We start from the raw sequence: 135,000 nt of genomic DNA, 5'->3' as shown, positions 1-135,000 counted from the left end.
AAAAACAAATGGATTTGTATGTAGCATTTATATATCTGGTGAAGGCATATGACAGAGTTGATAGAGATGCCCTGTGGAAGGTATTAAGAGTATATGGTGTGGGAGGCAAGTTGGTGGCAATAGTGAAAAGTTTTTATCGAGGATGTAAGGCATGTGTACGTGTAGGAAGAGAGGAAAGTTATTGGTTCTCAGTGAATGTTGGTTTGCGGCAGGGGTGTATGATGTCTCCATGGTTGTTTGATTTCTTTATGGATGGGGTTGTTAGGGAGGTGAATGCAAGAGTTTTGGAAAGAGGGGCAAGTATGCAGTCTGTTGTGGATGAGGGCGCTTGGGAAGTGAGTCAGTTGTTGTTCGCTGATGATACAGCGCTGGTGGCTGATTCATGTAAGAAACTGCAGAAGCTGGTGACTGAGTTTGGTAAAGTGTGTGAAAGAAGAAATCTGAGAGTAAATATGAATAAGAGCAAGGTAATTAGGTACAGTAGGGTTGATGATCAAGTCAAATGGTAAGTAAGTTTTTAATGGAGAAAAACTGGAGGAATGAAGTGTTTTAGATATCTGGGAGTGGATTTGGCAGCAGATGGAACCATGGAAGTGGAAGTGAATTATAGGGTGGGGGATGGGGCGAAAGTTCTGCGAGCGTTGAAGAATGTGTGGAAGTCAAAAACATTATCTCGGAAAGCAAAAATGGGTATATTTGAAGGAATAGTGGTTTGATCTATGTTATATGACTGCGAAGTGTGGGCTTTAGATAGAGTTGTGAAGGAGGGTGGATGTGTTGGAAATGAGATGTTTAAGGACAATATATGGTGTGAGATGGTTTAATCGAGTAAGTAATGTAAGGGTAAGAGAGATGTGTGGTAATAAAAAGAGTGTGGTTGAGAGAGCAGACGAGGGTGTTTTGAAATGGTTTGGTCACATGGAGAGAATGAGTGAGGAAAGATTGACCAAGAGGATATATGTGTCAGAGGTGGAGGGAATGAGGAGAAGTGGGAGACCAAATTGGAGGTGGAAAGATGGAGTGAAAAAGATTTTGAGTGATTGGGGCCTGAACATGCAGGAGGGTGAAAGGTGTGCAAGGAATAGAGTGAATTGGAATGATGTGGTATACCGGGATTGACGTGTTGTCAATGAATTGAACCAGGGCATGTGAAGCGTCTGGGGTGAACCATGGAAAGTTCTGTGGGGCCTGGATGTGGAAAGGGAGCTATGGTTTCGGTGCATTATACATGACAGCTAGAGACTAAGTATGAACGAATGTGGCCTTTGTTATCTTTTCCTAGTGCTACCTTGCGCACATGCGTGGGGAGGGGGTTGTTATTTCATTAGTGGCAGGGTGGCGTTGGGAATGAAGAAAGGCAGCAAGTATGAATTATGTACGTGTGTATGTATGTATATGTGTGTGTGTGTATATATATATATATGTGTGTACGTTGAGATGTATAGTTATGTATATTTGCGTGTGTGGACGTGTATGTATGTACATGTGTATGTGGGTGGGTTGGGCCTTTCTTTCGTCTGTTTCTTTACGCTACCTTGCTAATGCGGGAGACAGCGACAAAGTAAAGTAAAATAAATATATATTATATATTATACTTTTTTGGTGTCTAATGAATATATATTATATATTATACTTTGTCGGTGTCTCCCACATTAGCAAGGTAGTGCAAGGAAACAAAAGAAAGAATGGCCCAACCCACCCACATACACATGTATATACATACACATCCACAGATGCACATATACATACCTATACATCTAAATGTATACATATATATACACACACACAGACATATACATATATATACATGTACATAATTCATACCTTCTGCCTTTATTCATTCCCGTCGCCACCCCACCACACATGATATGACAAACCCCCTCCCCTATCCCCAGGGGATAGGGGAGAAAGAATACTTCCCACACATCCTGACGTGAGGTAGGTGACTAAAGGGTACAGGAGCGGGGGGCTAGAAACCTTCCCCTCCTTGTATTTTAACTTTCTAAAAGGGGAAACAGAAAAAAGAGTCTCGCAGGGATGCTCATCCTCCTCGAAGATTCAGATTGGGGTGTCTAAAGGTGTGTGGATGTAACCAAGATGAGAAAAAAGGAGAGATAGGTGGTATGTTTGAGGAAAGGAACCTGGATGTTTTAGCGAAACGAAGCTCAAGGGTAAAGGGGAAGAGTAGTTTGGGAATGTCTTGGGCATAAAGTCAGGGGTTAGTGAGAAGACGAGCAAGGGAAGGAGTAGCACTACTCCTGAAACAGGAGTGGTGGGAGTATGTGATGGAGTGTAAGAAAGTAAACTCTAGATTGATATGGGTAAAACTGAAAGTGGATGGAGAGAGATGGGTGATTATTGGTGCATATGCACCTGGGCATAAGAAGAAAGATCATGAGAGGCAAATGTTTTAAGAGCAGCTGAGTGAGTGTGTTAGTAGTTTTGATGCACAAGACCAGGTTATAGTGATAGGTGATTTGAATGCAAAGGTGAGTAAGGTGGCAGTTGAGGAAATATTGGTGTACATGGGATGTTCAGTGTTGTAAATGGAAATGGTGAAGAGATTGTAGATTTGTGCACTGAAAAAGCACTGATGATTGGGAATACCAAATTTGAAAAGAGGGATATACATAAGTATACATACGTAAGTAGAAGAGATGGCCAGAGAGTGTTATTGGATTACGTGTAATTGATAGGTGCGTGAAAGAAAGACTTTTGGATGTTAATGTGCTGAGAGGTGCAGCTGGAGGTATGTCAGATCATTATCTTGTGGAAATGAAGGTGATGATTTGCAGAGGTTTTCAGAAAAGAAGAGAGAATGTTGGGGTAAAGAGAGTGGTGAGAGTAAGTGAGCTTGGGAACAAAGGACTTAAGGGGAGTGGGGCTGGAATGGGATGTGTTTAGGGAAGTAGTGATGGCTTGCGCAAAAGAATGCTTGTGGCATGAGAAGCGTGGGAGATGGGCAGATGAGAAAGGGTAGCGAGTGGTGGGATGAAGAAGTAATATTATTAGTGAAAGATAAGAGAGAGGCATTTGGATGATTTTTGTAGGGAAATAATGCAAATGATTGGGAGATGTATAAAAGAAGAGGCAGGAGGTCAAGAGAAAGGTGCAAGAGGCGAAAAAGAGGGTAAATGAGAGTTGGGGTGAGAGAGTATCATTAAATTTTAGGGAGAATAAAAAGATGTTTTGGAAGGAGGTGAATAAAGTGCGTAAGACAAGGGAACAAATGGGAACGTCAGTGAAGGCGGATAATGGAGAAGTGATAACAAGTAGTGGTGATGTGAGGAGATGCAGTGAGCATTTTGAAGGTTTGTTGAATGTGTTTGATGATAGAGTGGCAAATATAGGGTGTTTTGGTCAAGGTGGTGTGGAAAGTGAGAGGGTTAGGGAGAATGATTTGGTAAACAGAGAAGAGGTAGTAAAAGCTTTGCGGAAGATGAAAGCTGGCAAGGCAGTGGGTTTGGATGGTATTGCAGTCGAATTTATCTAAAATGGGGGTGACTCTTGTTGACTGGTTGGTGAGGATGGATATTCAAAGTATGTATGGCTCAAGGTGAAGTGCCTGAGGATTGGCAGACTGCATGCATAGTGTGATTGTACAAAGGCAAAGGGGATAAAGGTGAGTGTTCATATTACAGAGGTATAAGTTTGTTGAGTATTCCTGGGAAATTATGTGGGAGGGTATTGATTGAGAGGGTGAAGGCATGTACATAGCATCAGACTAGGGAAGAGCAGTGTGGTAGAGGATATGAGGATCAGGTGTTTGCTTTGAAGAATGTATGAGAAATACTTAGAAAAACAAATGGATTTGTATGTAGCATTTATATATCTGGTGAAGGCATATGACAGAGTTGATAGAGATGCCCTGTGGAAGGTATTAAGAGTATATGGTGTGGGAGGCAAGTTGGTGGCAATAGTGAAAAGTTTTTATCGAGGATGTAAGGCATGTGTACGTGTAGGAAGAGAGGAAAGTTATTGGTTCTCAGTGAATGTTGGTTTGCGGCAGGGGTGTATGATGTCTCCATGGTTGTTTGATTTCTTTATGGATGGGGTTGTTAGGGAGGTGAATGCAAGAGTTTTGGAAAGAGGGGCAAGTATGCAGTCTGTTGTGGATGAGGGCGCTTGGGAAGTGAGTCAGTTGTTGTTCGCTGATGATACAGCGCTGGTGGCTGATTCATGTAAGAAACTGCAGAAGCTGGTGACTGAGTTTGGTAAAGTGTGTGAAAGAAGAAATCTGAGAGTAAATATGAATAAGAGCAAGGTAATTAGGTACAGTAGGGTTGATGATCAAGTCAAATGGTAAGTAAGTTTTTAATGGAGAAAAACTGGAGGAATGAAGTGTTTTAGATATCTGGGAGTGGATTTGGCAGCAGATGGAACCATGGAAGTGGAAGTGAATTATAGGGTGGGGGATGGGGCGAAAGTTCTGCGAGCGTTGAAGAATGTGTGGAAGTCAAAAACATTATCTCGGAAAGCAAAAATGGGTATATTTGAAGGAATAGTGGTCTGATCTATGTTATATGACTGCGAAGTGTGGGCTTTAGATAGAGTTGTGAAGGAGGGTGGATGTGTTGGAAATGAGATGTTTAAGGACAATATATGGTGTGAGATGGTTTAATCGAGTAAGTAATGTAAGGGTAAGAGAGATGTGTGGTAATAAAAAGAGTGTGGTTGAGAGAGCAGACGAGGGTGTTTTGAAATGGTTTGGTCACATGGAGAGAATGAGTGAGGAAAGATTGACCAAGAGGATATATGTGTCAGAGGTGGAGGGAATGAGGAGAAGTGGGAGACCAAATTGGAGGTGGAAAGATGGAGTGAAAAAGATTTTGAGTGATTGGGGCCTGAACATGCAGGAGGGTGAAAGGTGTGCAAGGAATAGAGTGAATTGGAATGATGTGGTATACCGGGATTGACGTGTTGTCAATGAATTGAACCAGGGCATGTGAAGCGTCTGGGGTGAACCATGGAAAGTTCTGTGGGGCCTGGATGTGGAAAGGGAGCTATGGTTTCGGTGCATTATACATGACAGCTAGAGACTAAGTATGAACGAATGTGGCCTTTGTTATCTTTTCCTAGTGCTACCTTGCGCACATGCGTGGGGAGGGGGTTGTTATTTCATTAGTGGCAGGGTGGCGTTGGGAATGAAGAAAGGCAGCAAGTATGAATTATGTACGTGTGTATGTATGTATATGTGTGTGTGTGTATATATATATATATGTGTGTACGTTGAGATGTATAGTTATGTATATTTGCGTGTGTGGACGTGTATGTATGTACATGTGTATGTGGGTGGGTTGGGCCTTTCTTTCGTCTGTTTCTTTACGCTACCTTGCTAATGCGGGAGACAGCGACAAAGTAAAGTAAAATAAATATATATTATATATTATACTTTTTTGGTGTCTAATGAATATATATTATATATTATACTTTGTCGGTGTCTCCCACATTAGCAAGGTAGTGCAAGGAAACAAAAGAAAGAATGGCCCAACCCACCCACATACACATGTATATACATACACATCCACAGATGCACATATACATACCTATACATCTAAATGTATACATATATATACACACACACAGACATATACATATATATACATGTACATAATTCATACCTTCTGCCTTTATTCATTCCCGTCGCCACCCCACCACACATGATATGACAAACCCCCTCCCCTATCCCCAGGGGATAGGGGAGAAAGAATACTTCCCACACATCCTGACGTGAGGTAGGTGACTAAAGGGTACAGGAGCGGGGGGCTAGAAACCTTCCCCTCCTTGTATTTTAACTTTCTAAAAGGGGGAAACAGAAAAAAGAGTCTCGCAGGGATGCTCATCCTCCTCGAAGATTCAGATTGGGGTGTCTAAAGGTGTGTGGATGTAACCAAGATGAGAAAAAAGGAGAGATAGGTGGTATGTTTGAGGAAAGGAACCTGGATGTTTTAGCGAAACGAAGCTCAAGGGTAAAGGGGAAGAGTAGTTTGGGAATGTCTTGGGCATAAAGTCAGGGGTTAGTGAGAAGACGAGCAAGGGAAGGAGTAGCACTACTCCTGAAACAGGAGTGGTGGGAGTATGTGATGGAGTGTAAGAAAGTAAACTCTAGATTGATATGGGTAAAACTGAAAGTGGATGGAGAGAGATGGGTGATTATTGGTGCATATGCACCTGGGCATAAGAAGAAAGATCATGAGAGGCAAATGTTTTAAGAGCAGCTGAGTGAGTGTGTTAGTAGTTTTGATGCACAAGACCAGGTTATAGTGATAGGTGATTTGAATGCAAAGGTGAGTAAGGTGGCAGTTGAGGGAATAATTGGTGTACATGGGGTGTTCAGTGTTGTAAATGGAAATGGTGAAGAGATTGTAGATTTGTGCACTGAAAAAGCACTGATGATTGGGAATACCAAATTTGAAAAGAGGGATATACATAAGTATACATACGTAAGTAGAAGAGATGGCCAGAGAGTGTTATTGGATTACGTGTAATTGATAGGTGCGTGAAAGAAAGACTTTTGGATGTTAATGTGCTGAGAGGTGCAGCTGGAGGTATGTCAGATCATTATCTTGTGGAAATGAAGGTGATGATTTGCAGAGGTTTTCAGAAAAGAAGAGAGAATGTTGGGGTAAAGAGAGTGGTGAGAGTAAGTGAGCTTGGGAACAAAGGACTTAAGGGGAGTGGGGCTGGAATGGGATGTGTTTAGGGAAGTAGTGATGGCTTGCGCAAAAGAATGCTTGTGGCATGAGAAGCGTGGGAGATGGGCAGATGAGAAAGGGTAGCGAGTGGTGGGATGAAGAAGTAATATTATTAGTGAAAGATAAGAGAGAGGCATTTGGATGATTTTTGTAGGGAAATAATGCAAATGATTGGGAGATGTATAAAAGAAGAGGCAGGAGGTCAAGAGAAAGGTGCAAGAGGCGAAAAAGAGGGTAAATGAGAGTTGGGGTGAGAGAGTATCATTAAATTTTAGGGAGAATAAAAAGATGTTTTGGAAGGAGGTGAATAAAGTGCGTAAGACAAGGGAACAAATGGGAACGTCAGTGAAGGCGGATAATGGAGAAGTGATAACAAGTAGTGGTGATGTGAGGAGATGCAGTGAGCATTTTGAAGGTTTGTTGAATGTGTTTGATGATAGAGTGGCAAATATAGGGTGTTTTGGTCAAGGTGGTGTGGAAAGTGAGAGGGTTAGGGAGAATGATTTGGTAAACAGAGAAGAGGTAGTAAAAGCTTTGCAGAAGATGAAAGCCAGCAAGGCAGTGGGTTTGGATGGTATTGCAGTGGAATTTATTAAAAAAGGGGGTGACTGTGTTATTGACTGGTTGGTAAGGTTATTTAATGTATGCATGACTCCTGGTGAGGTGCCTAAGGATTGGCGGAATGCTTGCATAGTGCCATTGTACAAAGGTAAAGGGGATAAAAGTGAGTGATCAAATTGCAGAGGTATAAGTTTGTTGAGTATTCCTGTGAAATTATATGGGAGGGTATTGATTGAGAGGGTGAAGGCATGTACAGAGCATCAGATTGGGGAAGAGCAGTGTGGTTTCTGATGAGGTAGAGGATATGTTGTTCAGGTGTTTGCTTTGAAGAATGTATGTGAGAAATACTTAGAGAAGCAAATGGATTTGTATGTAGCATTTATGGATCTGTAGAAGGTATATGATAGAGTTGAGAGAGATGCTCTATTGAAGGTATATAGAATATATGGTGTGGGAGGCAAGTTGTTAGAAGCAGTGAAAAGTTTTTATCGAGGATGTAAGGCATGTGTACGAGTAGGAAGAGAGGAAAGTGATTGGTTCTCAATGAATGTTGGTTTACTTCCGGGGTGCATGATGTCTTCATGGTTGTTTAATTTGTTTATGGATGGGGTTGTTAGGGAGGTGAATGCAAGAGTTTTGGAGAGAGGGGCAAGTATGCAGTCTGTTGTGGATGAGAGAGCTTAGGAAGTGGGTCAATTGTTGTTCGCTGATGATACAGCGCTGATGGCTGATTCATGTGAGAAACTGCAGAGGCTGGTGACTGAGTTTGGTAAAGTGTGTGAAAGAAGAAAGCTGAGAGTAAATGTGAATAAGAGCAAGGTTATTAGGTACAGTAGGGTTGAGGGACAAGTCATTTGGGAGGTAAGTTTGAATGGAGAAAAACTGGAGAAAGTGAAGTGCTTTAGATATCTGGGAGTGAATTTGGCATCGGATGGCACCATGGAAACGGAAGTGAATCATAGGGTGGGGGAGGGGGCGAAAGTTCTGGGAGCGTTGAAAAATGTGTGGAAGGCGAGAATGTCATCTTGGAAAGCAAAAATGGGTATGTTTGAAGGAATAGTGGTTCCGACAATGTTATATGGTTGCGAGGCGTGGGCTATAGAGTTGTGTGGAGGAGGGTGGATATGTTGGAAATGAGAGGTTTGAGGACAATATGTGATGTGAGGTGGTTTGATTGAGTAAGTAATGAAAGGGTAAGAGAGATGTTTGGTAATAAAAAGAGTGTCGTTGAGAGAGCAGAAGAGGGTGTTTTGAAATGGTTTGGTCACATGGAGAGAATGAGTGAGGAAAGATTGACTGACAAAGAGGATATATGTGTCAGAGGTGGAGGGAAGAAGTGGGAGACCAAATTGGAGGTGGAAAGAAGGAGTGAAAAACATTTTGAGTGATCGGGGCTTGAACATGGAGGAGGGTGAAAGGCTTGCAAGGAATAGAGTGAATTGGAACGATGTGGTATACCGGAGTCAACATGCTGTCAATGGATTGAACCAGGGCATGTGAAGCGTCTTTGGTAAACCATGGAAAGTTCTGTGGGCCTGAATGTGGAAAGGGAGCTGTTCCCTTGTCTTATGCACTTTATTTACCTCCTTCCAAAACATCTTTTTATTCTCCCCAAAATTTAATGATACTCTCTCACCCCAACTCTCATTTGCCCTCTTTTTCATATCTTGCATCTTCCTCTTGACCTCCTGCATCTTTCTTTTATACATCTTCTAGTCATTTACACTATTTCCCTGCAAAAATCGTCCAAATGCCTCTATCTTCTCTTTGACTAATAATCTTACTTCTTCATCCCACCACTCACTACCCTTTCTAATCTGCCCACCTCCCACGTTTCTCATGCCACAAGCATCTTTTGCACAAATCATCACTGCTTCCCTAAATATATCCTATTCCTCCCCCACTCCCTTTGTGTCCTTTGTTCTCACTTTTTTCCATTCTGTACTCAGTCTCTCCTGGTACTTCCTCACACAAGTCTCCTTCCCAAGCTCACTCACTCTCACCACTCTCTTCACCCCAACATTCTCTCTTCTTTTCTGAAAACCTCTACAAATCTTCACCTTCGCCTCCATAAGGTAATGATCAGACATACCACTAGTTGCACCTCTCGGCACATTAACATCCAAAAGTCTCTCTTTCATGCGCCTATCAGTTAACACGTAATCCAATAATGCTCTTTTGCCATCTCTCCGACTTATATACATATACTTATGTATATGTCTCTTTTTAAACCAGGTATTCCCAATCACCAGTCCTTTTTCAGCACATAATTTTAGAAGCTCTTCACCATTACCATTTTCAACACTGAACACCCCATGTACACCAATTATTCCCTCAACTGCCACATTACTCTCCTTTGCATTCAAATCACCCATCACTATAACCCGGTCATGTGCATCAAAACTACTAAAACGCTCACTTAGCTGCTCCCAAAACACTTGCTTCTCATGATCTTTCTTCTCATGCCTCGGTGCATATGCACCAATAATCACCCATCTCTCTCCATCCACTTTCAGTTATACTCATATCAATCTAGAGTTTACTTTCTTACACTCTATCACATACTCCCACCACTCTTTTTTCTGGAGTAGTGCTACACCTTCCCTTGCTCTTGTCCTCTCACTAACCCCTGACTTTACACACAAGACATTAAGGATGATATATAAAATATATATTTTTTCATTCATGTTCACCATTTCTCATGCTAGCAAGGTAGCTTTAAGAACAGGGGCCTGAGCCTAAGGGGGAATATCCTCACTTGGCCCCCTTCTCTGTTCCTTTTAGAAAAATTGAGATGGGAGGGGAGGATTTGTAGTTCCGTGTTCCCTCCCATTTTATTTGTCTTTCACGATATGCAAGGAATGCATATGAAAATTTTTTTCTTTGTTTCTAGTTTGTTGAAACAGGATATAGGATTCCATTGACAGCACGTCGACCCTGGTATACCACATTGTTCCAATACACTCTTTTCCTTATATGCTTCTCACCCTTCTGCATGTTCAGGCCCTGATCCTTCAAAATATTTTTAACTCCATCCTTCCACTTCCAGTTTAGTATCCTGCTTCTTCTTTTTCCCTCCACTTCATCCTTCCACTTCCAGTTTAGTATCCTGCTTCTTCTTTTTCCCCCACTTCTTTCCTCACTTATTCTCTCCATATTCAAACCATATCAACATATCCCTCTTCTCTCTTAACCACACTCATTTTATTACCACACATCTCTCTTACATTTCATAACTTACTGGATCAAACCACCTCACACCACATATTTTCCTCAAACATTTCATTTCCAGCACATCCACCATCCTCCATACAATATTATTGGAACTACTACTCCTTCAAACATACCCAATTTTTATCGAAGATATTGTTCTTTCCACATTTTCTTCATTGCTTCCAGAACTTTTACCCCCTCCCCCACCCCGAGACTCGCTTCCACTTCCATGGTTCCATTTGCTGCCAAGTCCATTCCCTGATATCTGAAACACTTTACTTCCTCCAATTTTCCCCCTTCAAACTTACATCCCAATTAACTTTTCGCTCAACCCTTCTGAACCTAATAACCTTGCTCTTATTCACATTTACTCTCAACTTTCTCCTTTCACACACTTTTCCAAACTTATTCACCAACTTTCTCACTCGAATCAGTCACCAGTGCTGTATCATCGGTGAATAGCATTTGACTCACTCCCGAGGCCCTGTCATCCCCAGTAGACTGCTCACTTGCCCCATTCTCCAAAACTCTTGCACTTACCTCCCTAACCATCCCATCCATAAACAAATTAAACAACCATGGGGACATAATGCACCCCTGCTGCAGACTGACCTTATTTGGGAACCAGTCATTCTCCTTACTTCCCACTTGTACACATGCCTTACACTCTTGATGGAAATTTCTTACTTCTTGCAGCTTACCCCCCACGCCATGTATTCTTCCACAAAGCATCTTTATCATCCCTATCTTATGCCTTCTCCAGATCCATAAATGCTACATACAAATCCATCTGTTTTTTTAAGTATTTCTCACATATATTCATAAAAGAAACACCTGATCCACACATCCTCTACCACTTTTAAAACCATACTGCATGTCCCCAATCTGTTGCTCTGTACATTCCTTCACCCTTTCAATTAGTACCCTCCCATACAGTCTTTCAGGAATACTCAACAAACTTATGCCTCTTAGTTTGATCACTCACCTTTATCCCCTTTGCCTTCATGCAGTGGCACTACACATGCATTCTGCCAATCCTCAGGCAGTTCACTATGATCCATACATACATTGAATATTCTTATCAACCAGTCAACAACACAGTCATCTCCTTTCTTGATAAATTCAACTGCTGTACCATCCAAGCCCACCACCTTGCCAGATTTCATATTCCAAAAAAGCTTTCCCTACCTCCTCTCTTCACCAAACTCCACTCCCAGACTCTCTCTTACTATGCATACCACCCTGACCAAAAGTGAAGTGTTTTAGATATCTGGGAGTGGACTTAGTAGCAAGTGGAACCATGGAAGGGGAAGTGCGTCCTGTCCATCGTTTCCCTTGGCTGCTTTACACCTGTTTCAGCCCATTAATAGCATGTCATCCCCCCTGCATACCACATGGTTCCATTTCATTGTGTCCTTTGGATGCCTTTCACCCTCATTCATGTTCAGGCCTTGATCACTCAAAATCTTTTTCACTCCATCCTTTTATCTCCAGTTTGGTCTTCCCCTTCATTATGTCACCCTCCACTTTTGTCAGTCTCTTCTCATTCATTTTATCCATATGTCCAGACCTTTTCAGCAAACCCTCTTCAGCTTTCTCAACCACACTTCTTTTATACCACATTGCCCTTTTACCCTTTTCGTACTTATTGGATGAAACCACCTCACACCATATATTGTCCCCAAAAATTTCATTTCCAAAACATCCATGCATCCATACAGCATTGTTGAGATCACTATATCTTTTAAACGTACTCATTTTCTCCCTCCCAGATTACAACCTCTCCCATTGCACATTCCTCATTGCTTTCAGAACCTTAGCCCCCTCCCCAACCCTCTGAATCATCCACTTCCATGGTTCCATCCCTTGCTTTGTCAACTCTCAGGTATCTAAAACACATCACCTTTTCTAATTTATGTTCATTCAAACTCATACTCATCCCTCTGCCTTACTAAACTCGATAAGCTTATTTTTATTCACATTTACTCTCAACTTCCTCCTTTCACACACTCATCCAAACTCAATCACCAACTTTTTTTTTATGTTGAAGGCTCCAGTAATGGACAAAAGTCCACATCAAGGCTGGATCTTAATTGAAATACAGAGAATTATGAATCGGAAACAGGAAAGACAGGGGAATCTAAATATGAATTTTGGAGGAAGTGAAAGCCCTGTCTTTTTAAAGGTGCCAGGTCAGGGTTATTGGGAAATTCATGTGTGGGTAGAGAGTTCCAAAGCATTGATGTGTATAGAAAGAAGCAAGTATCAAAATGGTCCACCCTTGAGTTGCTTATGGCCACAGAATAATCATGTGATGCAGCAGCTTCCTGAGTATTGCGTGGTATAGCTAGTGGTGGGAACACACAAGCAGCTAACTCTCAGGAGCAGAGACCAAAGTGATACCTATAAAAAAGGGAAAGTGAACCAACATCGTGGCGTAGGGCATAAGGGTCAAGTTTGGAACTTAGCGTGGGATAGTTCCCAAGTCGGGAATGCTTTCAACTGAATTCTGTCAAGTAAGCATACAGAGCTAGAATTACCCCAAATGTTCGAGCAGTACTCCATACAAGAATGAATGAATCCTTTGTATGAATGGAGCAACTTTTAAGAAGAGAAGTTTTGGCATCTAAAAAGGACACTCAGTTTCTTAGAGGCAGACTTAGATATTCCTGTAATGTGGGGTTTCCAAGAAAGAGTGGATGTTACAGTAATGCCTAGTATGTTCATTGAGTCAAGAGGTGGAATTACAGAGCTGTCAAGGGAGCGACAAGAGTTGTGGGGAGTTTTTGACAGAGAGATGGGTAGAAATTGGGTCTTGAAGGCATTAAGCTTAACAAGATTTTGTCTACCCCACCAAGATATCCTGTCAAAATTTGAGTTTATTAAGGAAGCTGTGTCAAGATGAGATGCAGATTGAGTGAAAGAAGAGGAAGCAGAATTGAAGAATGTGAATGAATGCATTGTTGAGTTGTCAGTGAGTGAATGCATTGGATTATTTGTGGAAGAGAGGAAATAATTGAAAAAAGAAGAAAATGTGTAGGGGACAGGACAGAATCTTGAGGGACACTGGTGTTGATGGAGAAAAAGGGTGAGGCTGATCCATCAACAACCACAGAGAAAGATTGGCTGGCAAGAAAGCTAGATATAAAGGAGCAAAGTGAGGAAGGAAACCAAAAGATGGGAGCTTAGAGATGAGACCTGGATGTCACATCCTGTCAAAAGCCTTAGGTATGTCAAGGGCAACTACACATGACTGCCCAAGAATATCACCAGTGGATCACGCCTAATGAAAGTCATACTGGTGATCAGAGAGGACAGTGATTTTCGAGGTATTTAAGGATATGGGAGTTGAGGATAGATTTAAAAACTGGAAATGGTAGATGTCAAGGCAATAGGACAATAGTTAGAGGCATCAAAATGGTCACCCTTCTTAGGGATGGAATGTATCAATGCTTGTTTCCAAGGAGAAGGAAAAGTTTTGGTTTTTAAAGAGAAATGGAACTGACAGGCAAGAACAGGTGCAAGTTCAGAGGCACGCTCTTTCATTACATGGGGATGGATGCCATCAGGACCATAAGCCTTGCTTGTATCTACAGAAAGAAGCACTTTTCAGATAGTCCAAAAAAAGATTACAGGAGGAGGTATAGGATTAGTAAGGGGAGCATCAGGGGGTGAAGGAATGTTAGAGTTTTCCATGATGGAGCTAGAAGAGAAATGGGAACCAAAGAGAATTGCTTTGTCTGTGGAAGAGACAGCTATAGTACCATCAGAATGGAAAAGTGAAGGATAGGTAGAGTGGTAGAAGTTGTTAGAGATGTCCCTAGCTAAGATCAGAAAGACCTATCATTGGATGATGAGGAGAGGTTATTGCACTTCCTTTGAGTAAAGGAGCACTTTGCCTCATGGATAATGTGCTTGTGGCTATTATGAGCAGTGATAAAAGCTGAATGGGATCCAGAGGAAGGAGAGTTTTCCAAGCCCGATATTCCTAATTCCTTGTCTGAATGGCCTTAGAACAGGAGAGTTGAATCATGGATTGGATGAAGAGGTTGTTGTGGAGGAATAGATACTTCCATTCCTGGAAAAACAACCTCTGCTATGCTTTTGGTGGAGACAGACATATCACATAAGAGACTAATTTACCCAAGGAAAGTCAGAAAAGAAGTTTTGAAAGTTTTTCAGTCTGCTTTGTTGAGGTGCCAGTATTTACACTTAGAAGGGGCTGCTCACTTAAATCTGCCATCAGTACTGTGTCATCAACAAACAACAACTGACTCACTTTCCATCCCCCCCACCCCACCCCACCCCCACCTCCTACAGATTGCAACCTTGCCCATTTCTCTATGGTCCTTACTTTTTGGTCCCTCACCACCCCATTCATAAACAAATTAAACAGCTATGGTGACATCATACACCTCTGCTGCAGAGCAGCCCTCACCTGGAACCACTCACTCTCCTGTCTTCATAATTGTACAAATTCCTTACACTTGTTAGAAACTTCTGTTTCTAAAAGCTTTCTCCCGCATCATAGATTCGTAAGACCCTCTACCCTGCTAAATCTAATAATCTCGTTTTCATTCACATTCATTCTCAACTTTCTCTTTTGACACACTCCCAAACTCAGTCACCAACTTCTACAGTTTTTCACTCTAATGTGCCACCAGTGCTGTCTCATCAGCAAACAACAGACTCACTTCCCAAACCCCCCTCAACCTGTACAGACTGCCTTCTTCCCCTTCCCTCCAAGATCCTTACATTTTCCTCCCTCACCAGCCCATTCATAAACAAATTAAACAGCCATGGTGACATCGCACAACCCTGCACCAGACTAACCTTCACCTAGAACCACACACTCTCCTCTCTTTCTGCTTGTGCACATGCCTTACACACAAGATAGAAACTTCCCACTGCTTCTAGTAGCTCAACCCCACACATCAAATAAGACTCTTTGCCTTGCTAAACTTAATAACCATGCCATTATTCACATTTACTTTCAACTTGCTCCTTTCACACACAGTCTCCAATTAATACAGTTTCTCACTGGAATCTGAAACAAGTGGTGTGTCATCATCAAAGAACAACTGGTATTTATCATTCCCCCTCACCCCTTACAGACTGCATACTCTCTCTCTTCTATTCAGGAGCCCATTCATTATTGTTCTTCACCACCCCATTCATAAACAAATTAAACAGCCATGGTGACTTCACACACCCCTGCAGCTAACCAACCTTCACCTGGAACTACTCACTCTCTTCTGTTTTTACTCTTACACATGCACTTTTGATAGAAACTTCTCACTGCTTCTGGTAGCTTTTCCCCTTCTCTCTCTACTCTTACACATGCCTCACTCTCTTGATAGAAACTTCTCACTTCTTTTAGTAGCTTTTCCCCCCACATCATATATTTGTGACTGTTTTTATTCATATTTACTTTCAACTTCCTCCTTTCACACATACACTCCAAAACTCAGTAACCAACTGAGTATGCAGTGTGTAGGGGGTGTGGGTGAATGAGAAGTGCCAGTTGTTTTTTTGCTGTTAACACAGCACTGGTTTCAGATTCAAGTGAGAAACTATGTTAGTTTTGAAAATACTGTCACCAGGACAAATGGAATAAAACTCAAAGCTAAGAGATGTAGTACGGACATGGGAAAAAGTTTCTATTCCTATAGGTGTGTTGAGCACTGGAATAAGCTACCATCAGATGTAGTGAATGCTAAGACTAGAAATACCTTCAAAAGTTGTTTAGACAAATATTTTATAAATTCAGATATACTCTGAGAAAAATGCCAGAAATGAATAGTAGAAGACTAATTTGCAGCAGCGTGGAGTTAGTGATTGCTTAAAAAAAACTGCTGAGTCCTCCTGTTGCCTGTCTTTCTTATGTGAACCTCTACAATTTCTTACTCAAATGTGCCACTGATGCTGTGTCATCAACAAACATCAACTGATTCACTTTCCAGGTCCCTCTCACCCCTGACTGACTTTGTAATCTCCCTTCTTTTCAAGATCCTTTTATTTTCTGTGCTCCCTGCCCTATTCATAAATATATTTAATGCCCTGGTGACACTGCACACCCCTGCAGCAGACCAAAATTCACCTGAAATGACTCATTCTCCTCTCTTTGTCTTATGCTCTTAACTGGAACTTTTCTTTGCTTGTAGGAGCTTTCCCCAACATCATATATTTGTAAGACTTTCCATAAAGCATCAATATTAACCAAGTCATATTATATCTCCACATACATAAATGCCATATTCGTAACCTGTTTTTCGAAGTATTTCTCACGAACATTCTTTAAAGCGCTCATAATCCACACATCCTCTACCAATCTTGACACTAGTCTCATGCTCTGTACATGCTTTTATATCCTTTATAAAGGGGCACCTTATATGTATTCTACCAGTCCTCAGGCACCTCATCATGATCCATACATATATTACTTCATTGGGTTGATGTCAGGTATTTGTGGTTGCCAGGGAAGTGATTGTTCTGAATGCTATTTGTGGTTTGCAGCTTTATTAAATTTGCTTTGATTAGGTTGAGACATTTTTATCATTGACAATAGAAGATATGAGTTTTCTTTGAAGGATAAATTGAAGGAATAGTTAATGCAAAGTTAAGAGTAAATGTGAATAAGAGCAAGGTTATTAGGTACAGTAGGGTTGAGGGTCAAGTCAGTTGGGAGGTGAGTTTGAATGGAGAAAAACTGGAGGAAGTGAAGTGTTTTAGATATCTGGGAGTGGGTCTGGCAGCGGATGGAACCATGGAAGCGGAAGTGGATCATAGGGTGGGGGAGGGGGCGAAAATTCTGGGAGCCCTGAAGAATGTGTGGAAGTCGAGAACATTATCTCGGAAAGCAAAAATGGGTATGTTTGAAGGAATAGTGGTTCCAACAATGTTGTATGGTTGCGAGGCGTGGGCTATGGATAGAGTTGTGCGCAGGAGGATGGATGTGCTGGAAATGAGATGTTTGAGGACAATGTGTGGTGTGAGGTGGTTTGATCGAGTAAGTAACGTAAGGGTAAGAGAGATGTGTGGAAATAAAAAGAGCGTGGTTGAGAGAGCAGAAGAGGGTGTTTTGAAATGGTTTGGGCACATGGAGAGAATGAGTGAGGAAAGATTGACCAAGAGGATATATGTGTCGGAGGTGGAGGGAACGAGGAGAAGAGGGAGACCAAATTGGAGGTGGAAAGATGGAGTGAAAAAGATTTTGTGTGATTGGGGCCTGAACATGCAGGAGGGTGAAAGGAGGGCAAGGAACAGAGTGAATTGGAGCGATGTGGTATACCGGGGTTGATGTGCTGTCAGTGGATTGAATCAGGGCATGTGAAGCGTCTGGGGTAAACCATGGAAAGCTGTGTAGGTATGTATATTTGCGTGTGTGGACGTATGTATATACATGTGTATGGGGGTGGGTTGGGCCATTTCTTTCGTCTGTTTCCTTGCGCTACCTCGCAAACGCGGGAGACAGCGACAAAGCAAAAAAAAAAAAAAAAAAAAAGTAATGCAAAGAACATTAAAAACTTAAAAAAAAATGTGTATTTATATTAAAGAAAGGTCAGGAGATGGGGACCTGCAAGTACAAACTCCCTCCATGTATGCACTAATGGATAATCATAAATTGATAATCTTACACATACATTATGTAGTACATCCATTTTGTATTATCATAAACTAACATTTCAGCTGCCTTGAATACATGCATACCTGTACACAGACTCGCACATATTTACCTTGTGCAGTACATGCATACTTTTTACACATTTAGTAGCAAATGCACATATACACATAAAATCAATCTTCTCACCAGATGATCAGCTCAACGCAGAAGGTGGTGGCAGCACTGGCACACATAAAAGTGGAACATAAAGAGGATTTGGTGGTTCCATTTGGGATCCCTTGACATTCTTCCCATCAGCCATCCTATGGGGATCATATGGTCTCTGCTGTCCATTTACTTCAAAGACTTTTCTACATGTTTATGCCGACCAGTCATGTGCCCACCCCATATGCTCCACTTGTGGCATGAACACATCCATATGTCTGTGTGTATGTATTTGGCTCTTTGGCCTTGAGATTCAAGAATGATTTTTTTTTTATTTATGATATATATTTTTACATGTTGAAGAGAATGGGAGCAATAGATTTACTCAATTAATTGAGCTCTTGAGGATGGTAAAGGACAGTACTATGACATTTGTGTTTGATGTAAAATCTTACTTATAGCCAACCTTGAACATATAAAACTTGTTACAGTATTTTCTTGTATCCATGATGTCTTTTAAACATGAGAACCTGTGTCTACAGTAAAATTTGAGTGTCAATCATTTTGCAAATAATGGATACTTCATGTACAGTATTTCTCTGGTTGTTTATGCACATGTAGCTTCTGGTACTTGAACTTCATAATTTCAATCTTATGTGATGGAACATAAAATCCAAACAATATTATATGCTTATGTTGTCCATGATAGCCAATGCACAGTTGATGCTTCAGTTAATCACAAGTTAATGGTCTGGGTGAGTGTGTGATGTTTGATCTGTTTGGATGAGAGGCATGTATTTGATCACATGTATAAACTTGCTTTCAGAGGAGTTAGTGCATTGTTTGAAAGGCATTCAGTTTGATCATTTGAGTTTGTGGTCTCAGTGTTATATATATGTTTGAGGCATTTAACTATTAAGATTTAATACGTGGTCTCAGAACTATTATGTAAGTTTAAGAGGCTCTTGCATATCAGCTCTAGGTGAACTCCTACCAAAGCTGATGCAGCTTTATAATGCCAGGAAAACTGAATTTAGCATTCCCTTTATTAGCTTCAGTAATTGATCAAGAACTGTTACTGTAATTGAGCAATGTGATATATGATCAGTAGATAATAGATACCATGGAAATCAAGGAAGCCATCAGTCATATATGACTGGAAAGCTGAGTAGTCAAAAGAAACAATGCAACCAGTCAGTAGAATATTGATATATGGTTTGTCGATCATAAATCATACTAAACCCTTGCCAGTCACAAGAAAGATGATGATATTTGATTAGCAAAATCAACTTTTCCAAAGAAGTATTCGTTAACAGTCACTTGAGAACTGATGTGTCATTGGTAGATCACAGATCCCAAGTAAAACTTGCAAGGCTAAAGCTTTAAGGTGACTATATATGATTGGTATATGTGACAGTATCTGCCATGAAATTTTTCCCCTCTATAGATCAGTGGTGTGTCATTGCTAGATCTAAGGTCGCAAAAGAGCTTTACAAAGTCTTGGAGTATTCAGCCTTATAAGTCTAGTACCCAAAGGAAAAACTAATACCAATCAGTAGAGTAGTGATGTGTGGTTGCAAGGTTAAGCACCACAAGGAAGTATTGTTAGCAATCATTAGAATGATAGTAAGATTAGGGTGTGTAATTGGTCTCAGTGCCTCTGTGGTCCTGAGAGTGGTATTGTGAATTGATGTACAGTTATTAGGTTTGAGTACCCTAAAGAGGTAATGCTAGTGGTCATCAGAGTGTTGTGTGGATGTTAGGTTTGAGTGCCCCAAGAAGTGTTGTTAGTTTTCAGTAAGACAGTGGTGTGTGTCTGTTAGGTCCAATTCCTCCCAGGAATAAGTATTCATGGCAGTGTACGTGGTAGTTAATGGCTGCCACGTCTGAGTGTTCCCAGGATATAGTGCCCGTAGTCATTAGTTATTAGGTGCAATTGTTATGTGTGATTGTTTCCAGGAATTATTATTGGTTGTCAAATGAGTGATGTTGGGTGGTATGAGTCCCTTGAGGTAGTAGTGCTAGTGGTCAGTAGAGTGATGGTGGGAGGGTTTTAAGTCTTATTGACCCCAGGAAGTATTGTTAGTGGGCATTGAGATTATAATGTTTGCTGACTAGGGCTGACTGCCCTCAAGAAGTGTTAATAGCAGTTAGTGTTGATCATTTGTGGATGTTAGGTGTGAGAGGTCTCCCAGGAAGTATTACTCGTGGTCATTTAAGTGTTGATGTTTAGTTATTTGACCCGAGTGCACCGCAAGAAGTATTGTTAGTGGTCAATAGTGATGTTTGGTTATTTGATTTGAGAGTGCACCACAGGAAGTAATGTGAATAGTCAGTAGAGTGATGACTTAATGTTGTTTGGATTTAGTGCCAGCAGGAAAAATTAGAAGTTATCAGTAGGGATAATGGTGTGTGATTGAATAGTTAGTATTGGTCATTTCATTGATATCATGTTGTCAGTTCCAGTTTGGTAAATGTGTTGTTAATAGGGCTGAAAACTCCTGACAAAGGTTTGAATACCTAACTAAGTTGAAAACTAAGACTGACCATATATCACATTTCACAGGATTAACCAGTCTTTTCATTAACATTTCAAGTGTACTCCTCTGCATTGTTTTAGAGAGCAAATCATTGCTTAAAACTTCAAGATGTTGTGTTTTTAAGATTCCTCATTTTAATGGAATAATTCAAAACTGCAAGCAGCAGCATTTGCAGGATTTTTTTTATTGTACATTCTAACAGTTGTGATGAATTTGAGAATAGCATTCGCTCTGCAGTTGCAATTCTCAAGAATTAGAAGTGTGTCTGGGAAGTATCTTCATTTGTGAGAGGACTTATTGATTGGCAGAGATGATCAGAAATGTGTTGAGCTGTTATTCAAATATGTATGTAGTAGGGAAAAAATTGATACAAAATGTTTTGGATGTTATTACTATTTTGTTGTAAGCTCTTTCAGATTATCACAATTTTTTTAGGCAGTTTGATTTTTTTTTCTATTTTAATTCCCAAGTACAGCATTCCTGCTTCTCAGACCTTTGGAATTATCTTTGTCAAGACAGTGTAGGGCATATTGCTAAATACTGGAAAATTGTTTGGAGCAGGTGATTTGAAAAATGGACATACATGATGTACAGCATTTCATCAGTACATTTTGGCCAATGGGGGGCTCTGATATGTTCACACTGTTATCCTAGGATTAAGTTTTAAGGTTATCAGAGGTTGTGATCATAACCGCTCCAGTTAAATGGAATATCTCATGTAAGACATGGAAGCTAATTTACAGGATAAAGGCATCCATCCTTTTGTGTGTCATTTGAGATAGTTAGGAATATATGCTTCGGGAATGGACCATATATGGTAACTGGTGATGGATATCGTTATTGAGCTAACTTATTAAATGGAATTTTTGTGTACTTAATGAAAGCCTTTACTTTATCATTTGAAGGTTGCGTACTTTTGAAGACTAGCATGAGAAATCTTACTCCATACAGCTATTATTCTCATTATTATCTATTACAAAAGTTGATTTAAGCTTTTCTATGTTTTGTATTGTAAAAACCAGTGAAGTTAGCATTTTAAGAGGATTGCTTTTGTTTTATTGTTTAGATATACTTTTTGCTCTCTTTAGGCTAAAGGTTTTCCAAATCATTCAGGAGAAATTTCTTTGGAGAATGACTTCTGGGCACAACTTGCTTTGTCATAAGATTATTGATGTAATCACCAGCCACCTGTGGTGGCAGTGTAATCATCATCTGCATATGTTGAGAGAGCAATCACAAGCCACCTATGGTGGCAGTGTAATCACCAGCCCATATGTTGGTGGAGAGATCATCTGCCATTTATAGTGGCAGTTTAATAATCAGCCATCTTTGGTGGCAGTGTAATCGAGTCAGTGAAGATGGTTTGTGATACTTATGTTTGGACTAATCACTAGCCACCTGTGGTGGCAGGGAGAGTGGTTTGTGATACACAGGATTAGACTGTAGTAATCTTAAGCATTGTATGATATTAATGTAAATTTATGCTTGTTCTATAATAATAGCTTGCTATGAAAGATTCCTTGTAATATTAAATAAAATTGATTTTTACATATCAGCCATTATTTCTTCTATTAGCTGTGATGGCATGGGCAATTGTATATTTCAGTTATAGTGAAACTGTATTATCGACTATGGACAAAGAGAGTACAGTATGATCTCGGATGAACTTACCACTCCAATAGTGCCACCTTGATGCTCCCACATCATTGAAAGGGTTTCCGAGTTTATATAATAGTGACTAATGATAATGATAATAATGGCCATCTCAAATGCACTGTGCATGGAATTTTGATTTTACAACCCCATATTATGGGACTCCTGCATCTTTGTTGCTCCACTTAAGGAGGAAAATGATGGACTTCTTTGGAGTGAGAAGGTTACAAGTGAGACTGTACTCCTCTTCATACACTGGCTGTGATACAGCAGCACCCAAAGGTGACTATCACTCTCATTGGAAACAGTAAGAGGATCCCCTTATATAGGCATATTGTGCTGGTTAGGGCCATAGGTCACAAAATGTGGTGACGTGAGAGTGTGTTTGCCGAGTGAGCAAAGATCAACTGAGAAATAAGTGTTTAATGTGGATGTAGGCATTTTGGTCGTGACACCCGTGTCCAAACCAGTTTTTCCACATTATGTTTCTCGAGTAAAAGTAAAGCTGAAAGTTACAATTATATATAGAATATATCCAACCTGAAGATAATATTAATTTAAATATATTAATATGTAAATGATAAGTCCATGAGGATACATTAAAAAAATAAAAGCTACAAAAACTATTTATTTGGTGGACATCACATATGGTTTCTCAAAAGCTGAGAGCAAGCATTCCATTTCGGGAGAGTGTATTAGCTGAACCTGAAAAGGACTTCTTTGACAACATTATTACATTATAAATACAAAGCGAAGAGATTACAAAACTAAACACAGAAATGCAAACAGCATCATATGACACAATAATATATTGCAATAACAAAGACTAGGAGTCACAACAAAATACAAAATTTCAATCACTTGAAAAAGAATTTCACTGTCCAGGGCAAAAGTAGCAATGTTACACTGAAAATCGTTGATAATCTTGATATAGATTTTCACCTAATCATTGAAGTTTTATGAGAACGATGACCATATGCTAGAAGCTGACCTCTCTAAACTTGACATAAAGGTCCTAACCTGTGACACTTTAATGTGTGGTGAGTAGAGAGACATCAGGTATTGGTCACTGCTAGTACAAAAGTTTTCATCTCTTCAACAGTTTGTGCCCAAAAAAACTCCTACTCTACAGACATTGCAATGTAAATTCAATACCTGGGAATCACAACCAAATGTATACACTTACATGACAAATTCTGCTTATTAAGGTTACAGAGAATAAGTATTTTCTGTTTCTGAGGTTGTGTAAGTCTCTCTTACAACTTGTCTAAGCCACATTTCTATCATAAAACTCAATTTCTTATGTCTCATCTCACACCTTGTCTCATAATATATTTGCATATTTACTTCCCTCAGTTTCTTACTTTATATGTTAACCATTTCAGTCCTAAGCTACCCCTAGTGAAATATTCAAATATGTATACCATATACCATATTTTATTTTATTTTGTTAGTAGCCCTTAGGTTTCCTTAACAGCTTGTTTTGTTTTCATCACTTACCTATTTACCTATCATATTGGGGCCCAATAAAATATAGCAGTCAACATGATACTGCTCTAAATATATATCTTGTGCATATATATGCAGGACTCTGGTGCGAAGTTTATGATGTATGTGTGTAGGACGGAAAAGGTTAATTGGCCCGTACCTAATTTCAAATCTCAACTTATGCCACATTACTGGTGTTATCAGACTCCACCATGGGTTTACACCAGTCACATTTGACAAGAATGTATCATAAATGGACTAAGAGGAGTAAAGTATCATCAGAGAAATTGTTACTCCAAAGGAGTCAGTCATTTATCTTCTATGACTGTAGCACAACCTTGAAGCAGCAGGAGTCCCTTAAGAGGGTCCTGTGAATGTATAATAATGATAACGTATAATTAAACTGGAATGTAGGTACAGGTACTAAGAATCAAAAGTAAAAAGAATCAGATGATAAACTTGGCACAAAGTATTTGGATAATATCACATTAAGTACTCATCATTATTAAAGGACAATTGCAAGAATTAAGCGATTTTAAGATATAAAACTGCAAAAACTGAATTTGAACATTCTAAAAAAAAGTAATTATTCTAGATTTAAAGTTATTGCATCAAAATGACAGAAAGCAAGAAAGAAAGGATGAAATACATATAAATATCTACTAAATGTGCTGAAAAAGGACTGTTGATTGGGAATACCTGGTTTAAAAAGAGAGATGTACATAAGTATACGTATGTAAGTAAGAGAGATGGCCAGAGAGCGTTATTGGATTACGTGTTAATTGAAAGGCGCGCAAAAGAGAGACTTTTGAATGTTAATGTGCTGAGAGGTGCAACTGGAGGGATGTCTGATCATTATCTTGTGGAGGTGAAGGTGAAGATTTGTAGAGGTTTTCAGAAAAGAAGAGAGAATGTTGGGGTGAAGAGAGTGGTGAGGGTAAGTGAGCTTGGGAAGGAGACTTGTGTGAGGAAGTACCAGGAGAGACTGAGCACAGAATGGAAAAAGGTGAGAACAAAGGAGGTAAGGGAAGTGGGGGAGGAATGGGATGTATTTAGGGAAACAGTGATGGCTTGCGCAAAAGATGCTTGTGGCATGAGAAGCGTGGGAGGTGGGCAGATTAGAAAGGGTAGTGAGTGGTGGGATGAAGAAGTAAGATTATTAGTGAAAGAGAAGAGAGAAGCATTTGGACGATTTTTGCTGGGAAATAATGCATATGAGTGGGAGATGTATAAAAGAAAGAGGCAGGAGGTCAAGAGAAAGGTGCAAGAGGTGAAAATGAGGGCAAATGAGAGTTGAGGTGAAAGAGTATCATTAAATTTTAGGGAGAATAAAAAGATGTTTTGGAAGGAGGTAAATAAAGTGCCTAAGACAATTGAACAAACGGGAACTTCAGTGAAGGGGGCTAATGAGGAGGTGATAACAAGTAGTGGTGATGTGAGAAGGAGATGGAGTGAGTATTTTGAAGGTGTGTTGAATGTGTTTGATGATAGAGTGGCAGATATAGGGTGTTTTGGTCGAGGTGGTGTGCAAAGTGAGAGGGTTAGGGAAAATGATTTGGTAAACAGAGAAGAGGTAGTAAAAGCTTTGCGGAAGATGAAAGCCGGCAAGGCAGCGGGTTTGGATGGCATTGCAGTGGAATTTATTAAAAAAGGGGTGACTAAGTTGTTGACTGGTTGGTAAGGTTATTTAATGTATGTATGATTCATGGTGAGGTTCCTGAGGATTGGCAGAATGCTTGCATAGTGCCATTGTACAAAGGCAAAGGGGACAAAGGTGAGTGCTCAAATTGAGTATTCCTGGGAAAGTATATGGGAGGGTATTGATTGAGAGGGTGAAGGCATGTACAGAGCATCAGACTGGGGAAGAGAAGCGTGGTTTCAGAAGTGGTAGAGGATGTGTGGATCAGATGTTTGCTTTGAAGAATGTATGTGAGAAATACTTAGAAAAGCAAATGGATTTGTATGTAGCATTTATGGATCTGCAGAAGGCATATGATAGAGTTGATAGAGATGCTCTGTGGAAGGTATTAAGAATATATGGTGTGGGAGGCAAGTTGTTAGAAGCAGTGAAAAGTTTTTATCGAGGATGTAAGACATGTGTACGTGTAGGAAGAGAGGAAAGTGATTGGTGCTCAGTGAATGTAGGTTTGCGGCAGGGGTGTGTGATGTATCCATGGTTGTTTAATTTGTTTATGGATGGGGTTGTTAGGGAGGTGAATGCAAGGGTTTTGGAGAGAGGGGCAAGTATGCAGTCTGTTGTGGATGAGAGAGCTTGGGAAGTGAGTCAGTTGTTGTTCGCTGATGATACAGCGCTGGTGGCTGATTCATGTGAGAAACTGCAGAAGCTGGTGACTGAGTTTGGTAAAGTGTGTGAAAGAAGAAAGTTTAGAGTAAATGTGAATAAGAGCAAGGTTATTAGGTACAGTAGGGTTGAGGGTCAAGTCAATTGGGAGGTAAGTTTGAATGGGGAAAAACTGGAGGAAGTGAAGTGTTTTAGATATCTGGGAGTGGATTTGGCAGCGGATGGAACCATGGAAGCGGAAGTAAATCATAGGGTGGGGGAGGGGGCAAAAATTCTGGGAGCCTTGAAGAATGTGTGGAAGTCGAGAACATTATCTTGGAAAGCAAAAATGGGTATGTTTGAAGGAATAGTGGTTCCAACAATGTTGTATGGTTGCGAGGCGTGGGCTATGGATAGAGTTGTGCGCAGGAGGGTGGATGTGCTGGAAATGAGATGTTTGAGGACAATATGTGGTGTGAGATGGTTTGATCGAGTAAGTAATAATAGGGTAAGAGAGATGTGTGGTAACAAAAAGATTGTGGTTGAGAGAGCAGAAGAGGGTGTTTTGAAATGGTTTGGGCACATGGAGAGAATGAGGGAGGAAAGATTGACCAAGAGGATATGTGTGTCTGAGGTGGAGGGAACAAGGAGAAGTGGGAGACCTAATTGGAGGTGGAAAGATGGAGTGAAAAAGATTTTGAGTGATCGGGGCCTGAACATGCAAGAGCGTGAAAGGCATGGAAGGAATAGAGTGAATGGGAACAATGTGGTATACCGGGTTCCATCCACTGCCAAGTCCACTCCCAGGTATCTAAAACATTTCACTTTTTCCGGTTTTTCTCCAATCAAACCTACCTCCCAGTTAACCTGTCCCTTAACCCTACTGAACCTAATAACCTTGCTCTTATTCACATTTACTTGTAGCTTTCTTCTTTCACACACTTTATCAAACTCAGTCGCCAACTTCTGCAGTTTCTCACCCGAATCAGCCACCAGTGCTCTATCATCAGCAAACAACAACTGAATTCCCAAGACCTCTCATCCAGAACAGACTGCATACTTGGCCCTCTTTCCAAAAGTCTTGCATTCACCTCCCAAACCACCCCATTTTTTTTTTTCTATCCTACTCAACTTCTATCACGTCTTGTTTTTTATTAACCAGTTATATTATATTGTTCTGTAGTTTCCTTTCACCCCTATCCGTGGGGATAGGGGTGAAAGAATACTTCCCATGCATTCCTCGCGTGTCGTAGAAGGCGACTAGAGGGGACGGGAGCGGGGGGCCAGAAATCCTCCCCTCCTTGTACTTTTTAATTTTCTAAAATGGGAAACAGAAGAAGGAGTCTGAGCCTTCTCCTCGAAGGCTCAGACTGGGGTGTCTAAATATGTGTGGATGTAACCAAGATGTGAAAAAAGGAGAGATAGGTAGTATGTTTGAGGAAAGGAACCTGGATGTTTTGGCTCTGAGTGAAACGGAAGCTCAAGGGTAAAGGGGAAGAGTGGTTTGGGAATGTCTTGGAGTAAAGTCAGGGGTTAGTGAGAGGACAAGAGCAAGGGAAGGAGTAGCAGTACTCCTGAAACAGGAGTTGTGGGAGTATGTGATAGAATGTAAGAAAGTAAATTCTCGATTAATATGGGTAAAACTGAAAGTTGATGGAGAGAGATGGGTGATTATTGGTGCATATGCACCTGGGCATGAGAAGAAAGATCATGAGAGGCAAGTGTTTTGGGAGCAGCTGAATGAGTGAGTTAGTGGTTTTGATGCACGAGACCGGGTTATAGTGATGGGTGATTTGAATGCAAAGGTGAGTAATGTGGCAGTTGAGGGAATAATTGGTATACATGGGGTGTTCAGTGTTGTAAATGGAAATGGTGAAGAGCTTGTAGATTTATGTGCTGAAAAAGGACTGGTGATTGGGAATACCTGGTTTAAAAAGCGAGATATACATAAGTATACGCATGTAAGTAGGAGAGATGGCCAGAGAGCGTCATTGGATTACGTGTTAATTGACAGGCGCACGAAAGAGAGACTTTTGGATGTTAATGTGCTGAGAGGTGCAACTGGAGGGATGTCTGATCATTATCTTGTGGAGGCTAAGGTGAAGATTTGTATGGGTTTTCAGAAAAGAAGAGTGAATGTTGGGGTGAAGAGGGTGGTGAGAGTAAGTGGGCTTGGGAAGGAGACTTGTGTGAGGAAGTACCAGGAGAGACTGAGTACAGAATGGAAAAAGGTGAGAACAATGGAAGTAAGGGGAGTGGGGGAGGAATGGGATTTATTTAGGGAATCAGTGATGGATTGTGCAAAAGATGCTTGTGGCATGAGAAGAGTGGGAGGTGGGTTGATTAGAAAGGGTAGTGAGGGGTGGGATGAAGAAGTAAGATTATTAGTGAAAGAGAAGAGAGAGGCATTTGGACGATGTTTGCAAGGAAAAAATGCAATTGAGTGGGAGATGTATAAAAGAAAGAGACAGGAGGTCAAGAGAAAGGTGCAGGAGGTGAAAAAGAGGGCAAATGAGAGTTGGGGTGAGAGAGTATCATTAAATTTTAGGGAGAATAAAAAGATATTCTGGAAGGAGGTAAATAAAGTGCGTGAGACAAGGGATCAAATGGGAACTTCAGTGAAGGGCGCAAATGGGGAGGTGATAACAAGTAGTAGTGATGTGAGAAGGAGATGGAGTGAGTATTTTGAAGGTTTGCTGAATGTGTTTGACGATAGAGTGGCAGATATAGGGTGTTTTGGTCTAGGTGATGTACAAAGTGAGAGGGTTAGGGAAAATGATTTGGTAAACAGAGAAGAGGTAGTAAAAGCTTTGCGGAAGATGAAAGCCGACAAGGCAGCAGGTTTGGATGGTATTGCAGTGGAATTTATTAAAAAAGGGAGTGACTGTATTGTTGACTGGTTGGTAAGGTTATTTAATGTATGTATGACTCATGGTGAGGTGCCTGAGGATTGGCGGAATGCGTGCATAGTGCCATTGTACAAAGGCAAAGGGGATAAGAGTGAGTGCTCAAATTACAGAAGTATAAGTTTGTTGAGTATTCCTGGTAAATTATATGGGAGGGTATTGATTGAGAGGGTGAAGGCATGTACAGAGCATCAGATTGGGGAAGAGCAGTGTGGTTTCAGAAGTGGTAGAGGATGTGTGGATCAGGTGTTTGCTTTGAAGAATGTATGTGAGAAATACTTAGAAAAGCAAATGGATTTGTATGTAGCATTTATGGATCTGGAGAAGGCATATGATAGAGTTGATAGAGATGCTCTGTGGAAGGTATTAAGAATATATGGTGTGGGAGGAAAGTTGTTAGAAGCAGTGAAAAGTTTTTATCGAGGATGTAAGGCATGTGTACGTGTAGGAAGAGAGGAAAGTGATTGGTTCTCAGTGAATGTAGGTTTGTGGCAAGGGTGTGTGATGTCTCCATGGTTGTTTAATTTGTTTATGGATGGGGTTGTTAGGGAGGTGAATGCAAGAGTTTTGGAAAGAGGGGCAAGTATGAAGTCTGTTGTGGATGAGAGAGCTTGGGAAGTGAGTCAGTTGTTGTTCGCTGATGATACAGCGCTGGTGGCTGATTCATGTGAGAAACTGCAGAAGCTGGTGAATGAGTTTGGTAAAGTGTGTGAAAGAAGAAAGTTAAGAGTAAATGTGAATAAGAGCAAGGTTATTAGGTACAGTAGTGTTGAGGGTCAAGTCAATTGGGAGGTTAGTTTGAATGGAGAAAAACTGGAGGAAGTAAAGTGTTTTAGATATCTCGGAGTGGATCTGGCAGCGGATGGAACCATGGAAGCGGAAGTGGTTCATAGGGTGGGGGAGGGGGCGAAAATCCTGGGAGCCTTGAAGAATGTGTGGAAGTCGAGAACATTATCTCGGAAAGCAAAAATGAGTATGTTTGAAGGAATAGTGGTTCCAACAATGTTGTATGGTTGCGAGGCGTGGGCTATGGATAGAGTTGTGCGCAGGAGGGTGGATGTGCTGGAAATGAGATGTTTGAGGACAATGTGTGGTGTGAGGTGGTTTGATCGAGTAAGTAACGTAAGGGTAAGAGAGATGTGTGGAAATAAAAAGAGCGTGGTTGAGAGAGCAGAAGAGGGTGTTTTCAAATGGTTTGGGCACATGGAGAGAATGAGTGAGGAAAGATTGACCAAGAGGATATATGTGTCGGAGGTGGTGGGAACGAGGAGAAGTGGGAGACCAAATTGGAGGTGGAAAGATGGAGTGAAAAAGATTTTGTGTGATCGGGGCCTGAACATGCAGGAGGGTGAAAGGAGGGCAAGGAATAGAGTGAATTGGATCGATGTGGTATACTGGGGTTGACATGCTGTCAATGGATTGAATCAGGGCATGTGAAGCGTCTGGGGTAAACCATGGAAAGCTGTGTAGGTATGTATATTTGCGTGTGTGGACGTGTATGTATATACATGTGTATGGGGGTGGGTTGGGTCATTTCTTTTGTCTGTTTCCTTGCGCTACCTCGCAAACGCGGGAGACAGCGACAAAGCAAAAAAAAAAAAAAAGTTTCCTTTTACCTTTTATCTACGATTCTTTAGTTCATATTTCATCACTTCTATTTTTTACATATGCAAGTTCTTATTTATTTATTTATTATACTTTGTCGCTGTCTCCCGCATTGGTGAGGTAGCACAAGGAAACAGACGAAAGAATGGCCTAATCCACCCACATACACATGCATATACATACACGACCACACACGCACATATACATACCTATACATTTCAACATATACATACATATACATACACAGACATATACATATATACACATGTATATATTCATACATCCTGCCTTCATCCATTCCCGTCGCCACCCCGCCACACATGAAATGGCACCCCCTCCCACCTCTCTGATTTTTGTTTAACCAGTTTTATGAATTGACATGTTTTAAAATCACTATGGTTTATGAAAAAAAAATAGTATATTTTCACCTTTTCGGCAGCTCCTTTGTCAGCATTTGCTGGTTCACTTGTAACTCGAATGATGTGTAAGCTATATCTTCTTTTAAATCTATTGAACCATTCTTGACTTGCTGTGAAACCTCGATGTAATCCTTGCCTGCTTGCTCCTTCTAAGTCTCAAAGAGACTTCTAGCCTTTGCCTGATTTGTTAGTAAGCTTAGTGGATGTTTTTGACTTTCATCTTCCATCCATAGCATCAACAACATTTCCATGTCGTGGATGGACCCTTGTCTTTGTGTTGCTGTTAATGTACACTTCATACTTGCTGAACCTTTCTCTTCACATATTTTTTCTTTGTCCTTTAAAATTGTGAAGACCATTGAATGGGACAACTGTAGATCAAGCACAATTGCATTAACTTTTTTCCTCCTTCACACTGGGTGATTACCTTCATTTTAGATTCCAAACTGAGTGTCTTCCTCCCAGATGTATTAATATGTGGTGGGGTTTTTCTCTTGCTTATCATCTTCTTTGGGTTTTAATACATAAATGGTTTAATCCAGCATGAAAATTCATTAGATTCATTTGAATAACGCGTGCTTACTAAATGGTAATTGAGAATAAGAACTGAGGGAGATGCTGTGATGAACACAATGCCAGGATATCGTCTGACAGTCACTTTCACATGCACTGAGCCATTAGCACTGGCAGACATATGATCAACCTTAATCTTTATGTTTATGCATATTTATTTTATATTTTTTTCACTTGTATGTATAGATGGTCATATATATTTATATATACATCCTCCCCTCCAGTTTTTACCTCACCAAAAGAAGGAAAAAAGAAAGGAGCCAAGTGAGGATATTCCTCTAGGGCTCAGTCCTCTGTTCTTGATGCTACCATTTCCTGTGTTAACAAGGTAACGCCAGGAAATAGACAAAGAAAGACCCATATATATATATATATATATATATATATATATATACATATATATATATATATATATATATATATATTTTTTTTTTTTTTTATACTTTGTCGCTGTCTCCCGCGTTTGCGAGGTAGCGCAAGGAAACAGACGAAAGAAATGGCCCAACCCCCCCCATACACATGTATATACATACGTCCACACACGCAAATATACATACCTACACAGCTTTCCATGGTTTTCCCCAAACGCTTCACATGCCTTGATTCAATCCACTGACAGCACGTCAACCCCGGTATACCACATCGCTCCAATTCACTCTATTCCTTGCCCTCCTTTCACCCTCCTGCATGTTCAGGCCCCGATCACACAAAATCTTTTTCACTCCATCTTTCCACCTCCAATTTGGTCTCCCTCTTCTCCTCGTTCCCTCCACCTCCGACACATATATCCTCTTGGTCAATCTTTCCTCACTCATTCTCTCCATGTGCCCAAACCACTTCAAAACACCCTCTTCTGCTCTCTCAACCACGCTCTTTTTATTTCCACACATCTCTCTTACCCTTACGTTACTCACTCGATCAAACCACCTCACACCACACATTGTCCTCAAACATCTCATTTCCAGCACATCCATCCTCCTGCGCACAACTCTATCCATAGCCCACGCCTCGCAACCATACAACATTGTTGGAACCACTATTCCTTCAAACATACCCATTTTTGCTTTCCGAGATAATGTTCTCGACTTCCACACATTCTTCAAGGCCCCCAGAATTTTCGCCCCCTCCCCCACCCTATGATCCACTTCCGCTTCCATGGTTCCATCCGCTGCCAGATCCACTCCCAGATATCTAAAACACTTCACTTCCTCCAGTTTTTCTCAATTCAAACTCACCTCCCAATTGACTTGACCCTCAACCCTACTGTACCTGATAACCTTGCTCTTATTCACATTTACTCTTAACTTTCTTCTTCCACACACTTTACCAAACTCAGTCACCAGCTTCTGCAGTTTCTCACATGAATCAGCCACCAGCGCTGTATCATCAGCGAACAATAACTGACTCACTTCCCAAGCTCTCTCATCCCCAACAGACTTCATACTTGCCCCTCTTTCCAAAACTCTTGCATTTACCTCCCTAACAACCCCATCCATAAACAAATTAAACAACCATGGAGACATCACACACCCCTGCCGCAAACCTACATTCACTGAGAACCAATCACTTTCCTCTCTTCCTACACGTACACATGCCTTACATCCTCGATAAAAACTTTTCACTGCTTCTAACAACTTTCCTCCCACACCATATATTCTTAATACCTTCCACAGAGCATCTCTATCAACTCTATCATATGCCTTCTCCAGATCCATAAATGCTACATACAAATCCATTTGCTTTTCTAAGTATTTCTCACATACATTCTTCAAAGCAAACACCTGATCCACACATCCTCTACCACTTCTGAAACCACACTGCTCTTCCCCAATCTGATGCTCTGTACATGCCTTCACCCTCTCAATCAATACCCTCCCATATAATTTACCAGGAATACTCAACAAACTTATACCTCTGTAATTTGAGCATTCACTCTTATCCCCTTTGCCTTTGTACAATGGCACTATGCACGCATTCCGCCAATCCTCAGGCACCTCACCATGAGTCATACATACATTAAATAACCTTACCAACCAGTCAACAATACAGTCACCCCCTTTTTTAATAAATTCCATATATATATATATATATATATCTCATTTCCAGCACATCCATCCTCCTGCGCACAACTCTATCCATAGCCCACGCCTCGCAACCATACAACATTGTTGGAACCACTATTCCTTCAAACATACCCATTTTTGCTTTCCGAGATAAATGTTCTCGACTTCCACACATTCTTCAAGGCCCCCAGAATTTTCGCCCCCTCCCCCACCCTATGATCCACTTCCGCTTCCATGGTTCCATCCGCTGCTAGATCCACTCCAAGATATCTAAAACACTTCACTTCCTCCAGTTTTTCTCCATTCAAACTCACCTCCCAATTGACTTGACCCTCAACCCTACTGTACCTAATAACCTTGCTCTTATTCACATTTACTCTTAACTTTCTTCTTCCACACACTTTACCAAACTCAGTCACCAGCTTCTGCAGTTTCTCACATGAATCAGCCACCAGTGCTGTATCATCAGCGAACAACAACTGACTCACTTCCCAAGCTCTCTCATCCCCAACAGACTTCATACTTGCCCCTCTTTCCAAAACTCTTGCATTTACCTCCCTAACAACCCCATCCATAAACAAATTAAACAACCATGGAGACATCACACACCCCTGCCGCAAACCTACATTCACTGAGAACCAATCACTTTCCTCTCTTCCTACACGTACACATGCCTTACATCCTCGATAAAAACTTTTCACTGCTTCTAACAACTTTCCTCCCACACCATATATTCTTAATACCTTCCACAGAGCATCTCTATCAACTCTATCATATATATATATATATGTATGTGTGGGAATGTGTAAATGTGAATAAGAGCAAGGTTATAAGGTACAGTAGGGTTGAGGGTCAAGTCAATTGGGAGGTAAGTTTGAATGGAGAAAAACTGGAGGAACTAAAGTGTTTTAGATATCTGGGAGTGGATCTGGCAGCGGATGGAACCATAGAAGCGGAAGTGAATCATAGGGTGGGGGAGGGGGCGAAAATCCTGGGAGCCTTGAAGAATGTGTGGAAGTCGAGAACATTATCTCGGAAAGCAAAAATGGCTATGTTTGAAGGAATAGTGGTTCCAACAATGTTGTATGGTTGCGAGGCGTGGGCTATGGATAGAGTTGTGCGCAGAAGGGTGGATGTGCTGGAAATGAGATGTTTGAGGACAATATGTGGTGTAAGGTGGTTTGATCGAGTAAGTAATGTAAGGGTAAGAGAGATGTGTGGAAATAAAAAGAGCGTGGTTGAGAGAGCTGAAGAGGGTGTTTTGAAATGGTTTGGGCACATGGAGAGAATGAGTGAGGAAAGATTGACCAAGAGGATATATGTGTCGGAGGTGGAGGGAACAAGGAGAAGTGGGAGACCAAATTGGAGGTGGAAAGATGGAGTGAAAAAGATTTTGAGTGATCGGGGCCTGAACATTCAGGAGGGTGAAAGGCGGGCAAGGAATAGAGTGAATTGGATCGATGTGGTATACCGGGGTCGACGTGTTGTCAATGGAGTGAATCAGGGCATGTGAAGCGTCTGGGGTAAACCTTGAAAAGTTGTGTGGGGCCTGGATGTCGAAAGGGAGCTGTGGTTTCGGGCATTATTGCATGACAGCTAGAGACTGAGTGTGAACGAATGGGGCTTTTGTTGTCTTTTCCCAGCGCTACCTTGCACACATGAGGGGGGAGGGGGATGTTATTCCATGTGTAGCGAGGTGGCGATGGGAATGAATAAAGGCAGACAGTGTGAATTGTGTGCATGTGTATATGTGTATATATGTATGTGTTTGTGTGTGTATATATATGGGTACATTGAGATGTATGGGTGTGTATATTTGCGTGTGTGGACATGTATGTATATACATGTGTATGGGGGTGGGTTGGGCCATTTCTTTCGTCTTTTTTTATTTTTTTTTTTTTTTCCAAGAGAAGGAACAGAGAAGGGGGCCAGGTGAGGGTATTCCCTCAAAGGCCCAGTCCTCTGTTCTTAACGCTACCTCGCTATCGCGGGAAATGGCGAATAGTATGAAAAAAAAAAAAAAAAATATATATATATATATTTTTTTTTTTTTGCTGCTGTCTCCCGCGTTTGCAAGGTAGCGCAAGGAAACAGACGAAAGAAATGGCCCAACCCACCCCCATACACATGTATATACATACGTCCACACACGCAAATATACATACCTACACAGCTTTCCATGGTTTACCCCAGTCGCTTCACATGCCTTGATTCAATCCACTGACAGCACGTCAACCCCGGTATACCACATCGCTCCAATTCACTCTATTCCTTGCCCTCCTTTCACCCTCCTGCATGTTCAGGCCCCGATCACACAAAATCTTTTTCACTCCATCTTTCCACCTCCAATTTGGTCTCCCTCTTCTCCTCGTTCCCTCCACCTCCGACACATATATTCTCTTGGTCAATCTTTCCTCACTCATTCTCTCCATGTGCCCGAACCATTTCAAAACACCCTCTTCTGCTCTCTCAACCACGCTCTTTTTATTTCCACACATCTCTCTTACCCTTACGTTACTTACTCGATCAAACCACCTCACACCACACATTGTCCTCAAACATCTCATTTCCAGCACATCCATCCTCCTGCGCACAACTCTATCCATAGCCCACGCCTCGCAACCATACAACATTGTTGGAACCACTATTCCTTCAAACATACCCATTTTTGCTTTTCGAGATAATGTTCTCGACTTCCGCACATTCCTCAAGGCTCCCAGAATTTTTGCCCCCTCCCCCACCCTATGATCCACTTCCGCTTCCATGGTTCCATCCGCTGACAGATCCACTCCCAGATATCTAAAACACTTCACTTCCTCCAGTTTTTCTCCATTCAAACTCACCTCCCAATTGACTTGACCCTCAACCCTACTGTACCTAATAACCTTGCTCTTATTCACATTTACTCTTAACTTTCTTCTTTCACACACTTTACCAAACTCAGTCACCAGCTTCTGCAGTTTCTCACATGAATCAGCCACCAGCGCTGTATCATCAGCGAACAACAACTGACTCACTTCCCAAGCTCTCTCATCCCCAACAGACTTCATACTTGCCCCTTTTTCCAAAACTCTTGCATTCACCTCCCTAACATCCCCATCCATAAACAAATTAAACAACAATGGAGACATCACACACCCCTGCCGCAAACCTACATTCACTGAGAACCAATCACTTTCCTCTCTTCCTACACGTACACATGCCTTACATCCTCGATAAAAACTTTTCACTGCTTCTAACAACTTGCCTCCCACACCATATATTCTTAATACCTTCCACAGAGCATCTCTATCAACTCTATCATATGCCTTCTCCAGATCCATAAATGCTACATACAAATCCATTTGCTTTTCTAAGTATTTCTCACATACATTCTTCAAAGCAAACACCTGATCCACACATCCTCTACCACTTCTGAAACCACACTGCTCTCCTTGTATTTTAACTTTCTAAAAGGGAAACAGAAGAAGGATTCACACGAGGAGTGCTCATCCTCCTCAAAGGCTCAGATTGGGGTGCCTAAATGTGTGTGGATGTAACCAAGATGAGAAAAAAGGAGAGATAGGTAGTATGTTTGACGAAAGGAACCTGGAAGCTCAAGGGTAAAGGGGAAGAGTGGTTTGGGAATGTCTTGGGAGTAAAGTCAGGGGTTAGTGAGAGGACAAGATAAAGGGAAGGAGTAGCACTACTCCTGAAACAGGAGTGGTGGGAGTATGTGATAGAGTGAGTGTAAGAAAGTCAAGTCCAGATTTATATGCGTAAAACTGAAAGTTGATGGAAAGAGATGGGTGATTATTGGTGCATATGCACCTGGGCATGAGAAGAAAGATCATGAGACGCAAGTGTTTTGGGAGCAGCTGAATGAGTGTGTTAGTAGTTTTGATACACGAGACCGGGTTATAGTGATGGGTGATTTGAATGCAAAGGTGAGGAATGTGGCAGTTGAGGGAATAATTGGTATACATGGGGTGTTCAATATTGTAAATGGAAATAGTGAAGAGCTTGTAGATTTATGTGCTGAAAAAGGAATAGTGATTGAGAATACCTGGTTTAAAAAGAGAGATATACATAAGTATACGTATGTAAGTAGGAGAGATGGCCAGAGAGCGTTATTGGATTGCGTGTTAATTAATAGGCGTGCGAAAGAGAGACTTTTGGATGTTAATGTGCTGAGAGGTGGAACTGGAGGAATGTCTGATCATTATCTTGTGGAGGCGAAGGTGAAGATTTGTAGAGGTTTTCAGAAAAGAAGAGAGAATGTTGGGGTGAAGAGAGTGGTGAGAGTAAGTGAGCTTGGGGAGGAGACTTGTGTGAGGAAGTACCAGGAGAGACTGAGTACAGATGGGAAGAAGGTGAGAACAAAGGAGGTAAGGGGAGTGGGGGAGGAATGGGATGTATTTAGGGAAGCAGTGATCGCTTGCGCAAAAGATGCTTGTGGCATGAGAAGCATGGGAGGTGGGCAGATTAGAAAGGGTAGGGAAATAATGCAAATGAGTGGGAGATGTATAAAAGAAAGAGGCAGAAGGTCAAGAGAAAGGTGCAAGAGGTGAAAAAAAGGGCAAATGAGAGTTGGGGTGAGAGAGTATCATTAAATTTTCGGGAGAAAAAAAAAGATGTTTTGGAAGGAGGTAAATAAAGTGCGTAAGACAAGGGAACAAATAGGAACTTCAGTGAAGGGGGCTAATGGGGAGGTGATAACAAGTAGTGGTGATGTGAGAAGGAGATGGAGTGAGTATTTTGAAGATTTGTTGATTGTGTTTGATGATTGAGTGGCAGATATAGGGTGTTTTGGTCGAGGTGGTGTGCAAAGTGAGAGGGTTAGGGAGAATGATTTGGTAAACAGAGAAGAGGTAGTAAAAGCTTTGCGGAAGATGAAAGCCGGCAAGGCAGTGGGTTTGGATGGTATTGCAGTGGAACTTATTAAAAAAGGGGGTGACTATATTGTTGACTGGTTGGTAAGGTTATTTAATGTATGTATATTTCATGGTGAGGTGCCTGAGGATTGGCAGAATGCTTCCATAGTGCCATTGTACAAAGGCAAATGGGACAAAGGTGAGTGCTCAAATTACAGAGGTATAAGTTTGTTGAGTATTCCTGGGCAATGATATGGGAGGGTATTGATCGAGAGGGTGAAGGCATGTACAGAGCATCAGATTGGGGAAGAGCAGTGTGGTTTCAGAAGTGGTAGAGGGTGTGTGGATCAGGTGTTTGCTTTGAAGAATGTATGTGAGAAATACTTAGAAAAGGAAATGGATTTGTATGTAGCATTTATGGATCTGGAGAAGGCATATGATAGAGTTGATAGAGATGCTCTGTGAAAGGTATTAAGAATATATGGTGTGGGAGGCAAGTTGTTAGAAGCAGTGAAAAGTTTTTATCGAGGATGTAAGGCATGTGTATGTTTAGGAAGAGAGGAAAGTGATTGGTTCTCAGTGAATGTAGGTTTGCGGCAGGGGTGTGTGATCTCTCCATGGTTGTATATTTTGTTTATGGATGGGGTTGTTAGGGAGGTGAATGCAAGATTTTTGGAGAGAGGGGCAAGTATGAAGTCTGTTGTGGATGAGAGAGTTTGGGAAGTGAGTCAGTTGATGTTCGCTGATGATACTGCGCTGGTGGCTGATTCATGTGAGAAACTGCAGAAGCTGGTGGCTGAGTTTGGTAAAGTGTGTGAAAGAAGAAAGTTGAGATTAAATGTGAATAAGAGCAAGGTTATTAGGTACAGTAGGGTTGAGGGTCAAGTCAATTGGGAGGTGAGTTTGAATGGAGAAAAACTGGAGGAAGTGAAGTGTTTTAGATATCTGGTAGTGTATTTGGCAGAGGATGGAACCATGGAAGCAGAAGTGAACCATAGGGTGGGGGAGGGGGCTAAAATTCTGGGAGCCTTACTCTCAGCTTTCTTCTTTCACACTCTTTACCAAACTCAGTCACCAGCTTCTGCAGTTTCTCACACGAATCAGCCACCAGCGCTGTATCATCAGCAAATAACAACTGACTCACTTCCCAAGCTCTCTCATCCACAACAGACTGCATACTTGCCCCTCTTTCCAAAACTCTTGCATTTACCTCCCTAACAACTCCATCCATAAACAATTTAAACAACCATGGAGACATCACACACCCCTGCCGCAAACCTACATTCACTGAGAACCAATCACTTTCCTCTCTTTGTACACGTACACATGCCTTACATCCTCGTTAAGAACTTTTTAGTGCTTCTAACAACTTGCCTCCCACACCATATATTCTTAATACCTTCCACAGAGCATCTCTATCAACTCTATCATATGCCTTCTCCAGATCCATAAATGCTACATACAAATCCATTTGCTTTTCTAAGTATTTCTCACATACATTCGTCAAAGTATATATATATATATATATATATATATATATATATATATATATATATATATATATATATATATATATAGGTGGGTTGATTAGAAAGGGTAGTGAGTGATGGGATGAAGAAGTAAGATTATTAGTGAAAGAGAAGAGAGAGGCATTTGGACAATTTTTGCAGGGAAAAAATGCAATTGAGTGGGAGATGTATAAAAGAAAGAGACAGGAGGTCAAGAGAAAGGTGCAAGAGGTGAAAAAGAGGGCAAATGAGAGTTGGGGTGAGAGAGTATCATTAAATTTTAGGGAGAATAAAAAGATGTTCTGGAAGGAGGTAAATAAAGTGCGTAAGACAAGGGAGCAAATGGGAACTTCAGTGAAGGGCGCAAATGGGGAGATAATAACAAGTAGTGGTGATGTGAGAAAGAGATGGAGTGAGTATTTTGGTCGAGGTGGTGTGCAAAGTGAGAGGGTTAGGGAAAATGATTTGGTAAACAGAGAAGAGGTAGTAAAAGCTTTGCGGAAGATGAAAGCCGGCAAGGCAGCAGGTTTGGATGGCATTGCAGTGGAATTTATTAAAAAAGGGGGTGACTGTATTATTGACTGGTTGGTAAGGTTATTTAATGTATGTATAACTCATAGTGAGGTGCCTGAGGATTGGCGGAATGCGTGCATAGTGCCATTGTACAAAGGCAAAGGGGATAAGAGTGAGTGCTCAAATTTCAGAGGTATAAGTTTGTGGAAATAGAAAGAGCGTGGTTGAGAGAGCAGAAGAGGGTGTTTTGAAGTGGTTTGGGCACATGGAGAGGATGAGTGAGGAAAGATTGACCAAGAGGATATATGTGTCGGAGGTGGAGGGAACAAGGAGAAGAGGGAGACCAAATTGGAGGTGGAAAGATGGAGTGAAAAAGATTTTGTGTGATCGGGGCCTGAACATGCAGGAGGGTGAAAGGAGGGCAAGGAATAGAGTGAATTGGAGCGATGTGGTATACCGGGGTTGACGTGCTGTCAGTGGATTGAAGCAGGGCATGTGAAGCGTCTGGGGTAAACCATGGAAAACTGTGTAGGTATGTATATTTGCGTGTGTGGACGTATGTATATACATGTGTATGGGGGGGGGGGGGGTTGGGCCATTTCTTTCGTCTGTTTCCTTGCGCTACCTCGCAAACGCGGGAGACAGCGACAAAGTATAATAAATAAATAATAAATATAAAGTTTGTTGAGTATTTCTGGTACATTATATGGGAGGGTATTGATTGTGAGGGTGAAGGCATGTACAGAGCATCAGATTGGGGAAGAGCAGTGTGGTTTCAGAAGTGGTAGAGGATGTGTGGATCAGGTGTTTGCTTTGAAGAATGTATGTGAGAAATACTTAGAAAAGGAAATGGATTTGTATGTAGCATTTATGGATCTGGAGAAGGCATATGATAGAGTTGATAGAGATGCTCTGTGGAAGGTATTAAGAATATATGGTGTGGGAGGCAAGTTGTTAGAAGCAGTGAAAAGTTTTTATCGAGGATGTAAGGCATGTGTACGTGTAGGAAGAGAGGAAAGTGATTGGTTCTCAGTGAATGTAGGTTTGCGGCAGGGGTGTGTGATGTCTCCATGGTTGTTTAATTTGTTTATGGATGGGGTTGTTAGGGAGGTGAATGCAAGAGTTTTGGAAAGAGGGGCAAGTATGAAGTCTGTTGTGGATGAGAGAGCTTGGGAAGTGAGTCAGTTGTTGTTTGCTGATGATACAGTGCTGGTGGCTGATTCATGTGAGAAACTGCAGAAGCTGGTGACTGAGTTTGGTAAAGTGTGTGAAAGAAGAAAGTTAAGAGTAAATGTGAATAAGAGCAAGGTTATTAGGTACAGTAGGGTTGAGGGTCAAGTCAATTGGAAGGTAAGTTTGAATGGAGAAAAACTGGAGGAAGTAAAGTGTTTTAGATATCTGGGAGTGGATCTGGCAGCGGATGGAACCATGGAAGCGGAAGTGGATCATAGGGTGGGGGAGGGGGTGAAAATCCTGGGAGACTTGAAGAATGTGTTGAAGTCGAGAACATTATCTCGGAAAGCAAAAATGGGTATGTTTGAAGGAATAGTGGTTCCAACAATGTTGTATGGTTGCGAGGCGTGGGCTATGGATAGAGTTGTGCGCAGGAGGGTGGATGTGCTGGAAATGAGATGTTTAAGGACAATGTGTGGTGTGAGGTGGTTTGATCGAGTAAGTAACGTAAGGGTAAGAGAGATGTGTGGAAATAAAAAGAGCGTGGTTGAGAGAGCAGAAGAGGGTGTTTTGAAATGGTTTGGGCACATGGAGAGAATGAGTGAGGAAAGATTGACCAAGAGGATATATGTGTCGGAGGTGGAGGGAACGAGGAGAAGTGGGAGACCAAACTGGAGGTGGAAAATGAAGTGAAAAAGATTTTGTGTGATCGGGGCCTGAACATGCAGGAGGGTGAAAGGAGGGCAAGGAATAGAGTGAATTGGATCGATGTGGTATACCGGGGTTGACGTGCTGTCAGTGGATTGAATCAGGGCATGTGAAGCGTCTGGGGTAAACCATGGAAAGCTGTGTAGGTATGTATATTTGCGTGTGTGGACGTATGTATGTACATGTGTATGGGGGTGGGTTGGGCCATTTCTTTCGTCTTTCCTTGCGCTACCTCCCAAACGCGGGATACAGCGACAAAGCAAAAAAAATATATATATATATATATATATATATATATATATATATATATATATATATATATATATATATATATTTTTTTTTTTTTTTTTTTTTTTTTGCTTTGTCGCCGTCTCCCGTGTTTGCGAGGTAGCGCAAGGAAACAGACGAAAGAAATGGCCCAACCCACCCCCATACACATGTATATACATACGTCCACACACGCAAATATACATACCTACACAGCTTTCCATGGTTTACCCCAGACGCTTCACATGCCCTGATTCAATCCACTGACAGCACGTCAACCCCGGTATACCACATCGATCCAATTCACTCTATTCCTTGCCCTCCTTTCACCCTCCTGCATGTTCAGGCCCCGATCACACAAAATCTTTTTCACTTCATTTTCCACCTCCAGTTTGGTCTCCCACTTCTCCTCGTTCCCTCCACCTCCGACACATATATCCTCTTGGTCAATCTTTCCTCACTCATTCTCTCCATGTGACCAAATCATTTCAATACACCCTCTTCTGCTCTCTCAACCACGCTCTTTTTATTTCCACACATCTCTCTTACCCTTACGTTACTTACTCGATCAAACCACCTCACACCACACATTGTCCTCAAACATCTCATTTCCAGCACATCCATCCTCCTGCGCACAACTCTATCCATAGTCCACGCCTCGCAAACATACAACATTGTTGGAACCACTATTCCTTCAAACATACCCATTTTTGCTTTCCGAGATAATGTTCTCGACTTCCATACATTCTTCAAGGCTCCCAGAATTTTCGCCCCCTCCCCCACCCTATGATCCACTTCCGCTTCCATGGTTCCATCCGCTGCCAGATCCACTTCCAGATATCTAAAACACTTCACTTCCTCCAGTTTTTCTCCATTCAAACTCACCTCCCAATTGACTTGACCCTCAACCCTACTGTACCTAATAACCTTGCTCTTATTCACATTTACTCTTAACTTTCTTCTTTCACACACTTTACCAAACTCAGTCACCAGTTTCTGCAGTTTCTCACATGAATCATCCACCAGCGCTGTATCATCAGCGAACAACAACTGACTCACTTCGAAAGCTCTCTCATCCCCAACAGACTTCATACTTGCCCCTCTTTCCAAAACTCTTGCATTCACCTCCCTAACAACCCCATCCATAAACAAATTAAACAACCATGTAAGAAATAATTTAGAAAACTGAAACTTCTAGCTTGAAATGCTATGAAAAATGAATGTCACATAATGATTCAGCCTCTAGCTATGGAAAAGGGAAATGTATAATTTATTCACACAAACGTCAATAGTAGTTTTCATCAATTTAACCACTGGATCATACTGCCTGGTCCACTTCTCTTATCATGAAACTGGAATATTGCCTTATGATGCTTCTCAATTGTCTGCATTACACAAAGTACAACCATATCTTGGATACATGAGGGTAGGTAGTTGGTCATCTGCCATAATAAAGCCTTGACAGACCAAAAGTTTATCTGGACCTCAACTTTTCCAGTACATTCATGAAATGCCTTTTTGCTTTCCATCTCTATCACTTTGAAAAATGCTCCCTTTGTTCACATTTCAATGAAAGAATAAGCTTCAATGTCTAAGCTACATTCTTTTCCAATTTCACTATTTTCTTGTCAGAGCACCATGTATGAAAACTATATATATATATATATATATATATATATATATATATTATTATTATATTATTATTATACTTTGTCGCTGTCTCCCGCGTTTGCGAGGCAGCGCAAGGAAACAGACGAAAGAAATGGCCCAACCCCCCCCATACACATGTATCTACATACGTCCACACACACAAATATACATACCTACACAGCTTTCCATGGTTTACCCCAGACGCTTCACATGCCCTGCTTCAATCCACTGACAGCACGTCAACCCCAGTATACCACATCGCTCCAATTCACTCTATTCTTTGCCCTCCTTTCACCCTCCTGCATGTTCAGGCCCCGAGCACACAAAATCTTTTTCACTCCATCTTTCCACCTCCAATTTGGTCTCCCTCTTCTCCTTGTTCCCTCCACCTCCGACACATATATCCTCTTGGTCAATCTTTCCTCACTCATCCTCTCCATGTGCCCAAACCACTTCAAAACACCCTCTTCTGCTCTCTCAACCACGCTCTTTTTATTTCCACACATCTCTCTTACCCTTACGTTACTCACTCGATCAAACCACCTCACACCACACATTGTCCTCAAACATCTCATTTCCAGCACATCCATCCTCCTGCGCACAACTCTATCCATAGCCCACGCCTCGCAACCATACAACATTGTTGGAACCACTATTCCTTCAAACATACCCATTTTTGCTTTCCGAGATAATGTTCTCGACTTCCACACATTCTTCAAGGCCCCCAGGATTTTCGCCCCCTCCCCCACCCTATGATCCACTTCCGCTTCCATGGTTCCATCCGCTGCCAGATCCACTCCCAGATATCTAAAACACTTCACTTCCTCCAGTTTTTCTCCATTCAAACTCACCTCCCAATTGACTTGACCCTCAACCCTACTGTACCTAATAACCTTGCTCTTATTCACATTTACTCTTAACTTTCTTCTTCCACACACTTTTCCAAACTCAGTCACCAGCTTCTGCAGTTTCTCACATGAATCAGCCACCAGCGCTGTATCATCAGCGAACAATATATATATATATATATATATATATATATTATTTTTTTTATTTTTATTATACTTTGTCGCTGTCTCCCGCGTTTGCGAGGTAGCGCAAGGAAACAGACGAAAGAAATGGCCCAACCCCCCCCCATACACATGTATATACATACGTCCACACACGCAAATATACATACCTACACAGCTTTCCATGGTTTACCCCAGACGCTTCACATGCCTTGCTTCAATCCACTGACAGCACGTCAACCCCGGTATACCACATCGCTCCAATTCACTCTATTCCTTGCACGACTTTCACCCTCCTGCATGTTCAGGCCCCGATCACACAAAATCTTTTTCACTCCATCTTTCCACCTCCAATTTGGTCTCCCTCTTCTCCTTGTTCCCTCCACCTCCGACACATATATCCTCTTGGTCAATCTTTCCTCACTCATCCTCTCCATGTGCCCAAACCACTTCAAAACACCCTCTTCTGCTCTCTCAACCACGCTCTTTTTATTTCCACACATCTCTCTTACCCTTACGTTACTTACTCGATCAAACCACCTCACACTACACATTGTCCTCAAACATCTCATTTCCAGCACATCCATCCTCCTGCGCACAACTCTATCCATAGCCCACGCCTCGCAACCATACAACATTGTTGGAACCACTATTCCTTCAAACATACCCATTTTTGCTTTCCGAGATAATGTTCTCGACTTCCACACATTCTTCAAGGCTCCCAGAATTTTCGCCCCCTCCCCCACCCTATGATCCACTTCCGCTTCCATGGTTCCATCCGCTGCCAGATCCACTCCCAGATATCTAAAACACTTCACTTCCTCCAGTTTTTCTCCATTCAAACTCACCTCCCAATTGACTTGACCCTCAACCCTACTGTACCTAATAACCTTGCTCTTATTCACATTTACTCTTAACTTTCTTCTTTCACACACTTTACCAAACTCAGTCACCAGCTTCTGCAGTTTCTCACATGAATCAGCCACCAGCGCTGTATCATCAGCGAACAACAACTGACTCACTTCCCAAGCTCTCTCATCCCCAACAGACTTCATACTTGCCCCTCTTTCCAGAACTCTTGCATTTCACCTCCCTAACAACCCCATCCATAAACAAATTAAACAACCATGGAGACATCACACACCCCTGCCGCAAACCTACATTCACTGAGAACCAATCACTTTCCTCTCTTCCTACACGTACACATGCCTTACATCCTCGATAAAAACTTTTCACTGCTTCTAACAACTTGCCTCCCACACCATATATTCTTAATACCTTCCACAGAGCATCTCTATCAACTCTATCATATGCCTTCTCCAGATCCATAAATGCTACATACAAATCCATTTGCTTTTCTAAGTATTTCTCACATACATTCTTCAAAGCAAACACCTGATCCACACATCCTCTACCACTTCTGAGACCACACTGCTCTTCCCCAATCTGATGCTCTGTACATGCCTTCACCCTCTCAATCAATACCCTCCCATATAATTTACCAGGAATACTCAACAAACTTATACCTCTGTAATTTGAGCACTCACTCTTATCCCCTTTGCCTTTGTACAATGGCACTATGCACGCATTCCGCCAATCCTCAGGCACCTCACCGTGAGTCATACATACATTAAATAACCTTACCAACCAGTCAATAATACAGTCATCCCCTTTTTTAATAAATTCCACTGCAATACCATCCAAACCTGCTGCCTTGCCGGCTTTCATCTTCCGCAAAGCTTTTACTACCTCTTCTCTGTTTACCAAATCATTTTCCCTAACCCTCTCACTTTGCACACCACCTCGACCAAAACACCCTATATCTGCCACTCTATCATCAAACACATTCAACAAACCTTCAAAATACTCACTCCATCTCCTTCTCACATCACCACTACTTGTTATCACCTCCCCATTTGCGCCCTTCACTGAAGTTCCCATTTGCTCCCTTGTCTTACGCACTTTATTTACCTCCTTCCAGAACATCTTTTTATTCTCCCTAAAATTTAATGATACTCTCTCACCCCAACTCTCATTTGCCCTTTTTTTCACCTCTTGCACCTTTCTCTTGACCTCCTGTCTCTTTCTTTTATACGTCTCCCACTCAACTGCATTTTTTCCCTGCAAAAATCGTCCAAATGCCTCTCTCTTCTCTTTCACTAATACTCTTACTTCTTCATCCCACCACTCACTACCCTTTCTAATCAACCCACCTCCCACTCTTCTCATGCCACAAGCATCTTTTGCGCAATCCATCACTGATTCCCTAAATACATCCCATTCCTCCCCCACTCCCCTTACTTCCATTGTTCTCACCTTTTTCCATTCTGTACTCAGTCTCTCCTGGTACTTCCTCACACAAGTCTCCTTCCCAAGCTCACTTACTCTCACCACCCTCTTCACCCAACATTCTCTCTTTTTTTCTGAATACCCATACAAATCTTCACCTTAGCCTCCACAAGATAATGATCAGACATCCCTCCAGTTGCACCTCTCAGCACATTAACATCCAAAAGTCTCTCTTTCGTGCGCCTGTCAATTAACACGTAATCCAATAACGCTCTCTGGCCATCTCTCCTACTTACATAAGTATACTTATGTATCTCTCGCTTTTTAAACCAGGTATTCCCAATCATCAGTCCTTTTTCAGCACATAAATCTACAAGCTCTTCACCATTTCCATTTACAACACTGAACACCCCATGTATACCAATTATTCCGTCAACTGCCACATTACTCACCTTTGCATTCAAATCACCCATCACTATAACCCGGTCTCATGCATCAAAACCACTAACACACTCATTCAGCTGCTCCCAAAACACTTGCCTCTCATGATCTTTCTTGTCATGCCCAGGTGCATATGCACCAATAATCACCCATCTCTCTCCATCAACTTTCAGTTTTACCCATATTATATATATATATATATATATATATATATATATATATATATATATATATATATATATATATATATATATACACACAGACTTATACATATATACACATGTACATAATTCATAGTCTGCCCTCATTTATTCCTGTCGCCACCCTGCCACACATGAAATAACAACCCCCTCCCCCCGCATGTGTGCAACGTAGCGCTAGGAAAAGACAACAAAGGCCACATTCGTTCACACTCAGTCTCTAGCTGTCATGTATAATGCACTGAAATTTAAAATATTATCATACAAGTTTTAAATTTCTAATGGTCTGCATTAATAATGTTGTCAGTCATTTTATCCCATTTAAGCACCACTCTTACTATAAAAGTGCTTCCTCGCATCTCTTAGTAAGTTTTTTGTTTAACTTTCTATTCCTCTGGTTGTTCTAATCATTCATCTCTACAAGAACTGTTCATTTTCTAAATCACTGATCTATTTTAAAAACTCAAAGCTTGAGATCAGGTGACCCCTGACTCCTCTTTTCCAAGGTATGCTGTCTAAATAGCATAGGAATATCATGGAGGGTAGCATGGGAGTCAGAAGGTACTTGATGCACAGTAGACTGCCACCTCATCAACAAGTCTTTGCCCTAAAAAGCCATGATCTTCATAAGATAATGGATTTTATTCTTACCATATCATTAGTGATACAATACTACTATTGGTACTTTCTCACCAAATTATCAATATTATCATAAATAGTGTTGCAGTACTGCAGTTATGTCAGAAGGTACTTGATACTGCACAAAAGATTGCCACTTCATCAACGTCACTGCCTAAACGTCATGACCCTCATGGAATATTGAATTTTATTCAAGTTTTTCACCATAGCAATATTATCATTTGAATTAGTAAAGTACTACTATCTGTACTCTCACCATTTTTAATATCATTAATATTGGTCCAGTATGGCAATTACATAAAAAAATTTCAACTGGAAATAGATTTAAAGATCTGCTGTAAACAGTGGAAGATTTTTAATCTTTGGATAGGTGGTAAATGGGGCTGAAGTATCCTCTTAAAACATTGTACAATCCAAAAATGGTCTAGAATGGTGTGCAAACTGTAGACATTTGCTTGTTGGATACAGGAAAGGAAAACAAACTAAACATGTATGAAGGCTTTACTATTCAACTGTGTCAATGTAACAGGAAGCAGTAGTTGACTAAGATAGAAAAATTAAGAGGTGTTATTAAAATACCTAAGAAATGGTGAGTGAAAAACCTTAAACAGTAGTAAAATAAGAGTCGTATGAATGTGAAGGTTAAGTGATAGAGAGTGGTAAGACAAATGCTATTCTAAGCAGAAGGTTAGAAAATTAATAGTTAACCCACTGTACAAAACAGACACTGGAAAGATACACAGTTGAAAGATAAGTTTTGTGTGAATGAGGCTCGAAAGTGGAAAGTGGTAAGAGCAGTGTTGTATGTTGTACCAAGGAATGAAAGCAAACAATAAGCATTGTGTTCTTCCAAGAGCACATGTAGCTGCTAGTAAGAGAAGTGAAGAAGAAATGAATGCTCTCTGGCAAGAGCTAAGCGAATCCTTTGACAGTTTTGATGCAAAAGACAGATTCTTGGTTTTTAAGGACCTGAATGCATGATGCATGAGTGACTTATGGGTATAATTGGAGGGTATGAAGTACCTAGTGAAAAATGAAAATGGGAAGGAGCTTAAAGAGTTGTGTGCTAAGAGAAGAATGGTGATAGGAAATACTTGGTATAAAGAAGATGCATAGGCGGGCTGGGATGAGGTCAACAACAATTATTAGATTACCACAGACCTCATGAAACAACAGTTTTGTTTCAAAAACTGTCATTATATGAATCATTACAAGGGAGTTTACAGTCCTAACCAAATATTTGCTCCTCATGAAAATCTTACTTAACTGATATTGGAGAGTGCTATGCTAATCTCAAAAATTTTGGGGTAGAGTAAAAGTAAGGGGAATACTTTTCAGATCAACAGAACCTATCAAATCCTTAATATAGCTAACTGATAATGGGTAAGGCTATGCTGTTCGGGAAACATGTGAGGTACCATAAAAGAGAAATAAACAATCAATGAAAACAATTAAAGTATGGAAAACACTATTAGAAACCAGCAAAACCTATGAAAATCTTGTCTAAACTGATAGTGGGGAGGGCTATGCTGAACTGGAAAGTAATGGGGTACTATAAAAGTATGAAATTCACTTAGAAATTACATGGATTATGAAAACCTTACTTACCTGATCGAGGGCAATGCTGATCTGGAACAAAGGGGTTTATCATAAAAGTAAGGGAAACATCTTTTGAAATCAAACAAAACCATAGAAACCACACCGAATTTTCCCTAAAAACCTATATTTACCAAATTCTAGATGTAATACAAGTAAAAGAATCTGTACCCCATTACCAATAGATATTTCTGTGATGCCTCCAAACTAGAACCTTACCAAACATTAAAGAGCTTTTAACTGATAATGCAAGCACTGGCAAAATTCTTTGGGGTCATATGACAGCTAATGATGGTTATCTTGCGAAAAATAAAAAGTTTTATACTTGTCATATGCTGTAAAGATGAGAATTACTGGACATGAAGATATCAAAATGGCAAAACACATCAGCAAGCATAAATATTATGGGAAGCTTATGCAATTCCATGTTTTTCCTCTATATATCTAAGCTATGGCAGAAAACGAGCAACAAAAGTGTATCTTGTCTTTAACCCTTAAAGTCTGTGAAATGAAAAAGCCACTCACCGGTGGACAAAAATATGTCTTCAATTTTCTGTTTTTCAGAAATATGTATAAATTAAAAGGATTTATGGAAATATGAACTACCATACCTCACATAGCCATCAAATGGTGCTGAAGTGAATGCAAAGGTTACCATGAGAAAGTAGTGGTGGGATGGTGGGTAAGGCAACTTCACATACTTCAGTATGTACTTACAATTCATTTTCAATACATGTTTGTCATTTTCTATGGTAGCAAGACAGCACCAGGAAAACACAAATAAATGGCATCATTTGCTAACATCCACTTTCTAGCTGTCACATGTAGTAAGCTAGAGCCACTAATCCACAAACAGGCCCATAACCCCTTTCCATGGTTTCCACAAACCACTTCCCACACCACAGTTCAGCCTATTGATCTATCCCTTGCAAGCCTTGCATCCTCCAGCATGTTCAGGCCCATAGCCTTCAAAGTATCTTTCATGCCATTCTTCCGCCTCCTCTTTGGTTTTCTACTTTTCCTTGTTCCTTCCACCTCTGGCATATTCACCTTCTTAGTCATCCTTTCCTTACTCATCCTCTCTGTGTCCAAAACATTTCAGCACACCCTCTTTAGCTCTCTCATACATACTCCTCTTACTAATACACTTGGTGTTCACCTGCTTAAGTAAGCTTCACTGTGCCTGAAAAGTCACCTATGGTAAGGCTGTATCACTGGGAATACAGTCTCCACAAAAAACTTCATAATTCTTTGCTACTGGCAGTAGCACAGCCTTAGGTTATAAAAGCATGGGGAAAGAGACCTTTGATGATGCCTTTTTCTTGGAAACTAGTCCTGGGGTAATTATAAATAAAAAAAAACTACCACGCTATTCCCTCACTTCATCGTTTCTTATTGAATCAATTTGCCTCACACCACATTCTGTCCTTAAACATTTCATTTCCAACATAAATCACCCAATCCTTTACACATAATTCTAAGATCCATGCCTCACACTGATACAGCACTGATGGGACTACTATATCATCAGACACACCAATCTTTCCCTTTCAGGAGAAAGACCTTTTTTCCCACAAATTCCTCAGTGTGCCCAAGACCTTTGCCCCCCCCCCCCCCCCCTATGGCTTAATTCAGCTCCTATGACTCCATATGCTGTCATATCCACTCCAAGGTATCTAAAACACCACACTTCCTCCAAGTCCTCTCCATTCAAATTCATTTCAAATAATCTGTCTTTTCAAAATTGAACCTAATAACCTTGCTTTTATCCACACTTTCAATGGTCTGCTTTCAAAGTCTCCTAAAACCAAACACCAGCTTCTGCAATTTCTCACTTGATTCTACCATCAGTGTCATAACAGCAACGAACAACATTCAACTCTCCTCCCTTGCCCATCTACCTTCATCAAACTGCATTCCTGCTCCGCTCTCTAGGACCTTATATTCACCTCCCTCAGCATACACAGATTACACAGCCACTGTGACATCACACATCCCTGTTGAAAACCTACCTTCACCTTGAACCTCTCCTTTCTACCTAACTGCACACATGCCTTATTGTCTTGCTTAAAACCTCACTGCTTGTAATAGCTTTTGTCCCACTCCATATACTTGTTGCACCATCCACAGAGCATCTCTACCAACCTTATAATACAAATCCTTTTTCTCATGTATTTCTCACACATTCTTCAAAGCAAACACCTGATACACACATCCTCTACCATTTCTGAAACCACATTGTGTTACATTTTTTTATTTTTTTTTTGTTTAAATATGGGGTAGTAAGGTTTGGGGGAAATGTTATGGGGATGCCTTGTAATGCAAATTAATGAAATGATATTTATTGCTGTTTATATATATCATTTACTAATACACTTAAGTATTCTGAATTGATTCCATAATGGTATATTCTGATCAAAACAACTAAAATGGTCAAGGAAACACTTACCAGCCATATAAATTTCAAAATAATGACTGGGGATTTAAACAAAGCCTATAAAAATTACTACTCATTTGAATTTCATCACTTCCTTCATAGGTCTTCACATGGGGACTCCCAAAACTTAATGTTTAATCTATTTTCTTGGGACTTCATATCACATGTACAGTAACACAAAATGAAAAAACTACAGTAGTATATAAAACAGAACTTCAGGAATTAAAATGTCATCAGATTTAATTGTCATCCCTGGGGATAGGGGAGAAAGAATACTTCCCACGTATTCCCTGCATGTCATAGAAGGCGACTACAAGGGAAGGGAGCGGGGGGCTGGAAATCCTCCCCTCTCATTTCTAATTTTCGAAAAGAAGGAACAGAGAAGGGGGCCAAGCAAGGATATTCCCTCAAAGGCTCAGTCCTCTGTTCTTACTAATGCGGCAAATGGTGAGTAGTATGAAAAAAAAAGGAAAATAATTGTGGTCCTAAAAAAAAAGAATAATGACTAACACAGCACAAGATGAAAGAGAATGTATGAGAGAGTGAAGTTCACGATCAATGGACATTATTGGATTATATACTCAATGATAGGCATGCAAAGTTGTTGGACATGAATGTACTGAGAAGGGCAGCAGGTGGGATGTTTGATCATTTCTTGGTGGTAATTAGTGTGAAAATTTGGAGATACTTTGGGAAAAGAATACATGACATGGCTGGGAAGGTAGTGAAAGATAGTGAGCTTCAAAAAGAGGTCTGAAGCAGAGATACCATGAGATGAGCTCCATGACATTTAGGAAGAGCAGATACATAGTGTTTGAGTTTCTTGTTGGCATGTTTATAACTTGTATCAGACTAAAGGTCTCACATCTTTTCAAAACTTCAATAACTTTTCCCTTTTGTGCACTTTATATTGTTTATATCCATAATCTACACCACTCCTCTCCCACTCTACAAAATTAAAGTCAACTGACCATACCACTGTTGGTTCAGGTTTGTCTGAATTTCCATCAACTCTTCTATTTTTGTTAAGACTTCATTAAATTATTCCATTATGCTTCTGGGAGGCCTGTATGTCATGATATTAATGGCATCTGATGCATGTATGCTACTGATTCACATTTTTTCATGACAATTTTAGTAGCTTCTTCCCTCAAGTATCAAGTATGCTGCTTAGATAAACTGCTTCACCACCCTGTTTAGGTGTCTCTCTTTCAGCCCAAAAGATCTCATACCTTTCGGTGCCTGAACATGCAGGGTGGGGTGAAAGGTGTGCATGGAATAGACTGAAATGGAATGATGTGTTATACTGGGGTCAATGTGCCATCAATGGATAGAAACAGGGCATGTGAAAAGTATGGAGTAGACCATGGAAAGCGAAAGAATGAAAGAGAGCGGATTTGGCCTTTCTTTTGTCTGTTGCCTGGTGCTACCCCGCTGATGTATGGAATGGTGATGCTGTTTCCTGTGGGGCAGAGTGGCACTGAAAATGGATGAAGGTGAGCAAGTATGAATATGTATATGTATGTATGTGTGCATATATATGTATATGTACATATGTGTTTGTTATACTTTTTTTTATCATACTTAATTGCCATCTCCTGCGTTTGTGAAGTAGCGCAAGGAAACAGACAAAAGAATGGCCCAACCCACCAACATACACATGTATATACATAAACGCCCATTCATGCACATATTAATACTTTTACATTTCAACGTATACATACATATACATACACAGACATATACATATATACACATGTACATATTCATACTTCTTGCCTTCATCCATTCCCGTTACCACCCCCCGTCACACATGAAATAGCACACACACACACACACACACACAAACACATACACACACCCACAAAGTAGTGCTAGGAAAAGACAAAAAAGGCCACATTAGTTCACTCTGTCTCTAGCTGTCATGTGAAATGTACCGAAACCACAGCTCCCTCTCCACATCCAGGCCCCACAAAATTTTCCATGCTTTACCCTAGGCACATGCCCTGGTACAATCCACTGATAGCACGTCGACCCCAGTATACCAGGTCATTCCAATTCACTCTATTCCTTGCACACCTGTATGTTCATGCCCTAATCGCTCAAAACCTTTACCACTTCATCCTTCCACCTCCAATTTGGTCTCCCACTTCTCCTCGTTCCCTCTACCTCTGACACATATATTTTCTATGTCAATCTTTCCTCACTCATTCTCTCCATGTGACCAAACCATTTCAATACATCTTCTGCTCTCTCAACCACACATCTCTCTTACCCTTTCATTACTTACTCGATCAAACCACTGCACACCACATATTGCCGTCAAACATCTCATTTCCAACACATCCACCCTCCTCCGCACAACCCTATCTACAGCCCATGCCTCGCAACCATATAACATTGTTGGAACCACTATTCCTTCAAACATACCCATTTTTGCTTTCCGAGATAACGTTCTTGCCTTCCACACATTCTTCAACGTTTCCAGAACCTTCGCCCCCTTCCCCACCCTGTTACTCACTTCCGCTTCCATGGTTCCATCCGCTGCTAAATCCACTCTCAGATATCTAAAACACTTTACTTCGTCCAGTTTTTCTCCATTCAAACTTACCTCCCAATTGACTTGTCCCTCCACCCTACTGAGCCTAATAACCTTTCTCGTATTCACATTTACTCTCAACTTTCTTCTTTCACACATATTAGCAAACTAAGTCATCAGCTTCTGCAGTTTCTCACCCGAATCAGCCACCAGCACTGTATCATCAGCAAACAACAACTGACTCACTTTCTAAGCCATCTCATCCACAAAAGACTGCATACTTGCCCCTCTCTCCAAACCTCTTGCATTCACCTCCCTAACAACCCCATCAATAAACAAATCAAACAACCATGGAGACATCATGCACTCCTGCTGCAAACCAACATTCACTGGGAAGCAATCACTTTCCTCTCTTCCTACTCATACACATGCCCTACATCCTCACTAAAAACTTTTCACTGCTTCTAGCAACTTACCTCCCACACCATATACTCTTAATACCTTCCACAGAGCATCTCTATCAACTCTATCATATACCTTCTCCAGATCCATAAATGCTACATACAAATCCATCTGTTTTTCTAAGTATTTTTCACATACATTCTTCAAAGCAAACACCTGATCCACACATCCTCTACCACTTCTGAAACCACACTGCTCTTCCCCAGTCTCATGCTCTGTATACGCCTTTACCCTCTCAATTAATACCGTCCCATATAATTTCCCAGGAATACTCAACAAACTTATACCTCTGTAATTTGAGCACTCACCTTTATTCCCTTTGCCTTTGTACAATGGCACTATGTATGCATTCTGCCAATCCTCAGGTACTTCACCATGAACCATACATACTCTGAATATCCTTACCAACTAGAGTCCCTTCTATCTTTAAAGATTTTTCTGCAGCACTCAGGGAGCCAGTCCCATCCACTAGTCAGGTTCAAATGTCATACAGGTTAGCGATGTTGTGTGTGCATCTATGTGGAGAGGGAGCAAGGCAACTGTGTAGTAAGTGTTCAGTGTCATTTGTAGTAGCTGCACTGTGAGCATGAATGGTCTTTCGATATGCTGACAAGGTATTTGTAACATTGTAAGGATGGATGATGTCTAGAGAATAGATGGGAGAGTGTGACGTGTTTGTCTAAGAAGTGTGTCTTCCAATGGGTATATGTCTGGCAGGTTAGAGTTTAAGTCTGAGATGGGAGATAGCTGTTGAAAGCATGTTGGGTTACTTCAATGTGTGCACATTTTGCTAACATAATATCTGTCGAAGGTATCTGTGAGTAGAGGCTGCTGAAGAGTGAGGCAAGGTTGAGCTTTTCATTTATACTTGGGGGATGGTGGTTTGCTATGGAATGGCTTGGGTGGAAGCATCCTGTGATGGGATTATACTGAGAGGATCTTTGTTTCATTGTGTACATGCTGAGTGTTTGACAGTGCCAGCCTGTGATTGTTCAAACTGCACTATTTTGTGTGGTTTCCATCTTTGCTATATTTGCATCAGTGAGGGTGGGAGACCAGGTAAGAGAGGCATCATTTTGATTGGAACACATGAATTCTTCATAAAAGATATCAATAAAATGTATATTGCTGATATTAACATGGAGAATCAAATACTGACTGTTGCATATATGCAATGAAAACAAAGGATGGCTTAAGTGTTGAGATATGCTCAGAAATCCCATGATCACGTATGCTAAAAGAAAAACTTTATTCCTTTTTCCTTTTCGAAATGATACAGTGGCAAGCAAAAACTAAAAGAAAATACACAAAACTAATTCAACTAACTCTGTATTGGCCTGGTGGACTACTAAACAGGCAGTAGAAGATGTGGCTGACATGTCTTGACAGAATGAGATAAGAGGAAGGACATGTAGGTTTCATTTCTTTTTTTTTTTTCTTGAACTTGGTAGTTACTGGACTCCATCTGTAAGTGGTTATAACATGAATGAAAAGTCACCTTCAGTTAAGCTCTATTATCGTTGCAGGCTGAAAAGAAACACAATCTCCCCGAGGAACTTTTCACTGAAAGGAGTCCCTCATATCACTATTCCAGCTGGGAATGCAACTTCAAAGCTACAGGAGCCCTATTAACCCCTTAACTCCTTACAAAAGTTTCCTTTCCAACCCTGTGAATCTCAGTTTTTCAAGTTTGAACATTTTTTACCTTAAAACTTCAAAGGTATACATATGACAATGAAGAAAAAATTCAGAAGTACATTTCGTCCACTACTTTCACTATAATAATATGTAAATTACATTTTGTCTGCTACTTTCACTATAATAACATGTAAATTGAAGATATTTCAGCACAGTACACTGTATGGAGCTGCCAAAGCACATGTTTTGTATTCTATTTATTAATCATTATTGAATTTTCATTTTCTATTTTTCTTGTTATAATCAATATGACATTGATAATCTATTTTTCTTGTTATAATCAATGTGAGTCATTGATAATCTCTGTAGCATCAAAATTATGATATCTTGTAAAATTACCAGCCACTTCATTCAGATGCAAATTTGTCAATATCAGGCAGGTGGTGCCAATACTAACTCCATTTCAGCTAGAAACACCTTCTCTTGCCTCATCTTGGTCAAGTTCTATACTGGAAGAGCCAATGTCCATAAAATCACTCTTCCAATGATCTGAAGACAGATCATAACTGCCTGATCCTCTGCTCTGACTAAAATCTACTCAATCTCCTTTCTAGAAAACTCATGAAAAGTGCTTTCAGCATGGCTGGAGATGAAAGACTGTGTGGAGAAACCATTGCCACACAGCCACCTCAGCAACCATCCATCCTTAGCAGGTGGCTTTGGAATAGAGGCAACAAATTCAATGCATGAATATCCATTTAGAAGAGTTGCCAGGCTCTCAGAAACATCTGTTTAGAGGAGTTGAGGGGTTAAAGGGGTCCCAGGGGTATGTAATGAATACTTAAATATTGAACCTGGCTTCACACTACTCTTATACAAGCACACTGATGGAGGCAAATAATAATATAAATAAAAAGAGAACAACACAGATGCTAAAAATGTATGGGAGGAGGGGGTACAGCTGGCACGCATGAAGCCCTCATTCCCCATCTCAAGACAAGATTCTAATTTTTTACACAAGCACAGCAATGCTGATGAATAAGAATAACAAGATATATGTAGAAATATCATACATCACACACAAAATTATACACTATGCACAACTTTATAAATGAAACTTTACAGTCAAAATACACTTGAAAATATTCTAGTTATTTACTATCACCTGATACCAATGTCCTCCATCACCTACTGGTGCACTTATTACAGAATCTCTTCCATGTGACTTGACAAAAGCTGACAATAAGGGTGGTGGGAATATAGGTGGATGGGTCCTGTGCTGGCCTCCCTCCTAATTACTCTCACATATTTCTTCAAATCTCGCTTGCTGTTCTTCACTTTTCTCAACAAATGGTACATATGATGGTAAATGTTTCTCTTCATCACATTTGTCATATTTTCCACAAGGTCACTGTATTCATGGCCTAAGAGGTTGAAGGATGTGCACCTACAACGGTTCCTGTACAGTAAACATCCATTCTAACGGACTTCAATGGATCAGAATTTGACTTTTTATGGACCTGTTGAACCCCAACAAACTAGTTTGGGATCTAATGGACATTTTCATAAAAGTCTGATACATCGCAAATTTCATCCGGTAAGCAAAGGATCTAGAAGACTCAGTCTAGGATGTAACAAATTTGTTAGTTCCCAACCTTGGCCTAGAGTACATAGGCATCATGACAATATGTGAGAGCTTGTTGTGCATCACCTAAGTGCATTTTTTTCTTTATCCTACTAACATACAAAGTTCTCTCTGCATACATACACAGAGTTTTACATTGAATTACAATACTGCATTGATGCAATACTATCTTTTCTGCCTTTACATTTACAAATATAATTTATGTAGAAATTTCAAGACAACTGCTTGGTCAAAACATGAACAAACTCAGTACCTGTGTTCTCATGCAACTACTATGTTTTTTTGTGGAACAAAGGCCTGTCTCTGTATGAAATCATGGAAGCTATTTTTGCCATCAATGTTGCATATGCTAAAAGATCACTGAAGAACCTCAGCATTGCAGAGAAGCTAATGGCTCAGCATCAGCATGAGGATAGTAGCTTGTTCCTCATTCAAGCCCCATATCTAACAGAGAGGTGATTCAGGGCTGTGATCCACTTGGTAATATTTCATTTATTAAACTGCCTTGCAAAAATTCTGGATGTAGTGATATTTTGCTTTGAAAAGACCACCCTTCCCCCAAATTAGTCCGTTAGAAAGTGGGTTTACTATTGACGGTACTGACAGCAGAATTTTTTTCTCTACCTGGCAATGGAAAAGACCTCTACAGTACATGGTAATAATGGTATATTAAGTCAACTGGATATTCAAATTGAGTCAAGAAAAGTTAAAACATCATACAATGATAGCTGACACTCCAAGAAAAAAATCATATAATGTTGGCTGCCATTAAAGAATTAAAACATAATGATTATAAAACAGATATACATCCCTTTAAATTGTAATACTTAGCACATAAGAGCTGAGATCAGATATATTGCTATCTCACCGAAATGCAAAACAAAAATTATTACAATTCAGAATCAAAACTATACTGAGATGCAAACAAATCTACATATTAACTAAATTTTAATAAATCACACTGACATAATGTGCTGTACAGTGATGAAGCTCATTTTAATGAAAGTAATATCAAGGCAAATGAGCAAATATGATCATTTTAATGAAGGTAATGTTAAGGCAAATGAGCAAATATGATGAAGTTGGTGGCATTAGTAAATTTGCATCGTGTTTAATGGATACTGTAAAAGTAAGAACGTTCATGAGCTTCAGAAAAAAGAGACAAATGAAAGAGGATGAAGTTTTGTTTCATTATGAGTAAGAATAATAAAATATGGGAGTGGTGCAAGATGTTACAGACAGGACAATGGTATGACATACACTGGAGAGAGACATCCTAATTGAGCTACAGAAACATCAAGAAAATTATAAATATTCAAAAATTCCATGTGAGATATCCAGTGCTGTGGGAAATGGCATAAAAGCTTTGCTTGTATGACTGGTAACTTACTAAACATATCTTACTTGAGATAATAATCTTGAGGGGAAAAAATACCAGAAACTTGTAAAGCCCATTAACTATTTTCTGTTTGCCCTGTCTGCATATCAAACTTTTCTTGGAAAGGAACAAATATTGGGTTTTTGGTATGTTTCCACATGTGGTAACTCCAAGCCATATTGTTTGCACAACCTTCACCACATATATTACACTTGAAGGGTTTTGGTTCTTCTGGAGCTTTGCATTTATGATTTTCAAGAAAATGTAGGGAAGAGTATTTCTTTTTACAAACACCACATTCATATTGCTTTGACTTGCCATGGGTTGTGTAGTGTCGCTGGAGGTCACATTTCTGGAAGAAGCTTCGATTGCAGATTTCGCATCTGTGAGGTTTGTATCCATTGTGTGCAAGTTTGTGTCGCCTTAGTGCACTGATGTGAGAAAGGCCAGCACCACATATATCACACTTGTAAGGTTTAGCTGCTTCATGACTTTCTGCATGTTCAAGAAGTTCCTCTTTAAAAGTAAACTCTCTGTCACACACTGCACATTTATAGTGTTTATCTGGCATGGTACATGACATGACATTTGGCACAGTATGTCCTGCATCTAACTGATCATTCATTATGTAAGCATTGTTGTCTTTGATATGGCTGTCCAGGTGCTCATCAAAAGAAGCTTTGGTAAAATATGTCCGTCCACACACATGGCATCTCATTTCTGCGCAGCGCTCAAGTCGTCTTTTTCGTTTCAGAACACCATTCTGTTCATCATGAGATTCAAGGTGAGCATCCATATCCAAATTCTGGGTGACATGAACTGGTGGGACCTGAAGAGTTCCTTGGGGAGTACCCAGCATTCCTATGGAAAATGAATGATGATGAGAGTGTGAAGGAGGGATACCTAATGGGCCTCCCATGGATGTCTGATGATTGGGAGGAGCAGGCGGAGGTGGAGGAGGAACAGGAGGTGGATGTGGTAAAGGTGAAGATAATGGAGATGATGATTTTGGACGCCCTGTTAAGTTCAAAGGAGAGCATCTTGCACCATTTACAGTCAAATTAGAAGGTTCTGTCTGAGGAGAGTACGAGTACTGAAAACCTTGTTCCATATGAGACGAGACTTCTAAATCTTCAGGGTTGAGAGGAGTGGTACCAACTCGAATATCCAATTGAGGCTCAAAAGCACACGGGCTCAGTGATAAGGATTCTAAGTTGAACTGCCTCCAGTGGGTATTGATGTGCGTCATGACGGTCACAGCATCAGGGGGGAGATCTAGGCCACAAAACCGACATCTCTCACCTACTGGCGCTCCATAGCCAGCCATCTTCACTTCCAACCTTGGAAAACAATACACAGTTATAAAGTACTTGAATAAATTCATGTGTTCAGTCTGTAAATGCTCTACTATCAACCATACAAGCTATATATCAAACTAAAGTATCTTTAGTAACAGAGTACAGTATTGGTACAATGGAATATGTGGGAAGCCCCTGTCTATAGTTAGGGAAATTCTCTTCTACTTTATAACATGTTTAAGTAATCTATATCATAATGTTAATGATTTTCTGTATGTTCTTTCTTTCAAACTATTCGTCATTTCCCGCATTAGCAAGGTAGCGTTAAGAACAGAGGACTGGGCCTCTGAGGGAATATCCTCACCTGGCCCCCTTCTCTGTTCCTTCTTTTGGAAAATTAGAAAAAAAACAAGAGGGGAGGATTTCCAGTGGTTTCCCACCATCACACTATCTCTCTATAGCTGTAGCTACCCCTTTAAGTGAGTTCCAGGATAGAAGAGGAGTCAGAAATAGAGGCAGATAGATAGATATCACACTATCTCACACTACATCAATATAATTTACCAATCCAGCAAAAAGGACATACAAAGAAATAGAAAGAAATAAAACCCAAACCTTCCAGATATTGCAGACCTCGTAAAACAAAACAAAAAAGCAGCTCAGACAAAATACTCAGCCATCAACAGATATCAGACAACGAATCCAAAGTCTAAACATCACCATCACCATGATATCAGACAATGAATCCAAAGTCTAAACATTACCATCACCAAGATATCAGACAACAAATCCAAAGTCTAAATATCACCATCACCAATCAGATCACTTAATGGAAAAAAAAGCAAAATGGCATTTCTTCCTCAACAGAATGAATTATAAAACCCACAGCAACTCTAGTGCATGTTAAGATCCACACCTCCCACATCAATGCAGTGCCCCCCAAAAATGAAGCACTTCTCACCCAATCCAACAACATCTCTTCTCCTAGAGAACACATAAACTTACTAATGAAAAACCACTAAAAATATCAGCCACACTCTTAAAGAGGAAAGTTGTGAAAAAGAAAATTCATCCAGAAACAATTGTTTACTTACCATTCACTCCCAATGATATATGTACAGCAAGAAAATCTTAAAAAAATATTCTGCAACAGGCCATAACACATAAACTTTCACATTTAATACTTTGGTCCAGTTGCATTCCAAGGACTTTAACCACTCCCAAGCACTATAACCATTCTTGGCTACACAAGCAAATCCCTGACATCTGGAAGCTTTCTAACAATAAGAATCCTAAAACCTTCCAAACCACCCAACTCCCCTTCCTTTTACCATCCTATATCATTCTGTTTTCAGTATCTCAACTCTTTCAAAAACCAACCCACAAAAGAATCAATCAAACCATCTCAAACTCACTTACACAACATGGCTTTAAACGTCACAACCAGGCCTCGCACAACATATCCCTAATGGCTTCAACCAATCATAACCCCCCTCTCAAAGAGTATTAAAGGCAACAGACATCAAAAAAGTATTTTTTACTGTTTCCTGACATATCCTCACATAAAGGAAGCTTGACACCACCTTCCAAAACAATGAGAAAAAGTGGTTAGTCAACTTCATAGCTAACTACAATGAAGTTCCCTTGCAGAAATTTGTTCTCCAACCCACTTCAGTCTTTTCCTACATGATCCTCACCATTACCCCTTGCAGACAACTGTGTGTGAAGGTCATCTCGCATGCAGATTACCTTACAATTGCATCAAAGCACTTCTACATCACACAGGCAACAACATATAACATCACATTACATAACTGGAACAATGGCTCACCGGGAATAGAATGTCGGCATCTCTAAAGAAGTCTTCAGTCACCTTCTTGACACTGGATAAACACAAATCCAACCTGCACCACCTGTCATCTCCTCCCACTTGACAAAATACCAACTATTCTGGGCATCACTTACGACAAATACTTAGCACTCACTCCTCACATTACAAACATCAACACAAAAGCAAAAAGTAAACCAAATGCCCTTAAAGAATGAACTGGTGCTGTGCCAGACTGGGTCAGGGAAAAAGAGTCCTATAGTATCCTATAGCCACCCTCCCACACATTTCATGTGTGACAGGGTGGCAGCAGGAATGGATAAAGGCAGCATGTATGAATATGTACGTGTGTATATATGAATATATCTGTGTATGTATATCTATGTATACGTTGAAATGTATAGGTATGTATATGTGTGTGTGTGGGTGTTACGTATATACATGTGTATTTGAGTGGGTTGAGCCATTCTTTCGTTTGTTTCCTTGCGCTACCTCATTAATGCGGGAGATAGCAACAAAGTATAATAAAAAAAATATATATGTATTTATCATTTATTCATTATACTTTGATGCTGTTTCTCATGTTAGCAAGGTAGCACAAGGAAACAGACGAAAGAATGGCCCAACCCACTCATATACACATGTATATACACAAATGCTCACACATGCACATATACATACCAATACGTTTCAACTTTTATTATACTCTGTCGCTGTCTCCCGCGTTTGCGAGGTAGCGCAAGGAAACAGACGAAAGAAATGGCGCAACCCCCCCCCCTACACATGTATATACATACGTCCACACACGCAAATATACATACCTACACAGCTTTCCATGGTTTACCCCAGACGCTTCACATGCCTTGATTCAATCCACTGACAGCACGTCAACCCCGGTATACCACATCGCTCCAATTCACTCTATTCCTTGCCCTCCTTTCACCCTCCTGCATGTTCAGGCCCCGATCACACAAAATCTTTTTCACTCCATCTTTCCACCTCCAATTTGGTCTCCCTCTTCTCCTCGTTCCCTCCACCTCCGACACATATATCCTCTTGGTCAATCTTTCCTCACTCATTCTCTCCATGTGCCCAAACCACTTCAAAACACCCTCTTCTGCTCTCTCAACCACGCTCTTTTTATTTCCACACATCTCTCTTACCCTTACGTTACTCACTCGATCAAACCACCTCACACCACACATTGTCCTCAAACATCTCATTTCCAGCACATCCATCCTCCTGCGCACAACTCTATCCATAGCCCACGCCTCGCAACCATACAACATTGTTGGAACCACTATTCCTTCAAACATACCCATTTTTGCTTTCCGAGATAATGTTCTCGACTTCCACACATTCTTCAAGGCCCCCAGAATTTTCGCCCCCTCCCCCACTTATACATATATATACATACAAAGACATATATACAAATGTACATAGTCATACATGCAGCCTTCATCCATTCCTGCTGCCACCCCACCACACATGAAAAACAACACCCCCCTCTCCCACGTGCACGCGAAGCACTGCCAGGAAACGACAACCATGGCCACATTCGTTCACACTCAGTCTCTAACTGTCATGTGTAATGTACCGAAACCACAGCTCCCTTTCCACTTCCAGGCCCCACACAGCTTTCCATGGTTTATCCCAGATGCTTCACATGCCCTGGTTCATTCCATTGACAGCACGTTGACCCCGGTATACCACATTGTTCCAATTCACTCTATTTCTTGCATGCCTTTCACCCTCCTGTATGTTCAAGCCCTGATCGCTCAAGATCTTTTTCACTCCATCCTTCCACCTCCAATTTGGTCTCCCACTTCTTGTTCCCTTCACCTCTGGCACATATATCCTCTTTGTCAATCTTTCCTCACTCATCCTCTCCATGTGACCAAACCATTTCAATACACCCTCTTATGCTCTCTCAACCACACTCTTTTTATTACTACACATCTCTCTTACCCTTTCATTACTTACTCGATCAAACCACCTCACACCACATATTCTCCTTAAACATCTCATTTCCAACACATTCACTCTCCTCCGCACAACCCTATTTATCGACCATACCTCACAACCATATAACATTGTTGGAACTATTATTCCTTCAAACACCCATTTTTGCTCTCCGAGATAAAGTTCTCGCCTTCCACACATTCTTCAATGTTCCCAGAATTTTTACCCCCTCCCCCACCCTGTGACTCACTTCCGCTTCCATTATTCCATCTGCTGCTAAATCCACCCCCAGATATCTAAAACACTTCACTTCCTCCAGTTTTCCTCCATTCAAACTTACCTCTCAATTTACTTGTCCATCAACCCTACTGAGTCTAATAACCTTGCTCTTATTCACATTTACTCTCAGCTTTCTTCTTTTACACACTTTACCAAACTCAGTCACCAACTTCTGCAGTTTCTCACACGAATCAGCCACCAGCGCTGTATCATCAGCGAACAACAACTGACTCACTTCCCAAACCCTTTCATCCACAAAAGACTGCATACTTGCCCCTCTCTCCAAAACTCTTACACTCACCTCCCTAACAACCCCATCAATAAACAAATTAAACAACCATGGAGACATCACACACCCTTGCTGCAAACCGACATTCACTGGGAACCACTCACTTTCCTCTCTTCCTACTCGTACACATGCCTTACACCCTTGATAATAACTTTTCACTGCTTCACTGCTTATATATATATATATATATATATATATATATATATATATATATATATATATATATATATATATATATATATATATATTTTTTTTTTTGCTGTCTCCCGCGTTTGCGAGGTAGCGCAAGGAAACAGACGAAAGAAATGGCCCAACCCACCCCCATACACATGTATATACATACGTCCACACACGCAAATATACATACCTACACAGCTTTCCATGGTTTACCCCAGACGCTTCACATGCCCCGATTCAATCCACTGACAGCACGTCAACCCCGGTATACCACATCGCTCTAATTCACTCTATTCCTTGCCCTCCTTTCACCCTCCTGCATGTTCAGGCCCCGATCACACAAAATCTTTTTCACTCCATCTTTCCACCTCCAATTTGGTCTCCCTCTTCTCCTCGTTCCCTCCACCTCCGACACATATATCCTCTTGGTCAATCTTTCCTCACTCATTCTCTCCATGTGACCAAACCATTTCAAAACACCCTCTTCTGCTCTCTCAACCACGCTCTTTTTATTTCCACACATCTCTCTTACCCTTACGTTACTTACTCGATCAAACCACCTCACACCACACATTGTCCTTAAACATCTCATTTCCAGCACATCCATCCTCCTGCGCACAACTCTATCCATAGTCCACACCTCGCAACCATACAACATTGTTGGAACCACTTTTCCTTCAAACATACCCATTTTTGCTTTCCGAGATAATGTTCTCGACTTCCACACACTCTTCAAGGCTCCCAGAATTTTCGCCCCCTCCCCCACCCTATGATCCACTTCCGCTTCCATGGTTCCATCCGCTGCCAGATCCACTCCCAGATATCTAAAACACTTCACTTCCTCCAGTTTTTCTCCATTCAAACTCACCTCCCAATTGACTTGACCCTCAACCCTACTGTACCTAATAACCTTGCTCTTATTCACATTTACTCTTAACTTTCTTCTTTCACACACTTTACCAAACTCAGTCACCAGCTTCTGCAGTTTCTCACATGAATCAGCCACCAGCGCTGTATCATCAGCGAACAACAACTGACTCACTTCCCAAGCTCTCTCATCCCCAACAGACTTCATCCTTGCCCCTCTTTCCAAAACTCTTGCATTCACCTCCCTAACAACCCCATCCATAAACAAATTAAACAACCGTGGAGACATCACACACCCCTGCCGCAAACCTACATTCACTGAGAACCAATCACTTTCCTCTCTTCGTACACGTACACATGCCTTACATCCTCGATAAAAACTTTTCACTGCTTCTAACAACTTGCCTCCCACACCATATATTCTTAATACCTTCCACAGAGCATCTCTATCAACTCTATCATATGCCTTCTCCAGATCCATAAATGCTAAATACAAATCCATTTGCTTTTCTAAGTATTTCTCACATACATTCTTCAAAGCAAACACCTGATCCACACATCCTCTACCACTTCTGAAACCACACTGCTCTTCCCCAATATGATGCTCTGTACATGCCTTCACCCTCTCAGTCAATACCCTCCCATACAATTTGCCAGGAATACTCAACAAACTTATACCTCTGTAATTTGAGCACTCACTCTTATCCCCTTTGCCTTTGTACAATGGCACTATGCACGCATTCCGCCAATCCTCAGGCACCTCACCATGAGTCATACATACATTAAATAACCTTACCAACCAGTCAACAATACAGTCACCCCCTTTTTTAATAAATTCCACTGCAATACCATCCAAACCTGCTGCCTTGCCGGCTTTCATCTTCCGCAAAGCTTTTACTACCTCTTCTCTGTTTACCAAATCATTTTCCCTAACCCTCGCACTTTGCACACCACCTCAACCAAAACACCCTATATCTGCCACTCTATCATCAAACACATTCAACAAACCTTCAAAATACTCACTCCATCTCCTTCTCACATCACCACTACTTGTTATCACCTCCCCATATATATATATATATATATATATATATATATATATATATATATATATATATATATATATATTTTGTTTGTTCATACTATTCGCCATTTCCCACGATAGCGAGGTAGCGTTAAGAACAGAGGACTGGGCCTTTGAGGGAATATCCTCACCTGGCCCCCTTCTCTGTTCCTTCGTTTGGAAAAAAAAAAAAGAGAGAGGGGAGGATTTCCAGCCCCCCGCTCACTTCCCTTTTAGTCGCCTTCTACGACACGCAGGGAATACGTGGGAAGTATTCTTTCTCCCCTATCCCCAGGGATAAAATATATATATATATATATATATATATATATATATATATATATATATATATATATATATATATATATATATATATATACCACATCGTTCCAATTCACTCTATTCCTTGCATGCCTTTCACCCTCCTGTATGTTCAAGCCCCGATCGCTCAAGATCTTTTTCACTCCATCCTTCCACCTCCAATTTGGTCTCCCACTTCTTGTTCCCTCCACCTCTGACACATATATCTTCTTTGTCAATCTTCCCTCACTCATCCTCTCCAAGTGACCAAACCATTTCAATACACCCTTTTCTGCTCTCTCAACCACACTCTATTTATTACCACACATCTCTCTTACCCTTTCATAACTTACTTGATCAAACTACCTCACACCACATATTGTCCTTAAACATCTCATTTCCAACACATCCACCCTCCTCCGCACAACTTCATCTATCGACTATGCCTCACAACCATATAACATTGTTGGAACTACTATTCCTTCAAACACCCATTTTTGCTCTCCAAGATAACGTTCTCACTTTCCACACATTCTTCAATGCTCTCAGAACCTTTGCTCCCTCCCCCACCCTGTGACTCCCTTCCGCTTCCATGGTTCCATCCACTGCTAAATCCACTCCCAGATATCTAAAACACTTCACTTCCTCCAGTTTCCCTCCATTCAAACTTACCTCTCAATTTATGTCCCTCACCCCTACTGAGTCTAATAACCTTGCTCTTATTCACATTTACTCTCAGCTTTCTTCTTTCACACACTTTATCAAACTCAGTCACCAACTTCTGCAGTTTCTCACACGAATCAGCCACCAGCACTGTATCATCAGCGAACAACAACTGACTCACTTCCCAAACCCTCTCATCCACGAGAGACTGCATTCTTGCCCCTCTCTCCAAAACTCTTGCATTCACCTACCTAACAACCCCATCCATAAACAAAGTAAACAACCATGGAGACATCACACACCCCTGCTGCAAACCGACATTCACTGGGAACCACTCACTTTCCTCTCTTCCTACTCGTACACATGCCTTACATCCTCGATAAAAACTTTTCACTGCTTCTAACAACTTACCTCCCACACCATATATCTTAATATATATATATATATATATATATGATTTATTTACCTATTCATTTATTTTACTGTGTCGCTTTCTCCAGCGTTAGCAAGGTAGCACAAGGAAACAGATGAAAGAAAGGCGCAACTAACCCACATACACATGTATATACATACACGTCCACACACGCAAATATACATACCTATACATCTCAACTTATACATATATATACACACACAGACATATACATATATACACATGTACATAATTCATACTGTTTCCCTTTATTCATTCCCATTGCCACCCCGCCACACATGAAATAACAACCCCCTCCCCTGCATGTGCACGAGGTAGCGCTAGGAAAACACAACAAAGGCCACATTCGTTCACACTCAGTCACTAGCTGTCATGTATAATGCAATGAAACTACAGCGCCCTTTCCACATCCAGACCCCACAGGACTTTCCATGGTTTACCCCAGTCGCTTCACATGCCCTGGTTCAATCCACTGATAGCACGTCGACCCCGGTATACCACATCGTTCCAATTAACTCTATTCCTTGCATGCATTTCACCCTCCTGCATGTTCAGGCCCTGATCACTCAAAATCTTTTTCACTTCATCTTTCCACCTCCAATTTGGTCTCCTACTTCTACTCGTTCCCTCCACCTCTGACACATGTATCCTCTTGGTCAATCTTTCCTCACTCATTCTCTCCATGTGACCAAACCATTTCAAAACACCCTCTTCTACTCTCTCATCTCAACCACACTCTTTTTATTACGACACATCTCTCTTACTCTAATATCACTTACTCGATCAAACCACTTCACACCACATATTGTCCTCAAAGATCTCATTTCCATCATAATGACCCTCCTCCACACAACTCTATCTATAGACCATGCCTCACAACTATATAACATTGTTGGAAACACTATTACTTCAAACATTCCATTTTTGCTTTCCGGGACAATGTTCTCAACTTCCACACATCTTCAATGCTCCCAGAACTTTTGCCCCCTCCCCCACCCTATGATTCACTTCCGCTTCCATGGTTCCATCCGCTGCCAAATCCACACCCAGATATCTAAAACACCTCACTTCCTCCAGTTTTTCTCCATTCAAACTTACCTCTTAATTGACCTGTCCCTCAACCCTACTGTACCTAATAACCTTGCTTTTATTCACATATACTCTCAGCTTTCTTCTTTCACACACTTTACCAAACTCAGTCACCAGCTTCTGCAGTTTCTCACAAGAATCAGGCACCAGAGATGTATCATCAGCAAACAACAAGTGACTCACTTCCCAAGCTCTCTCATCCACAACAGACTACATACTTGCCCCTCTTTCCAAAACTCTTGCATTCACCTCCCTAACAACCCCATTCATAAACAAACCAAACAACCATGGAGACATCACACACCCCTGCCGCAAACCAACATTCACTGAGAAACAATCACTTTCCTCTCTTCCTACACATACACATGCCTTACATCCTCGATAAAAACATTTCACTGCTTCTAACAACTTGCCTCACACACACCATATATTCTTAATACCTTTCACAGAGCATCTCTATCAATTCTATCATATACCTTCTACAGATCCATAAATGCTACATACAAATCCATTTGCTTTTCTAAGTATTTCTCACATACATTCTTCAAAGCAAACACCCGATCCACACATCCTCTACCACTTCTGAAACCACACTGCTCTTCCACAGTCTGATGCTCTGTACATGCCTTCACCCTCTCAATCAATACCCTCCCATATAATTTCTAAGGAATACTCAACGACTTATACCTCTGTAATTTGAGCACTCACTTCTATCCCCTTTGCCTTCATACAATGGCACTATGGAAGCATTCTGCCAATCCTCAGGCACCTCACCATGAGTCACACATACATTAAATAACCTTACCAACCAGTCAACAATACACTCACCCCCTTTTTTAATAAATTCCACTGCAATACCATCCAAACCCGCTGCCTTGCCGGCTTTCATCTTCCACAAAGCATTTACTACCTCTTCTCTGTTTACCAAATCATTCTCCCTAACCCTCTCACTTTGCACACCACCTCAACCAAAACACCCTTTATCTGCCACTCTATCATCAAACACATTCAACAAACCTTCAAAATACTCACTCCATCCTCTCATATCACCACTACTTGTTATCATCTCACCAGTAGCTCCCTTCACTGATGTTCCCATTTGTTCCCTTGTCTTACACACTTTATTTACCTCTTTCCAAAACATCTTTTTATTCTCCCTAAAATCTCATGATGCTCTCTCACCCCAACTCTCATTTGCCCTCTTTTTCACCTCTTCCACCTTTCTCTTGACCTCCTGCCTCTTTCTTTTATACATCTCCCAGTCATTTGCATTATTTCCCTACAAAAATAGTCCAAATGCCTCTCTCTTCTCTTTCATTAATACTCTTACTTCTTCATCCCACCACTCACTACCCTTTCTAATCTGCCCACCTCCCACGCTTCTCATGCTACAAGCATCTTTTGCGCAAGCCATCATTGCTTCCCTAAATACACCCCATTCCTCCCCCACTCCCCGTACGTCTTTTGTTCCCACCTTTCTCCATTCTGTACTCAGTCTCTTATGGTACTTACTTCCTCACACAAGTCTCCTTCCCAAGCTCACTTACTCTCGCCACTCTCTTCATCCCAATATTCACCCTTCTTTTCTGAAAACCTCTACAAATCTTCACCTTTGCCTCCACAAGATAATGATCAGACATCCCTCCAGTTGCACCTCTCAGCACATTAACATCCAAAAGTCTCTCTTTCGCACGCCTATCAATTAACACATAATCCAATAACACTCTCTGGCCATCTCTCCTACTTACAAATGTATACTTATGTATATCTCTCTTTTTAAACCAGGTATTCCCAATCACCAGTCCTTTTTCAGCACATAAATCTACAAGCTCTTCACCATTTCCATTTACAACACTGAACACCCCATGTACACCAATTATTCCCTCAACTGCCACATGATTCATCTTTGCATTCAAATCACCCATCACTATAACCCGGTCTCATGCATCAAAACTACTAACGTACTCACTCAGCTGCTCCCAAAACACTTGCCTTTCATGATCTTTCTTATCATGCCCAGGTGCATATGCACCAATAATCACCCATCTCTTTCCATCCACTTTCAGTTTTACCCATGTCAATCTAGAGTTTACTTTCTTACACTCTATCACATACTCCCACCACTCCTGTTTCAGGAGTAGTGCTACTCCTTCCCTTGCTCTTGTCCTCTCACTAACCCCTGACTTTACTCTCCCAAGACATTCCCAAACCACACTTCCCCTTTACCCTTGAGCTTCGTTTCACTCAGAGCCAAAACATCTAGGTTCCTTTCCTCAAACATACTACCTATCTCTCCTTTTTTCTCATCTTGGTTACATCCACACACATTTAGACACCCCAATCTGAGCCTTCAAGGAGGATGAGCACTCCCTGCATGACTCTTTCTTCTGTTTCCCCTTTTAGAAAGTTAAAATACAAGGAGGGGAGGGTTTTTCAGCCCCCAGCTCCCATCCCCTTTACTCGCCTTCTACAACTCATGAGGAATGCGTAGAAAGTATTCTTTCTCCCCTATGTGTTTGATGACAGAGTGGCAGATATAGGGTGTTTTGGTCGAAGTGGTGTGCAAAGTGAGAGGGTTAGGGGAAATGATTTCGTAAACAAAGAAGAGGTAGTAAAAGATCTGCGGAAGATGAAATCCAGCAAGGCAGCAGGTTTGGATGGTACTGCAGTGGAATTTATTAAAAAAGTGTGTGACTGTATTGTTGACTGGTTGGTAAGGTTATTTAATATATGTATGACTCATGGTGAGGTGCCTGAGCATTGGTGGAATGCTTGCATAGTGCCATTGTACAAAGGGAAAGGGGATAAAGGTGAGTGCTCAAATTAAAGAGGTATAAGTTTGCTGAGCATTTCTGGGAAATCATATGGGAGGGTATTGAGAGGGTGAAGGCATGTACAGAGCATCAGATAGGGGAAGAGTAGTGTGGTTTCAGAAGTGATAGAGGATGTGTGGATCAGGTGTTTGCTTTGAAGAATGTATATGAGAAATACTTACTTAGAAAACGAAATGGATGTGTATGCAGCATTTATGAATCTGGAGAGGGCATATGATAGAGTTGATAGAGATGCTCTGTGGAAGGTATTAAGAATATATGGCATGGGAGGCAAGTTGTTAGAAGCAGTGAAAAGTTTTTATTGAAGATGTAAGGCATGTGTACGTGTAGGAAGAGAGGAAAGTGATTGGTTCTCAGTGAATGTAGGTTTGCGGCAGGGGTGTGTGATGTCTCCATGGTTGTTTAATTTCTTTATGGAAGGGGTTGTTAGGGAGATGAATGCAAGAGTTTTGGAAAGAGGGGCAAGTATGCAGTCTGTTGTGGATGAGAGAGCTTGGGAAGTGAGTCAGTTATTGTTCGCTGATGATAGAGTGCTAGTGGTTGATTCGTGTGAGAAACTGCAGAAGCTGGTGACTGAGTTTGGTAAAGTGTGAGAAAGAAGAAAGCTGAGAATAAATGTGAATATGAGCAAGGTTATTAGGTACAATAGGGTTGAGGGTCAAGTCAATTGGGAGGTAAGTTTGAATGGAGAAAAACTGGAAGTGAAGTGTTTTAGATATCTGGATTTGCCAGCGGATGGAACCAGGGAAGTGGAAGAGAATCATAGGGTGGAGGAGGGGGCAAAAGTTCTGAGAGCGTTGAAGAATGTGTGGAAGTCGAGAACATTATCTCGTAAAGCAAAAATCGGTATGTTTGAAGGAATAGTGGTTCTAACAATGTTACATGGTTGCGAAGCGTGGGCTATAGATAGAGTTGTGCGAAGGAGGATGGACGTTCTGGAAATGAGATGTTTGAGGACAATATGTGGTGTGAGGAGGTTTGATTAAGTAATGATAAGGTAAGAGAGAAGTGTGGTAATAAAAAGAGTGTGGTTGAGAGAGCAGAAGAGGGTATTTTCAAATGGTTTGGTCACATGGAGAGAATGAGTGAGGAAAGATTGACCAAGAGGATATATGTGTCAGAGGTGGAGGGAACGAGGAGAAGTGGGAGACCAAATTGGAGGTGGAAAGATGGAGTGAAAAAGATTTTGAGTGATCGGGGCCTGAACATGCAGGAGGGTGAAAGGCGTGCAAGGAATAGAGTGAATTGGAACGATGTGGTATACCGTGGTCGACGTGCTGTCAATGATTTGAACTAGGGCATGTGAAGCGTCTGGGGTAAACCATGGAAAGTTCTGTGGGGCCTGGATGTGGAAAGGGAGCTGTGGTTTTGGTGCATTATTACATGACAGCTAGAGACTGAGTGTGAACGAATGGGGCCTTTGGTGTCTTTTCCTAGCGCTACCTCGCACACATGAGGGGGGAGGGGGTTGTTATTCCATGTGTGGCGAGGTGGTGATGGGAACAAATAAAGGCAGACAGTATGAATTATGTACATGTGTATATAGGTGTATGTCTGTGTGTGTATATATATGTGTACATTGAGATGTATAGGTATGTATATTTGCGTGTGTGCACTTGTATGTATATACATGTGTATGTGGGCGGGTTGGGCCATTCTTTCGTCTGTTTCCAGCGACAAAGCAAAATTAAAATAAAAATAATATATATATATATATATATATATATATATATATATATATATATATATATATATATATATTTTCATTTCTATTTTCCTTTGTCGCAGTCTCCCGCGTTAGCGAGGTAGCGCAAGGAAACAGATGAAAGAATGGCCCAACCCACCCATTTACACATGTATATACATACACGTCCACACACGCAAATATACAGACCTATACATCTCAATGTACACATACATATACACACACAGGTATATACATATATACACATGTACATAATTCATAATTTATTCCCATTGCCACCCCACCACATATGGAATAACAACCCCCTCCCCCCTGATGTCCGCGAGGTAGTGCTAGGAAAAGACACCAAAGGCCCCATTCGTTCACACTCAGTCTCTTGCTGTCATGTAATAATGCATCGAAACCACAGCTCCCTTTCCACATCCAGGCCCCATAGAACTTTCCATGGTTTACCCCAGACACTTCATATGCCCTGGTTCAATCCATTGACAGCACATCGACTCCGGTATACCACATTGTTCCAATTCACTCTATTCCTTGCACGCATTTCACCCTCCTGCATGTTCAGGCCCTGATCACTCAAAATCTTTTTCACTCCATCTTTCCACCGCCAATTTGGTCACCCACTTCTCCTCATTCCCTCCACCTCTGACACATACATCCTCTTGGTCAATTTTTCCTCACTCATTCTCTCCATGTGACCAAACGATTTCAAAACACCCTCTTCTGCTCTCTCAACCACACTCTTTATATTTCCACACATCTCTCTTACCTTTGCATTACTTACTCGATCAAACTACCTCACACCACATATTGTCCTCAAACATCTCATTTCCAGCACATCCACCCTCCTCCGCACAACTCTATCCATAGCCCAAGCCTCGCAACCATACAACATTGTTGGAACCACTATTCCTTCAAACATACCCATTTTTGCTTTCCAAGATAATGTCTCGACTTCCAAACATTCTTCAAGGTTCCCAGAATTTTTGCCCCCTCCCCCACCCTATGATTCACTTCTACTTCCATGGCTCCATCCACTGCCAGATCCACTCCATGATATCTAAAACACTTTACATCCTCCAGTTTTTCTCCACTCAAACTTACCTCCCAATTGACTTGACCCTCAACCCTACTGTACCTAATAACCTTGCTCTTATTCACATTTACTCTTAACTTTCTTCTTTCACACACTTTACCAAACTCAGTCACCAGCTTCTGCAGTTTCTCATATGAATCAGCCATCAGCGCTGTATCATCAGCAAACAACAACTGACTCACTTCCCAAGCTCTCTCATCCACAACAGACTACATACTTGCTCCTCTTTCCAAAACTCTTGCATTCACCTCCCTAACAACCCCATCCATAAACAAATTAAACAACCATGGACACATCACACACCCCTGCCGCAAACCTACATTCACTGAGAACCAATCACTTTCCTCTCTCCCTACACGTACACAAGCCTTACATCCTCGATAAAAACTTTTCACTGCTTCTAACAACTTGCCTCCCACACCATATATTCTTAATACCTTCCATAGAGCATCTCTATCAACTCATCATATGCCTTCTCTAGATCCATAAATGCTACATACAAATCCATTTGCTTTTCTAAGTATTTCTCACATACATTCTTCAAAGCAAACACCTGATCCACACATCCTCTACCACTTCTGAAACCACACTGCTCTTCCTCAGTCTGATGCTCTGTACATGCCTTCACCCTCACAATCAATACCCTCCCATATAATTTACCGGGAATACTCAACAAACTTATACCTCTGTAATTTGAGCACTCACTCTTATCCCCTTTGCCTTTGTACAATGGCACTATGCAAGCATTCCGCCAATCCTCAGGCACCTCACCATGAATCATACATACATTAAATAACCTTACCAACCAGTCAACAATACAATCACCCCCTTTTTTTAATAAATTCCACTGCAATACAATCCAAACCTGCTGCCTTGCCGGCTTTCATCTTCCGTAAAGCTTTTACTACCTCTTACTCTGTTTACCAAATCATTTTCCCTAACCCTCTCACTTTGCACACCACCTCGACCAAAACACCCTGTATCTGCCACTCTTTCATGAAACACATTCAACAAACCTTCAAAATACTCACTCCATCTCCATCTCAAATCACCACTACTTGTTATCACCTCCCCATTAGCCCCCTTCACTGAAGTTCCCATTTGCTCCCTTGTCTTACGCACTTTATTTACCTCCTTCCAAAACATCTTTTTATTCTCCCTAAAATCTAATGATACTCTCTCACCCCAACTCTCATTTGCCCTCTTTTTCACCTCTTGCACCTTTCTCTTGACCTCCTGCCTCTTTCTTTTACACATCTCCCCCTCATTTGCATTTTTTCCCTGCAAAAATTGTCCAAATGCCTCTCTCTTCTCTTTCACTAATAATCTTACTTCTTCATCCCACCACTCACTACCCTTTCTAATCTGCCCACCTCCCACATTTCTCATGCCACAAGCATCTTCTGCGTAAGCCATCACTGCTTCCCTCAATACATCCCATTCCTCTCCCACTCCCCTTACCTCTTTTGTTCTCACCTTTTTCCATTCTGTACTCAGTCTCTCCTGGTACTTCCTTACACAAGTCTCCTTCCCAAGCTCACTTACTCTCACCACTCTCTTCACCCCAACATTCTCTCTTTTTTTCTGAAAACCCCTACAAATCTTCACCTTCGCCTCCACAAGATAATGATCAGACATCCCTCCAGTTGCACCTCTCAGCACATTAACATCCAAAAGTCTCTCTTGCACACCTATCAATTAACACGTAATCCAATAACACTCTCTGGCTATCTCTCCTACTTACATACGTATACTTATATATATCTCGCTTTTTAAACCAGGTATTCCCAATCACCAGTCCTTTTTCAGCACATAAATCTACAAGCTCTTCACCACTTCCATTTACAACACTGAACACCCAATGTATACCAATTATTCCCTCAACTGCCACATCACTCACCTTTGCATTCAAATCACCCATCACTATAACCCGGTCTTGTGCATCAAAGCCACTAACACACTCATTCAGCTGCTCCTAAAATACTTGCCTCTCATGATCTTTCTTATGCCCAAGTGCATATGCACCAATAATCACCCATCTCTCTCCATCAACTTTCAGGTTTTACCCATATCAATCTAGATTTGAGAAGTGAGAGGACAAGAGGAAAGGAGGGAGTAGCACTAATCCTGAAACAGGGGTTGTGGGAGTATGTGATAGAATGTAAAAACGTAAACTTTATATTGATATGGGTGAACCTGAAAGTGGATGGAGAGAGATGGGTGATTATTGGGGCATATGCACCTGAGCATGAGAAGAAAGATCATGAGAGGCAAGTGTTTTGGGATCAGCTGAGTGAATTTGTTAGCAGATTTGATGCACGAGACCGGGTTATAGTGATGGGAGATTTGAATGCAAAGGATAGTAATGTGGCAGTTAAGGGAATAATTGGTGTACATGGGGTGTTCAGTGTTGTAAATGGAAATGGTGAAGAGCTTGTAGATTTGTGTGCTGAAAAAGGACTGGTGATTGGGAATACCTGGTTTAAAAAGAGAGATATACATAAGTATACGTATGTAAGTAGGAGAGATGGCCAGAAAGCGTTATTGCATCACATGTTAACTGACAGGCGTGTGAAAGAGAGACTTTTAGATGCTAATGTGCTGAGAGGTATAACTGGAGTGATGTTAGAGCATTTTCTTGTGGAGGCAAAGGTGAAGATTTGTAGAGGTTTTCAGAAAAGAAGAGAGAATGTTGGGGTGAAGAGTGTGGTGAGAGTAAGTGAGCTTGGGAAGGAGACTTGTGTGAGGAAGTACCAGAAGAGATTGAGTGCAGAATGGAAAAAGGTGAGAGCAAAGGACGTAAGGGGAGTGGGAAGGAATGGGATGTATTTAGGGAAGCAGTGATGGTTTGCACAAAAGATGCTTGTGGCATGAGAAGCATGGGAGGTGAGCAGATTAGAAAGGGTAGTCAGTGGTGGGATGAAGAAGTGAAAGAGAAGAGAGAGGCATTTGGACGATTTTTGCAGGGAAATAGCACAACTGACTGGTAGATGTATAAAAGACAGAGGCAGGAGGTCAAGAGAAAGGTGGAAGAGGTGAAAAAGAGGGCAAATAAGAATTGGGGTGAGAGTATCATTATATTTCAGGTAGCAAGTATGAATTATGTATATAATTACATTATTATACTTTGTCGCTGTCTCCCGCATTAGCGAGGTAGCGCAACAAAACAGACGAAAGAACGGCCCAACCCACTTACATACACATGTATATAAATACATATCCACAGATGCACATATACATACCTTAATGTATGTATGACTCATGGTGAGGTGCCTGAGGATTGGCGGAATGCGTGCATAGTGCCATTGTACAAAGGCAAAGGGGATAAGAGTGAGTGCTCAAATTACAGAGGTATAAGTTTGTTGAGTATTCCTGGTAAACTATATGGGAGGGTATTGATTGAGAGGGTGAAGGCATGTACAGAGCATCAGATTGGGGAAGAGCAGTGCGGTTTCAGAAGTGGTAGAGGATGTGTGGATCAGGTGTTTGCTTTGAAGAATGTATGTGAGAAATACTTAGAAAAGCAAATGGATTTGTATGTAGCATTTATGGATCTGGAGAAGGCATATGATAGAGTTGATAGAGATGCTCTGTGGAAGGTATTAAGAATATATGGTGTGGGAGGCAAGTTGTTAGAAGCAGTGAAAAGTTTTTATCGAGGATGTAAGGCATGTGTACGTGTAGGAAGAGAGGAAAGTGATTGGTTCTCAGTGAATGTAGGTTTGCGGCAGGGGTGTGTGATGTCTCCATGGTTGTTTAATTTGTTTATGGATGGGGTTGTTAGGGAGGTAAATGCAAGAGTCCTGGAAAGAGGGGCAAGTATGAAGTCTGTTGGGGATGAGAGAGCTTGGGAAGTGAGTCAGTTGTTGTTCGCTGATGATACAGCGCTGGTGGCTGATTCATGTGAGAAACTGCAGAAGCTGGTGACTGAGTTTGGTAGAGTGTGTGGAAGAAGAAAGTTAAGAGTAAATGTGAATAAGAGCAAGGTTATTAGGTACAGTAGGGTTGAGGGTCAAGTCAATTGGGAGGTGAGTTTGAATGGAGAAAAACTGGAGGAAGTGAAGTGTTTTAGATATCTGGGAGTGGATCTGTCAGCGGATGGAACCATGGAAGCGGAAGTGGATCATAGGGTGGGGGAGGGGGCGAAAATTTTGGGAGCCTTGAAAAATGTGTGGAAGTCGAGAACATTATCTCGGAAAGCAAAAATGGGTATGTTTGAAGGAATAGTGGTTCCAACAATGTTGTATGGTTGCGAGGCGTGGGCTATGGATAGAGTTGTGCGCAGGAGGATGGATGTGCTGGAAATGAGATGTTTGAGGACAATGTGTGGTGTGAGGTGGTTTGATCGAGTAAGTAACGTAAGGGTAAGAGAGATGTGTGGAAATAAAAAGAGCGTGGTTGAGAGAGCAGAAGAGGGTGTTTTGAAATGGTTTGGGCACATGGAGAGAATGAGTGAGGAAAGATTGACCAAGAGGATATATGTGTCGGAGGTGGGGGGAACGAGGAGAAGAGGGAGACCAAATTGGAGGTGGAGGGATGGAGTGAAAGGGATTTTGTGTGATCGGGGCCTGAACATGCAGGAGGGTGAAAGGAGGGCAAGGAATAGAGTGAATTGGAGCGATGTGGTATACAGGGGTTGACGTGCTGTCAGTGGATTGAATCAAGGCATGTGAAGCGTCTGGGGTAAACCATGGAAAGCTGTGTAGGTATGTATATTTGCGTGTGTGGACGTGTGTATGTACGTGTGTATGGGGGTTGGGCCATTTCTTTCGTCTGTTTCCTCGCGCTACCTCGCAAACGCGGGAGACAGCGACAAAGTATAAAAAAAAAAAAAAAAAAAAAAAAAAAAATACATATATATATATGCACACACAGACATATACATATATACAAATGTACATAATTCATACTGTCTGCCCTTATTCATTCTTGTTGCCACCCCCCCAAACATGAAATGACAACCCCCTCCCCCCGCACGAATGAAAGATAGCGCTAGGAAAAGACAACAAAGGCCACATTCGTTCACACTCGGTCTCTACCTGTCATGTATAATGCACCGAAACCTCAGCTCCCTTTCCACATCCAGGCCCCACAATGCTTTCCATGGTTTACCCCAGATGCTTCACATGCCTTGGTTCAATTCACTGACAGCACGTCGACCCCTGGTATACCACATCGTTCCAATTCACTCTATTCCTTGCAGCCTTTCACCCTCCTGCATGTTCAGGACCCAATCACTCAAAATCTTTTTCACTCCATCTTTCCACCTCCAATTTGGTCTCCCACTTCTCCTCGTTCCCTCCACCTCTGACACATATATCCTCTTTGTCAATCTTTCCTCACTCATTCTCTCCATGTGATGAAACCATTTCAAAACACCCTCTTCCACACTCTCAACCACTCTCTTACCCTCTTACCCTTTCATTACTTACTCAATCAAACCACCTCACACCACATACTGTCCTCAAACATCTCATTTCCAGCACATCCACCCTCCTCTGCACAACTCTATCTATAGAGCACATCTCACAACCATATAACTGTATTGGAACCACTATTCCTTCAAACATACCCATTTTTACTTTCCAAGATAACGTTCTCGACTTCCACACATTTTTCAACACTCCCAGAACTTTCGCCCCCTTCCCCATCCCATGATTCACTTCCACTTCCATGGTCATATCCGATGCCAAATCCACTCCCAGATATCTAAAATACTTCACTTCCTCCAGTTTTTCTCCATTCAAACTTACCTCCCAATTGATTGTCCCTCAACACTACTGTACCTAATAACCCTGCTCTTATTCACACTTACTCTCAGCTTTCTTCTTTCACACACTTTACCAAACTCAGTCACCAGCTTCTGCAGTTTCTTACCCGAATCAGCCACCAGCGCTGTATCATCAGCTAACAACAACTTACTCACTTCCCAAGCTTTCTCATCCACAACAGATTGTATACTTGCCCCTTTCCAAAACTCTTGCATTCATCTCCCTAACAACCCCATCCATAAACAAATCAAACAACCATGGAGACATCACGCACCCCTGCCGCAAACCAACATTCACTCAGAACCAATCACTTTCCTCTCTGCCTACACATACACATGCCTTACATCCTTGATAAAAACGTTTCACTGCTTCTAACAACTTACCTCATACCATATATTCTTACCCACACCATATATTCTTAATACCCTCCACAGAGCATCTCTATCAACTCTATCATATGCCTTCTCCACATCCATAAATGCTACATACAAATCCATTTGCTTTTCTTAGTATTTCTCACATACATTCTTCAAAGCAAACACCTGATCCACACATCCTCTACCACTTATGAAACCACACTGCTCTTCCCCAATCTGATGCTCTGTACATGCCTTCACCCTCTCAATCAATACCCTCCCATATAATTTCCCAGGAATACTCAAAAACTTATATCTCTGTAATTTGAGCACTCACTCTTATCCCCTTTGCCTTTGTACAATGGCACTATGCAAGCATTCTGCCAGTCCTCAGGCACCTCACCATGAGTCATTATATTTTTTTTTTTTTATTATACTTTGTCGCTGTCTCCCGCGTTTGCGAGGTAGCGCAAGGAAACAGACGAAAGAAATGGCCCAACCCCCCCCATACACATGTATATACATACGTCCACACACGCAAATATACATACCTACACAGCTTTCCATGGTTTACCCCAGACGCTTCACATGCCTTGATTCAATCCACTGACAGCACGTCAACCCCGGTATACCACATCGCTCCAATTCACTCTATTTCTTGCCCTCCTTTCACCCTCCTGCATGTTCAGGCCCCGATCACACAAAATCTTTTTCACTCCATCTTTCCACCTCCAATTTGGTCTCCCTCTTCTCCTCGTTCCCTCCACCTCCGACACATATATCCTCTTGGTCAATCTTTCCTCACTCATTCTCTCCATGTGCCCAAACCACTTCAAAACACCCTCTTCTGCTCTCTCAACCACGCTCTTTTTATTTCCACACATCTCTCTTACCCTTACGTTACTCACTCGATCAAACCACTTCACACCACACATTGTCCTCAAACAACTCATTTCCAGCACATCCATCCTCCTGTGCACAACTCTATCCATAGCCCACGCCTCGCAACCATACAACATTGTTGGAACCACTATTCCTTCAAACATACCCATGAGTCATATATACATTAAATATCCTTACCAACCAGTCAAAAATACAGTCACTCCCCTTTTTAATAAATTCCACTGCAATACCATCCAAACCCGCTGCCTTGCCGGCTTTCATCTTCCACAAAGCTTTTACTACCTCTTCTCTCTTTACCAAATCATTCTCCCTAACCCTCTCACTTTGTACACCACCTCAACCAAAACACCCTATATCTGCCACTCTATCATCAAACACATTCAACAAATCTTTAAAATACTCACTCCATCTCCTTTTCACATCTCCACTACTTGTTATCACCTCCCCATTAGCCCCATTCACTAATGTTCCCATTTGTTCCCTTGTCTTACGCACTTTATTTACCTCATTCCAAAACATCTTTTTATTCTCCCTAGAATATAATGATACTCTCTCACTCCAACTCTCATTTGCCCTCTTTTTCGCCTTTTGCACCTTTCTCTTGACCTCCTGCCTCTTTCTTTTATAAATCTTCCTTCCAGTCATTTGCATTATTTCCCTGCAAAAATCATCCAAATGCCTCTCTCTTCTCTTTCACTAATAATCTTACTTCTTCATCCTACCACTCACTATATATGTATATGTTTGTGTATGTATATGTACGTATATGTTGAAATGTATAGGTATGTATATGTGCGTGTGTGGACGTGTATGTATATACATGTGTATGTCGGTGGGTTGGGCCATTTTTTTGTCTGTTTCATTGCGCTACCTCACTAATGCGAGAGACAGCAACAAAGTATAATAAATAAATAAATATAAAAGATGTTTTGGATGGACATAAATAAAGTGCGTAAGACAAGAGAACAAACGGGAACATTGGTGAAGGGGGCTAATGGGGAGGTAATAACAAGTGGTGAAGTGAGATGGAGTGAGTATTCTGAAAGTTTGTTGAATGTGTTTGATGATAGAGTGGCAGATATAGGGTGTTTTGGTCAAGGTGGTGTGCGAAGCGGGAGGGTCAGGGAGAATAGTTTGGTAAACAGAGAAGAGGTAGTGAAAGCTTTGCAGAAGATGAAAACTGGTACGGCGGCAGGTTTGGATGGTATTGCAGTGGAATCTATAAAAAAAAAAAAGGGGGTGACTGTGTTGTTGATTGGGAGGTAAGTTTGAATAGAGGAAGTGAAGTATTTTAGATATATGGGAGTGGATTTAGCAGCGGATGGAACCATGGAAGCGGAAGTGAGTCACAGGTGGGGGAAGGAGCGAAGGTTCTGGGAGCATTGAAGAATGTGTGGAAGGTGAGAGCATTATTTCGAATGGCAAAAATGGGTATGTTTGAAGGAATAGTAGTTCCAATAATGTTATGTGGTTGCGAGGCATGGTCTATAGATAGGGTTGTGCGGAGGAGGGTGGATGTGCTGGAAATGAGATGTTTGAGGACAATATGTGGTGTGAGATGGGTTGATCGAGTGAGTAATGAAAGGGTAAGAGGGATGTGTGGTAATAAAAAGAGTGTGCTTGAGAGAGCAGAAGAGGGTCTATTGGAATGATGTGGTCACATGGAGAGAATGAGTGAGAAAAGATTGACAAAGAGGATATATGTATCAGAGGTGGAGGGAATGAGGAGAGGTGGGAGACCAAATTGGAGGTGGAAGGATGGAGTGAAACATATTTGAGCGATCAGGGCCTGAACATACAGGATAGTGAAAGGCATGCAAGGAATGGAGTGAGTTGGGGTGGACGCGCTGTCAATGGATTGAACCAGGGCATGTGAAGAGTCTGGGGTAAACCATGGAAAGTTTTGTGGGGCCTGTATGTGGAAAGGAAGCTGTGGTTTCGGTGCATTACACATGACAGCTAGAAACTGAGTGTGAACTAATGTGGCCTTTATTGTCTTTTCCTAGCACTACCTTGCCATTTCATATGTGGCGGGGTGGCGATGGGAATGGATGAAGGCAGTAAGTATGAATATTTTTATGTGTATATATGTATATGTCTGTATATGTATGTATACAATGAAATGTGTAGGTATGCATATGTGTGTGTGTGGGCGTGTATGTACATACATGTGTATGTGGGTGGTTTGGGCCATTCTTTCTTCTGTCTTCTAGCGTTACCTCGCTAACGTGGGAGACAGCACAAATCATAATAAAAAAAAATATATATTTATAATCATTTATCTATTATTATACTTAACCAATGTTTCCCATGTCTGTGAGATAGCACAAGGAAACATGAAGAATGTCCCAACCATTCATATACACATATTTATCTATATGTACTATACTTAGTCACTGTCTCCTGCATTAGTGAGGTTGTGCAAGGATACGGAAAAAAGAATGGCCCAACCCACCCACAGACACATGTATATACATATGTCACTACCTCGCTAACGCGGGAAACAGCAACTAAGTATAATAAAAAAATAGAAAAAAAATATATACGTGGAGCCAGGTGCCCATCTTATCAACCAACCTCTTGAGGTGGATGAACCAACTGCTGTAACTAGGATGCCAACCTACATGTTTGACCTTGGGCGGACAGTGAATGCATCAGTCAATTTTACTAACCACTACACCACGGTAATTGTTTGATAGGGTAGATGAACAGGCTGGAGAGATATAATCTAAGGTAAAGCAGAAAAATTGCTTGAAGAAGATACTAAGAGATTCTTTTTCTTGCTCAGGTCAGTACTAGTGGCTTTTCCAAAACAGAATGTCTACATCTCAACAAAAGACTTCATTAATCCTCTTAACCCTGAAAGGGATCCAACCTGCAACCATCAGTTTCCTTGAGTGGCGAATCAATCCCATTCATAAAAACTCCAACCACTCTTGGTACAACATATGACAATACATATAAAATTTGCTCCTTATATCATAAAAGCAACAAACATAGTAAACACCCACAGAACATTTACTGGTGCCATGAGAGATATTCAAACAGAAATAACTGAGGGAATATCAAAGAATTACAGTACAGTATACAGTTACATGAGTCATCCCTATCATTGGAAAAACACATTCCAACAGAAATAACAGGACTCATATTCAACATCTGTACTCATGCCAAAATGAAGCACAAACATTAACCACCACTACTAGAAGAAGATTGACAACAGCAGAAATGAAGCCAATATGAATCATCCTCACCAAAACAAAGCCGGATAGAATACAAAGTGAAAAAAATTGAAAGAACCTGAATGTAACACCAATAATGACAAGAACTGAATGAGCAAAGTTGAGATTGTTGGGAAATTGGGAAAGAATAAGTGAAGAAAAAAATATATAAAAAAAATGGAAGACTAGCAGGCAGACTTAGAAAGATTTGGAGAGCTGACACTCAGGAAATCTTAAGAAAAAATAGAAACAGAGGATTGGAGAGACTGTGGGAGGATGAAGTTTTCCAAAATAGAGTGGAATGCTGGCAAAAATGCCTCTCACTAACATGCTAAAAGCATACTAGGGGACAGAAATGAAAGACTACAGTAATGGCTAATTTTCCTCATTTCATAGAAACACCTCTGGGTATCCAGTGGATGGTGTAGTGCATCATAATAAGGTATGAGAAGTAAATAAATGGAAAGATGACATATTCTGAGTTTCAACAAACATCAGAAGAGTTAACCTGTTTTATAGAGAATCTTACAGCTTTAGTTGTGGAAAGTTTGTTCTGTGAAATAGACTGCAAGCTGGAACATGATAGTATATATGGCAATCTGAGTTAGCCACTGGACACATGCCTTATAGCATCTTGAAAGTTATTTGCTCAGGTATTGTGCTTATGCACAATGACCTTCACAAATTACTATTTTCCAGAAAACATACATTCAATTGGCACTCTGTTCATTTTCAATGGAGCTATATTCAGTTTGCAATTCAGTCCCCTTATATCTCTGATGCCTGTTCCAATTGGAACTCTCTCAAAGGGGTGGCCATGGCAACAGAGTTTCCATAACTAAACAACTCCAGTGTGGCTTCTTAGCCCTTAGTGCCTCTCCCTTAACAGGCCACTAATGACTACTTCTATCTAATGCTCCTACCTACTATTTCTACCTAATGTTTGTACTTAATACACCAGCCTAAATGTACCTAACTACTACTTCTATCTACTCCTCCAATCATTTTGCCAAAAGGCAGGGGTAGTGCATAGTGCTCACCTCAGGAAAAACTAGTGACAAAAAATGAGCTGTGTGAGTTAAGTGTTGTCAAGTGTTACATATGACAAGGAGAGATTGTATGTTGTGAACAGAATGCCAATAGTTAACAAGTTAGTGAGGCAGAAAGAAAAGACAGCTACCTGGGTCAGAGGAGTGCAACTTGACAACCACTAAAGTGCTGGTTCACTAAGCAGATGTCACTAACACTCCAGACACCTAGGCGGATAGTACTAGTTGTCGGCTGCCTACCAACTACAGGTACACCACCGAATTTCCAGCAACTGATGGTTCGGTACCTCCTTTAGTCCAGACAAAATTATGTGAGGGAATTTGAAATTATCGTGGCCACCAGACTAGTTTACTGGGCGGCCACAGATGGCGTTGTGTGTAGGGTGTGCTTATTTACATTCTTTACACTGCACTTGTTGGTGGTGACACCGCAATTCTGTGAGATTCTAAGCTTATTTTGCTTAAATTTAACCCTAGCTAAGGCTTCTAAGACATATGAGAGTGTCAGTCGAGGCGTCAGATGTAAACATCAGTCCATATCAATCCAAGATAAAGTAGAACTGTTGAAAAAAATGGACCGTGTTGTTTTGGTGCATGAGCTGTGTGACATCTGCAGTACTGGTTCATCAACTGTTTATGATATAAAGAAGCAAAGGGAGAAAATATTGAAATTCTATGCAAACAGCGATTCCAAGAAGCATATGACGATTAGAAAAACTATGAAAGATCGCAAGAGCACTCACCATGATCGAGTGATGATGGAATGGTTTCAACAGCGTCGGAGTGGACTTGTCAGGTAACATGATAATGAACCAGGATAAATTGTTCAATGAAGAACTTAAATTACAACATGAGTATAACTATTGTGAAGGATAGCTTTAAAGATTCAAGAAGCGTCATGGAATTTCCATGAATAAAGTGTGCCGAGAAAAGCGGTCTGCAAACCATGAAGGAGCTACTAAGTATGTGGACGATCTTGCAAAACTTGTAGCTGACGAGCACCTCTGTCCTGAGCAGGTGTATAATATATTTCATTTACTTATCTAATTTACATTTATTATTTGTTTAATTTAAATTTCTAGCAGTCGATGGTATACTTTTGACACATGGGAGATGTATAATTAGTGGGTTTGAGGTATGTTGATGAATTATTATTACATGACCATGGTTGGTCCAGTAAAATGGTTAATCCGGCAAGGCTTTGGAGCCAAGAGTGCTGGAAAATCGGTGGTGTACCTTGTTTGAGGAAAGAAACCTGGATGGGTAAAGGAGACAAATGGTTCGGAAAGGTCTTAGGAGTAAAGTCAAGGGTTGGTGAGAGGACAAGAGCTAAGGAAGGAGTAGCAATACTCCTACAGCAGGAGTTGTAGGAGTGTGTGATAGACTGTAAGGAGGTAAATTCTTGACTGATGTGGGTAAAACTGAAAGTGGATGGATAAAGATGGACGATTATTGGTGCTTATGCACCTGGTCACAAGGAGAAAGATCTTGAGAGGCAAGTGTTTTGGGAGAAGATGAGTGAGTGTGTCAGCAGTTTCAGTGCATGAGACTAGGTATTAGTGATGGATGATTTAAATGCGAAGGTGAGTACTGTGGCAGTTGAGGGTATAATTGGCGTACATGGTGTATTTAATGTTGTGAATGGAAATGGTAAAGAGTTTGTGCATCTGTGTGCTGAAAAAAGACTGGTGATTGGGTATACCTGGTTTAAAAAGACATATATACACAAGTATATGTATGTGAGTAGGAGAGATAGTCAAAGAGCATCATTAGATTACGTGTTAATTGATAGGCATGTAAAAGGGAGACTTTTGGGTGTTAATGTGCTGAGAGGGGCAGCTGGTGGAATGTTTGATCACTATCTTGAGGAGGTGAAGGTGAGGCTTTGTAGAGGTTTTCAAAAATGAAGAGAAAATGTTGGAGAGAAGGGAGTGGTGAGAGTAAGTGAGCATGGAAATGAGATTTGTGTGAGGAAGTACCAGGAGAGGTTGAGTGTGTAGAATGGCAAAAGGTAAGAGCAAATGACATGAAGGAAGTGGGTGAGGAATGGGGTGCATTAAAGAAGCAGTAATACCATGTGCAAGAGGTGCATGTGGCATGAGAAAGGTGGGAGATGGCCAGATTAAAAAGGGTAGTGAGTGGTGGGATAAAGAAGTAAAGTCGTTAGTGAAAGAGAAAAGAGAGATGTTTGCATGATGCTTGCAAGGAAAAAGTGCAAATGACTGGAAAATGTATAAGAAAAAGCTGCAGGAGGTCAAAGAGGAAGGTGAAGGAGTTGAAAAAGAGGGCAAATGAGAGTTGGGGTGAGAATATCAGTAAACTTTAGGAGGAATAAAAAGATGTCTTGGAAGAGGCAAATAATGTGCAAAAGGCAAGAGAACAAATAGGAACATCCATGAAGGGGGCAAGGGGAAGTGATAACAAGTAGTGATGAAGTGAGGAGGAGATGGAGTCAGTATTTTGAAGGTTTGTTGAATGTGTTTGATGATGGATTGCCAGATGTAGGGTCTTTTGGTCAGGGTGGTGTCCGAAGTAAGAGAGTCAGGGAGAGTGGTTTGGTGAACAGAGAAAAGGAGTTGAAAGCCTTGCAGAAGATGAAATTCGACAAGGCGGCAGGGTTGGATGGTAATGCAGTTGATCTTATCAAGAAAGGGGGTGACCGTGTTGTTGATTGGTTCGTAAGGATATTCAGTGTATGTATGGATCATGGTGAGGTGCCTGAGGATTGGCAGAATGCATGCATAGTGCTGTTGTACAAAGGCAAAGTGGGTAAAGAAGAGTGTTCAAACTACAGAGGCATACGTTTGTTGAGTATTCCTGGAAAATTGTATGGAAGGGTATTGATTGAGAGAGTGAAGCTATGTATAGAGCATCAGATTAGGGAGGAGCAGTGTGATTTCAGAAGTGGTAGAGAATGTGTGGATCAGGTGTTTGCTTTGAAGAATGTGTGAGAAATACTTGGAGAAACAGATGGATTTGTAAGTGGCATTCATGGATCTAGAGAAGGCATATGACAGGGTGGATAGAGATGCTTTGTGGACGGTCTTAAGAGCATGTGGTGTGAAAGGTAAGCTGCTGGAAGGAGCCAGAAGTTTTTATCATGGGTGTAAGGCATATGTACGAGTAGGAAGAGAGGAGAGTGATTGGTTCCTGGTGAAGGTCAGTCTGTGGCAGGGGTGAGTTATGTCCCCATGGTTGTATAATTTGTTTATGGATGGGGTGGTAAGGGGGGTAAATGCAAGTTTTGGAGAGAGGGGCGAGTATGCATTCTGTTGGGGATGAGAGTGCCTGAGAAGTGAGTCAGTTGTTGTTCGCCACTGATACAGCTCTAGAGGCTGATTCGAGTGAGAATTGTAGAAGTTGTTGACTGAGTTTGGAAAAGTGTGTGAAAGGAGAAAGTTGAGAGTAAATGTCAATAAGAACAAGGTTATTAAGTTCAGTAGGGTTGATGGGCAAGTTAGTTGGGATGTGAGTTTGAATGAAGAAAAATTGGAGGAAGTGAAGTGTTTCAGTTATCTGGGAGTGGATGTAGCAGTGAATGAAACCATATAACTGGAAGTGAGTGATAGGGTGGGGGAGGGGGTGAAGGTTCTGGGAGTGATGAAGAATGTGTGGAAAGAAAGAACGTTATCTTGGAGAGCAGAAATGAGTATGTTTGAAAGAACAGTAGTTCCAACAATTCTAAATGGGTGCAAGGCATGGGCTATAGATAGGGTTGTATGGAGGAGAGGAGTGTTGGAAATGAAATGTTTGAGGACAATATGTGGCATGAGTTGATTCGATCGAGTAAGTAATGAAAGGGTAAGAGAGATGTGTGGTAATAAAAAGTGTGGTTGAGAGAGCAGAAGAGGGTGTGTTGAAATGGTTTGGACATATGGAGAAAGAGTGAGGAAAGGATGACAAAAAGGATATATTTGTCAGAGGTGGAGGGAATGAGGAGACGTGGGAGATCAAATTGGAGATGGAAGGATGGAGTGAAAAGATTTTGAGCAATCAGGGCCTGAACATACAGGAGGATGAAAGGCGTGCAAGGAATGGAGTGAAACAGAACGATGTGGTATACTGGGGTCGACGTGTTGTCAATGGATTGAACCAGGGCACGTGAAGCATCTGGGGTAAACCATGGAAAGTTTTGCAGGGCCTAGATGTGGAAAGGGAGCCGTGGTTTCGGTGCAATACACATGACAATTAGAGACTGAGCGTGAAAAAATGTGGCCTTTGTTGTCTTTTCCTAGCGCTACCTTGCACGCATGTGGAGGAGGGGGTGCCATTTCATGTGTGGCAGGGTGGCGATGGGAATGGATGAAGGCAGCAAGTATGAATATGTACATGTGTATATATGTATATATATGTATAAAAAAAATAATATATATATATATCATTAAATTATATATATCATTATACATCATATATCATATATCATTAAATTATATATATCATTAAATTTTAGGGAGAATAAAAAGATGTTCTGGAAGGAGGTAAATAAAGTGCGTAAGACAAGGGAGCAAATGGGAACTTCAGTGAAGGGGGCTAATGGGGAGGTGATAACAAGTAGTGGTGATGTGAGAAGGAGATGGAGTGAGTATTCTGAAGGTTTGTTGAATGTGTTTGATGATAAAGTGGCAGATATAGGGTGTTTTGGTCGAGGTGGTGTGCAAAGTGAGAGGGTTAGGGAAAATGATTTGGTAAACAGAGAAGAGGTAGTAAAAGCTTTGTGGAAGATGAAAGCTGGCAAGGTAGCAGGTTTGGATGGTATTGCAGTGGAATTTATTAAACAAAGGGGGTGACTGTATTGTTGACTGGTTGGTAAGGTTATCTAATGTATATATGACTCATGGTGAGGTGCCTGAGGATTGGCGGAATGTGTGCATAGTGCCACTGTATAAAGGCAAAGGGGATAAGAGTGAGTGCTCAAATTACAGAGGTATAAGTTTGTTGAGTATTCCTGGTAAATCATATGGGAGGGTATTGATTGAGAGGGCGAAGGCATGTACAGAGCATCAGATTGGGGAAGAGCAGTGTGGTTTCAGAAGTGGTAGAGGATGTGTGGATCAGGTGTTTGCTTTGAAGAATATATGTGAGAAATACTTGGAAAAGCAAATGGATCTGTATGTAGAATTTATGGATCTGGAGAAGGCATATGATAGAGTTGATAGAGATGCTCTGTGGAAGGTACTAAGAATATATGGTGTGGGAGGCAAGTTGTTAGAAGCAGTGGAAAGTTTTTATCGAGGATGTAAGGCATGTGCACATGCAGGAAGAGAGGAAAGTGATTGGTTCTCAGTGAATGTAGGTTTGCGGCAGGGGTGTGTGTTGTCTCCATGGTTGTTTAATTTGTTTTTAGATGGGGTTGTTAGGGAGGTGAATGCAAGAGTTTTGGAAAGAGGGGCAAGTATGAAGTCTGTTGGGGATGAGAGAGCTTGGGAAGTGAGTCAGTTGTTGTTCGCTGATGATACAGCGCTGGTGGCTGATTCATGTGAGAAACTGCAGAAGCTGGTGACTGAGTTTGGTAAAGTGTGTGAAAGAAGAAAGTTAAGAGTAAATGTGAATAAGAGCAAAGTTATTAGGTACAGTAGGGTTGAGGGTCAAGTCAATTGGGAGGTAAGTTTGAATGGAGAAAAACTGGAGGAAGTAAAGCGTTTTAGATATCTGGGGGTGGATCTGGCAGCGGATGGAACCATGGAAGCGGAAGTGAATCATACGGTGGGGGAGGGGGCGAAAATCCTGGGAGCCGTTGAAGAATGTGTGGAAGTCGAGAACATTATCTCGGAAAGCAAAATTGGGTATGTTTGAAGGAATAGTGGTTCCAACAATGTTGTATGGTTGTGAGGTGTGGGCTATGGATAGAGTTGTGCGCAGGAGGGTGGATGTGCTGGAAATGAGATGTTTGAGGACAATATGTGGTGTGAGGTGGTTTGACTGAGCAAGTCATGTAAGGGTAAGAGAGATGTGTGGAAATAAGAAGAGCGTGGTTGAGAGAGCAGAAGAGGGTGTTTTGAAATGGTTTGGGCACATGGAGAGAGTGAGTGAGGAAAGATTGACCAAGAGAATATATGTGTCGGAGGTGGAGGGAACGAGGAGAAGTGGGAGACCAAATTGGAGGTGGATAGATGGAGTGAAAAAGATTTTGAGTGATCAGGGCCTGAACATGCAGGAGGGTGAAAGGCAGGCAAGGAATAGAGTGAATTGGATCGATGTGGTATACCAGGGTCGACATGCTGTCAATGAATTGGATCAGGGCATGTGAAGCGTCTGGGGTAAACCATGGAAAGTTCTGTGGGGCCTGGATGTGGAAAGGGAGCTGTGGTTTCGGGCATTATTGCATGACAGCTAGAGACTGAGTGTAAACGAATGGGGCCTTTGTTGTCTTTTCCTAGCACTACCTCGCACAAATGAGGGGGGAGGGGGATGTTATTCCATGTGTAGCGAGGTGGCGATGGGAATGAATAAAGGCAGACAGTGTGAATTGTGTGCATGTGTATATATGTATATGTCTGTGTGTGTATATATATGTGTACATTGAGACGTATGGGTTTGTATATTTGTGTGTGGGGACGTGTATGTATATACATGTGTATGGGGGTGGGTTAGGCCATTTCTTTCGTCTGTTTCCTTGCGCTACCTCGCAAACGCGGGAGACAGCGACAAAGCAAAATGAATATAAATAAAATGAAATATGTATATATATATATGTATATATATATATATATATATATATATATATATATATATATATATATATATAGACAGCGACAAAGTATAAAAAAAAAAAAAAAAATAAATATTTTTATTTTTTTTGCTTTGTCGCTGTCTCCCGCATTTGCGAGGTAGCGCAAGGAAACAGACGAAAGAAATGGCCCAACCCACCCCCATACACATGTATATACATACATCCACACACGCAAATATACATACCTACACAGCTTTCAATGGTTTACCTCAGATGCTTCACATGCCCTGATTCAATACACTGACAGCACGTCAACCCCGGTATACCACATCGATCCAATTCACTCTATTCCTTGCCCTCCTTTCACCCTCCTGCATGTTCAGGCCCCGATCACACAAAATCTTTTTCACTCCATCTTTCCACCTCCAATTTGGTCTCCCACTTCTCGTTCCCTCCACCTCCGACACATATATCCTCTTGGTCAATCTTTCCTCACTCATTCTCTCCATGTGCCCAAACCATTTCAAAACACCCTCTTCTGCTCTCTCAACCATGCTCTTTTTATTTCCACACATCTCTCTTACCCTTACGTTACTTACTCGATCAAACCACCTCACACCACACATTGTCCTTAAACATCTCATTTCCAGCACATCCACCCTCCTGCTCACAACTCTATCCATAGCCCACGCCTCGCAACCATACAACATTGTTGGAACCACTATTCCTTCAAACATACCCATTTTTGCTTTCCGAGATAATGTTCTCGACTTCCACACATTCTTCAAGGCTCCCAGGATTTTCGCCCTCTCCCCCACCCTATGATCCACTTCCGCTTCCATGGTTCCATCTGCTGCCAGATCCACTCCCAGATATCTAAAACACTTTACTTCCTCCAGTTTTTCTCCATTCAAACTTACCTCCCAATTGACTTGACCCTCAACCCTACCGTACCTAATTACCTTGCTCTTATTCACATTTACTCTTAACTTTCTTCTTTCACACACTTTACCAAACTCAGTCACCAGCTTCTGCAGCTTCTCACATGAATCAGGCACCAGCGCTGCATCATCAGCAAACAACAACTGACTCACTTCCCAAGCTCTCTCATCCCCAACAGACTTCATACTTGCCCCTCTTTCCAAAACTCTTGCATTCACCTCCCTAACAACCCCATCCATAAACAAATTAAACAACCATGGAGACATCACACACCCCTGCCACAAACCTACATTCACTGAGAACCAATCACTTTCCTCTCTTCCTACACGTACACATGCCTTACATCCTCGATAAAAACTTTTCACTGCTTCTAACAACTTGCCTCCCACACCATATATTCTTCTTGATGATAGAGTGGTAGATATAGGGTGTTTTGGTCGAGGTGGTGTGCAAAGTGAAAGGGTTAGGGAAAATGATTTGGTAAACAGAGAAGAGGTAGTAAAAGCTTTGCGGAAGATGAAAGCCGGCAAGGCAGCAGGTTTGGATGGTATTGCAGTGGAATTTATTAAACAAAGGGGGTGACTGTATTATTGACTGGTTGGGAAAGTTATTTAATGTATGTATGACTCATGGTGATGTGCCTGAGGATTGGTGGAATGCTTGCATAGTGCCATTGTACAAAGGCAAAGGGGATAAGAGTGAGTGCTCAAATTACAGAGGTATAAGTTTGTTGAGTATTCCTGGTAAATTATATGGGAGGGTATTGATTGAGAGGGTGAAGGTATGTACAGAGCATCAGATTGGGGAAGAGCAGTGTGGTTTCAGAAGTGGTAGAGGATGTGTGGATCAGGTGTTTGCTTTGAAGAATGTATGTGAGAAATACTTAGAAAAGCAAATGGATTTGTATGTAGCATCTATGGATCTGGAGAAGGCATATGATAGAGTTGATAGAGATGCTCTGTGGAAGGTATTAAGAATATATGGTGGGGGAGGCAAGTTGTTAGAAGCAGTGAAAAGTTTTTATCGAGGATGTAAGGCATGTGTACGTGTAGGAAGAGAGGAAAGTGATTGGTTCTCAGTGAATGTAGGTTTGTGGCAGGGGTGTGTGATGTCTCCATGGTTGTTTAATTTGTTTATGGATGGGGTTGTTAGGGAGGTGAATGCAAGAGTTTTGGAAAGAGGGGCAAGTATGAAGTCTGTTGGGGATGAGAGAGCTTGGGAAGTGAGTCAGTTGTTGTTCGCTGATGATACAGCGCTGGTGGCTGATTCATGTGAGAAACTGCAGAAGCTGGTGACTGAGTTTGGTAAAGTGTGTGAAAGAAGAAAGTTAAGAGTAAATGTGAATAAGAGCAAGGTAATTAGGTACAGTAGGGTTGAGGGTCAAGTCAACTGGGAGGTAAGTTTGAATGGAGAAAAACTGGAGGAAGTAAAGTGTTTTAGATATCTGGGAGTGGATCTGGCAGCAGATGGAACCATGGAAGCGGAAGTGAATCATAGGGTGGGGGAGGGGGCGAAAATCCTGGGAGCCTTGAAGAATGTGTGGAAGTCGAGAACATTATCTCGGAAAGCAAAAATGGGTATGTTTGAAGGAATAGTGGTTCCAACAATGTTGTATGGTTGCGAGGCGTGGGCTATGGATACAGTTGTACGCAGGAGGATGGATGTGCTGGAAATGAGATGTTTGAGGACAATGTGTGGTGTGAGGTGGTTTGATCGAGTAAGTAACGTAACGGTAAGAGAGATGTGTGGAAATAAATAGAGCGTGGTTGAGAGAGCAGAAGAGGGTGTTTTGAAATGGTTTGGGCACATGGAGAGAATGAGTGAGGAAAGATTGACCAAGAGGATATATGTGTCGGAGGTGGAGGGAACGAGGAGAAGTGGGAGACCAAATTGGAGGTGGAAAGATGGAGTGAAAAAGATTTTGTGTGATCGGGGCCTGAACATGCAGGAGGGTGAAAGGAGGGCAAGGAATAGAGGGAATTGGATCGATGTGGTATACTGGGGTTGACGTACTGTCAGTGGATTGAATCAGGGCATGTGAAGCGTCTGGGGTAAACCATGGAAAGCTGTGTAGGTATGTATATTTGCGTGTGTGGACGCATGTATATACATGTGTATGGGGGGGGTTGGGCCATTTCTTTCGTCTGTTTCCTTGCGCTACCTCGCAAACGCGGGAGACAGCGACAAAGGATAATAAATAAATAAATAAATAAATATATATATATATATATATATATATATATATATATATATATATATATATATATATATATATATATATACATATATGCATATATATATATATATATATATATATATATATATATATATATATATATATATATATATATATATATATTTTTTTTTTTTTGCTTTGTCGCTGTTTCCCGTGTTTGCGAGGTAGCGCAAGGAAACAGACGAAAGAAATGGCCCAACCCACCCCCATACACATGCCTTGATTCAATCCACTGACAGCACGTCAACCCCAGTATACCACATCGCTCCAATTTACTCTATTCTTTGCCCTCCTTTCACCCTCTTGCATGTTCAGGCCCCGATCACACAAAATCTTTTTCACTCCATCTTTCCACCTCCAATTTGGTCTCCCTCTTCTCCTCGTTCCCTCCACCTCCGACACATATATCCTCTTGGTCAATCTTTCCTCACTCATTCTCTCCATGTGACCAAACCATTTCAAAACACCCTCTTCTGCTCTCTCAACCACGCTCTTTTTATTTCCACACATCTCTCTTACCCTTACGTTACTTACTCGATCAAACCACCTCACACCACACATTGTCCTCAAACATCTCATTTCCAGCACATACATCCTCCTGCGCACAACTCTATGAATAGTCCACGCCTCGCAACCATACAACATTGTTGGAACCACTATTCCTTCAAACATACCCATTTTTGCTTTCCGAGATAATGTTCTCGACTTCCACACATTCTTCAAGGCTCCCAGAATTTTCGCCCCCTCCCCCACCCTATGATCCACTTCCGCTTCCATGGTTCCATCCGCTGCCAGATCCACTCCCAGATATCTAAAACACTTCACTTCCTCCAGATTTTCTCCATTCAAACTCACCTCCCAATTGAATTGACCCTCAACCCTACTGTACCTAATAACCTTGCTCTTATTCACATTTACTCTTAACTTTCTTCTTTCACACACTTTACCAAACTCAGTCACCAGCTTCTGCAGTTTCTCACATGAATCAGCCACCAGCGCTGTATCATCAGCGAACAACAACTGACTCACTTCCCAAGCTCTCTCATCCCCAACAGACTTCATACTTGCCCCTCTTTCCAAAACTCTTGCATTCACCTCCCTAACAACCCCATCCATAAACAAATTAAACAACCATGGAGACATCACACACCCCTGCCGCAAACCTACATTCACTGAGAACCAATCACTTTCCTCTCTTCCTACACGTACACATGCCTTACATCCTCGATAAAAACTTTTCACTGCTTCTAACAACTTGCCTCCCACACCATATATTCTTAATACCTTCCACAGAGCATCTCTATCAACTCTATCATATGCCTTCTCCAGATCCATAAATGCTACATACAAATCCATTTGCTTTTCTAAGTATTTCTCACATACATTCTTCAAAGCAAACACCTGATCCACACATCCTCTACCACTTCTGAAACCACACTGCTCTTCCCCAATCTGATGCTCTGTACATGCCTTCACCCTCTCAATCAATACCCTCCCATATAATTTGCCAGGAATACTCAACAAACTTATACCTCTGTAATTTGAGCACTCACTCTTATCCCCTTTGCCTTTGTACAATGGCACTATGCACGCATTCCGCCAATCCTCAGGCACCTCACCATGAATCATATATACATTAGATAACCTTACCAACCAGTCAACAATACAGTCACCCTCTTTTTTAATAAATTCCACTGCAATACCATCCAAACCTGCTGCCTTGCCGGCTTTCATCTTCCGCAAAGCTTTTACTACCTCTTCTCTGTTTACCAACTCATTTTCCCTAACCCTCGCACTTTGCACACCACCTCGACCAAAACACTCTATATCTGCCACTCTATCATCAAACACATTCAACAAACCTTCAAAATACTCACTCCATCTCCTTCTCACATCACCACTACTTGTTATCACCTTCCCATTTGCGCCCTTCACTGAAGTTCCCATTTGCTCCCTTGTCTTACGCACTTTATTTACCTCCTTCCAGAACATCTTTTATTCTCCCTAAAATTTAATGATACTCTCTCACCCCAACTCTCATTTGCCCTTTTTTTCACTTTTTTTCACCTCTTGCACCTTTCTCTTGACCTCCTGTCTCTTTCTTTTATACGTCTCCCACTCAATTTCATTTTTTCCCTGCAAAAATCGTCCAAATGCCTCTCTCTTCTCTTTCACTAATACTCTTACTTCTTCATCCCACCACTCACTACCCTTTCTAATCAACCCATCTCCCATATATATATATATATATATATATATATATATATATATATATATATATATATACACAGACACATACATATATACACAAGTACACATTTATTCTTGCTACCTTTTTCATTCCTGTCACCACCCTGCCACACATGAAATAGCATCCCCCCCCTCCCCCTGCAAGGTAGCGCTAGGAAAAGACAAAAGGCCATATTCGTTCACACTCAGTCTCTAGCTGTCATGTACAATGCACCGAAACCACAGCTTCCTTTCCACATCCAGGCCCCACAAAACTTTCCATGGTTTATCCCAGATGCTTCACACGCCCGGGTTCAATCTACTAACAGCACGTCGACCCTGGTAACCACATCGTTCCAATTCACTATATTCCTTGCACGCCTTTCACCCTCCTGTATGCTCAGGCCCCGATCGCTCAAAATCTTTTTCACTCCATCCTTCCACCTCCAATTTGGTCTCCCACTTCTCCTCGTTCCCTCCACCCGACACATATATCCTCTGTCAATCTTTCCTCACTCATTCTCTCCATGTGACGAAAACATTTTAATACACCCTCTTCTGCTCTCTCAACCACACTCTTTTTATTACCATACATCTCTCTTACCCTTTCATTACTTACTCGATCAAACCAACTCACACCATGTATTGTCCTTAAACATCTCATCTCCAACACATGCACCCTTCTCCAAACAACCCTATCTATAGCCCATGCCTCACAACCATATAACATTGTTGGAGCCACTATTCCTTCAAACAAACCCATTTTTGCTCTCCGAGATAATGTTCTTGCCTTCTACACATTTATCAATTGTCCAAGAACCTTCACCCCCTCCCCCACCCTGTGACTCGCTTCCACTTCCATGATTCCATCTGCTGCCAAAACCACTCCCTGATATCTAAAACACTTCACTTCCTCCAGTTTTTCTACATTCAAACTCACCTCCCAATTTACTTTTCCCTCAACCCTACTTGACCTAATAACCTTGCTCTTATTCACATTTACTCTAAGTTTTCTTCTTTCACACACTTTACCAAACTCAGTCACCAACTTCTGCAATTTCTCACACGAACCAGCCACCAGCGCTGTATCCTCAGCGAACATCAACTGACTCACTTCCCAAGCCCTCTCATCCACAACAGACGGCATACTTGCTCCACTCTCCAAAACTCATGCATTCACCTCCCTAACAACCCCATTCATAACCAAATTAAACAACCATGGAGACATCACGATACCCTGCCGCAAACCGACATTCACTGGGTACCAATCACTTTTCACTCTTCCTACTCGAACACATGCCTTACATCCTCGATAAAAACTTCACTGCTTCTAACAACTTACCTCCCACACCAAATACTCTTAATACCTTCCACAGAGCATCTCTATCAACTCTATCATATGCCTTCTCCAGATCCATAAATGCTACATAGAAATCCATCTGTTTTTCTAAGTATTTCTCACATACATTTCTCAAAGCAAACACCTGATCCACACATTCTCTACCACTTCTGAAACCACACTGCTCTTCCCCAATCTGATGCTCTGTACATGCCTTTACCCTCTCAATCAATACCTTCCCATATAATTTCCCAGGAATCCTCAATAAACTCATACCTCTGTAATTTGAACACTCACTCTTATCCCCTTTGCCTTTGTACAATGGCACTATGCATGCATTCCGCCAATCCCGAGGCACTTCACCATGAGCCATACATACAGTGAATATCCTCACCAACAAGTCAGCAACACAGTCACCCTCTTTGTTAATAAATTCCAGAGCAATACCATCCAAGCCCACCGCCTTGCTGGCTTTCATCTTCCGCAAATCTTTCACTAATTCTTCTCTGTTTACCAAATCATTCTCTCTGACCCTCTCACTTCGCACACCACCTCGACCAAAACACCATATATCTGCCACTCTATCATCATAAACATTCAAAAAACCTTCAAAATACTCATTCCATCTCCCTCTCACTTCACTACTACTTGTTATTACCTCCACATTTTCCCCCTTCACCAATGTTCCCATTTGTTCTCTTGTCTTACGCACTTCATTTACCTCCTTCCAAAACATCCTTTTATTCTCCCTGAAATTTAATGATACTCTCTCACCCCAACTCTCATTTGCCCTCTTCATCACCTCTTGAACCTTTCTCTTGACCTCTTGCCTCATTCTTTTATACATCTCCCAGTCATTTTCACTATTTCCCTGCAAAAATCATCCAAATGCCTCCCTCTTCTCTTTCACTAACAATCATACTTCTTCATTCCACCACTCACTACACTTTTTCATCTGCCTACCTCCCACATTTTTCATGTCACAGGCATCCTTTGCACAAACCATCACTGCTTCCCTAAATACATCCCATTCCTCCCTATCTCCCTTTTCATCATTTGCTACCACCTTTTTCCATTTTGCTCTCAATCTCTCCTGGTACTTCCTCACACAAGTCCCCTTTCTAAGCTCACTTACTCTCACCACCCCAACATTCTCTCTTCTTTTCTGAAAACCTCTACATATCTCCACCTTCGCCTCCACAAGATAATGACCAGACATCCCTCTAGTTGCCCCTCTCAGCACACTATCATCCAAAACTCTCTCTTTCACACGCCTATCAATTGACACGTAATCCAATAATGCTCTCTGGCTATTTCTCCTACTTAAGTATACTTATGTAAATCTCTCTTTTTAAACCAGGTATTCCCAATCACCAGTCCTTTTTCAACACACAAATCTAGAAGCTCTTCACCATTTCCATTTACAACACTGAACACCCCATGTACACCAACTACTAACATTTACATTCAAATCATCCATCACTATAACCCGGTCTCGTGCATCAAAGCTGCTAACACACTCACTAGCTGCTCCCAAAACACTTGCCTCTCATGATCTTTCTTCTCATGACCAGGTGCAGAGGCACCAATAATCACCCATCTCTCTCCATCCATTTTCAGTTTTACCCATATCAATCTAGAGTATACTTTCTTACACTCTATCACATACTCCCACAACTCATGTTTCAGGAGTAGTGCTACTCCTTCCTTTGCTCTTGTCCTCTCACCAACCCCTGACTTTACTCCCAAGACATTCCCAAACCACTCTTCCCCTTCACCCTTGAGCTTCATTTCACTCAGAGCCAAAACATCTATGTTCCTTTCCTCAAACATACTATCTCTATCTCCTTTTTTTCTCATCTTGGTTACATCCACACACATTCAGACACCCCAATTTGAGCCTTCAAGGAGGATGAGCACTCCCTGCATGACTCCTTCTTCTGTTTCCCCTTCTAGAAAGTTAAAATACAAGGAGGGGAGGGTTTCTAGCCCCTCGCTCCCATTCCCTTTAGTCGCCTTCTACAACACGCGGGGAATGTGTGGGAAGTATTCTTTCTCCCCTATCCCCAGGGATAGGGGAAAATGTATGTATGTCTATATATGTATATGTATGTGTATGTGCGTATCATTTATCTATTTTATTTTTTTTATTATGCTTTGTCACTGTCTCCCGCGTTAGTGACGTAGTGCAAGGAAACAGATGAAAGAATGGCCCAACACACCCACATACACATGTATATACATACACGTCCACACGCACATATACATACCTGTACATCTCAACATATATATATATATATATATATATATATATATATATATATATATATATATATATATATATATATATTTTTTTTTCTTTTAAACTATTCGCCATTTCCCGCGTTAGCGAGGTAACGTGAAGAACAGAGGACTGGGCCTTTGTGGAATATCCTCACCTGGCCCCACTCTGTTCCTTCTTTTGGAAAATTAAAAAAAAAACGAGAGGGGAGGATTTCCAGCCCACCGCTCCCTCCCCTTTTAGTCGCCTTCTACAACACGCAGGGAATACGTGGTTAGTATTCTTAATCCCCTATCCCCAGGGATATATATATATATGTATATATATATATATATATATATATATATTTTTTTTTTGCTTTGTCGCTGTCTCCCGCGTTTGCGAGGTAGCGCAAGGAAACAGACGAAAGAAATGGCCCAACCCACCCAATACACAATGTACACACACACACGCAAATATACATACCTATACATCTCAATGTACACATATATATACACACACAGACACATACATATATACCCATGCACACAATTCACACTGTCTGCCCCTATTCATTCCCATCGCCACCTCGCCACACATGGAATACCATCCCCCTCTCCCCCTCCTGTGTGCGAGGTAGCTCTAGGAAAGGACAACAAAGGCCCCATTCGTTCACACTCAGTCTCCAGCTGTCACGCAATAATGCCCGAAACCACAGCTCCCTTTCCACATCCAGGCCCCACACAACTTTCCATGGTTTACCCCAGACGCTTCACATGCCCTGATTCAATCCACTGACAGCACGTCAACCCCGGTATACCACATCGATCCAATTCACTCTAGTCCTTGCCCGTCTTTCATCCTCCTGCATGTTCAGGCCCCGATCACACAAAATCTTTTTCACTCCATCTTTCCACCTCCAATTTGGTCTCCCACTTCTCCTCGTTCCCTCCACCTCTGACACATATATCCTCTTGGTCAATCTTTCCTCACTCATTCTCTCCATGTGCCCAAACCATTTCAAAACACCCTCTTCTGCTCTCTCAACCACGCTCTTTTTATTTCCACACATCTCTATTACCCTTACATTACTTACTCGATCAAACCACCTCACACCACACATTGTCCTCAAATATCTCATTTCCAGCACATCCACCCTCCTCCGCACAACTCTATCCATAGCCCATGCCTCGCAACCATATAACATTGTTAGAACCATTATTCCTTCAAACATACCCATTTTTGCTTTCCGAGATAGTGTTCTCGACTTCCACACATTCTTCAATGCTCCCAGAACTTTCGCCCCCTCCCCCACCCTATGATTCACTTCCGCTTCCATGGTTCCATTCGCTGCCAAATCCACTCCCAGATATCTAAAGCACTTCACTTCCTCCAGTTTTTCTCCATTCAAACTTACCTCCCAACTGACTTGTCCCTCAACCCTACTGTACCTAATAACCTTGCTCTTATTCACATTTACTCTCAGTTTCTTCTCTCACACACTTTACCAAACTCAGTCACAAGCCCCTGCAGTTTCTCACATGAATCCGCTATCAGCGCTGTATCATCAGCGAACAACAACTGACTCAATTCCCAAGCTCTCTCATCCACAACAGACTTCATACTTGCCCCTCTTTCCAAAACTCTTGCATTCACCTCCTTAAAAATCCCATCCATAAACAAATTAAACAACCATGGAGACATCACACACCCCTGCCGCAAACCTACATTCACTGAGAAACAATCACTTTCCTCTCTTCCTACACGTACACATGCCTTACATCCTCGATAAAAACTTTTCACTACTTCTAACAACTTGCCTCCCACACCATATATTCTTAATACCTTCCACAGAGCATCTCTATCAACTCCATCATATGCCTTCTCCAGATCCATAAATGCTACATACAAATCCATCTGCTTTTCTAAGTATTTCTCACATACATTCTTCAAAGCAAACACCTGATCCACACATCCTCTACCTCTTCTGAAACCACACTGCTCTTCCCCAATCTGATGCTCTGTACATGCCTTCACCCTCTCAATCAATACCCTCCTATATAATTTGCCAGGAATACTCAACAAACTTATACCTCTGTAATTTGAGCACTCACTTTTATCCCCTTTGCCTTCGTACAATGGCACTATGCAAGCATTCCGCCAATCCTCAGGCACCATGAATCATACATACATTAAATAACCTTACCAACCAGTCAACAATACAGTCACCCCCTTTTTTAATAAGTTCCACTGCAATACCATACAAACCCGCTGCCTTGCCGGCTTTCATCTTCCACAAAGTTTTACTACCTCTTCTCTGTTTACCAAATCATTTTCCCTAACCCTCTAACTTTGCACACCACCTTGACCAAAACACCCTATATCTGGCACTCCGTCATCAAACACATTCAAAAAAACCTTCAAAATACTCACTCCATCTTCTTCTCACATCACCACTACTTGTTATCACCTCCCCATTTACCCCCTTCACTGAAGTTCCCATTTGTTCCCTTGTCTTATGCACTTCATTTACCTCCTTCCAAAACATCTTTTTACTTTCCCTAAAATTTAATGATACTCTCTCACCCCAACTCTCATTTGCCCTCTTTTTCAACTCTTGCACCTTTCTCTTGACCTCCTTACTCTTTCTTTTATACATCTCCCACTCAATTGCATTATTTCCCTGCAAAAATCATCCAAATGCCTCTCTCTTCTCTTTCAATAATAATCTTACTTCTTCATCCCACCACTCACTACCCTTTCTAATCTGCCCACCTCCCACGCTTCTCATGCCACAAGCATCTTCTGTGCAAGCCATCACTGCTTCCCCAAATACATCCCATTCCTCCTCCACTCCCCTTACGTCCTTTGTTCTCACCTTTTTCCATTCTGTATTCAGTCTCTCCTGGTACTTCCTCACACAAGTTTCCTTCCCAAGCTCACTTACTCTCACCACTCTTTTCACCCCAACATTCTCTCTTCTTTTCTGAAAACCTCTACAAATCTTCACCTTCGCCTCCACAAGATAATGATCAGACATCCCTCAAGTTGCATCTCTCAGCACATTAACATCCAAAAGTCTCTCTTTTGCGCACCTATCAATTAACACGTAATCCAACAACACTGTCTGGCCATCTCTCCTATTTACATACGTATACCTATGTATATCTCTCTTTCTAAACCATGTATTCCCAATCACCAGTCCTTTTTCAGCACATAAATCTACAAGCTCTTCACCATCTCCATTTACAACACTGAACACCCCATGTACACCAATTATTCCCTCAACTGCCACATTACTCATCTTTGTATGTGCTTATATGTGTATATATATTTATCATACTTAATTGCTGCTTCCTACATCAGAGAGGTAGGGCCAGGAAACAGGTGAAGATAGGCCCATCCACTCATATACACATATATATACATAAATGCCCATACACGCATATATACTTTTTTTCTTTTTTTTTTCGCTGTCTCCCGCGTTTGCGAGGTAGCACAAGGAAACAGACGAAAGAAATGGCCCAACCCACCCCCATACACATGTATATACATACGTCCACACACGCAAATATACATACCTACACAGCTTTCCATGGTTTACCCCAGACGCTTCACATGCCTTGATTCAATCCACTGACAGCACGTCAACCCCGGTATACCACATCGCTCCAATTCACTCTATTCCTTGCCCTCCTTTCACCCTCCTGCATGTTCAGGCCCCGATCACACAAAATCTTTTTCACTCCATCTTTCCACCTCCAATTTGGTCTCCCTCTTCTCCTCGTTCCCTCCACCTCTGACACATATATCCTCTTGGTCAATCTTTCCTCACTCATTCTCTCTATGTGACCAAACCATTTCAAAACACCCTCTTCTGCTCTCTCAACCACGCTCTTTTTATTTCCACACATCTCTCTTACCCTTACGTTACTTACTCGATCAAACCACCTCACACCACACACTGTCCTCAAACATCTCATTTCCAGCACATCCATCCTCTATCCATAGTCCACGCCTCGCAACCATACAACATTGTTGGAACCACTATTCCTTCAAACATACCCATTTTTGCTTTCCGAGATAATGTTCTCGACTTCCACACATTCTTCAAGGCTCCCAGGATTTTCGCCCCCTCCCCCACCCAATGATCCACTTCCGCTTCCACGTTTCCATCCGCTGCCAGATCCACTCCCAGATATCTAAAACATTTCACTTCCTCCAGTTTTTCTCCATTCAAACTCACCTCCCAATTGACTTGACCCTCAACCCTACTGTACCTAATAACCTTGCTCTTATTCACATTTACTCTTAACTTTCTTCTTTCACACACTTTACCAAACTCAGTCACCAGCTTCTGCAGTTTCTCACATGAATCAGCCACCAGCGCTGTATCATCAGCGAACAACAACTGACTCACTTCCCAAGCTCTCTCATCCCCAACAGACTTCATCCTTGCCCCTCTTTCCAAAACTCTTGCATTCACCTCCCTAACAACCCCATCCATAAACAAATTAAACAACCATGGAGACATCACACACCCCTGCCGCAAACCTACATTCACTGAGAACCAATCACTTTCCTCTCTTCCTACACGTACACATGCCTTACATCCTCGATAAAAACTTTTCACTGCTTCTAACAACTTGCCTCCCACACCATATATTCTTAATACTATCATATGCCTTCTCCAGATCCATAAATGCTACATACAAATCCATCTGCTTTTCTAAGTATTTCTCACATACATTCTTCAAAGCAAACACCTGATCCACACATCCTCTACCACTTCTGAAACCACACTGCTCTTCCCCAATCTGATGCTCTGTACATGCCTTCACCCTCTCAATCAATACCCTCCCATACAATTTGCCAGGAATACTCAACAAACTTATACCTCTGTAATTTGAGCACTCACTCTTATCCCCTTTGCCTTTGTACAATGGCACTATGCACGCATTCCGCCAATCCTCAGGCACCTCACCATGAGTCATACATACATCAAATAACCTTACCAACCAGTCAAGAATACAGTCACCCCCTTTTTTAATAAATTCCACTGCAATACCATCCAAACCTGCTGCCTTGCCGGCTTTCATCTTCCGCAAAGCTTTTACTACCTCTTCTCTGTTTACCAAATCATTTTCCCTAACCCTCGCACTTTGCACACCACCTCGACCAAAACACCCTATATCTGCCACTCTATCATCAAACACATTCAACAAACCTTCAAAATACTCACTCCATCTCCTTCTCACATCACCACTACTTGTTATCACCTCCCCATTTGCGCCCTTCACTGAAGTTCCCATTTGCTCCCTTGTCTTACGCACTTTATTTACCTCCTTCCAGAACATCTTTTTATTCTCCCTAAAATTTAATGATACTCTCTCACCCCAACTCTCATATACATATACATATACATTCCTGGCACTACCCTGCCCCACAGGAAACAGCATCACTACCCCATGCTTCAGTAAGTTAGCGCCGGAGAACAGACACAAAAAGGCCACATTTGTTCACATTCACTCTCTAGCTGTCATGTGTAATGCACCGAAACCACAGCTTCCTATCCACATCCAAACCCCACAGACCTTTCCATGGGTTATCCCAGATGTTTCTCATGCCCTAGTTCAGTCCATTGGCAGCAAGTCAACCCCAGTATACCACATCGTTTCAATTCACTCTATTCCTTGCATGTCTCTCACCCTCCTGTATGTTCAGGCCCAGATCACTCAAAATCTTTTTTACTCCATCCTTCCACCTCCAATTTGGTCTCCCACTTCTTGTTCCCTCCACCTCTGACATATAGAGACTCTGTCAATCTTTCCTCACTCATTCTCTCCATATGTCCAAACCATTTCAACACACCCTCTTCTGCTCTCTCAACCATATTCTTTTTATTTCCACACATCTCTCTTACCTTCTCATTACTTACTTGATCAAACCACCTCACACCAAATTTTGTCCACAAACATTTCATTTCTAACACATCCACCCTCCTCTGTACAAATCTATCTATAGCCCATGCCTCGCAACCATATAAAATTATTGGAACTACTATTCCTTGAAACATACCCATTTTCGCTCTACAATATAATGCTCTCTCCTTCCACACATTCTTCATCACTCCCAGAACCTTCGCCCCCTTCCCCACCCTAAGGATGTCTTTCTTCACCTGTTTCCTGGAGCTACATCACTAACATGGGAAACAGCAATCAAATATGAAAAGAAAAAATACTCATTTGATGTTGGAAATGGGTTTACCCTAAGGCTTAAACAAATTTTTCCTCCTAATGCAACACGCAGAAACACCATTCACATCCTTGAAAACCCAGCCATATCCCTCTGCATGCTGCCATCTTTGGTGACTAGCACAACTAGTGGTATTTGCATATGCTTAGCTGTCTGCTCATGTGGTAAGTAGCTCCATATTATGAGCTTAATTCTATTGATATACATGGTAATACTTTCTTTATGTTGTACCTTAAATGTGTGTTTGATATATCAGTATATGATCTGATATATGGATGTAAGACAGAGGTTTTGTAACAAGGTGGTACAATGGATGATAATTCATTATCTTTTAACATCTTTTTTTCTGTTAAGCATTTGTGTGTGTGTAATTTTGAAATCAATTTTTCATTTTCTTAGGAATGTTTACAATTGGTACATCATCCAGTGATATAGGCATAAACAGGCCAGAAGTTCTGGAGGGTTGTTTCCTGGAAGCAGTAAAGTAATGTCTGTTTAAATTCCATCAGCTGACTGATTACACACTCAGAGAGTAGCCAATGAAAATGTCTTTTAACTCATTTTGAGTGTGATATTTTGATTTATATGTTATTAGGTACAGTAGGGTTGAGGGTCAAGTCAATTGGGAGGTGAGTTTGAATGGAGAAAAACTGGAGGAAGTGAAGTGTTTTAGATATCTGGGAGTGGATCTGGCGGCGGATGGAACCATGGAAGCGGAAGTGGATCATAGGGTGGGGGAGGGGGCGAAAATTCTGGGGGCCTTGAAGAATGTGTGGAAGTCGAGAACATTATCTCGGAAAGCAAAAATGGGTATGTTTGAAGGAATAGTGGTTCCAACAATGTTGTATGGTTGCGAGGCGTGGGCTATGGATAGAGTTGTGCGCAGGAGGATGGATGTGCTGGAAATGAGATGTTTGAGGACAATGTGTGGTGTGAGGTGGTTTGATCGAGTGAGTAACGTAAGGGTAAGAGAGACGTGTGGAAATAAAAAGAGCGTGGTTGAGAGAGCAGAAGAGGGTGTTTTGAAGTGGTTTGGGCACATGGAGAGAATGAGTGAGGAAAGATTGACCAAGAGGATATATGTGTCGGAGGTGGAGGGAACGAGGAGAAGAGGGAGACCAAATTGGAGGTGGAAAGATGGAGTGAAAAAGATTTTGTGTGATCGGGGCCTGAATATGCAGGAGGGTGAAAGGAGGGCAAGGAATAGAGTGAATTGGAGCGATGTGGTATACCGGGGTTGACGTGCTGTCAGTGGATTGAATCAAGGCATGTGAAGCGTCTGGGGTAAACCATGGAAAGCTGTGTAGGTATGTATATTTGCGTGTGTGGATGTATGTATATACATGTGTGTGTGTGTGCGGGGGGGGGGGGCATTTCTTTCGTCTGTTTCCTTGCGCTACCTCGCAAACGCGGGAGACAGCGACAAAGTATAATAAAAAAAAATAAAAATAAATGTTAACTATCTGTTAACTACAATATAATGGTTATGCTTTAAATTCCATCCTATTCTGATTTTTTTTGTGTGTTGGAAGCTCCATTCATGGAAACAAGTCCACATCAAGGCTGGGCAATAATCAAAATATGGAGAGGTTAATGAAAGGGAAAAAGAAAAGGGAAAGCGTATGTGAATTTTGCAGGAAATGAAAAACCTGTCTTTTAGTGTGCCATGTCACAGTTACTAGGGAATACATGAGAGGGATAAACAGTTCCAAAGCTTCAAGGTGTAAGAAAAGAAATAGTCAGAAAAACAGCCTACCTATGAGTTACCAATGACCATACAGTAATCAAATTACACAGCAGCTTGCCAAGTATTTCATGGTTTAGCTAGTAGTGGGAGCACACAAGCAGCTAGTTCTCAAGAGCAAAAACCAAAGTAATATCTTAAAAGAGGTCAAGCAAACCAAAATTGTGGCTTCGGCTAAGTGGGTCAAGTTTTGAATTTAAGTTGGATTACTCTCAACTTAACTCTGTCAAGTAAGGATGCAGTGCTACCCGTCATGCAAGAGCACTACTCCATACAAGGACAGATCAAGGCTTAGCAAAAACAGAGCAGCTGTTCTTCAGAAAAGAGATTTTTACATCCAAACATGACTCACAATGTCTTAGAGGTAGCCTTAGCTATTTCTGGGATGTGGGGTTTCCAAGATATAGTGGATGTTCCAAGTAACACCAAGTATGTTCAATGAGTTAAGACGTGGAATTACAGAACTGTCAAAGGAGAGAGGAAATTTGTGAGGAATTTTCGATGGAGACGGCAGAAGCTGGGTCTTGGAGACATAAAACTTAACCAGATCTCATCTTAATCTCCCCACTGATATATCCTGTCCAAATCTTGAGTTTGTTGAGGAAGTAGTGTTGAGATGAGATGCAGATCATGTGAGAGGAGGTGCACAATTGAAAGATAAGTGCATTCTGTCATTTGTAGAAGAAAGGATATCTTTGATAAAGAAGAGAGAAAGTGCAGGAGACAGGGCAGATTACACAGTGAGTAGCCAATGAACTTGCCTTTCAACTCTCATGTTTTGAGTGTGATACTTTTGATTTACGAATTAATGGAGAAAGGGGGAGATGCTGATCCATCAACTTCAATGGAGACAGATTGGCCTGAGGGGAAGCTATATATGAGGGAGCAAAGTGAGAAAAGGAAGCCAAAAGAAGGGAGCTTAGAGGAAAGACCCTAAAGCCACACTCTGTCAAAAGCTTTGGATATACCAAGGGCAACAACCCAGGATTCCCCAAAACCTTTCAAGGATGATGACCAAACATTAAGATATGAACGAATATCACCAGTAGATCTCACTTTATGGAGGCCATACTGGTGGTAAGAGAAGACTGTGAGATTCAAGATGTCAGAGGATATGGGCACTGAGGAGGGATTCAAAGACTTTGGAGATGATAGATGTCAAAGCAACAGGATGACAATTAGAGGGGTTAGAACAGTCATTCTTCTTAGGGATGGGATGTATTACTACATAGGCCAGAGGTTATAGAATAAGCTGCAAGACAGTGCTTTGATGTTCATGTTTGTGATTTATGAAATGTTTAATTTAACCCACAGTAACCATAAGTTGATGCAGGTGGCTGCAAATGTTACAGACAGTGAATCCATTTTGACACCACCTGAGAGTAACTTTGAGAACATCAATGGTGAAGTATAATTGAGTGATAGGGAAAGAAAACCTGACGCAAATCCAACAACCAGCACAGCTACACCAGTTTCAGCACACAAATGGCTCAGAATTAAGAATACTCAAGGCCAGAACCTCCCAGATTTAGACCTGATTTCAATGATGTTAAAAATGATATAATAGCTGTGGATAACAGATTTTAGATTTTGGGTATTAGCTAAATTGTTCAATAGACTTAGAAGATTATTTTTTCTATTATACCTTGTCGCTGTCTCACACGTTAGCAAGGTAGCGCAAGGAAACAGACGAAAGAATGGCCCAACTCACCCCCATACACATGTATATACATACATGTCCACACACGCAAATATACATACCTATACATCTCAATGTATACATATATATACACACACAGACATATACATTTATACACATGTACATAATTTATACTGTCTGCCCTTATTCATTCCCGTCACCACCCCACCACACATGAAATGAAGACCCCCTTCCCCCCACATGTACTCGGGGTAGCGCTAGGAAAAGACAACAAAGGCCACATTTGTTCACACTCAGTCTCTACCTGTCATGTATAATGCACCAAAACCACAGCTCCCTTTCCACATCCAGGCCCCACAAGACTTTCCATGGTTTACCTCAGGCACTTCACATGCCCTGGTTCAATCCAATGACAGCACGTCAACCCTGGTATACCACATCGTTCCAATTCACTCTATTCCTTGCACGCCTTTCACCCTCCTGCATGTTCAGGCCCTGATCACTCAAAATCTTTTTCACTCCATCTTTCCACTTCCAATTTGGTCTCCCATTTCTCCTCGTTCCCTCCACCTTTGACACATATATCCTCTTGGTCAATCTTTCCTCACTCATTCTCTCCATGTGACCAAACCATTTCAAAACACCCTCTTCTGCTCTCTCAACCACACTCTTTTTATTACCACACATCTCTCTTACCCTTTCATTACTTACCCAATCAAACCACCTCACACCACATATTGTCCTCAAACATCTCATTTCCAGCACATCCACCCTCCTCCACACAACTCTATCTATAGCCCACGCCTTGCAACCATATAACATTGTTGGAACCACTATTCCTTCAAACATACCCATTTTTGCTTTCCAGGATAACGTTCTCGACTTCTACACAGTTTTCAATGCTCCCAGAACTTTCGCCCCCTCCCCCACCCTATGATTCACTTCTGCTTCCATGGTTCCATCCACTGCCAAATCCACTTCAAGATATCTAAAACACTTCACTTCCTCCAGTTTTTCTCCATTCAAACTTACCTCCCAATAGACTTGTCCTTCAACCCTACTGTACCTAATAACCTCACTCTTATTCACATCTACTCTCAGCTTTCTTCTTTCACACACTTTACCAAACTCAGTCACCAGCTTCTGCAGTTTCCCATCCGAATCAGCCACCAGCGTTGTATCATCAGCGAACAACAACTGACTCACTTTAGATGTAAATAATTGATAATATACAAAAATACTGCACTATATTTTGTATTGACATTCATCAGAATTTACCCTGAAATAATATTTACAAAACAACAGCTTTGATCTTTTTCCAGAAACTCATTTTTCCAAGAAAACTTCACATGGTATTCAAATTCATTTTCCTAAACAAGAGAAAATCATTCTAGCTGGGTGAGTTTATATGCCATTTGTGGGAGAACAGTTTTTTATGCAATCTATGCATGTCTTTTAATGTAAGTCATCATTTTTCAGTATATGGTAGGGTGTTTAAAGAACTGTAGTTCCAGATATAGAATATATATATATCTCCTTCTGACACTGAAATGTAATATAAAAGCTCAAATGAATGATTTCACTGTTTGCTGGTTGACTGATAATTCTTATGAAATCTAATACAGCACCAAAAGAGTTGAGCTGTAATTCAGTCCTCATGGTTAGTAAATAATATATATTTGTTTGATATGTATTCTAAAGGATTGAATTACAAACTGCATAAAGCTCTATAGAATTTAAATAAAATGCCAGTCGATGTATGCTGCCAACTATCTGCAGTTCAGTTAATAACTTATAAAGGGCATAAGCATGATGCCTGAGCAACACATTTTTGGGACAGTTAAGCATCCCTCCTGTAAAGTTCCAATCCTTGAAATAAGATTTCTGTTCCACCTATGTTAGAGAGCAAAACAGCACAAACTACAGGTGATACATTCTATGTCAAATCTAACAAAATACAGACAGGTCAACTCCACTTATGCATTTGGAAAACTCTGATCAGTTTCCATGTGTTATTTACCCTTTTGATTAGCTACCTCTCGAATCTTATGATGCATGGTGCCATCTACTGGGTATCCAGCCAATGGTGCACCTCCTGTGAAAAGACGAAAATTAGTTAAAGTTACACTGCATATTTTATCTTTAGAACTCTAAAATGGAAATTAGGTTGTTTTTCAATCATTTACCCACTAACCCACATTTTCTCCTTTGTAAATCTCCTTGCCATGAGGTTCCTCATCATCAAAAGATGAGAAAAATATAGCTAATGGAAAACCCACACTTTACTCATTTTTTGTTTTTTATTAAATGATCGTTACTAAGTAACAGTAGAACCAACATCCCAATGCTAGAACAACTGCATCCCTAAACTGATAAGTTTTAAGGCTTAATATAATTCATTTTGAAATATCTGCAGAGTTTGATCTAGAGCATTATATTGCAATGAACAATACTGAATGAGGTGACAGCAGTATCTCTGGGAAAAATGGGGATAATTATAGTAAATTAGGTAATACACTTGTACAAAATCAACATAACCTATGAAGACCTCATCAACTTTACCCAGGACTAAAGATCTATATTGATTTTCATAACATATTTGAAATATACTGTTCACGCTCATGAAAATGCACCACTAATGTGGTACTGGATATCAATACACAGATAACACTGCAAATTCAAGGAGAAAACAGATATAAAGTTAGTATATGTGGCAGTTGAGGGAATAATTGGTATACATGGGGTGTTCAGTGTTGTAAATGGAAATGGTGAAGAGCTTGTAGATTTATGTGCTGAAAAAGGACTGATGATTGGGAATACCTGGTTTAAAAAGCGAGATATACATAAGTATACTTATGTAAGTAGGAGAGATGGCCAGAGAGCGTTATTGGATTACGTGTTAATTGACAAGCGTGCGAAAGAGAGACTTTTGGATGTTAATGTGCTGAGAGGTGCAACTGGAGGGATGTCTGATCATTATCTTGTGGAGGCTAAGGTGAAGATTTGTATGGGTTTTCAGAAAAGAAGAGTGAATGTTGGGGTGAAGAGGGTGGTGAGAGTAAGTGAGCTTGAGAAGGAGACCTGTGTGAGGAAGTACCAGGAGAGACTGAGTACAGAATGGAAAAAGGTGAGAACAATGGAAGTAAGGGGAGTGGGGGAGGAATGGGATGTATTTAGGGAATCAGTGATGGATTGCGCAAAAGATGCTTGTGGCATGAGAAGAGTGGGAGGTGGGTTGATTAGAAAGGGTAGTGAGTGGTGGGATGAAGAAGTAAGAGTATAAGTGAAAGAGAAGAGAGAGGCATTTGGACGATTTTTGCAGGGAAAAAATGCAACTGAGTGGGAGATGTATAAAAGAAAGAGACAGGAGGTCAAGAGAAAGGTGCAAGAGGTGAAAAAAAGGGCAAATGAGAGTTGGGGTGAGAGAGTATCATTAAATTTTAGGGAGAATAAAAAGATGTTCTGGAAGGAGGTAAATAAAGTGCGTAAGACAAGGGAGCAAATGGGAACTTCGGTGAAGGGCGCAAGTGGGGAGGTGATAACAAGTAGTGGTGATGTGAGAAGGAGATGGAGTGAGTATTTTGAAGGTTTGTTGAATGTGTTTGATGATAGAGTGGCAGATATAGGGTGTTTTGGTCGAGGTGGTGTGCAAAGTGAGAGGGTTAGGGAAAATGATTTGGTAAACAGAGAAGAGGTAGTGAAAGCTTTGCGGAAGATGAAAGCCGGCAAGGCAGCAGGTTTGGATGGTATTGCAGTGGAATTTATTAAAAAAGGGGGTGACTGTATTGCTGACTGGTTGGTAAGGTTATTTAATGCATGTATAACTCATGGTGAGGTGCCTGAGGATTGGCGGAATGCGTGCATAGTGCCATTGTACAAAGGCAAAGGGGTTAAGAGTGAGTGCTCAAATTACAGAGGTATAAGTTTGTTGAGTATTCCTGGTAAATTATATGGGAGGGTATTGATTGAGAGGGTGAAGGCATGTACAGAGCATCAGATTGGGGAAGAGCAGTGTGGTTTCAGAAGTGGTAGAGGATGTGTGGATCAGGTGTTTGCTTTGAAGAATGTATGTGAGAAATACTTAGAAAAGCAAATGGATTTGTATGTAGCATTTATGGATCTGGAGAAGGCATATGATAGAGTTGATAGAGATGCTCTGTGGAAGGTATTAAGAATATATGGTGTGGGAGGAAAGTTGTTAGAAGCAGTGAAAAGTTTTTATCGAGGATGTACGGCATGTGTACGTGTAGGAAGAGAGGAAAGTGATTGGTTCTCAGTGAATGTAGGTTTGCGGCAGGGGTGTGTGATGTCTCCATGGTTGTTTAATTTGTTTATGGATGGGGTTGTTAGGGAGGTAAATGCAAGAGTTTTGGAAAGAGGGGCAAGTATGAAGTCTGTTGGGGATGAGAGAGCTTGGGAAGTGAGTCAGTTGTTGTTCGCTGATGATACAGCGCTGGTGGCTGATTCATGTGAGAAACTGCAGAAGCTGGTGACTGAGTTTGGAAAAGTGTGTGGAAGAAGAAAGTTAAGAGTAAATGTGAATAAGAGCAAGGTTATTAGGTACAGTAGGGTTGAGGGTCAAGTCAATTGGGAGGTGAGTTTGAATGGAGAGAAACTGGAGGAAGTGAAGTGTTTTAGATATCTGGGAGTGGATCTGGCAGCGGATGGAACCATGGAAGTGGAAGTGGATCATAGGGTGGGGGAGGGGGCGAAAATCCTGGGGGCCTTGAAGAATGTGTGGAAGTCGAGAACATTATCTCGGAAAGCAAAAATGGGTATGTTTGAAGGAATAGTGGTTCCAACAATGTTGTATGGTTGCGAGGCGTGGGCTATGGATAGAGTTGTGCGCAGGAGGATGGATGTGCAGGAAATGAGATGTTTGAGGACAATGTGTGGTGTGAGGTGGTTTGATCGAGTGAGTAACGTAAGGGTAAGAGAGATGTGTGGAAATAAAAAGAGCGTGGTTGAGAGAGCAGAAGAGGGTGTTTTGAAGTGGTTTGGGCACATGGAGAGGATGAGTGAGGAAAGATTGACCAAGAGGATATATGTGTCGGAGGTGGAGGGAACAAGGAGAAGAGGGAGACCAAATTGGAGGTGGAAAGATGGAGTGAAAAAGATTTTGTGTGATCGGGGCCTGAGCATGCAGGAGGGTGAAAGGAGGGCAAGGAATAGAGTGAATTGGAGCGATGTGGTATACCGGGGTTGACGTGCTGTCAGTGGATTGAAGCAGGGCATGTGAAGCGTCTGGGGTAAACCATGGAAAGCTGTGTAGGTATGTATATTTGCGTGTGTGGACGTATGTATATACATGTGTATGGGGGGGGGGTTGGGCCATTTCTTTCGTCTGTTTCCTTGCGCTACCTCACAAACGCGGGAGACAGCGACAAAGTATAATAAAAAAAAAAAAATATTTCTGATATCATTTTGGCTACAAGGTGAGGTTTTCATATGTTCTACTGATATTCTAAACATGTAATATCACTTACATCAACCTCATTTTTTTCCCTGGTAATGTATCAAAAGATATGAATGTCCTAGTTCAGAGATGTTAATGAAATGGCACCACTAGATTCCTCATACTCTGTAGAATCAGTGGAGTGTCAGATCTGAGATGCTACATCTCCTACTCCCAGAACTTTAAGTCAGGAATCAGAGGGGAAATATGGACTAAAAGCATGCCATATTAACAGTTTAGAGTGTAAAGAATAGATTGATACCACTTTTATCAAAATCTGCCTGCTGAACCAAGAGAAGTAACTTGTAAATATCCTCATGCTATGTCAAGGACATTTGAAATGTCATCAAATCACCACCTGGTGCTTGTTTAGATTCTACAAAGCTCTATTCAATTTGTATATCAATCTAAAAACTGCAGAAAGCTGTGCCTGTAAGATTTACGGAAGGCTGATTTCCTAAATCACAGATGAGATGCACTCCAAATGATGTTGTCAGGCACTGCGATATTCAAAAGGTAAACACGAACGAATCCACATTTTGAAAATAAAATGAGTTTAGATCTCTTAATATAAAGGGTATGAATTACAACATAAGGCAATCTGTTCCACATGGGTTCATATTCTAATATCTCCATATACATCTTAATCAATATTCAGTGTCAAACTTAACAATGCATAGCAACATGCAGTGGAGCATATCTTTTCAATAATGATGAAATTTAATCATCAGTAGAACCTATATAGATCAATTGTAGCATTTAGACAAATAAGTTTTCTTCTTGTTTTTATATTTATCAGTGTTTCACACTGCTTTACTGGTTTATTTCTTATTTCATTATACATTTTTTTACATTTAATCGCTGTTGCCCACGTCAGCGAGGAAGTGCCAGGAAACTGACAAATAATGGCCTATCAACTCATATACGCATAAACGTTCATACACGCACATATACATACATATACATATCAACATATATACATGTGTGTATATATACACATACACTGACATATATACACATGTACATATTCATTCTTGCTTTCCTTCTTCCTTTCCTGGCGCCAGCCCGTCCCACAGGAAACAGCACTGCTACCCCCTGCTTCAGCGATGTAGTGCCAGGAAAACAGACAAAAAAGGCCACAATCATTTACACTCAGTCTCTAGCTGTCATTTTCCTCTCTTTCTCAAAGTTCTACCACTATAAAGTTGCTTTACACTTAGTCTCTAGCTGTCATTTTCCTCTCTTTCTCAAAGTTCTACCACTATAAAGTTGCTTAACATCAAATGATGTCATAAGTGAAATTGGAAAATCTCATCCTCCTAAATAATTCTTTGCAAAGGAAGCAACAATTCCATAGGAGTAAAACAAAGGTCAAAAGCCTAGAAAATGCATGTCTCTTTTTCTAGTATACTACCTTTTCCCTGATACATATAATCATTATCACCTTATTCAATATTGTTCAATGAAAAGTATGGCACCAAATCATGGTCTGTACCACTGTATTTTTTAAGCACTACAAATCCATTGCAGAACAAAAGCATTCAGTATTCACAACTCATAAAGATATAAAGGTACACAAATGACTTACCAAATTATTTATATCTTTACTCAATTTCTAAACTTTACCCACTCATGGAGATAATTTAAGAACAGGCTCATTCATGCCACTGTGTTTTAGTTCAGTCTATAAAAGTTGATCAAACAAACAATTTGACCTATCAAATCTCCTCAACTAACATACCATTTTCCTACTATTTCATCAATCATATGAGAAGTACCATAAATACAAAGTAATGACCATCACTGAGGACTTGTAAGTATGTAAGAATTTAAGGAAATTGTACTAAGCCTGACCTCATGAGAAGCAGCTCCAGTTCACACTCAACCACTTACTGTCCTATTAGGGAAATTATGCCATTCATCAACAACTCTGTTTTCAAAGCAAAGTTCTCCTACATCTTTTTTAAATGTAAACTCATCAAGTTTAAAACCAGTATTGCAAGCTAATTCTAAAGTGGATGGCTACTCTGACTATTCAACTAACATCCCCTTTATCTAGACCTCTCTATCAGTATACTTTAATCAAAATCCAAAGAAAGTGTAAGGTCATAAGACAGAATAAACACAAGGAAGAAAAAAGATTTTCCTTGAAAGTTAAGAATAATCCTAAGGAATTCTTCAAATATATATGAAAAAGGAAGACAGTAGAAGAAGGAAATGGACCATTATGAAACGAACGTGACACACTAACTACAGACAACAAGGAAACGGCTACCATACTAAATTATTGTTTTAACTTCATATTCACAATTGAAGAAACACCAATTAAAATGTTTCAGGGATCTGATGAAGAAGAGTTGAAGGTTAGGGAAATAAAGAGATCTGAAGTACTTAAATACCAGGACCAATTAAATCCAAACAAACCCTAACTTAGCTCCAAGATTTTTACAGGTCAGGAGACAGCTGATACACCCCATAACATAAATATTCAACAAATCTCTGGAAACGAGCAAATGTTATTCCTATATATAAAAAAGGAGACAAACAGTGTGCCTTGAACTACTGCGTAAGTATCCTTACGCCAGGGTTCAGTAAAATGATGGAAAAAAAATACAATAAAATTTCTAGAACACAAAATCATATCATACAATCAACACATTTTCTTCAATAGAAGGTCCTGCCTGACAAATTTGCTGGAATTTTTGTAATGTTATTTATCAGAAGTGGGACAAAAAATTACCATCTGATTTAGTATATTCAGATTTCCAAAAGGCTTTCGATAAAGTACCTCACATAAGACTTTCACATAAACTTAAAGGACACAGAACTGGTGAAGAACTCTGTAATTGGATCAGAGACTGGATTACCGGAAGAAAACAGCATGTAGTATTAAACGGCAAAGCCTCAGATTGACTAGACGTACTGAGGAGTGAGCCACAGGGATTGGCCCTAGGCCCAAATCTTTCCATGATATATATTAATGACCTAGAACTCAGTCTCATATCTAAGATCTCCAAAGTTGCTGATGATACTAAACTAAGAGGTAGAGCTATAAAAATGCGGGACTGCGAAATGATTCAAAGAGATCTTAACTTACTAGCAGAGTGGTTAGACAGATGGCAAATGAAGTTTAATGTAGACAAGTGTAAAGTTATGAACTTTGGAGACAAGAATTTATGTAATAACTACAAACTACTTGGAAACTCTCAAACTAAAGTAAATGAAGAAAAAGACCTTGGAGTTGTCAATAGCAACATTCTAAAATATACTAAACAGTATCAAGCAGCAAGTAAAAATGGCAACCAAAGTTAGGTTTCATAGCCAGGAACACAGATTACAAGACACCAGAAACAATTTTCACACTATAATTTTCTAGTAAGAACACACCCTGAATATGCAGTCCAGTTTTGGTCCCCAGACTATAAAAAAAGACAAGGGAAAATTAGAGCAAGTACAGAGATACGTGACAAAATTGATCCCATCCCTTAGAAATCTGGCATACAAAGGTTAAAATAATTGGATCTCTTCTCTCTTAAAAAAATGTAGACTTTGTGGTGACATAATCCAAGTTCAAAGTTCTGAACAAATTTGATAAAGTAAATCATGAACATCTTTTTGAAATACAGGAAAATAAGGTTACCAGGAGAAAATGGAATAAAACTCAAAGCTAAAACATGTACTACAGACATGGGAAAAAGTTTCTTTTAATATAAGTGTGTTGAGCACCAGAATAAGTGAATGCTAAGACTATAAATACCTTCAAAAGTCGTTTAGACAAATATTTAATGAATTCAAGTATACTCTGAGAAAAATGCCAGAAATAAACTGTATAAATGACAGCAGTAATGGGGAAACAAGAAGGCTAATATGCAGCGGTAGGGAGTCGGTGAAAGCTTCAAACGTTGTTGAGCAGAATTACAGTTTCTTGTCAAACTTCTTTTTTTTTAATCAGACAACCCAGTCGTGAGCCAATCAGGCCTCCTTCTGTCTGCCTTTCTCATGTAAACTCATATCACCCCTTACTCTGTACTTCTTGGGAATACAAATTTGTTTCCGAGTCTTTCCTCCTAGGAAAGATTTCTTTCTTTTCTTTCAAACTATTCGCCATTTCCCACATTAGCAAGGTAGCGTTAAGAACAGAGGACTGGGCCTCTGAGGGAATATCCTCACCTGGCCCCCTTCTCTGTTCCTTCTTTTGGAAAATTAAAAAAAACAAAACGAGGGGAGGATTTCCAGCCCCCCGCTCCCTCCCCTTTTAGTCGCCTTCTACAACATGCAGGGAATACGTGGGAAGTATTCTTTCTCCCCTATCATTACCCTCACCTATATGCTTGAGAGTTCATATCCATTCAATAGAACACTGCCCAAAGCATCACTTCATAATCAAGGTGAGGTCTCAAAAGTAAGAAAGATAGCTGCAATATAACATCTGCACTTTTATGGCAAATACTTCCAGAAATACATCCATATACTGTACTCTATTTACTTTATTTTGCATCTTTATGTGTCACCACCTCAGTTTTCAGTTAGTACTGTGAACACTAAAATTTCTCTCATATACTGACTTCTCAATACTTAATCTACAGAATGCTGTCAAAGAGACAAACTTGGCCTGTTTTCTCTACTAACATTAAGCACTTTACAATAGCCATTACAAAATTTCATTTGCAATCTTTTTGTCCATATCTGCATTTTGCCAAGGTCTTCTTGTAAAGTAATAAAATCTTCACTTGAATTTATTACAACCATTACCTTTATTTTGTTAGTAAACCTACTGATTCTGCTAGTGACACCTACAGCTGTCATCAATATAAATTTCATATAATTTAAGTCCCAAGATGGATCCCTGGAGAACACCATTTGTCACCTGTCATTCTGAATTAAGCCCATTATGCTAGCCCTCTGTTTTCTGTCTGTCAGCCAAGTTCTAACTTCCTTGCTAATATCAATTGCCTCTAATTTCTTAAACAATCTCTCATAAAGAATTTTCATATGCCCTCTTGAAAACAAGGTTACTAATGTCATAAATTTCATCACTGTCAAATGATTCAAAAACATTTGTGAAATTTGACAACACATTAATGACATCTCCCCTTCATAAAACCAAGCCATAAATCATTCATAAGCTGTGATTTCTAAGAGCACTCTAATTCTATCCAATATTACTGTCTTAAGAACTTCCTTCAACTAAAGTCCGAGTATTTGGTCAAATGTTTACGGCTGTAGACCTATCATCCTTTTTGGGAACTGGCATTACAATTGCCAATATCCATGAATTATCTACGACTCCTGATCTATATGATTTGTCAAATATATTGACTAATGATTGACCATCTTCACTCCTTTACGACTCTTGAACAAATTTTTGTCGTTCCAGTAATTCATTTGGCTCCAGTTTTGATATCTGTTTCATGACATCACGGCTGATCCAATTAATTTCGAATAATTTATCATCTCGTTTCCTATATATACTTTAATCTCTAGGCTGGTGTTTAGATCTTTAGTAAATACCGACTCGACCAACTCCTCGCCTGACAACCTTTCTGATCCATTATTTGCGGCCATCATTCCAATCATTCTGCCATTTACCCATGCCTGCAGTCTACTGACTCAATCCCAGAAAGACAAGTCGACTAGAGTTTGCTTTACAGGGTAACTTCTTACCTTGAGCCAGCACTCTGGCTCCAACAAGGTTTGTTTACACTGCCACTATGACGTCACGACAACTGTCTGCTCCAGCTGATTCAACTGACTTACATTAACAATGATAATGGTAGAAATATTGATAATAAGATAATGATGATGATAATGGATATCATTGTAATAATAATGTAAAAGACGTCAGAACAACCCTAGTTTTTAGTAGCGATTTTTTTCTGGTCTCCAAAATTCCATTTATATTCTTATTTAGATACGTTTGACGATGCAAAATGCCGATAAAACAAGGGAAGGGCGTATAAACGCAGGGAATTGTGTGGATAAATAAATAGAAAACCTTATCTTGCAAACTTAACCACTAACTAGTGGAGCTGCTCTCCTTACGTCTCGCTCGCCTTGAGCGGACAGGTCACAGCAAATAATACCGGTCAATATTTTGACCGGATTAGGGCGGCGAGCGACTCCGATTATAATGATATGCAGGATCAACTGGCAATGACATCGAACGAGATGATAACACTCAAATTTCAATTTTCTTTTTTACTGATGCGACAAAAATAAGCAAAGTAACAGGAAGAGTGAGACGAACATTATATTAGCTGTCACATGATATTGTTGACAGCTGGCAGATGTAGTTAGCAAATCAAGTTGCTTCCTTGATAGGCATTTAGCCAAACAAGTAGACACATCAACTAAGTGATGTCTGCTATTTGTTGAAGCTGTAATAGGTACCACATAATTGAAGGGCTGTATACTATATGTGGTGAAAACACTTGAAGAGGATGTTCAGGCTATTCAAATGATGACGATATAACAGCCCCTGGTAGAATATAGATCTAAAGCCAAAATAAATCAACTAGTTTAGTTCACAGGGTGCTTCGTCCCTTAATCCAACTATACCTGGCATGACCCTTAATTATCACATATTTAAAAAACCAGTGTTCTACTGTTTTGTGCATTTACTACTTATACATTCACTCTTAATTCAGGTCAGCGCAGCAGCTCGGAATATGAGGGGACTCAGGAGTGACCTGGATTCAACACCACAAAAATGATTTTATACCTAAATCTTTTTAAATCTAGCTCGTTTCTTACAATTGAATTACAACCTTGCAATAACATGAATATGTAGGGCATAGCCCTATCTTTATTTTTCTCTGGAAACAACACAAGAGCTTTACATGCTAAACCTCCCGTCACCGAAGGGGAAAATGCTGATAGTTCACCCACAGGTACACGTATGATATTCAATAATGATGTAAATATATATATATATATATATATATATATATATATATATATATATATATATATATATATATATATATATATATATATCTTTTCTTTCATACTATTCGCCATTTCCCGCGTTAGCGAGGTAGCGTTAAGAACAGCGGACTGGGCCTTTGAGGGAATATCCTCATCTGGCCCCCTTCTCTTTTCCTTCTTTGGGGAAAAAAAAAGAGGGGAGAATTTCCAGCCCCCCCGCTCCCTTCCCTTTGAGTCGCCTTCTACGACACGCAGGGAATACGTGGGAGGTATTCTTTCTCCCCTATCCTCAGGGATAATATATATATATATATATATATATATATATATATATATATATATATATATATATATGTATTTTTTTTTTTTTTTTTTTTTGCTTTGTCGCTGTCTCCCGCGTTTGCGAGGTAGCGCAAGGAAACAGACGAAAGAAATGGCCCAACCCAACCCCATACACATGTATATACATACGTTCACACACGCAAATATACATACCTACACAGCTTTCCATGGTTTACCCCAGACGCTTCACATGCCCTGATTCAATCCACTGACTGCACGTCAACCCCGGTATACCACATCGATCCAATTCACTCTATTCCTTGCCCTCCTTTCACCCTCCTGCATGTTCAGGCCCCGATCACACAAAATCTTTTTCACTCCATCTTTCCACCTCCAATTTGGTCTCCCACTTCTCCTCGTTCCCTCCACCTCCGACACATATATCCTCTTGGTCAATCTTTCCTCACTCATTCTCTCCATGTGCCCAAAACATTTGAAAACACCCTCTTCTGCTCTCTCAACCACGCTCTTTTTATTTCCACACATCTCTCTTACCCTTACGTTACTTACTCGATCAAACCACCTCACACCACACATTGTCCTCAAACACCTCATTTCCAGCACATCCATCCTCCTGCGCACAACTCTATCCATAGCCCACGCCTCGCAACCATACAACATTGTTGGAACCACTATTCCTTCAAACATACCCATTTTTGCTTTCCGAGATAATGTTCTCGACTTCCACACATTCTTCAAGGCTCCCAGGATTTTCGCCCCCCTCCCCCACCCTATGATCCACTTCCGCTTCCATGGTTCCATCCGCTGCCAGATCCACTCCCAGGTATCTAAAACACTTTACTTCCTCCAGTTTTTCTCCATTCAAACTTACCTCCCAATTGACTTGACCCTCAACCCTACTGTACCTAATTACCTTGCTCTTATTCACATTTAATCTTAACTTTCTTCTTTCACACACTTTACCAAACTCAGTCACCAGCTTCTGCAGTTTCTCACATGAATCAGCCACCAGCGCTGTATCATATATATATATATATATATATATATATATATATATATATATATATATATATATATATATATATATATATATATATATATATATATATATATATATATGTCTCCAGCGTTAGCGAGGTAGCGCAAGGAAACAGACGAAAGAAATGGCCCAACCCACCCACATACACATGTATATACATACACGTACACACACTCAAATATACATACCCATACATCTCAATGTACACATATATATATACACACACACAGACACATACATATATACCCATGCACACAATTCACACTGCTTGCCCCTATTCATTCCCATCGCCACCTCGCCACACATGGAATACCATCCCCCTCCCCCCTCATGTGTGCGAGGTAGCACCAGGAAAAGACAACAAAGGCCCCATTCGTTCACACTCAGTCTCCAGCTGTCACGCAATAATGCCCGAAACCACAGCTCCCTTTCCACATCCAGGCCCCACTCAACTTTCCATGGTTTACCCCAGACGCTTCACAGGCCCTGATTCAATCCACTGACAGCACGTCAACCCCGGTATACCACATCGATCCAATTCACTCTATTCCTTGCCCTCCTTTCACCCTCCTGCATGTTCAGGCCCCGATCACACAAAATCTTTTTCACTCCATCTTTCCACCTCCAATTTGGTCTCACTCTTCTCGTTCCCTCCACCTCCGATACATATATCCTCTTGGTCAATCTTTCCTCACTCATTCTCTCCATGTGCCCAAACCATTTGAAAACACCCTCTTCTGCTCTCTCAACAACGCTCTTTTTATTTCCACACATCTCTCTTACCCTTACATTACTTACTCGATCAAACCACCTCACACCACACATTGTCCTCAAACATCTCATTTCCAGCACATCCACCCTCCTGCGCACAACTCTATCCATAGCCCACGCCTCGCAACCATACAATATTGTTGGAACCACTATTCCTTCAAACATACCCATTTTTGCTTTCCGATATATATATATATATATATATATATATATATATATATATATATATATATATACAATGTTGTATGGTTGTGAGGCGTGAGCTATGGATAGAGTTGTGCGCAGGAGGATGGATGTGCTGGAAATGAGATGTTTGAGGACAATGTGTGGTGTGAGGTGGTTTTATCGAGTAAGTATATATATACATATATATACATATGAAAAATGTAAGAAACAATTTAGAAAACTGAAACTTCTAGCTTGAAATGAAATGAAAAAATGAATGTCACATTATGGTTCAACCTCTGGCTATGGAAAAGGGAAATGTATAATTCATTTACACAAACGTCAATAGCAGTTCTCATCAATTTAACCACTGTATCAATAAGCTTCAATGTCTAAGCTACATTTTTTCCAATTTCACTATTTTCTTGTCAAAGCACCATGTATGAAAACTATCACTCCAGTAACACAACTATAGGTAGTATGTTTGAGGAAAGGAACCTGGATGCTTTGGCTCTGGGTGAATCGAAGCTCAAGGGTAAAGGGGAAGAGTGGTTTGGGAATGTCTTGGGAGTAAAGTCAGGGGTTAGTGAGAGGACAAGAGCAAGGGAAGGAGTAGCAGTACTCCTGAAACAGGAGTTGTGGGAGTATGTGATAGAATGTAAGAAAATAAATTCTCGATTAATATGGGTAAAACTGAAAGTTGATGGAGAGAGATGGGTGATTATTGGTGCATATGCACCTGGGCATGAGAAGAAAGATCATGAGAGGCAAGTGTTTTGGGAGCAGCTGAATGAGTGTGTTAGTGGTTTTGATGCACGAGACCGGGTTATAGTGATGGGTGATTTGAATGCAAAGGTGAGTAATGTGGCAGTTGAGGGAATAATGGGTATACATGGGGTGTTCAGTGTTGTAAATGGAAATGGTGAAGAGCTTGTAGATTTATGTGCTGAAAAAGGACTGGTGATTATATACATGGTTTAAAAAGCGAGATATACATAAGTATACGTATGTAAGTAGGAGAGATGGCCAGAGAGCGTTATTAGATTACGTGTTAATTGACAGGCGCGCGAAAGAGAGACTTTTGGATGTTAATGTGCTGAGAGGTGCAACTGGAGGGATGTCTGATCATTATCTTGTGGAGGCGAAGGTGAAGATTTGTATGGGTTTTCAGAAAAGAAGAGTGACTGTTGGGGTGAAGAGGGTGGTGAGAGTAAGTGAGCTTGGGAAGGAGACTTGTGTGAGGAAGTACCAGGAGTGACTGAGTACAGAATGGAAAAAGGTGAGAACAATGGAAGTAAGGGGAGTGGGGGAGGAATGGGAAGTATCTAGGGAATCAGTGATGGATTGCGCAAAAGATGCTTGTGGCATGAGAAGAGTAGGAGGTGAGTTGATTAGAAAGGGTAGTGAGTGGTGGGATGAAGAAGTAAGATTATTAGTGAAAGAGAAGAGAGAGGCATTTGGACGATTTTTGCAAGGAAAAAATGCAAATGAGTGGGAGATGTATGAAAGAAAGAGACAGGAGGTCAAGAGAAAGGTGCAAGAGGTGAAAAAGAGGGGGAATGAGAGTTGGGGTGAGAGAGTATCATTAAATTTTAGAGAGAATAAAAAGATATTCTGGAAGGAGGTAAATAAAGTTCGTAAGACAAGGGAGCAAACGGGAACTTCAGTGAAGGGGGCTAATGGGGAGGTGATAACAAGTAGTGGTGATGTGAGAAGGAGATGGAGTGAGTATTTTGAAGGTTTGCTGAATGTGTTTGATGATAGAGTGGCAGATATAGGGTGTTTTGGTCGATGTGGTGTGAAAAGTGAGAGGGTTAGGGAAAATGATTTGGTAAACAGAGAAGAGGTAGTAAAAGCTTTGCGGAAGATGAAAGCCGGCAAGGCAGCAGGTTTGGATGGTATTGCAGTGGAATCTATCAAAAAAGGGGGTGACTGTATTGTTGACTGGTTGGTAAGGTTATTTAATGTATATATGACTCATGGTGAGGTGCCTGAGGATTGGCGAAATGCGTGCATAGTGCCACTGTACAAAGGCAAAGGGGATAAGAGTGAGTGCTCAAATTACAGAGGTATAAGTTTGTTGAGTATTCCTGGCAAATTATATGGGAGGGTATTGACTGAAAGGGTGAAGGCATGTACAGAGCATCAGATTGGGGAAGAGCAGTGTGGTTTCAGAAGTGGTAGAGGATGTGTGGATCCCGTGTTTGCTTTGAAGAATGTATGTGAGAAATACTTAGAAAAGCAAATGGATTTGTATGTAGCATTTATGGATCTGGAGAAGGCATATGATAGAATTGATAGAGATGCTCTGTGTAAGGTACTAAGAATATATGGTGTGGGTGGCAAGCTGTTAGAAGCAGTGAAAAGTTTTTATCGAGGATGTAAGGTATGTGTGCGTGTAGGAAGAGAGGAAAGTGATTGGCTCTCAGTGAACGCAGGTTTGCGGCAGGGATGTGTGATGTCTCCATGGTTGTTTAATTTGTTTATGGATGGGGTTGTTAGGGAGGTGAATGCAAGAGTTTTCGAAAGAGGGGCAAGTATGAAGTCTGTTGTGGATGAGAGAGCTTGGGAAGTGAGTCAGTTGTTCGCTGATGATACAGGGCTGGTGGCTGATTCATGTGAGAAACTGCAGAAGCTGGTGACTGAGTTTGGAAAGAGGGGCAAGTACGAAGTCTGTTGGGGATGAGAGAGCTTGGGAAGTGAGTCAGTTGTTGTTCGCTGATGATACAGCGCTGAGAGAGCAGAAGAGGGTGTTTTGAAGTGGTTTGGGCACATGGAGAGGATGAGTGAGGAAAGATTGACCAAGAGGATATATGTGTCGGAGGTGGAGGGAACGAGGAGAAGTGGGAGACCAAATTGGAGGTGGAAAGATGGAGTGAAAAAGATTTTGTGTGGTCGGGGCCTGAACATGCAGGAGGGTGAAAGGAGGGCAAGGAATAGAGTGAATTGGATCGATGTGGTATACCGGGGTTGACGTGCTGTCAGTGGATTGAATCAGGGCATGTGAAGCGTCTGGGGTAAACCATGGAAAGCTGTGTAGGTATGTATATTTGCGTGTGTGGACGTATTTATATACATGTGTATGGGGGTGGGTTGGGCCATTTCTTTCGTCTGTTTCCTTGAGCTACCTCGCAAACGCGGGAGACAGCAACAAAGGAAAAAAAAAAAAAAAAAATATGTATATATATATATATATATATATATATATATATATATATATATATATATATATATGTAAATTACGATCATTCTAATCCTTTAGTCTCACGAAAACAAAAATGAGTGTACATGGTTGTATATTTCCTCCTTTCAGTGATTCATTTGAGCCACTAATGAAAGAACCGCGTTTCATCACCATCTTAATACATGCAGTTTCCTTTGCTTGACAGAACAAAACTCCTTCGATCATTATTTCCAGTTGTTTTATGGTATCAAAATTCACAAACTTATTTTTCATCAACATATAGCTTTTGGTCTCAAATTAAATTCTGTGTAACAGCAGTGTTCCGTTTTCTGAGAATTTGACCCAGTGAATTTACCCTCAAAATATCTAACAAAAAACCCATCTAAATGCTATAAACTATAATGTGTTCTTAGATACCACCCTTGTTTTAGGTTTCATAATGATCTCGGCGAGTTCGTTATTCGCTTTTCCACCTCTTACTTGACTAAACCAGGCATGCCGTTGCCCCTCGCAGTGAGGGATATTTTCTGTTCCGTCCTATGTAGACCAGCCCTTGTAGCTTAACTTGTAGACTGTTTGTGTGATTTTCTCTTGTGCTGATTGTTTACATTTTTAAGTGTGGGGTCACTGATGCTTTAATAAGGAAAATGGTTGGAAAACCCACATCAACTTTGCATGAATAACACAGCATGGTCATAATAACATTATGAACCGGTACTCAACAACTTGACCTAGTGACTAAAAAATCTTAAACTAATCAGTACTTTTCGCCAGACGATCATTATGGCTAATTTCATAAGATCACAGTAATGAGTGTCTCCGAAACAAATGAATCTTGAACATTCTATAATTCCTAGAAGTTTAAGCTCCAACTTAAGGCGTACAACTTTGTAGACTTATAAGTCATAACTTTATACGGAATAAAGGCTTTTCTTTATGGCCCAACTTGATTCTGTTTACATATAAAGATAAGTTTTCTCAGAGTAAAGCAAAATTATCTATGGACTATTAAGTGTTTAATTGGAACTACCCTGACCAATGGACTACCCTGACCAATGGATTATGCTACATATTACATGAAGTAGCGACTAGGATAAATCCGTGTGAAGTCAGTGTGGACAACCCATGAAAGTTACCAAAGAATGGAAAAATGGATGTCCACGAAGATCACAGGTCGGCGTTGTCAAGTGATTCCTACAGTTGGTTTACTGCAAACAATAATATCTTCTTTTTAGTGACGTAAGTGAATTTGATCCAGACATTGAATCGTAGACTGAGTACAAGGAGCGTCTGCAACATATTTCTTTGCGAGTGACATAACGATGCGGTTAAGATGATAGCAATGGTAGGTCCAAAAAACATTAGCAGGGCGGCAAAAGCTTACACAATATATTGCAGCATACTGCAGTTCTGTACGAGCAAGTCGAAACAAAATGGGGGCTGAGCCCCCTCTGCTTTTCAAGGTGCAGAGGGGGCATCAGCCCCCCCCCCCCTCCTGTGCCAGCGCCAATGAACATAACAGTAATGGCTTTTGAAGAACTCTGTAACGATTTATCCAAACATCTTGAGCCAGACCTGTCAGATACGGTAGCGAGATTAAAATTAGGTAAAAGAATCAGGCGACCAGGAGAGTGTTGCTCAGTATATCATGATTACCTTGAAAGAACTAACAGAACACTGCAATTTCAACTTTTTGACGAGAGACCTGCAAGATCAAATATTGCGTGACCAGATTCATGCAAACTACCGACACTGGAGCCCAAACTGGCGAGATTCGGCTGTGCAAGAAAATCTGCGATTTGGCGGCGACAATAGAGACAACGCAGAAGGACGTTCACACATAAAAAAAATCCATCATCCCTTCATGCGGTGACACTAGGAAGAACCTGTTGGAGATGCAGTGAAGCTCATCATCCAAAACAGCTGTTGGGCCCGAGACAAGAGGTGCTACAACTGCTAACAAGTGGGCTATTTCTCCCATAAGCGTCAGAAGTCTCAGCGACAGGGCTGGATCGAGAGAAGAAAGGAGGGATGGGCATTCCCTAGTGGCACCTTCAAGCCTTCTCCAAACAACACGCCCAAGAGAGCGCCCTCACCATGAGGAAGAACAGCGTCAAGAGCGGGAGGAGGACTGCCAAGAGGATGTGTCGTGTAAAGCGTACAAAACCAGGGAAAAGGATTTGAAAATAATAATGGTGTTGAGAAAGGTAAAAAGATTATTCTTATTCAATTCCGTACCATATTATAGCAGTGGAATATTTTGAATTCCATTCAGTACTATATTACAGCAGTAGAAAGAAGAGTGAGGTAAACTGAGAAGTGTTAAACCATTTATGGGCAGACTAAATATTGAAAGGCAATTAATGAATTAATGAACATGTTTATGAGAGTCTGTGTGACAAGGTAACCGTATTACAAGAGAAACATGTTGAAGTCATACACAAGAGAAAGATTGACTTAAAGGTGTTATGAAAGTTACCATGGTCTAGTACATGAGTAGCTGGAAGTACTTGTAGAAGATGATGGACAAAATTTGATGGATAAGAACTGGTTACAAACAATCCAGATTGATTGGAAGAATTCATTGTTTAATGTACAGGAACACTTGGATAACAATGAAAAGTTTTTGAAGGATTTAGAAATGAACTATGCTAGTATATTTGAGGGAGGTTTGGGCACATACACTGAAGGCAAGGCCAGAATTCATGTAGATGCTCGTGTAAAACCAAAATATTTGAACGCTCGCTCACTGCCTTTTTCTTTGAGAGACCAGACATAGAATTGGACAGACTAGTGGCAAGCGGAACGGTCACATTAGTGGAAAGCTCAGATTGGGCCACTCTGAGCGGTTGTGTTCAAGCCATCCTCACACGTTAGAATCTGTGGAGACTTTAAAGTGACACTTTTCCAGTTCCAAACATTAATGACTTACTGACCAGTTTGGTAGGAGGTAAGTCATTCTCAAAGCTGGACGTGCGTGGTGCTTATCAATAGGTGTCATTGGATGAAGAGTTAAGAAGTATTGTGTGATAAACACATAGAGGTTTGCTCAGGTATAACATTACCTTATGGGATCAAAAGTGTACCTGGGATTTTTCTAAGGAAAATGTACAATTTATTGAGATATTCCACACATTGTTGTATATTCCACACATTGTTGTATATTTAGATGATGTTTGGATCACTGGAAGCATTGAAGCAGAACATAAGGCAAAGTGGTATAAAAATTAAAGTGGTATAGAAATCAAATGGAAAATGATATTAGAAAGTAAAGTAAAAGCAATGTGGATGCACCCAGGCCAACAGATGTGCAAACATTGCAATCATTCATAGGAGGTATGAATTCTTGTGGTAAATCTCTCAGGAACCTCTTAATATTTGCGCCATTGTATATGTTGTTAAGGAAGGGGGTGCGATGGCAGTGGCTGCAGCCACAAGAAGCTGCATTTAAGAAAACAAAGCAGATGTTATTGTCTGGTGAGGTTTGGGTACATTATGATTCAGATGGGCCTCATGTTCTGTCATGTGATGCCTCACCATGTGATGTAGGCGCAGTGCTAGAACACCAAAATGAAGATGGATCAGAACAATCTACAGCTTGTGCTTCACGCAAACTGAATGATGAGAAAACTTATGCACGGATTGGAGAGAGAGTCTGGCAATAGTGTTTGGTGTGCGCCATTTTCACAACTATGTGTATGGAAGATCATTAGTACATTAGTCACAGATCACAAGCCCATAGTGTTCTTTTACATGAGCACAAGGCATATTGCCCAGTATGGCTAGTGCGAGGCCATCTCACTTGCTGCTCATGATTACCAATTGAAATTTAGAAATGGTCGTCATAATGCAAATGCTGACCTCTTCCGTAAGTTACCGCTGGTGGAGAAGTCAGCATCTGTACCACTCCCAACACATGCCATA

At 41.0% G+C, this 135,000-nt stretch overlaps 1 protein-coding gene and 1 long non-coding RNA gene across 4 annotated transcripts in view; one reads left to right on the top strand and one right to left on the bottom strand.

Annotated features, from left to right (window-relative positions):
- The window catches only part of LOC139755003 (uncharacterized), a 32,100-nt gene extending 9,773 nt beyond the window's left edge, over positions 1 to 22,327 (top strand). The window contains exon 2 of the long non-coding RNA XR_011714005.1: positions 18,283 to 22,327. This is a non-coding gene — a long non-coding RNA (uncharacterized lncRNA). The remainder of the gene's footprint in view (positions 1 to 18,282) is intronic.
- Positions 22,328 to 52,952: 30,625 nt separating this feature from the next.
- Positions 52,953 to 124,419, bottom strand: LOC139755000 (uncharacterized). 3 transcript variants are annotated; one of them, XM_071672905.1, is made up of 3 exons: positions 124,352 to 124,408; positions 115,269 to 115,327; positions 52,953 to 62,051 (listed from the first exon to the last, which is right to left on the bottom strand). In XM_071672905.1, exons 2-3 carry the CDS (start codon positions 115,295 to 115,297, stop codon positions 60,788 to 60,790), a joined length of 1,293 nt encoding a protein of 430 aa, XP_071529006.1. In that variant the 5' UTR covers positions 115,298 to 115,327; positions 124,352 to 124,408; the 3' UTR covers positions 52,953 to 60,787. The 3 variants fall into 3 exon arrangements, with proteins under 3 accessions (XP_071529006.1, XP_071529008.1, XP_071529007.1); XM_071672907.1 differs by having other exon boundaries at positions 115,253 to 115,327; positions 124,352 to 124,392; XM_071672906.1 differs by lacking the exon at positions 115,269 to 115,327 and having other exon boundaries at positions 124,352 to 124,419.
- Between the last annotated feature and the right edge of the window lie 10,581 nt (positions 124,420 to 135,000).

Source organism: Panulirus ornatus, chromosome 18 (genome assembly GCF_036320965.1).
Source record: "Panulirus ornatus isolate Po-2019 chromosome 18, ASM3632096v1, whole genome shotgun sequence".
NCBI lineage: Eukaryota > Metazoa > Arthropoda > Malacostraca > Decapoda > Palinuridae > Panulirus > Panulirus ornatus.
This window is presented reverse-complemented; position numbering and strand designations above follow the sequence as displayed.

What these genes read in the sequence shown, in the direction of transcription:
- LOC139755000 (XM_071672905.1), bottom strand. Translation starts at nt 115,297, where the DNA reads ATGGCACCATGCATCATAAGATTCGAGAG. An exon ending in TGCATCATAAGATTCGAGAG is followed by an intron (nt 62,052 to 115,268) that starts GTAGCTAATCAA and finishes TTGTTTTCCAAG; the next exon opens with GTTGGAAGTGAAGATGGCTG.